A 126,320-nucleotide genomic window follows, 5' to 3' on the forward strand; every position below is an offset into this window, starting at 1 on the left:
CTTTACAGACATAGCATATCCTAAAACAGGTGAGCCAGCAGTATTTTTCCATGGAGCTTTCTCTGTCCCCCAAAAAAAGAAAGAAACCAATAAGCTAAATCTAGCAAGCCACTTAAACGGATATTATTTCCCTGGTCATCCAAAGGAGTGAGTGAGGACAAGATACCTCTGTGCTTAAGAAATTAAGTTAGAATAAGAGATGATCTCAGCATCCCAAACTGGAAAGAAAGAAAAAATTTGACAATTCCAAACTGCTTTCTGTTCATCTTGTTTGCAACCAGACAAACCTCATTAGAGCTGAATTTCTGCAGAGCATCACAGTGACATTCAATGGACCACTTGCAAAGTATGCATTTCCTTCAAGTGTCCAGAACAAACTATCTGGACCTGGAGCTGGGGCCAGCTGTTTATTAGAAAGCCAAGCTTCAGGCAAAACAACCTTCCAAGCTTCCACACTTGCTCCAATTTGCCAAATAAACACACAAAGCAAATAACGGGGAAGGGGAAGAAGGAGGGGGGAATCACAGTGTTGCTTTGCCACAAAATGTCAAAATAAGCCAGAGATAGGAGCCAGCAGAGCTACTTATACCACATTATAATATGCAGAGCATTACCTACCTCCTGATCCTGATAGTAATTTGTCATTATACTGAAACCTCATTGCGTTTATTTCCTTTAAGGGAGCCAGAAGTCTCATATGCCACGCCCCATCTTTGAGTGCATGTAGTCAGGCTGCCTATCAAGACATTTCAAGGGAAGGCCAAGATCTGCACCTTGGAAAGCCAACAGTTTCTCTGTCTGTGTGGAAACCTAACGGACACAACATAATGTGGAACAGTCTGTCCCAGCAAAGGGCTGAACTGATAATCTTCTCTGGTACTGTCTAAAAGCAGTAAATGGTCCTACTCTGGAAGCACAGTGAGGTATAGCTCTCAGCCAACTCACACGAGCAGTCAGAGCTGCAAAGAATGCCTTGGGATGCTTCTCCAAGTTTCAGTACCTGTCTTCTACCTGCACCCAGAGGCTGGTAGCCACACACCAAGCAGACTAAAGACAGCCTTGTGTAAGACCTTCTATATTAGACTCATCTTGACCTCCAACTTTGTTTGTGCACCAAGAACACAGCAACTGGACACCACTTAAAAAAGAACAACACTGAAATTCTTTCATTTTATCCATCTCTCTGGCACTCTGAGGGAGATTTCTGGCTGGGAACTGTGACTTAAGACAGGTTGGGTGTCAAAGCATACTTGCTATGATACTTCAGGTCTCTGTGCAAGCTAATCTAACTTTAAGGAGAAGCCAGCTCAGTAACTCAGCCAGAGCCAGCCTGAAACAAGGTTGCCCTCCCATACCCTCACTACCCCCTCCCGCTTCTAAAACATAACCTACCTGTCTTGAGCCAAAACCCCAGCAATGTGTGGGTTGTCTCTCTACCCGATGACTTAAATTCCCCATGCCTTTACATGAAGAACTCAACTCTATTTGCAACCCTACTCTTCCTTTTCTAAGTTCTCTCCCTTTTCAAGCATCCAAGCCTGAGGGTAAGGTTCTAGAGTAGCTCAAGCTCGAGCCTGTTTTGATCCCATCTTCACCTCTGTAACACAAGTCACGTAATCCAGTCTCCTTCCTTGCACTGTTACTAGAGGTCATACAATGTGGGCCCATTTAAGGAGCCAGCACAGCTGAAAATAACCTCCACCAAGCAGAGGAAAAAGAAGTGATTAAGTTTCAGACAGATCAGTCTCCTGAACAGATTCACTGCACATGAATGGAAAAGGAGGGAAACATCTTTCCATGGGAAAGATGTAACAAAGCAGTATGGACCTAGTACAGAAGAACTGTCCCCACAGGCAGTGGCCAGTGAACCTGATACTTGCTAAGCCCTGGAGGCATGCCTGTGTCAGCTGATGGGTCATAGCTTAACTAGATTCAAGTAGATAGACAGAAGGAAAGGAGGAGAGTCCTAGGGTGGCTCCAGCAAGCTGTGTGTACCTAAGGCCAGCTCTGAGTTCTGCACCACACTGTGGCTCTGCAGTACAGACATGCATATTCACTGATCTCAGAGATGGCAAGCAAAAACACCAGCAGTGACTCTGATTCATCTATCATTTCCCTTTCTAGCTCCAAATGCGCCCTGTGAAACTGTTCAACAGTCTTTCTTTGTATGAATTAGGAAATGCACATACTCTGCTTCATTCATATATTTCTTTAGTTATAAGATGCCCATCTTGTAGTTAGAAAGCTTCTGACTGCCCTTAAAATGTAGTTCATGTCCACCCTTTACTATAAGAAAAGCAGCAATCCTTACGAAAGAAAAGATTATTCCAACCCACCATCCTATTTTAGACTATAGCAATGAAAAAAATGTCACTGGAAATTTGGACTATTGTTGAATATGCCAATAGGTTTACTTTGTACTCTAAAAGGGAAATCAGATAATTGCTTCTGCAAGATTGCACACTCCTTATTGTACATGGTTATTGCAAAACCTCCAGCAAAGATACATTTAAAAAAAAAAAAAGTTTTCAGAGACTCTTAAGTCTATCCTCTTGCCCCCAGCACCCTCTTTTTTCCCACCCCAAAATCTCACATCTTTACTTTATCCCTGACTGCAAAATCAGCATAAAAAGTGAAACCTGACAGGAATTGGGGGAGCAGTTTTTAAGTAAAGGCAAAACAAATCTTAAAAGGATCTTGGTCATTTATAAATATTTAAAGACTGCAACCACAAAATCAAAGTTTTGTGTTTCAGATACTTTTATGTACTGGTCTAACTGAAAACAGCTTTGTATAAAAATACAGTTTTGCAAGTCAGCCCACTTCCATAAAGAGAACTATCCCCTTAAGCTACTGCTAAAAGGTCATTTGGCCTGCAGGGACTTGCCCCTTCTCTCTTACACTCCCGTTAGCAGAATGGGAATGAACCAGCATCCCATAAACCTCTAAGCCCTTGAAATACCAGAGGCACCCAAGTCAAAGAATAAGAAAAGCCATTAATTTGGCGTTCATTTCCCTTCTTAGATTCTTGGTGTGAGCTGTTTCTGGACCTAGATCCTGCAAAGGCTCACACAGGTTTAGCTTTGCACACTGCATGGGGTTCCATTTACTTCAACAATTGCAAGCACTGGGAGGCCCAGGGACTTATAGACAAACTGGAAATCAGGCTCTGCTATCTCTTTAAAAAGGATCTCATCTATCTGAAAGCTCATTTGCATGGGGGGGGCGGCGGGGGGGTGAGAGTGTTGTTAACCGATTACAGTTACATTACACCATGATTAGTCCAACTGAAAGAAAACAGCAGGAAGAAAAAAAAATAGCTCCTACTTCCTCTCCACTCCCAAGTTAGTTTATTATGTGTATTTGATGGCCCTTCACGAAGAGGCAGTAAGACCCTGAACCTGCAATGACCCCTGTTTCCACACAGAACATATGGACTTCAGTGCAGAGGCTTGCCTGGACAGGGCTCATTGTCAACCGAGACTCAAACATCCCTGAGCAAGCAGAAAAACAAAAACATATTTTAATATTTCCCTTAAAGAAAAAAAATAAGTCTAGCAGATTTTGAATATTCTGTTTCTATCAGACACTTCCTATCCTGTTGTTTTACAACTGAACACATCCCTGTAGGTGCTGGATGCTCTGCAGGGTCTGCACTGTTTATGTGTAAGGCACCATTCTGCAGCATCTTGAGCTGTGTTACTCAGAACCTTCAACTCCTTCTGAACCCTGCTAGAGTTGAGGGCACTCTGCCCCTGTCCTGATGGGACATAAAACTAGTTTACTTTGATCTTAAGTGCTAGAATTGTTTGTGATTAAATCTAATTTCATCAAATCCTCAAATTTATCCATTCTCCTAACATTTGCAACTTCACTGAAAACAATACATGTAGAAATCACTAGCATCACACATCCTACTGAAGATGAAGTTAATTTACAGAATCTAGCCTTTAAAATACAAGGACTTCACAACAAATCTGTTCCTATAGCAACAGAGTAAGCTTATGTGAACTTCAGGCATTCATATTCATAGAAACTCCTGAAGCAAGACTGACTGTTGGCCATAACATCCCTACTCTTGCCAAGTTTCAAATAGTGCATGAATTATGCCAAAAATAAATGGGTGTGACTAATACAAGCACACAGAACACCAAGGGAAAAAGAAACACCCAAGCTTTTGCCTCTAAGGCAATATTTGTTGATAGAAAAGATGGGCATTTGGAGAGCATGCCTTTTCCTTCCCTCTATCTTTTTGCTTTACTTGCACTTCATAAAAGCCCCACATGCACATTTGCCTCCCATAAATTGTGTGACTGCTAGTAATCGCACATCTTTGCAGTCTATAGAACAAATCTTTTTTTAAAGACTTGCTCCCTTTGTACTCCCCTGGTATTTAAGAAGCACGTGTGTGCTGGAGGAGGAAAGTCAATCTGTTTTAACTCATACCCTTCTCTCTCATAGAGCTGCAAGCAATTCTTTTTGCAGCCTCTGAAAAAAGCATGCCCAGCCTTAGCCTGTGACAAGCTCTGCGACGTCAGATCCATCTCTCTCACATCCTCTCCTGCCTGTCTCATCTCTACACCCCAGCCCAGCCTGCCGACTCTCATTTTCCAAGGTCAGGCTTTTCTAAGGGCCAGCCTGCATTTAACGTGCTGTATCCAGATCCAGAAACTTCCTGCTAATTACTGTGGTCACACTTCCTAATCCAACAAGCATCAAACTGCACAGTAGTCTCTCAAGTGGAATAGGTCACCCAGCTATCTGCTGCAGGTCGTTCAGTTGACAGATTTTTCTTGATGAAAGATAGTTCTGCAAGGTAGCTGTTCCAACATGAACAGCAATCTGGACTAATTACATGTGATACACCCACTCTGACTCATGCGATAGCACAGAAGGAAAGGGAGGGAGGGAAGAAGGGGAAGAAGATGAAGAGAAACAGGAAGAGTAAGCATGGTAAGTCCTTAACTCATATAAGGAACAGATGAAAGTTTCACACTTTCCATTCTTCCCTATGGAATAGAAAGGATTCCAAGAAATTATTCAAATTAAGACGTTACCCCTCTTTCTCTACCTGCCCCAGCTCCCCTTCCTAGGCTGTACAGCAGCTCCATTTCCCATTACAATTCAACAAAAAACAACATTTCCTTCTCAGAACTCAGTAACTGCTTTTAGGTCTGATGAACTCTATAAAGGCTGAACAACACATTATTAAAAAAAAAAACATGAAGGCAGTGGAAGCATCTCTCTGGCTGTCATTTCACCCCATGTTCCCACAGATGATTTTACAGTCTTTCACTCTGCCCAAATCCTGATTTTTGCTTAATGATGGAATTAGCCCAAACACATGTTGAGAGAAGAATATGAAGATACGGGAGGGCTCCGCAGACCAAGGTAGACCACCATGGAGCAGAGATTTTGCAATAGGAAAACATAAGGCTCATAGGATTAACTTTAAAACTGATCTTGAAATTCAGTGTGGGGATATGGAAGAAAGATTTCTTCTTTGTATGTATTGCCTCAACATTCAGTCCACCTTGTCAGATCAAGCCCTGAACCCATAAAATTTCACAGTGTGTTTTGGACAGAATGGTGGCCTCCAAAATGCCTCCTGTCAGGCATTATGTCAACATGCCTTTCCTCCTTTCAGGAGTGAGGACATCCACAAAACTTCAGCTCAGCAACTAAGCAAGGACAGAATTTTATCCAGGCCTTAAGATGATCACCTCACATCCCCCATGAGTTTATTAACATAGTTATTTTTCACTTATCTTGACAGTAAATTGATTTCAAGTTATTTGAATAGAGTTCATTCCAGAGTCTGAAGAGAAGCTGTTTGATAAAAGTCAGCCAGGTCAACAACTGAATGCAAGAACATGCCATCTCCTCAGAACAAAAGAGTTGGCCCAATAGGATAGATTAAGTAAGGTGCAACTTGTTGCAACATGGTTGCTTCAGGAATGATGCCACTTGGCTGGGTTTCCTTGCATGTGTCCTGTTCTTGGTGGAGGTTGTACTGATTTATAACACTAGGTTGCATTTATTATTTGCTGCTGCACCAAAAAAAAAAGGAAGCCACCTATGTGTTGCTTGCTAATTATAGTACCTTCTGTTAGGATGGCTACAAACATTCAAGAATGAAAAGCTGTGAAATACAGTAGGTTCTTGTGATGAAGAAGGATGAGAACACAACTTGCTGATCCATTTTGACATTCCACTGACAAGACTACTTGTGCATGATAGAGAAGGCTGTTTCCAGTTTCCCAGAACTAAGCCTGGAAGCTGGGAGATCTTGTGCGAAGTATGAAAACAACAGAAAAATAAGGGGGAGGGGAAGCAGGTGAGAAATCACAAAAGCTACTCATGGTCCATGGATTATTTAAGAACACCTGTGTTACCCGAATACTTGACCTTGCTTTGCCCTGGGTAATTCATAATGCTGGCATCGAGTCACCACTTGCCAGTAAAATCGTATTGGGTTACTCACCATCACATGAGATGGGCCTGCCTCCAACAGTGCAGATTCAACCAATGCTGAAAATTGCACGTATTCATGAGCCTTTGCCAACTGACTGCCTATTTCCCAGCCATAAGGGGTTTGGTAGTTTGCCCTCCAGCCTTGCTGCTAACAGCACTCAACTGAACATAACATCATGTCTTCTGAGCATGCTGAGGCAGTAGCAGAGACTGCAAAGCCAGGAATGACCCTGCTCAGAGCTCTCAGAAAGGCTTACCTTGGCTAACACAGGCCTTGGGTCAAACTCTACTCCCTCATATCAGGCTACAACAGCCAGCAGTGGGGCAACGAACCAAGATATGGACTCACCCACTAGATTTTACACCAACAATCACAATTGGTTTACCCTTAATTTATGTTAAAGGTCACTCCAAACTAACTGAGCCCTGTCATCTCATTCTGAAATGTTGCTTTGGATTTTGTCTTCCTGTTTCACAATCATATTTTGGTCTCAACTGATGGGTTCCTGAACTCTCATGGAGCACTTTCACTCCCGTCTGGTCACAGCATAGCACTGTACCACATGAATACCTTTTCCTCTCAGAGTTTTAGTAAAGGCCTTCTGCAGGATGCAAACCTGCACTCCCTCAGGCTTTAAACCATCCATTCTTTCAGCACTATAATGCCAGCACCCTGGGGGCAATACGGACAGTCCCTGGAAAGGACTAGCAAGATCTAGAACTTGCTTTCATTTCTATCTGTTACACATTTTTGGTGCCCTCTACCCTTTGGCAGAAATACTGAACTACTGGAAAGTAGAAGCAAATTCCTACAGCTTCATTCTAATAGTAGTCAAGGCTGTGTTGGCTGGCCAAGTAGTGCCCATTGCCTTTGAATAGATTAATTTTGCTGTTTGGAGAAGCATGCAAGTCAGTCTTGGCAGAACAGGAGTTAAGATTTCAGAGTAGTTGTCCTATAATAGTAGTTTAAAGAATTACAGGTGTTCCAGATGTGGGCCACCATGTTCAAACTGGTATTCTTAATACCAGTTCCCAGAACTGCTCAGGACTTGTAGCTCTGCTGGTCTTCAAGAGTTGTGATTAGTTGACTTCACTGGAAACCTGAGCTTTTGTCCCAGTCAAGCTCCCTTTTCCATTTCTTCCATCTAGAACACATAAATTTATTTCTACCTATTTTAACCTATTGTATTTATTACTCTTTTCTCCCAGAAAAGTGCTGGCTGTTTCTAGCCTGCAGGTTTTTTGGAGGAAAAGAAACATTAGTTTCAGGCCAAGAAAAGCATTTAAGTCAGTCTGTAGCTGTTACAGCCAGGAAGCCATTGCTCTTCTCTGAACAATGAAAGGGCAGTCTCCACAAAAGTGCAGGATGTTCTGGACACTGCCACCAAACTGCCCACCAGCTACACAGCTGTGTCAGAGGCAGCCTATCTAAGCAAGCACAGTAGTCTTGGCCAGGTGCACTACCAAGCCTAACTACCCCTAGAGGAGATGATAGGTTTGGTCTTGAGTGCCTCAAGGCTGCCCTTTGCTTGCAATACAGGCAACATCCAAAGGTCCTTTGATACTTTGCTCCCAGGTAAGTGCCCAAATACTTCTGGGAATTAAGGAGTCCTCTGCAAATTTGCAATGTCAGAAGCATGAGTGACAAAGGACATACTATTGCTCAGGGTTTCCTGTTTTCCAGCTCATAAGATCCAAAAGGCCATGTACTTTTAGTAGACACCACACAGACCTCACCATTAACTACTTGAGACCAATGGAAAAGACTCCCACAAATATTCATGGATGTGAAGCAGAGCCACTGGTAAGCGTTTGTAGATCAGTCCTATTACTCATGCTAAAGGAGCTTAACTACTTCTAAAAGAGAGAAAAGAATCTTCATTCCTAAGTATTATTTTAAAGAACTCCAGTGGTTTAAATAAGTGCACTAAATATCTATTGAAGTGTCAGATTCAGAATGACTCTGCTCTTGGTAAATGAAGGCTTCAGTTTTACTGGTAGCAAGATGGAGATCTGGTGCATAGAGATGAAAAACATTTCTCTCATTAATTTCAATGGGTCTGCCTGGAGACCCAAATCTTAAGCACATGCTTATGTACTTGATTGAACACAGAAAGGACTTAAGCACATGTTTAAGAGTTTTGATGAGTGTTGCCATATGAATTTCAACATGGATTTTCAGAGCTATGGCTTGACTGACAGATTCAACCCTTTCAAACATATATTATCTAATTAATGCCTGAAGGAAAAAGCCTAGATATAGAACATTTGTCTTTTACCACACAACTCACACAGCATTTCATGATGTCTTGACACTTATTAATTGCATTCAGTTTGAATATAAACACTGTCACATGATCTTTAATTGAGAATTGGCTGAAATACAATAAACAAAGGATTACAAGCAGAGAGTGGGGAGGATGTGTGTCAGGGGATGCCACAGGGAATTTTGGTTGTGTCCAGTCTTGTCCTCAAATGATAAGAAAAATAGAATTAAAAACAAGCCAGAGTTTGTAGATGGCAAAAAACCAGACATGAGGGGAGCTACAAAGAGAGTACCTAGAAATGTTTGAAACTTGTTGGACAGAAAGAAAGGAAGAGATATAATGGAAAGGAAGACAGACATTTCTACCTTCTTCCTCTCAGCTGGAAGAGACAATATTCTCGACACCTTCTGTCCAAAGAGTTAAAAAAAACTGCAGATGATCAAAAATAGGCACAGAGCAATAGTAGAGGCAGCATCACAGTATCATACAGAGCAATAAGAGTGGGATACTGTCTCCAGGAAGAAAGACAGAGGTAGAAGGTTTCTGTAAAACGATATTGTCTTCTAAAAAAATGGTAGCAGCAGGAATGGCAGCAGTATAAATCCCCTTCCTGCCTCCCTTCTGTCTGCCAACCTTCTTCCTTGAGGCTGTTCCAGCTTTGCCATCTCCAGGTCAATGGACTATGGACTTCAGTCATCCCAACTCCTGTTACAGGCTGGGACTTGTGACAGAGGCAAGCTAAATTACTTTTCCTACCTTTGTCATGACATCTGGGAAATTCCTTCCTTGCTCAATCAGAGCCTGGGACCAGAATGTGACTGCCACCAACAGGCAGTGGAAGAAGTGGATGACACAGAAGCACTCATGGGTTTCTGAGTCTCCTACAGGAATGTATGACTTTGTGTGTGTTCACGAGAGCACGGAAGCTCCTGTGGGATTGCAGGACAAGAGCCTAAACTTTCACTGGAAACCAAGAGAAGGACTGCAAACTCTGGTACCCTCTTTCTAGATGGATTAAATTCTATCCTTAAGCTAAGAGGAAGCAAAATGCTGGAGCCTGCATTCTGTATTTGTAGAGCTGCAAGAAGTTAGCCCAAAGACATTTTTTCACATTAGTTTGGCATTTGCTAAAAGCCACTACAGTTGCGTTTATAGCATATCATTTTTCAGATGACCAGAAGACTTATTTTCATCTGCCTGTCAATTAATTAATTTATCATTTGGACCTTTCCTTTAAGTAAAAGTGTTCTCTCATAACTTTCATACCATTGTAAATTTTTACCATGTGGGGGGATCAACTAAAATTCATCAGAGCTTTCAATCAATGTGAGATATATATAGATATAGAGAGAGACATATGAAGAAAGTGCAGCAACAGTATTAAATTTCAGAGCAAAATCATTTATTCTGCCTAACAATGAAGCTGCTATCTAGAAACAGGACTGATTATTCATAATACTACCCACTGCTATTACCAGAACTCTTTACAGCCCCCGATAAGCTTTTATCCAACATGTTTAACATGTCAAAGTCAATTTGCCTTTCCACATGTATATTTCATAAGGTTACTTAAGTATACAACCAGACACCCAAGTATTAAATACAGTATACATTTGTTTGTATTTATTTAATATTGCCCTAGATCTTGACAACTTTAAAAGAACACGTCTTAGAAATAACTGAGGTTTCTTTAGGAAAAGATCTGCCATGAAAAGTTATGGTTTTTCTAAGCAGCTTAATGGTAGAGGGTTACTATTTTAAAGTAGGAAGAAAGATTGTGTAATCTTTATAGTTACATATTGCAATATACAATAAAATTTACATAGCTAGAGTAACAAAGGATGAGTATATCTCCCCTAAGAAACACCCAGCAATGGCGAATGCCAGATAACATGAGAAATAAGGGGTACATCAGGGAGCACACAGCAGACAAACTGACCACACAGATCCAGTGCAGATCCATCAGGCCTCCTGACTCCTACAACAGCACCAGTCCCAAGCCAGCTACTGGAACCAGTGACAATTCACTGTGCCAGTGGGGCTACAGTAGCTCAAGTAAAGTGACAGTACATAGACATAGATCAGGTCCAGTACAGTCAATGCTGAATCAGACCTTTCAGCCCCATTGACACAGGGGGAGGCTGTCTCTGCCTGTGCTCCCACTTCTAGAGGCACCAGATCTATCAGCTAACCGTTCAAGGGCTGCTTAACAGCAATGCCACCACTTCTGGCATCAAGCTGCTCCTGAAAGACATAAAACTATTCTCACTCCTGCACCTGAGCCAACACACCCTATGTCTCTGCATAGAGCAAGCTCAGGACACCCCACATCCATAGCCCAGGTATAACCCACAACCCAGACAGCCACTCACAGAACCCTGACAACATCCTGAACATAGCTTCATCTGCTCAAGGAGCACCACAGCTTCACCTGGAGCACCTGTGGAGATAACACCCACTGCTTCCTCCTCACACATGCCCTGTCCACAACCAAGCCCATTCTCATCAGCTCCCAACACAGCCAGTGGAGTTAACAACAGCTCACTCACCCTTCAGGAACCAGCTTCTGCTGCCTGGTAACCTGTCCTGGTTTTGGCTGGGATAGAGTTAATTTTTTTCTTAGTAGCTGGTACAGTGTGTTTTGGATTTAGTGTGAGAATAATGTTGATAACACACTGATGTTTTAGTTGTTGCTAAGTACCGCTTATCCTAAGTTAAGCATTTTTCAGTTTCCTGTACTCTGCCAGCAAGCAGATGCACAAGAAGCTGGGAGAAGCATGGCCAGCCAGGACAGCTGACCCGAACTAGCCATAGGGATATTCCATATCATAAAACATCATGCTCAGTTGATAAACTGGGGGGAGTTGGCTGGGAGGCGTGGATCGCTGCTCAGACATCAGTCAGCAAGTGGTGAGCAACTGCATTGTGCATCATTTGTCTTTTCTTGGGTTTTATTTCTTTCTTTTTGTTTTTTAAATAATCCTTTTCATTATAATAATTATTATATTTTACAATTATTATTATTGTTAGCATTATGTTTTATTTTACTTTAGTTATTAAATCGTTCTTATCTCAACCCATGAGTTTTACTTTTTTTTTGATTCTCCTCCCCATCCCACTGGGAGGGGGGAGGAGTAAGCAAGCAGCTGCATTGTGCCTGGTTGCTGGCTGGGGTTAAATGATGACATAACCTCAGGATCCTGCTGCACTTCGAACACAGGGCCCAAACTCCAGAACCCTCCTTCCCAGAAGGGCACAGCTCTCCCACTCCACTCCAACTGAGCATCTTTTTATAGCCCAGCCTCCTCGTGCTGCATAGGACTCCTAGGCAGACTGAGCACCTTTAAATGCTCCTATGCCTGGTGAGGGTGGGCATGTGCCTCCCCACACTGCTTTACAAATACTGAACAACTTCACATAGCCTCTGCAGGACAAAGAAATTGTCGTGCCCCCAGTGGGGAAACCAAGGCAAGCAGCTTGAGCATCATCCTTGCTGACTGGCAGCACCAAACCTGTGCCTTTCTTACATTAGCACAGAAAGTTAGGAGTGGCTGTATAGGCCATATGCAGATCAGCTCCTCACACACAAAAAGCCTGACTGAAGTGCCCAGCACCGACAAGCTGTGAAGCTGATTTCCACACAGTACTACCAGGGCTCCCTTTTGGATGAAGCACCTTCACAGACAAAAATGAAAGCCTGAGGAAAGCTTATTACCCATGAAATGCAGACTTACCAAAAAAATACAGAACCCCTCAGCATTTTGAATTTAGCTTACCTTGAAGCATATTGCTAGTTTAATGGAAAGACACATAAGCATGCAAACTCTGAAGTACAGGTTAAGAACAGCTAGCTGAAACCTAGGGCCCAGTTTTCTTCCTGTTCACATTTCTGAAATAAGCCCATTTGGGGCCAGGATGTTCCTTGGCTTTCATATCACCAAAATCATGAGCAAAATTTAAACTATCCATGGTAAAATACTTCTGGAACATTCAGCTTTAAAATACATATATTCCTCATTCACACTGTACGCTGCATGTACTTGACAGCACAACAAAATGACAAAATAAAATGTTTTTCTGTGTTCACTTGTGTTCTCTGAATAAATACAGAATGTACTGAAGATGTTCCCCTAAGTTACTTTGGAAAAGCTCCTGCAGTCATTCTTGCAGTCTACTGAGCAATTCCTCTAATAAATGCAACACCCAGAAAGATTGAGTTCGTGTCACAGAGACACATCCTTGCAGCTGAGAATCATTTTCAGGCTTTGAATCTAGCTAAAAAGAGATGCATTAGCAAATGCAGACAACGCATTACTATTCCCTTTTAAAGGAGGTCTGGTCAGCACACATGATGAATTCTGAGACCCTTACATGATATAAACAAATAGCCATGATTTTTTATTATTATTATTTGGAGCATCAGGCAAGCTTCTTCAGTATGAGATTCATACGAAAGAGACCACGCTTTTTCCCATTTATAGCGCATACCTTGGACAGCGCTGACAACAATTAAAATGGCGTAAAAAGGCTTCCCAAATACCTTGGCATTGTCTGGATGACCACTGAATGTTAATAATAATTTCAATTAATTAAGACAGGAAAACGTCAGAACTATAACAACAGTGCTATTTCATTGGCAGGCAATTGGGGAAAAAAAAAGAAGATTCGTATCTTGGCCAGCAATAAAAATCAAAATAACTGCAAGTAGCCTCTGGGCTAGAATCTGCTCTTATTTACACCATCCAGGTAATTCCATTTATTGCAGTGGGATTACTCCAGGCAGATATTGTGGTCATGCAGCGGTTGAACACCTCTTGCAGAATTGAGCCCTCCAAGGAGAATCTGGCTCTGTACATTTACGCTTCCTATCAGGCACACACCCCTACAGAGCTATAATGAAACGTTAAATAAATAAAGTAAAATAAAAATAGGGACTTCTGGCTCAGGTTTTAACTCTGCCCTCCTGCACAAGGTTCCAACTGATTTACCAAGTTAGTATTGTGCCTGGGAGGCACAGGAAAGTATGAGGGGTAACGAGCTCATTTCTCCATTACTAATTCCTATTATTGTTAGCTGCAGTCAAGAATAAGGTGATTCAGAGTGAAGATGTCAGAAAAAAAGATCAAATAACTTGAACAGGCAATAACAGCACATTGACTAACTACAGCAGCTGTATTACAGGTGGTAGTTCTTCCTCCCAAAGAATGGCTGGCATAGGAAACAATTTTCAGGGTGAAACATGGGATGCTGCTCAGGAGAGCAAGAGAAGATAGTCCTTGAATGAATTCTCCATTGCAGCAACCCTAAAGATATCCTCCTAGAAGCAGGAAGATAGACTATATTTTCACATGCCTTTATGTCTCCTTATGGTCCCTCATGTTTCACAGTCACTGTGGAAGAAGTAAGTGTCAGCTGAGGATGACTGTATCACTGGAAGGTAAGCAAGTGATACGGCTGGGGATCTATCCCCTGCAAAGGGTCTTTCTGTCAGGCTGCACATGAAGATGGTGTCGTTGGTTGAGGACAGTCCACCAGGAAGTGTTTGTGCACATCAGCAGTTCAAAATGGTGTGACCAGGAAAAACAACAGAAATTCACTCACTGCCACTAGCTCAGGCAGCAGAGTCTTCATCTAGGTGGCTATTTTCTCCTGACCTTTCTCAGTTGTGGCCCACTGGTGGAGCATATTAAAACAGATATATTGCCTCCATCAGATCCCTTCAGCTCCTAAGCAGGTTCTTGTGACCTCATCACAGTAAACTATGAAACAAATGATCTGCAATATAAAATTACTCCCAACCAAACTGATTCAATTTCACAGGTCTTTAAGGACCAAATGCTTAAGGACATGATTTCAAGAAAATGTATGCAGATGCTTTTAATTAGATGCAGAAAGAAGTGCTTTACTGAATGCGAAGCTAATGTGCAGCTGTGTAAGAGAAAGGTTGGCCTGTTAAGTGTAAGATTTCTCACATACCTGGAACAATACACCTGCTTAAGTTTGAGAGCTATAACTGTTTTGTACTTACACTACCCACTGAAAGCCAGGCAAACAAGTATGTCTTTTGTCTGCACTAAAGTTGCAGAAATGTCTCAGACAAACGACTTAGCAGAGAGAAAAAAGTGTGTTCCATTGCACAATATGAATGACATTTTTCTTTAAAAAACACTGCAGGTTGATGGAAGGATATCAGCACAGAGAAGTTATCTGCACTTAGTGACTAATTCACCTTTGGAAGATATTGCTCCTACAGCTGATAACAGACTCAGACAGGAGTCCTGCCCCTGAAATCATTTCCCATCAATCTCAATCACTCTGAAACACTCAACCACCAAAGGTTCCCAAGTCAGCTGGCACACAAATGTCCAGACCCTGCCAATATTTTGTGATGCACTTACTGTAAACACACAGCTAATGAATGTTCATTCACTTGATGATTCTTTTGGAAAGGGGAGACACATCTAAGTGTTTAGGAGGTATGTAGTACTCAAAAAAAATTGATAAATACTCTGACACAACTTAAAACAGAGGCACCAATGCTTTCAGCCAGATAAATAATGCTAATCTTGCATAAAGACATGAGTTATTTTAGGAGCCTCAATGTATTAATTTCATTATCACTGAACATTGCAGTTGTTAAATATTCTGACCCCATTGCTTGGGGAATGATGGGAACAAGACTAATGCAGATGAAAATTGTTAGTTGTTATGGAAACTTTTGCATAATCATGATGGCAGTTTTGTGTCACTCTGTGGATTACATATTTCCACCATCAGCAATGGCCATTGCTAACCCATAATGTTTACTTAGCAGGATCTGAGACTGTGCAGCTCTTCCAGCAAACAGGATGCCCCGACTTTGGAAGAAATGCTGACCTGCAAGTAAAAATGAGATGTGCCAGGGTTGCTGTCCACCTTCCCACTGAGCTAAGCTAGAACTCAGCAATGCAGTATCAATAGCCTACAGGAAGACTTGAATCCTATTTGTCTTGATGCCCAGAAGGACTGCTCTTCTAAATAGCTGGGCAAAAGATAAAAATTGTGGTATAAATGCACTCATGTGCACATAGGCATGCATACATTTAAACAGAAAGTTGAAAATTAAGTTTTAACAATATTGTGCTGAGAACCACCATGAAAAAAATTATTTGACTTGAGTTTCTTTTCACTACAAATCCCTAAAGGCACATGATGGGACCCTTCGAACACAGTAAGAATTTGGCAAAATGAAGTAACTTGCAGACGCTGTGTCTGACACAGCACATGTCCTATAAGGCTGTAGTCACTGACTGCCATCTTAGAAAGCTTCGAAGCATCAAGGAAGTTGAATGCAGTCTTCCGGTCTTCTCAGTCCCTCCACAGAGAGTGTGTCTTCCAAGGAAGGCAATAGGAAACCTGCCTCTGTGTGTGATCATGTTGCCATCTAGTGACCACAACCTAGAGAATACGCAAGCCCTAACTCCAAAACAAGCACAATGCTGTGCATGAAGCAACAGGGCCTTGTATAACTGAGACCTCAGGGGAAGTCTTATCTGTTGCCAAGATATACACAATTATTTCTCCTAAAGTTACAAGTCTTACTTAAGCAGAAACAGCAAGTTACTTGAATAGGGTGATAAGGAACTGAAAGCTCATAGAGGTTGTAGCTCTTGCAGTATCATTTTTGTGCCACCCTTCAGCTCCAGGGCCAACACAGTGGTTCCCTTTCCTTCACTCACACCGAGAGTTGGCAAGCCAACCACAACAGTGCATCGTGGCCAGATGGTCTCTGCCACTGCTGCGTGGGTTGCTTAACTTTTTGTGTTAAGCCCAAAGAAGAACAAAACATCCCAGCATAGGTACTGGACACTGCGAGGCCTCCTCTACTACTCATTGCAACTGGATTCAATGGCAGATTTTCTGGGACAGGGGAAAAATGCAGTTATTTTCTACAACCCAAAAGATGTAGGTACCCAGCACTTTTTTAAATGACCAAGATATGTAGGCAAATAAAATTTGGGGATTCCACATACAGGCACTTCTGAAATCCAACTCTCATTGCTCTTTAGGCATCTTTTACCAATCCTGGCCCAAGACATTCAATCTCCATTAAAGTTGTTCGAGCGTTTTGATAAGGCAAACTTTCTTTCATAAACATGTATGTGCTCAGTCCAGTTGTATGTAGATAACTGTATATATGTGTAAGTGTGCATGCGTGTGTGTGTATAAATACATATATACACACAAACAGAGCATCCTCTCCAGGGTCCAATCTTGTTATTTTCCCTATATACACATTGCTACAAAGTCAGTTGTAGAAAACTGGCCAAAGATATAGAAAGGCACTTACATGTGACTTTCTGCAGTATCCCTTGCAAGTTTTTCACCCTGCCTAAGCACCAGACGTTACCACCCCAAAGTCTCTGTATCCTGAAAATTACTTCTCCCCGCAGTATCAGGTTTTGTGGAATTTGTCTTTGTTTTTCCCCTCATTGAAAGAAGGCCTTCAGTTTCTTCCTTAACAGAGCCACACGTCAATCTGGATCAGCATCACCTTGTTGGTTCTGTCTATAAACATACACACACACACACAGCGAACAAAACCAGCTCATATGTTTTCTTCTGATTATTCTCTCTATTATCTCTTTCTTTTGCTTTGGGATCTGAAAAGCCACTGAATTTTTTTTACTCAAATATAAATAAATTTTAGGCCATATATTCTCTGATCAAATACAGACAATGTAAGGCTAATTTCAGCATACTATTCTCCTTAAACTGTTATAGAAGTCTCAGTGTGGTTTCCTGAGAGATATGATACACACAAGAATTGCTAGCAGATATAATTTACTGGCTCCAATTTATCAGAGATCAAAGAATGGGGAAAATAGGCCTCATCTTTCTTGTTCTTCTTGGCAGTGGAACTTTTAGATCACTTAGATAACCAAAAGGCAAGCAGAAAAGAAACAACATGAGAATATACAATTGCACTGGGGAAAAAAATCATGATCACATTGAAATACCTAAGGGAAATAAGGATGGCTTCCAAAAGCCTTCATAACAATTAAATGCATAAACCAAGTCAGATGCAGATTACCAAGTACCGTGGCCCTTATTCTCAACAGCCGTGAATCAATCTTGATGTAGCTATGCTAGTGTGAAGTAGCTGAAGATCCTCCTCCACTGTGGTGATGCTCTAGGATTTGGGATGGGTTAGTTCCAGTGGAATATGGAGGAGAGCACACAGCTACATACATCCCTGCCTGGGAAATAAGGCATGTCCTAAATCCTTTTCCATGATCATTTCTTAAAACCTTTTCCATGAAAATGCCCTAGCTGATGAAGCTAATCTCTGCCACTCCTGTGAGATTTGCTCAACTTTTCCTGTTAAGCACAAAGAAGAAAAAACATGATGCAGAATGAAGGATGGCCATTTGCAGGATTGCTATTTTTGCTCTATTATGCTATATATGTTTATTCATGTAGTCAACTAATTTCTCCCTGAAATAACTCAATAGCTGAGATTAGAGACTGAAACTGTGTTCTGTTCTCTCCTACGAGAACTTACATTCCTCAGGCAATTCCTTAAAATCAGGTTTTCTTTTAGTCTTTACCAAAGTGCTTCCTTTCCAGAGAGACCACCCAGAAGAAAACAAGAAGTTCCATAGTTTCATATTCTTTGAGGAGCAGAATGCTGTGTTCAAGCCCCATACTTACCCAGTCACCAGGGAGTTGATGTGTTGAGGAGCAACTTCATGTTCTGCCGCTATCTATGTACTGATAAGCAGTGGTTGGAATAAAAGACTACAGCCCAAGGAAGGCGGAGCATTCTCAGAAACAGCAGCCTGGCAAGAAGCTGTCAAGGGAATAGATCCAGAACCCCCAAGAAGAATGAGACGGACTGACTGGGAACAATTAAGGAAAATCATTCCATTCCCGATAAAGGGGAGAACAGAGCATCTTTCCGAAGTTGTGGGGTGCCTGGAAATACCCATTAACATAGGACACAGAAGGGGACTAAAAGACTAACAGACTGGACCATTCATAATCTCTTGGAGGATAACAGCAAAACTCCTCACAAGGAGAGAGGAAAGTCTTCCCCAGCATTATCTCCCTGTCAAATGTGCTAATGATGGCAACAGTGCTTCTAGAGCAGGTTTCACCACAGTGCAAACCAGACAGCCACTGGGGCCTTGTTTTGGGGGTCATTCACAGTAGTTGTCTATTACTGCCTAGCTATGCAGAATTTCAAACAGCAAAGCAAAATGCTCCAATGCTAGTGGCTAGTCTCTCCACTCAACCCTTATCTGATCAGAAGCTGCACTATGCTGCTAGAGAAAGCTATCCAAAAGGCAAAAGGTAAGAGCCCACCTCCAAGCCCATTAGTTCTTTGATTACTCTATTGTCAGTGCTAACGATTAGCAACTATTCAGAGATGTATGATTGAACTGGCTGATTGACTGACATTACCAGCTGCTTTTATGCAGACAACTGAACAACCCCCAATCCCACCCAGGAACTTTCTTACTGAACATTACCCAATTCCAGCTCGGGAAGCAGACAGCAGTAGTTATCTTGGAGAAAGATACAGGACGCTAGAGATCAACAATAATCTGTTCACCATCCTTGTATTTGGACTTCACCTTGATTCCATCAGGTTTTTATCTTTTTCAAAAAACACATTTAGCATAAACTACTACGAAACTGGTTATCTTAATTAGGCAAAGAGGATTTCTTCTCTATGTCTCTTGCTGAGTTTTGGTCCCAATATAATCTAGCTGCAATGAGTTTCACAGACTAATTCTGCATTATGTGAAGATGCATTCCCACAGGGCAGCTGTGATCCCTTCTAGGATTCAGCAGCTTTGAAGTTCTTCTGTGACAGTGAGCATGCCTCTGTGGACATCTCTCTTTCTTTCTTGTCTGGAACCTCAGAGTACAAGGGCGTGTTCCTGGCTGGACCTGTGTCACAAGACGATGATCACAATACAAAAATAGCCCCCCTGCAAATCAGTTTATTAAAACTATTAAATGATCAGCAAGGACCAGGTCTTCTTAAAGATCAGAGACCCAACTGGACTCCCTTTTCAAGCTAGAGTGAGGGCGGGTTACAAATCAGGCTAATCAGCACTCTCTCACACAAAACAGGAGTGAATAGGGCACTGAGTCATGAAAGTGTGAGACCGAGATATGTGAAAGGAGGGCACAATGTGCAGGGATTCAAAGATATGAGTCCTATTGCTACTGCAGAGGTTGTGTCAGCATGTTATCCACAGATGATGGAACAAGGATAAAAATCCTACCATCATTCCTACACTATTCCTTATTTGGGGAACTTTATCCCAGCCCATTTCTTTGATCCTTGTAAGGCAAATGAATCTGTTCTATGGCAGTGACTTCCTTCTGGCACATGAGGACTAGACAAACTGAATGCACTGCACGACCTCAGTACTTGTGCCAAGTACTTTTGTGCCTATATGGCTCTTTTGAGGATGAAGAAAGGAGCAAAGCTTGTGACTTGCATCTTGTCAGTCAACAGGTATTCTCAAATTCCCCTGAGCGTCACATGCCTGGGTAGAGCAAAAAGATAGTCCTGTTTTCCCAGACTAATATTCTCAGCCCTGGTGTGGAAAAGCCAGGCCAATGCATGGCCTGACTTTCAGAGGTATCACAGAATCACGTAATGGTTGGAGTTGGAAGGGACCTGTGGAGGTCATCTTGTCCAACCTCCCTGCTCAAGTAGGATTACCTAGAGCAGGCTGCCCAGGACCATCAGCCTTGCTCCTATGGTTTTTAGTGGGAAGTACTGGTGCTTATAGCACCTGTGCAAGACAGATCTCCCTCCATAGGCATGCATTTTGTTATATAACAATATATATAGATGAAGAAAGAGAGTGACAATATTTCACAGGAAGTAGTGTTATTTGGAATGGAGATGGACTGTGATACAAAAGACTGTTTGTAAAGCAGCTATTTCCACAAACACACAAAAAAGCAGAAATGTTTAAAATATTTATGTGCAAGATTAATTCATAGCCTGTAAAACTTGCAATCTTATATCGGAATGAGCCATCTGTGTATTTATCCATCTTAGTAAACCGCAAACATGTAGAATAGCAAAACTGCACAAACCGCCCCCTCCCCTGAAAGAAAATACATGTTGCTCTCTCAACACTGAAACAAAAAGAAAAGCAACCATCTTTGCAAATTAATGAATTTACTGAAATTCTTAGAGAACCAATTGGAAACAGTTGTTAAAAAATAAGGCTTCTTAGACTATGGAAAAATTCAGTAATGAGAAACCATATTATTCTCTTTGAAAGGTCTTGGAGTGCTTTGTAAGGGACTGCTATTAGCTTTACAGATGGGAAAGCCAAGGCCTTGCCAGGTGATCTGATTTATCCAAGGCCCTTTCACCACTCAGTAGTGGAAAGAGGACTATAAACAAGGTTTCCTAATCCCCAGTCCACCACCAGCTTCCGTTAGCCTTACCTCTATCACAAGGAGAACTGGAACAGCAGTTGATAACCAATCTGTTTACTTGTGGGCCCTCACATTGTGGTTTCGTCAGAATCCGTGTGGAAGCCTGGTGGGATGTAACAACACTGGAGGACACTCTGCCACAAATCATTCTTCCTTATGCAACTAACGACACTAAGATGCAACAGGGATCCACTGCTGCATGAAGAAAAGCTAGTGCAATTTCATACTAGACTTGAGTGAAACCACCTTGTGCAGGAAATGCTGGGGAAAGGCTTTGAACAACTTACCCCATCGGGTAATTTCAAAGCGCTGCTTCTCCCTCCCTAACGGGATCCTTACTGCAGTCACTCATCAATTTGCCACCTCTTTCTTGTCTCCTACTGCATCACAAGTGGAACGACAGGCAATGTGTCAGAGCTCCCACTCTTGAGGCTGTAGTTCTACATACCCACGCTGCTGTGCCAATGCCAGCCAGATTTCCACTCCTACTCCCTTTATAGTAAAGGGACGTCCATCCTCAGAAACATTAAACCATGTGCCAGGCCCAGCACAAGCCACAGCGACACATGCCAGCTGCCTGGCTGCCTGCTGCAGGCCGGCGCAGAGGGCCTTAGCTGAAGCACTGCCACCTCCAGGTAGGGATGCCCGGCTGTGGAAATTCATTTCCACCGGCGGCTCAGAATGACTTCTTCCAGCCGAGCAGAGCGGGGAGCCACCGCAGAAAACCCTTCAAGTAGAGGCAAGGGCGGGCGCCATGAAGGACGACGACGGGACTCGGGGCGACAGACCTCCCTCAGCCGTCGACACTCGCCGTGAGGGGCCCGACCTAAACGCCGCCCCGACGGCCGCGCCACGCGCTTCCGCCCGGCGCCCGCCTCCCGCCTCGCCACAAGATGTCGCCCTCCCCTCAGGCAGGGCCGGGGCCGGCGGGGAGGTCGGAGAGCCCCCGCAGGGCCAGAGCCCCGCCGCCGCTTCACCGGCGGGGAGGCGGGGGGAGGCGGCCGCGGCGGCGGGGCCGTGGGGGTGCTCACCGGAGCCGCCCGAGACCTGCCGGCCTCCAGCTGGCGGCGGCGGCGCCTGGCTGGCGGGGAAATGGGCCGCCGGGCTAGCGGCCGCCATGTCGCGGAGCCGCTCGAGGGCAACCCCGCCGCCCCCTTCTAAGGCCGAGGGGGGAGACGGCTTTCGGGTGCCGCCGGCGGCCCCCTTTCTGCCCCGCAGATCTGCTGCCTCTTCCCTGGCGTCCTCCGCCCAGATCTAAGGCCTCCGTCCCGCTCGCCGAAAAAGGGAGAGTGTAGGCACTGGGTTTGGGGACCAAAAGGGCCTCCTGGGGTGCGGGCTGTCTCCCCCCCGGAGCAGTGCGTCCTGCTGCAAAGCAGCAGAGCGCTGGCTTCAGACCAGCTGCCCTCTTTGCACCCAGGGGACGGGAGGCTCCAGCTCTGGGAGGCCCTTCAGGGGCCTCACTCCTCTGCTTTACAAAACTCTTCCTTTCCATGGCCAGTTCATTCTGCTCTGCTCCTGTGACACCGCTGTCCTTTAGCCCAACTTATTTTTCACTGTGTCTTCTGAGCAGTGAAAAAAACCCCAAATCCAGCAGTCTAAGAGGATGCCTGGTATTTCCTGTTGCTAGGAGTGTGGAGCAGCGTGTCTTACGGTGACACGGTGTTGAGGTAAATCTACCATCTTGTCTAAATCCCCCCATCTGGACCGAGCATCCCTAAATGCTAACAACTAAATGCAACAACTTGATCCAAAAATGGGTCACTGGCAAGGCTTAGCAGCCTCCACTCCTCTTCTATTGACTCCTGGAAGGCAGTTAAAAGTTAGGACTAAAAAACCTGGCCAGGATGCAAACAGCTGCCCTGCTGAAGATGTATCTACCTCCCGCTTACTTGTCAGCTCCTGCCTGCTAGAGGGTTACCACCTTCCCAACTCTGTAGGTGGGATCACCTTATCTAAGTGCTGCCTAATCCACTTCAGGCACAGCCAGACAGGCTGGTTCAAACAGTTTGAATTGGTGGGCTGAGCACAGCCAGCAGATTTTCCTTGAAGCCCATAGTGGATGCTAGACAGACAACTCCATCAAAGTGACAGTGGTATTATCTTTCCGTAGGTCCAACCACATGGAGAAGAGAATGAGTGTCCTTCTGGTCTGTCACTCTCCAGGGTCTTCCCAAGCTGAATGACCCTTTTCAAACATACCACTAACCTTTCACTAAAGATGTTTTGGTGATCCTGGAAGAGACCTCCTATCCCTGTCATACATAACATCTAGATTCAGCCCAGACCACATGCGTTAGTACGCTGGTTGTGAGTCCGAGAGGCTCGCATACATGTGAGCATAAATGTGGGGGAGACAGGAAGAAAGATGTCACCCGCAGCAGCCTCTGAGCAATCCTGTAATGATGGTGTGTACATAAATGACGTAGGAGGGTTCAGAACAGGAATCTGCTCTCAGAAAATATTTGCCCTCTGTGACATGAGGAGTACTGCTGATGTCAATGAAACAGGAGTGGCAAGCCCTGGTCCTCAGTAAGGAGTCAGATTTCCCTTTTGTTTTTTTTTTTATATTCACAGGATTATTATGAACATCTGGTAAACAAATTCTTTCTTAACAATTGACAAGATTTTGACCATTTCAGACAGCTGGCTTAGAGTAGTAAGACACAGACTCTAGAGTTTAGGTTCACTATTTTTTTCATACGTAGCTTCTTCCACACAAGAACCAAGCAAAGTTTCTGCTTACGCATAATTATGTTCACCAGCAAACTGTAACTGCTGGGGGGGGGAAGTTTTCCCTAAGACTGCATTTAAATCCAAGCATCCCCCTTCCTTTTCAAGACCATGCTCATTATTACAAGACAAGCACAATGGTACTAGCTTTGCACAATCCAGTGTTTGTTTGGTACCTCTGGAAAAGAAGATTTAACAATCCTAAACTCTGTGCAGGAAGTTAGAGAAAAGAGTTACATAGCAATTCAATGCGCAACAAGGAGATAATTAAACCTGGCGCACAGGAGAATCCTTTCTAATTGACTCCCTGGATCAGATTTTGCTGGCAACCATTGGAACTGAAGATTAAAAGAGTTTAACAGCTTCCACTTTCAAAAAGTGATTTTTAAGAGGGAAATATCATACTTTATTAAGAATTTCATTGGAGCTGCTATGAATTGTGTTCTAAACCAGACATACTTCATCGCTATCTTTGCTAACATTGTTTCTGTAGATTCAAGTGCATTCTAGGGAAGGTTATTTTTTGTTACCATGGTAAAAATGATTTTAACTGTATATGATCAGCATTGCCCCATCTGTTTGTTCATAATCACTGCTACTCCTCCACTTTCCCCTTCCAAATATGTAAGCATCAAGATTTCTTCCTTTTTCTTTTCACTCACATAGGTAACAGAAAAACAATCTCTCAAACATACCCAGCTATGACACCTATTTATTAACTGGTCTGGATAAAAACCAGCTCTCTTTGTATAGCTTAGTATTCAAGACAAATCCAAAAAATTTAATAGCTAGAAGTTAAACTCTTTTTTTTTTTTAGCCTGGCTTCCTAATGAAATGAGGCTTATGTGATCCTGCTGTCTGTTTTCCTCTCCTTTCCCACCCTCCTCCCTCATTCAAATGCTTTTAAACCTGTGGGCCAATTCCAGCTAAATTTGGCAGAGAGGTAGGAAAATAATATCTTTGCAACCTCACTGAGCTTAATGAAAATCAGCACTGGCCTGAGAAGAGATACCCAAATGAATGCCCTTGTTTTAGGAAAGACCATGTAGTTCCACAGTTACCCGTTCAGCTCATGGGGTGACCCAGCAGCATGCACACACCAGCCAGCCTATACCGTGGTTACTTGAGCTTTCCCACTGCAAGTGTCTGCTGCTTGGCTAGCTGTTGCTGTGGCATAGGAAAGCAGGTGGGACTTATATGATGGGGGGAACTGGAGGTGGTGTGGGGCTGTGCAAGTCATTGGCTGAAGCTGTAGTTATAGGGTTGTGTATACAGAGGCATAGGATGAAGACACATAGGAAGAAGCTTTCACTGCATCAGCTGCTCCCAGAACAACTACTCGCAGTGATTGATACTAGCCACTTGGTAATAGCCACCTTCAAATAGTACAGTAATCCAAACTGGCACAATTCTTTCCCCATGATACATTTTGCCGTTCTACATAAGCAATTTGGGTAGGACATGTATGAGAAGATTTCCTGTACGAAATACTGAACAAGAATACTCCTTATCTTCCATAGCCACTGCCTCCAAACAAGCTATATTATGCCCTTTGCATCCTGGGTGGGAGCCAGGACTGCTAGAGTGATAAATCAATAACATCCATAAGGAAAATGAAATGGAAGAGGCTCTTATTCAGTACATTTCTCTTTTGTTAATTGTTGCTATATTTCATTCCAGCCCCCCATCCTTCCAAACGGCTGGGACTGTGACTCAGCTTCAGCAGCTTACGTGCTCAGAAGAGTCACCCTCCTGGGGCTGATTTCACTAGCGCTTCGTAAGCTCCATTGCTCGGCAAGCTTGTCCATCACACGGATCCTTTTGCAGGTCTCGCACATCCCACATCCCGGATCCCTGTCTTGTCCCAGGCAGCCGACCACACTGAACAAGGACAAGGACAGCTAGAGCATTGGGGCCAGCAAGATAATCCTGCTAGCAGGACAGCTGCGTAGGGAAACATTGGCTTTGCTCACCCTGGCATCATCATCCTATCCTCATCAGATGCATAATCTAAATGACAGAGCATGAACTGGGCCTAAAGACAGAAAGAAATAAGACCCACTCTCCAACCCTGCTGCAGAAATGCAAGCACCCAATGGACAGGCAATGCAAACAAAGGGCAATTATTTCTTTGGCTGTGGCACTTAAATCCAGTAGATTTGGTTTGTCAGTCATGAGTCAGCTCTGAAGCAAGCTTGTGCCTTCAAGATATGGTATAGATGCTTCAGAGTTGACACCTAATAAGTCACTCTGTATGTATGGAAAGCTTAACATTGCTGTTCCTAGGTAGCAATTACACTAGATGGCAGGTTGGAAGGAGGGGTTCGTATAACTGACAACCAGAAAGAAGGAGTTGAAATAAAGATAATGAGATTTCTTTTTAAGATAACTGCTGTGTCCTCCACAAAATAGATCAAGGCCCTTTAGGTGGACACTGAGGGAAAAGCATAGTGAAAGCAAAACAAAAAAGCAATGAATAGCAACAGGAAAATAAACTAGAAACATATGTAAAACAAAGACAGAGGCAAAACAGACAGGCCTTTCCAAGCCTCACCCTTTAAGGCCCAGCTCCTGGAGCCAGGAGATTGCATACAGTCCCCAGTGTCATTAAAGTTATTTTCTCCTTCTTGCTATCCTCTGCAAAAAAGACTTCAAAAATATAAGATAGATGTACTTTAAAGAAAAGCCAGAAAAGGCACCCAGATTTGGCTAGCAAACACTGGGTCTTTAAAACCAGAGTGACCTGGTAATTCTTTGAGATTGGCCCCACAACTTTTGAACAGTGAGGAAGTGTTCAAAATGCTGGTAATGCTGCATGAGTTGGATGAATTAATAGTTTGGGCCCTGGAAACACTACACAACTGTGCTGCTTTCTGGACATAATGAGACTATTTTAATAAAAAAGGTGTTTGTGTGCAAATATGTAGCTTTCAGGTCAAAGAGAAACCTGGTATCAGAAAGTAAACTACAAGGACAGAGACGTCTAGAGACATGCGGAAGCTTGTAAGGTCTGTATTATAAGGCTAATGTTTCCAAGTGCATCTGGAGATGGTACATTTATATTGCTAAAAGACCCAGCTCACACCACAATGACAATGGGATACTATAATGATATTGGTGGGACACTATAATGATATTGGCAGCTGACTGCAAGTCTTCTGCTGCTAATGTTTTAGAATAGGTCAGACACCACAACCCATATTTAGAGCATGCTTTTCAGAGACGCTGGCCACCCACAATTCCTACAGGGCTGGGCACAGACATCAAACCAACAGCTGTAAAGCTCTTATTTCCAATGTTGTGTTTCCAGTCAACACACAAAGCTTAGGTAGGGAACATATTGTCAGGAATGTCTTCTGGGTTTGTCTTCTTTTTTTTTTCCCCAGCCTGTTTCCCAGCTAGTCTTACTGAGGAACAAGAAAATCAAATGACTTGCATGGAGGTCACAGAGTGAGTCATCAGCTCAGCCCAGTGACGGTCAAATAATGCTTATTTGTAAAACTATAATTTTATAGTGCTCTACTGCATAGCTTTAAAAATGAACGTATGGGAGAAATACACCCACATATGACAAACGTACTTATACTCTCTCCGCTTTGGGTGGACGTTCTGTTAGTCACAGGAAAGCATCTGTGTAAAGCTTTTTTTTTGCTGCTTTTTGCTTCTCTAGACATTTCATCAAATGGTTCCTGAGTCAGAAGAAGTGGGTTTTGCTATTAAAGTCTGTGTGGAGGCTGCATTCCAAAGCTGTTGGAGGATTCAAAGATAAATATTCGTACTTTGGTGAAAAAGAAAAAAAAAAATCAAACATCTTTGATTTAAAAAACAACAACAATCCAAACTGAATGTAATGTTTACGAAGACAGCAAATAACTAATGATCCTGCCTGATAGTCGCTTTGGAACTGAAACGCAAGAGGAGTTTCATTAAAGTGCAAGTTCCCTTAAAATTGCTTTCAATTGTATAGTGTGTGTGCCTATCACACTAAAAAAAATGGTATTGATTCATATTGAAACTAATTCCAACAGCAACAAAATATTAGCCAGCAACCTCATACAGCCACTGTGCAGTGAACAAGGCTCTTTGGAGCAGGAGCCATCTCTGTTCTGTGATTTGTATTTTGTGTGGTAAGGGTGGAACACAAGCCTGTAATAATCCATCTCAAGAAAATATTTGGGGGTGAGCATATAGGCTACAGCTCCCTTGGCTCACTACTCTGGAAGCCTCATGTATCCTCTCAGATACACAGCTTGCATCAACAAAATGAGAAAGGGCTGTGCAGTGGAAGATGGTAGAATCACTCCATCCTGTGAAAGCATTTCTCATATACATATAAAACCAGCAGCTGCAGAACACACCGGATGTGTAATACAAGGAGGTCAGACTTCAACTTAAATCTAGGTACATTGCTCAAAGTAGCATCCCTGCCTTAGTTCAGGGCAGCTGCTGAGCAGTACCTTCAAACCTACAGTTGTCCCTGCTGTGGTCTGCCACAGACAGCAGAAATGACAAAGTCTGTGCTCTCCCTATGTAGTATCTGTCATCATCCCTTCCATGGGGTACCCAAGCCTAGATGGGCTTAGATTGATTTTGCCCTCCCACATGAGGCAGAAAGAGTGTATTCTCCTTTTTGCCCTGGGTGTGCTGACATGCAGGATGGAGGGACTGACCTGTTCAAGGACAGGGAACCCCACAACAAAGCTGGGTGCAAAGGTTCAGTGCAAAGTTGAGTTCTTACCCCATGCCACTTTCCCCATGTCCAGCAATATCCCATGGCTGGGATGATTTACGTCATACTAAAAGAGAGCCCTGGATGAGGGCAGGGAGTTTAAGAAATTTGTCTAGCCTCCCTCACTCCTCTAGTTTTAACTTCTTCTTGCCTGGCTTAGCAGTGAACAGCTGAAGAGCTCTGCATCATGAGCCATTCGAGGTGGAGCTGGACACAAGGGGAGGCGATGAGCCTCTAGAAGTGGAGCTTTGTAGAAGGAAAGCTGTTGAGCGAGACTGCACAGGAAAAGGGGACAATTTTGCTTGAGCTGGCCTGGTCCCAGCCTCACATTGCCATTGTGATCACGACCTAGGAAAAAACAGTCCTCAAGCAACATTGATGAGCCTGGTGCACCTCATCTCCGATAGCCAGATCACCAAGGCAATTATAGATCATGTCCAAAAAAAGCTAAGAAGATGAATGAATAAAAAATTTGAAATATTAGATCATCAGTAGAACAATGAAAACCCCAAACAGATACAAACAATGTTATTGCCTTTTTTCTTTTTTTTTCTTTTTAACTTCAAGCTGAAAACCTGTTTGGGCCAGAATTCTTTGCAATCATGCTACTGAATGTGCCTATAGTTAGGAGATAAAAAAAGAGGCGTTAAAGCTGCTAGGAGATGTGATCATCACAATGAGGGACTGGTTGCAGCCTGCAGGAACCTGAAAAGAAACTGGTGAGTGCAGGAGTTAGAAGGCATTGCTATGACAACAAAGCAAACCACCCCTGAAGAGAATAGAAAATATGTACAGCCATGCCAAGATCATAAGCAAAGAAATGTATATTCTAAGAGGAGGCAAATGAAACATTGACTTGGAAAACAAAATTACGCCTTTAGCATGATTTCTTCTTTATACATGGCACCTCTTCAGGAAAAGCATGCATTTAGCAGAGGGAAAGAAACTTTCATCAAAGCATCTCTTTGCCCAGTCCTTATGCTTTGAGGAGGTAGCAGAAAGATCTGTGCTTTATGTTTGGACTCTCAGATTTCGGCTAGCCATGGTTGTTTAAGCTATCCATAAAGTGGTCTTTATGCTTTTTTCCAACCAACACTTACTGTACTTGTGAACAAATTTAACACTAACTTTCTTACATTTTCCCCCCTAATAAAATTAATCTCATTTACCAGAAGACACCTTTTTATTCACATTTGAAGCCTAGGACACTCCATGGAGGGTTAAACCTAGAAATTCCTCTAGCATTCTGGCAGAGAAGGTTTCCATGTTGTTCTACAGCTGCACATAAGTCATTAACAAGATCGGTCCAAACAGTTGTCTGGACCATACCTAGCAGAAAGCTCCCTGGTGACACTGATGCTTGATGACAGTCAACTCTTGAAATCAGAGCCAGTGTGGATTTTGACATAATGGTCCATACTTTGTGTGCTCAGCCAGGAGGGGGAAAATTCTCTGGTTCCCAAAGTGAAGGAGCAAATGAACAGGCTGGAGGAATACACTATAACAAGAGCATGCTGAAGAGATGGTGAGCAGCATCTAGGGTTTGTCACAGGGAGGAGAGCTGGGCAGCTTTGTGCCACGGGATTGTTCTGCATAGGGGATGTCCTACACTGGGAGAATTGAACAGATACTGCTGGAGACAGAGCAGTATCAGGCCCTACCTGGACAGCCTTATGATGGCTTTTGAGATTTATCTTCTAATTTAGCTCTGGAATGGTAGGAGAGAGGGTGTCATATACACAGGCTTGAGTGGGTTGTCCTCTGTCTCTACAAGGTCCTCATGATGCAGCCTTCTGCCTCCCTCCAGCAGACCTGAGCAGTTCTGCATCACTTTCTGGCATAAATACTTCCCTGCTTCAGCCTCAGAGATTTCATTCCCTTATGGCACTCCTTATCCAGAGACTGAAACACAGAGCTCAACTGTTACAAATGTATGCTGTACCCCATAATATATCTGGAACATCAGCAAACTAACACATGAAAAACATTGTCCTGGGCTAGGAGATATCCTGCAGTAACAACAACAACAAAAGTGTAATTGTCCTTGCCTGTCCTGTGAAAGTTAGTGCCATGGAGTGGCATGGGTTGAACCTCCTAGCAGAGACACGGCCTGTGCCACCAAAGGGAGTTTCAGCCCACAGCAACACCACCTACGTACCCAGACACGCTAAACTGTCAGAAACACTCATCTGTCAGCATAGCTCTGTCTACACCAGTGCCTTGCCAGCAGTGGGGGAGTTGATTTCTTTCCACACCCTAGAATTACACTGGCAAACTCTGTAGGTTACACTAAGCCACAGAGTGCAGGCCACGTGTGCATACACTTTATTGGCTTTCATTTGATCCTGTGCATTAAAGGCAGCTGGGCTTCCTCTCTTTCCAACTAAATAATAATTACACCTATTGTTCCCAGTGGGCAAAGAGACCCTGTTCGCACATATCCAGAAAGACAAGGCATATAATTAACACCTTGCTGGGATAGAGAGCTTTTGTTCAGGTTAGCTATTACATGTCTTGCAGCCTGAAAACAGTGCTTCTTACATTGATTTCAGCTCATTTCCTCCCTGCCTCAGAGCTTAACTCTCTGCTTCTTCCCAGGTCTTTGTGCACAAATGAGTCCAGCAGCGGTGCTCGGTAAACTGAGGCCAACAGCCTAATCCAGATGTCCAGAGCAGGGGGTCCCGAACCCTCGTGTGCATCCCACGTTCCTGCACACAGGCAGGTGCTGTGGCTGTTGTTGCTGCTGCCAAACCCATTTGCAAACACATGGCAAAGGTGTCTGCCAAAGATGCAAGGCAGAGGACATGTCTCACCTTGAGACTAGGGCTACAGGAAGAAGGTGAAGTCCCACCAAATGGATAGGCTCAAATAACAACTCATTGCTCTTCTCTTCCTCCTTCCTTTCTCTTTTCTTCCTTACCCCATTCCCATCCTCACCACAGCTCTCATTTTCACTCTGCGTTCTGTCCCTTCCCTTCCCATGTGCTGGACTCCACCCTCTGCTGACCACTGTGGTCAAAAAATCTCCTTTTTTTGTGTGTGGATTTAGGTTTTTCACTTTTTCACTTCAGGTTTCATTTTTCAAGACTCTGGTTCAGTGCATTCAGCTGAAGGATCCCGAACAGGCTTAAGACTGGCACAAAGGGGGAACCAGAATAGTCATGGTTAAGGGCAGAAAGGAGGTGGACAGGGAAAGGGGGGATATGGTCCCCTTTTCTAGCAGCAATCTGCCATTAGATCAGCTCAAGCTCTCTTCTGTAACTTTGCCATTTGTTTTACCAACACAGCGATTTGGATTACAGTGCTATGAGAAGGTAGGGAAGGTGGAACTACATCATTTTGTCAGTAATAATGTTGCATAGGTACAATTACAGCAGCAAAGAATCCCTTCATTTCAGGGCCAAAATTCCACAGGCAAAAGCATTGTATTGCCAGAGTAAGGTCTATCTTTATGACAAAAGCTTCGCAGGAAGGCAACTCTCGAAAACCCTTTTGGACCCCCCAGCACACTGAAAGGCCCCATGACTCATCCAGGCAGAGCAGGGAAATCCTCCCCACTCCAATGCCCCCATATTGCAGGCTGACAAGACTGCCGCTTGCACTGATAGCCACCAGCACTCAGGCATACAAGGCAGAGAGCAGGAGCTGAAGAGCAAAAGCTACACTAGAGACATGAGGAACCAGAGCAAGAGCAGAAACCAAATGGTTTGGCATAATCAAGACAGGTTTTGGCCATCGACTGACAAAGGAGCAGCTGCAGCTACTGCCTCACAGCAATAGGTCCTGGCAAGCAGCGGGGTTACCAACGCCCAACCGACAGGCGTTTGCATAGCCAACATTTTGTCACTTCAAGCTTGGTCCAGCTGGTACTACCTGATTTGGCAAGGTCTCTGCAACCTCAGAGTGGTGTTTTGCACACTGACAGCTTTAACTATAAATATCCAAAGCATCATACCAATACAACCTGAGTGAGAAGGAGTTTAAAGACACCTAAGTACCAAGTTCCTTTGATGGGACCACTCTCTGCTGCCTGTCGTCAACATGAAGCTAGAGGTCAGCTCTGTATCAGAGCACTCCCAAATCAGTGGGATTAACTTGAAACCCCTTTGTCAGCGCCATAAACTAACCTGGTGCACAGCTGGGTTGGTAGCATATAACATTTTCACTGCCTCAATACAGATAAAGCAGCACCAGTGCTTTGAGGAAAAAAGGTCTAAAAAGACCATTTCACATCTGTACTAACTTAATAAAAACAATAATAGCTGTGTTTTGTAACTGGAAAGTGCAGCCACACTCATGCAATCCTGGCAGACTAACAACTCCTGTAGCGCACAGTTCTGTCTTCTTTTGCAGCGTCTAAATGCAATGGCATCTGGTGCCTTGGGAGTTCAGCCTTTCCAATTAACTAACAAGCTTTATCTCCTACTGGTGCAACTGAGAGGTGATTCTGTGATCTCAGGAAACACTAATTGCTCTTTTTTTCCCCTGTTCTAATTTAAATAACATCCAGTCCCACCCTACCAAATAGCCACTGTAAGGAGCTTTGAAAAGGTCTGTACTTAGCACAATGAGATTGCAGCAGACAGGTAAGCAATTAGGCAAAATAAGCAGCAAGTTCTTCTAATACAACAGCCATGCAAAGGTTCATTTCCTGTGACAACTACTGTATCTAAATGATGTAGTATGTTTAAATGGATTTGACACATAACATTTTACTAGTGATCTCTGGTTTCAGACCTCAGTGTTATGAAGTAGCATGAAGGTCCCTTATGTACATACCCCATCAAAATTGGTAGGACCTAGACAAGCATCTAAAACCACCATGATAGCAATGTCCCTAAAACACATGGTGGTATTATTGGACTATGATTTGAAACATTATTGTTAGAATTAGCAATTTAAAGCCTGATGTAGCAAAAAACTCAACCCCAAACAAACCAAACCAAACCAAAAACCCCAGCCCCAGCATCAGTTCTTATTTTCCAATTCTATGCTCAACAATATTTCAGCAGCTGCCTCTGGAGATGCTAGAATATCCCTGTAAGAATCAGATGCTGCCAGGAGAAGGACACGGAGTGCTGGAGATGGGCACTACTTCCCCCATCGCATGAAGCTAGTTCAGAGCAGCAGCCAAAGGAGTGTTATTTCAGATCCTTTTGTAACACCAAGTCAGGAGAGTTCAGCAGTGCCCAACAGGCCAGACAGAGGCAGAAAGGATTTGTCCCAACTGCCCAGGACACTCCTTTCCTGCTTTCCATGGGAGGTCTCTAATCTGCTTTTACTGCCGGTGGCTGGAGATAATAGTAGCTGTACTGCCTTGGGCATTTTTCTCCAGGACCTCATCCGGTCCCCTGAATGGGGACAGCAGACGCGCTTCCCTAGGTTCCCAGTCCATTCCCTGGATGAAAAGTTATCTACCATCCCAGTTATCTCAAAAGGACAGCTCTGGGAAGTGTAGCTTAGCCCTGAAAAAGGCCATGTTGTGAGGAGACAGGGGAAGTAATACTAAAGAGAAAAGCAGCAGCAAAACTGGACCACAACATCTGATTGAAATCTCAGGTTTCACTCACTCAGGTTTTACTGAAACTCCCCCCACTTCCAAACTTTCTCATGACAGAATGAATTGCTCTATCAACAAGTGTAAAAGGAAATGATTAATTTACCCCTCCCATCCAAACTGATTACCAAGACTTCCATATCTTCAGGACCTGAGTAATGAATGAGCTTCCTGTGATTATAGCCAGGCACACCAAGAGGGCTCTGGTGTTAGCATTCACGCCTCTGGGTCAAAAGCTTAAGGACCACACAGCATATCTATGCTCATCAGAGACACCAGCAACTTTTTAGCATGGTGAGCAGTAACTCCTGTAGTTTTTGACCTTGTGCACAGTAGTAATCTTGTTTTAAAAAAAACCCACAACTCTGTTTCACACCCTATGACATGGCACATGGAGCACTAGGCTAATGGGAAAGTGCTGGAGTCCTGGTTTCCCTGCCATGCAGACCGGAGCAAGGGTAGCATGCCAGCTTGGACTTTCTTTCCAAAACATGAGGCTCAGCTTGCTGGGAGAAACACAAGAGGAATCGGAAGCTCCTGTGTCACAGAAAGACAAAATGCTGCCAGCAATTAATGGATGGTATCTTGTTTTCTTACATGACAAGCCTCACTCCTGGTGAGACGGGAATTCAGCGTGAGCTGGAAGCTGAAATTTCTTGCAGCTCCTTCTTTTGTGGTGGCATGGTTCCCAGTTGCTGATCTTACCATGTGCCAGGCAAAAATCTGTCCTCCTGCTATCTTTGGCCTCCATGCTATCAAATGCTGACCCTGATTCAGAGCTGCACTGGTCTGAGCTAAATGGTATAGCAGCGAGACAGCAGGGCTTCTCTGCACTAATGCACTCCCCATTGCTAACAGCAGTAGGAAAACCAGGCTGGAGATCCAGACAGGGACGTGATGGTCGCCCTCCTCCGTTCTGTCCTTCAGATCAGATGTTGAGCCAAAGCCTCTTCTCCAGCTGCTTTCAAGGTAGAAATTACAAACTGTCACTGTCATTCTCAAAAGAATAAAAAACAAACCTCAGTCTTAGCAGACAGGCCAGCATCCCTCCTTCCCCCAGAGGAAAATGGTTTCTGTGTTAAACTTTCACAACTAAACCTGAAACCCAGTGATGTTTCTTTTAGGTTTTGTTACAAACCTAGAACACAGGCCAAGTTTGGGGGAAAAAAAAAAACGGGCAAAGTTTCAAGCAAATCAAGACCAATTTATGGTTTTGAGTGGAAACCATACTCAATTCACTACTTTCACAGGGGTTTGATCTGAAACCAGGCACAATCTGGCAGCCTCAAGCTGATTTTTGCTTTAGGTTACATTGAAAGCCAAACCCAGCACGTCTCGCCAAGTATCCAAATCTATGAGGTCCTTGCAAGAAGGAAGGATTCACAATCACAGGTGCTCTAGAGATCCCATAATTGCACAGCAGTACCTACACACTGGTGTGTCATTCCAGTCTCACATGGACAATGGATCTGCCTTCAAGATGGTACTGTAATATAAGCTGAGAGCTTTCAATATAAAATATGTCATATAATTCAAATTCTAGCCTGTAATTTTTCATTTGTTGGTGTGGTTCCCCCCCCTCCCCCCATTTCCTTTAATTGTTTTGCTTTTAACCTCTTTGCTGCTTTGGTACAGTTGGCTTTTTATCAGATAGCAGACAAAAATTCTGGTGGTCTTGTATCAAAGGCTGTAAGTTGCCGTAATTGAGAATGCTGTTGCAGCACTGATAGTAATTCCCCAATTTTACTGAAAGATAAGGTGCATGCCTTACTATGTGTATATACTGCATTATCTCTGAGCTTTCTCCCCCTCTGCCTAACACTGATACTTGTGTACGTTTTAGGCCTGCTTTCGAAATATTAAACAAAAGTGTCCATTTGAAAAAAGTGATGGCAACCGTGCCATTGCTAGACAGACAGCACAGGAGTCAGTGTTTCACGGAGGCAGAAGGAAGGCTGAAGTAAGTAATGGACAACCAAAGCCATTATTTAATGATCCTGTGCCTGGCTTCTACCATTATTTCACATCGTTTAAACGTAACATCTTGCCTCTCCCTGCCAGCCCTCCATTTTCCAAGTCCTACTTAATACCTTGTAGATCCAGACAGTGAGGGTTTATGCATCCCTGAGTCTGATGAGATGCTCCAGACATGCAAATATTCACAACGCAACAGCCCTAAATCAGCACATCAGTATCAGGGCCGTGCGGTTCATGCCTCATACAGATGTACGTGTGTGCTTGACTATATGCTGGGAGTAGATTTTCATGGGATTAGCCACCAGGAACATTAAGTGCACGCTTAAGTTTTTGTGGGAATGGCAGGCCTATCTACTAACAGAAGAAACAGATACATAAATACTACTTTGCACGTATCCAGTCCCCCATCCTAATTCTTTGTATTTTAGTCAGATTAAACTTTGCAGAACCATATTATTTCATGACAAAAACGCCACAAGGAACAATCCTTTGTATAGGATATCAAAGAACCATCTTGAGACATGGCTCCAGTCAAGTTGGCACAGAAGAGGTAAAGCATCCCCAGCCACGAATCCTCCCCAAGCCGTCAGGAAGCCACAGGGAAGTTTGCTTGCTGGAGCCAGGCTCCTGGAAACGTGCTACTCTCTGTAGTGGTTTCAACAACAAAAACAAAAAATCCGATAGCAAGTATGATGGGCTTAACATATGAGCTGTTCCCCATGCAGCCTGCTTGATGTGCTTCAATGGGTGCAGGGGAATCATTTCATCACCACCTATTTCCCCAAGTCCCTGCTGAGATGGGCTTTGCCTCCCAGGCAGTCGCTTCCCAGCAGGAGGATATGGGTGGAGATACACGACCTCCTCCAGCTGCAGCTGTGCTGGCCATGTTGCTCCCACCGCCACTGTCCCTGCAGGTCCTTCAACCCGCTCCCTTCAAAACCTGCTTTTTAAGCTGCTTATCGGGCCCATTTTCACCTTGCTGTGGCAAGCAACTGGAGACAGACTGTGAGCAGCAAACATCTGCCTGCACCTCCCCAGGCACACCTCCTGCAGGCCCGCAGCAGCTTGCCGGATGCTTTGGCTTCCTTCTCTGTGACACCTTGAGCCTCAGCAAGGCATGACAGCCACCTCCGGGCGCTCCTCTGAGCCAAGGGACCAGCCAGTGGGTTTTGCCTGCAATTCTTCACCTCTACATGGACTTTGCAGGGGGTTAAACTGAAGTATACAATCATAGAATAGTAGTGAATAGCCCAGCACTGCCAAGAAACCTGAGTAACCCTAGTCCTTGCCAGACAGAAGGCAGTTTGCGTTGGTATTCCTTTACTTATCCTTCCCAAATTTACCAGGCTATGTGATCTTTTCAGGCGTAAATCACCTGAGGTGACTAAGGTTAGGAATTCATTTCTAGATGTTAATAACAACTGCCAACGATGCCACCATTCAGCTTGTGCACAGAGCTGCCAAGTAGCAGACCAAATTCCTCGCTAATACAATCCCAACAACAGGAAGATTACTCCAGCAGGGTTAATTCTTACTTCTTCATGCTAGACACACACCACTTCTTAAATCCAGTTTTCTATTTACGTTTTAGGTATCTTCCTTGGAAGATATGTGAACTAGGCAGCTGCACTGTCTACTAAGGCTGACTGAAAAAATGAAAAGAGAAAACTAGTCCAGACGAAGCACAGCTGGACAACTTTTCTTGCTCTTATTATTTGATGCCCTTCAGGATATAAAGAAAGTCCGTGCTCCATTGTTCCAGTGACAGAATAAGGCCTGCTGAGACCCTACCACTTCATTACAAAACTTTGCATGCTGGAGCAACCACAGAAGGCCACAGCTGGCCAGCTCTGGGAAAATCAGGAAAAGAGTTTGCTAACTTAGAATGGCTTGAATTCAGAATTTCTGTTCCCTGCTAGTTGGAGCACACAGCATTAATTGTTGGTCTGGAAGGAAATGCCCATCACCTAAGCTGCCAGTTACCATACATCTGGTTTTACAGGGCTGCTGCCTTCACATTAGATGGTATTGGCTGGAAAGAGAACTTTTAGGACCTGACTGTCTGCCGGACATCGTACTGCAGCCATGTTTCCCTTGGACCAGCTCCTGCCTGCCCCTGCCAGAGAGTGCCAACAAGTTGGGCAAACACTTGAGTTGCAAACCACATTTCTGCTTCAGTTGCTTGGGATGTTTCTCTCATGCCTATCAGCATCACCTCTCTTATCTGGAGTGAGCACAAGGCATTTTGCTCCTCCGTACGTCCCTAGCCTGTCCGCTGGTGAGCAAGCAAGCCCCTGGCTTGAGCAGGGAGGTAGCTCCAAGTGCACCTCTGCACCCGTAGCCCTAACAGGGCAAACCTGCTGAAGGACAGAGCCCTGCAGAGCCCCACAAGGGATGGGGTGCATACAAATAAAAGTAGCCCCCAACGCCTCTCGCATGACCCTACACATCTACCTCTGTACAATGCCAGCAAACTGAGAAAACCTGGAGTTTATTGGGATGAAAGGCTGGTGCTGGCAATCTAACCAACCATCCAGTGGCATAGGCATTTAAAACTAAGTGCTGTAAAGCTGCACGCATCCATCCCCTGTTGCCTCAACTCTCTCCTCACTGCTGCTTCTTCAATAGCTTTGCTGGGAAATAAGAGGGCAGTCTTGCCTTCAGCCATAGCCTGGGCTCTGCCCCAGGTGCTGTTGTGAGCCTCGTCCTGTGCCCTGAAGACACAACCGGGAGTTGGAAGTGTTCCCAGAGCCTTTAGCTAACATGAGCTGTGACCCCCCCACTCTCCAGGTTACACGCCTCCCTTTTCTTGTTTCTGCAGAAGCAATTGCTCAGCAGGGATTGAATGAGGCAAAAAAAACCCCAAAAATGTCTAGGAAAAAACAGACAAACCCAAAACATGCAATTTTGGAGCTTCCAAAATGAATGAAACATGGCAAACAGTTTCAACTGTACTCAAAATATAGGGGGAAAGGACATACATATCTACATTTCGTGAAAGGAATGGTTTGTTTTGAAAATGCCACAGCATTTCATTTCAATGCCTCTTAAATACAACCCTTTGATTTGCTATTTTGAAGTGGCATTTTCCACTCAAAAGAGACCTGAAATAAAAGAAAGTGTGAGAAGCAAGAGGGGTAACTAACCTCAAAACAAAACATTACATTCAAAATGTGATTCGGGTTGACCCAAAATAACATGTTGGGGTTTTTCTCAATTCCCCCAAACAAAAAAAAGGAAAAACGACCATTTCTTTTACTTTGACCCAATCCAGTTCTTTTTCTCTCCATTTTCCAGCTCAGCCCCTGAACTGAGGCAGCTATTATTTTCCCAGGTCTTTCCAGAGGGAATATTCTCAGCTTTGTGCCTCCCTGCCATGCAGTGCATGGGCAAACACAGAGTGAGCAACAAAGCTCTGCTCCTTAGGGGCAAAACAAACCCTCAGGTGCCTCATTTTTATTCCATCTTAACTTCCACATAAGTGAGTCAGTATTATCCAGGCCACTTCACTCATGAATTTCAGGAGCGTCTAAAATGCTCAATGCAGATACAGTCTTTGCAGGAGTGTGTGAAGCAGGCAGGGTAAGGGGAATCTGTTCATATTTAATCTTCTTTCTAACTCTGTCACACTTACTGCGTGGCTTTGGCAAGTCCATTTGCTCCCAGGGCTCAGTTTCCCTGACTCCAAAGCAGAAACAAGCTTTATCACCACAGCAAGCTGCTGTGCCTGCTTACAGGGACACCCTCCTGAAAACAGCACATTAACCACTGCACTGTAGTGCAACAGAATTTCTTGTCCTCTATTTCAGCATTTACAGAATATTTAAAGGTTTTAATGGTCTAAACCTGCCTAACGCATGTGTCTCTTTTGGGATGTTACTCTGCTTGCAAGGGCAGCCAAGCTTTGAGAAAAACAGCTTCTTCCCTCCCCCCCTTTCCCCTTTTCACTTTTTTTTTTTTTTTTTTTAAATCTTCCTCTGTGGGTTTCCGGCGGTTCCTTACAGCCCCACAACAGACAGCTGTGCTCACTGTGCCTGTATGTGTATCTGACTTTTCCTCCCCAGGAGATTTGCCTAGAAGATAAGCACAAGCTTGCGGAAATCCTGTGACACCGACCTTAGGGCAGCTTTTCATAGTGGGGATCCCAGTGATATTTTGTCCTTCCGGAGGTCCCACTGATGGACAAATCCATGCATTTCGTACTCCCTGAAAATCCAAAGTACAGCTTTGGGTGCCTTACACTGTCTCCCCAAACACACAAGGCTCCACTGCTGCTCTGTGGTTTCACTGTGGCCAAGCTTACTTTCAGTTTCACGTGGTGGAGGGGAACGTGGCTTCTGGGTTTCAGCTAGGGAATCCTGCATTGTGGTCCTGCACGTTGCACCCTAAAGACACTGAGAATGATCCCTCTGTGGGGGATCAACAGTGAATTTACCCCTTGAGATCTGGGAGAGCAGGGGTATAAATGCACTGAAATTATGAGGGGCTTAGCTGGATGATGACTCTGATGGGAAAAAGGAGCAGTGAAGGGAGGAAGAGTTGGGGAGGGTGGTGACATGGGTCAGGCATGTGTCTCCTGCACAGCAGAGTCCTGTCTTGTTGGCGTGGAATAAGGTGAGTTCATTGCAGATTAAGAAGGGCTTGCTGGCAGAAAAAACATATCCAGAAAAAAATAAATCAGGACAAAACAATATTCCAAAGATGATTGTTAGGATGCCAAGATGGTCCCAAGCCTTTCAGAGAGAAGCAGGGTGCAGACCCTGCGGTTTGACTGAGGTTATAGGGGAATTCAGGGGCACTTGAAGGCAGGCAGCCAGGTTTCAACCTTTCCAAGGGAGCCACCTTAGTGCCTGAAATAGCTGCCTTATCCTTAACATCATGACAAAACTTCCCAAGACTGACTCTACAATATTGCTAACAAAGACATACAAATACACATAAAAAGACAAAGCAAGGCTCTCCTTTTGCTGAAGCTGGCACTGCATACGACATATCAGACTTTTCCAGCTCCACTCCAACCAAAGGGGTATACGCATGCATTTTTTTTCCTAGTTTAGAAAACCAAAAAATATTTCTTGGGCTTTTGTTTCAAAAATCACTATACTGTGACATTTTTCAGCAAAATATTTCAATTAGGTTTTTATTGTTCTTTTTTTTTTCAGTGAGATGGATTTAATATCTGGTTCCATGGGCTCAGCAAGTGAGTAAATCAGAATTTATAGGAAACTGGGAAGTCCCAAGTGGACCTACCTGGGTACAGAGCAAAGATTTAAGATTTATTCAAGGACATGGAAGTAAAAAGAACAGCAACATTTCCTTTGGGAGGAGCAGCTCTTGTATTCATGGCTTTCAGTTTAAACAGAAATGTCTTCCCTCAGCAATTTCACATTGCAGCCAACTTGGGACATGTAGTACAACTGGAAGAGAACAGGGAGGGGAATCCCTAGGACTCAATGACAATGTCAAGTAATTCCAGAGACTCTCCTACAGGAAACAAAAGTCAGAAGAGGAAAAGGAAAAAGGCCAACAACACCTTCCAGTTCAAAACTCTCTGTAAACCATTGTTTTGCAGATGAAAATGTCAAGGGAGACAGTGTCTTCTGGTGGTGAATATTCCCATATATCCTTTTCCTTGTGAGCTTGGCTAGCACATTTGTGTCGAGCCCAGTAACCCCACAGGCAGCTGAATAACATTTACTGCGATGTCTAGACACAGGAGAGCACTGCGCCTCCTAAATTAGCCCAGGATACTCTCCAGCCGCGCACTCTAGGAGGGGGATTGCCAATATCTGATACTTGAAACGGATTGCGAAATCTTTCCCCCCCGCAGTGAGTTACTAGTAAAGACTACTGTTGAATAGAGGCAGAAGAGGATGTCTCAGTCCGGCTGGAGTTTGGGGGTCCCTCTGTATACCCACAGGCTGATGGAGCCAATGGCTCTCTGCAGCTACCTGTGGCTCCTGGGAGCCATGGAGGCGGAGAATGAATTTGGCATCAACCCCATATGAACCTAGAAAGGAGGACTCTGGTTCTGCAGGGGTGCACAGCCTGTGGCAAGGTTTCCATGGCTGCATACCTTCAAGGAGCTATGTTAAAGGCCAGCTGCTGGTCTCACCATGGTATATATATCCAAAATAAAGGTGCCAGAGGTATTACTCCTCGTCTATACCACCATACTGGAGAGGAAAAATTTTCTCCAATAGTCTTAAGAGAAAGACACCTAGAGCTAAACAAATAATTCTTTACACTGAGTATGACCAGTCCTTCTCAGCCTGCAAACCACTAAGCAAAATCTTCACACCATGGGGAACCACCAGACCCTGACCCCTGAGCCTGAAAACCATAGGGGGGAGGAGGAGCTGGGAGACAGAAGGGGAGAGTTACCCCATCCCTGAGCTCTGCAGCTCCCTGGGTCGCACTGGGTACCTGGCCACAGGGGTTCCTGCACAGGCTCACATCCTCCAGGCAGTCGGCCACCCCCAATTCAGTGCTGGGCTCAATTTTCGCAGTTGCACACGTCTTCAAACCAGTGGGAATTAGAGGCTTTATGATCTGACTTCCATGATTCAGAAGCTTGCAATTTTGCGGGATGTGGGTGCTTCCCTCGCGTGGGACGTCTGAAAGGCCAAGCCTTGCTCATCTTCGAAATTACATATAGTGTTTGGATATCTTTCATGTCACAGTGCAATTTCCAGGATGAATGCATATGCTGCACCCCTTTATGGTAAGTGTGTTTTAATTTAGGCCTCTGTGATGTAAGACCCTGAAAAGTGCATTTAGAACTGAAAAGGCAGATGGTCCTCAACACTAAAGGCACAAATATGATACCGCAAAACATTTTCTGAAGGGCGTGCCTTCTTCAAACACACCTTCATTAGATTAAAATTCAGAAGAGAGACGGCATATGTCTTACAGTCATTATTAAAAAAAAAAAAAAAAAAGTCAGGGGAAGCATTATAACTAAGAATCTAAGTTTAATTCTTTATCCAAGTTACATGTTGGCACAAGTGCAAAGGAAAGGGCTCTTGTTTAGGCAGCAAAAAGTATTTGTAGGTGAAAACACTTGTTTGGAGGGTGAAAAATGTGTTTCATCTATAGAGAGTTATTTTCAAACTTGGGAATTGGGGCATAAAGAATTTTCCTAGGGTGGAAATGCACACTGGAGCACTTTTACTCTGGCCCCACTGGGTGAACGATTACAACCATGTTCAGTTTGATGGGGCAGCTTCACAGCAGCACTTCATTTTAATCAATGCTGATATAAACCATGAGAATAAGCAGTGTGGTATTTAGGCTTGAAGCATTTAACTTTACTCCAAAATTCTCCGAAGTTTGGAGTAATTCTGGTATGTCTCACAAACATGTTAGAATTTATTTCTGTCATTTCTGATAGCAAATTACAAGGGAACAGAGGGGCTTAGTGGTTTAAATACCAGTTACAGCCAAGCAATTAGACATACGTAAATAAGCATTGGGAATTAAGCTCAAGTAGATGTTGTTTTCCTGTCCTAGATGACTCCCAAGTGTTCCTGAGTCCGAGTTCTCCCCCTGACACCTGGGTATCTCCTCAGGCTGTGATTTCTTCAGCTGTAAGGGACGACAAAAGCTCTTCTCTGTCCTTAGAAATGACTGTGAAGGATACTAATGAAAAATTAGTATATAAGACCAGACATGATTACACAAATGCACTAACTATATCAAAAGTCACAATATATCATTTATTACCTGGGTGATTATCTTTTTTCAAGATCTCATATTCCTCAGTGATTATCTGCCCTGATACTTGGAAAATGAATATGAGAAAATACTGTATAATGAATTGCCATTGTTAAAAGGTCAAAGCCCCTTTTAGGGTAAAGTAAGTTACTGCAAAGCTTCCATCGCTTTCTGGTATAGTGGATTTTATGGTCAAGTAAAGCTCTGGCTGTGATTTTGGTGGCAGCTTTATAGTAGTGGCACAAAGTCCTTTCCACTGTTAGTATTCTTCAGAAAGCAGAAGGCAGCAGGCTCTGGTGCCCTTTCTCAAAGGGTGCCTTGCTCATCCCATTACTAGCAGAGGTAAAGTCTACCTGCAGAGGGTATAGAGTTGACCTTGACTTGCTACAGCAAGGTGAAAATCACTTCTGCTTTGCACCCTCCCAAGATTTTAAAGCAAGACAGCTGTCCATCTTTCTTTCAAGATGACAAAGACTTATCACGGTTTGCCTGTGACCCCGAGAGAGAAGGGCCCAAAATTTGGACTGCCATCTCCCAGGCCTTTGATCAAGTCTTGTAGGAGCTTTCATGTTTGTTACTTCCTTAGACTTAGAAATGTCAAAGAGAAGACCCGAATCTCTTTAGAGCTGAGCAGGAACAAATTTATAAGCAGCTTTTCAATGTCACAATTATCCAGAGCATTTTAGGCAGTAATAAATTAAATACTGGTAGTGTGACAATGGCTCTGGTACAAGGAGCAGCAGTCATATGCAAGGTAATGTATACAGGCCATGTCGTTAGGGTAATTCTGTCACCCCTCGATGAGTTTTGGACTACATTGTATGGGAGGAACGGATCTGGTGGGAGAGATGCAGAAAGCGAAAAATAAAGGAAGAGCCCAGACTCTGTGATAGGTCTGATGAAGACAAAACTGATGGCATTAAAAAAAATATCATCAGTCACCAAAAATTTTTCTTCATAAGCTGTCTAGCTCCCTGTTTAAAAAAAAAAAAAAAAAAAAAAAAAAAAGTGGTAAAATGCTTAAAATACCAGATAGTGCTGCCGAGTTGGGCGTGTATAAGAAGCTAGATGTCTGGCTACAGTTGAGGATCTCGTTCCTTGTTCCCCCAGAAATTTAGGGCAATTGAAAACCTTTCTGGAGCGAGGCCCATAATTTTGCAGAGATTCATGCCCACATTGAACATGTGTGACCCTGAAGATGTGCGTGGTCCTAGCATACATGTGAGTTCCCCACATCGTCAATGGGACCTCTCCAATGTGTGAAATCGAGAGGCAGGAATTTGCCATATGCCACTGAAGGTATGTAATGGCTATTTAAAATAAAATATCTCTTCTGGATGGCCTGATCCTGCTGCCACTGCCTTCAGTGGGGCTGAATCAGGCAGTTATCATCAGAGCCATGTAACGACTCCCTACAAACAACCCCTCCAGCCATACTTTGTAAAGCTGCAGTCAAACAATTAGCTCATGTTAAAAGTACATGCAGGAGGGGATGAAACTCTCAAACACAGCTTTCAGCACATCCATTTAAGTGTAAATGCTGGGGTTTATAGACTCAAAGAGAATAACTGAATCAAAGGCAAATGTTTACCTGCCATGGATCTAGGAGGTTTCCTTCACAGTCCCTGCAACCTAAGTCAAGTACTCCTGACTATGGAAACGAAGCTTATTTTCCAGAATGTCTTCCATTTGCTGTTTTCCAGCACTTTCTAAATAATTCTTCTTTGTCACAATAAATCTTAAATTAACCCCCACTCCTCCCCGCTTGAAATTTTAGCACGATGGTATTAGCTGTAGAATGAACAAAAAAAGCCCTTCAAGCTGCCACTTCAGTATGCCCCATATCTTGGATTGTTTTTACTTTTGGCTTTTAAGGTCAGAACATGCACCCCCTTTTTTTTTTCGCTAAGAGACTGGAGAGGCTCCTATCTAAAACAAGGGAGTTTTGTGAGCAGGCTGTGAGCTCTGGGGAGGCAAGCCCATGCTTTTAGCTTTGCAGGCATGAAGTTCTCATAACCTGGGCTTGCATTTCAGGGCCTTGTTAAGCCCGGTAGCAAATGCTGCTGGAGATGCGGCTGGCAGTAAGCACGTGAAAAGGCCTTGTACCCAGTTTCTGCAAATGGCAGTGTCTGTTAATAACCACGCACAGAACAGAGCTGTGCATCTTCATTCCCTTCTAGACAGAGCTGGAATACATACTGGATTGTATGTACGGTCCCAAAAGATTTGTGTGGGGTGACTAATTACTTCTCTCCTTAGAAGTGGGCGGGGAAGCATAATATGTTTGTGATTACAAGGACATAAAAGGAGCATATGATTATTTTCCATGGGAATCCTTGGGAACAGCAATGCAAACGTCTTTGAGGATGGCTGTCTAAACTCTTGCTCTCTGCAGGACCATTAAACCCTCCTCCCAGCTTCTTCATCGCGTGCTGCAATTTATCCCTGATAAAGCTATCCAGTGGTGCGTGGGGTTAACCATGAACTTTCTTTAGCTCCAACTCTCCACTTCTGAGTCCTTCCAGGACACTCATAAGCCATGTGCTATATTTGCCTAGCTGGAGTTGTTATGAGGACATTGACACAAGGGGAAATATCTGCCTGGAGAAGAGGGTGGACTGCTACCCTTTGAAATTAAATATTGTAGAGCATCTGTAAAGAACTGCGTGGGTCAGTGTCACTGAGCAGCCCTGAAGCCGAGGGCTTGGTTAAGGAGGATACAGGCAGGGTACATACAACACTTGTTCCACTCGTTTCTCCTGCGTACCATATGCCACTAAACGCATGACCCAGCCATGTCCTCATTTCCATATTTCAAAAGCTTAATTTAACTCCAGAAGTCTTTCCTGATCAATACAGGTATTGATCAGGACCTGGGGGTTTCTGCCACGGCTGGGCCTGGGACTGGGTAAACCCACAATTATAACTGTTCAGATACTGAACTAGGACCCTCCACTCACAGCAACACACTAGGTGAGAAAAGCAGGTCAAGCCACAAAAACTGGTTTTGCCAAAGTAAGTAGTCAACAGTTCATCCTGAGGCCGACCAAAGAGCTTTGCAATAAAGGAGATACAGGTTTTCAGAAGGGATGGTCTCCCATTAACTGTGTGAGAAAGGGAGGAACACTGTTCATCGAGTGAAGTTTGGGTATCAGAAGGTGACTTTCTTAAAATACACTTAATGGTTCAAACCTAATTCAAATAATCCCCAAGGAGGGGAGGAAAAGGTGTGCACAGCTCTAGTGTTTTTCCCAGATCCATCCACTTTTGTGGTCCCTGAAGTAAAAACAGATTATTTGGCATCTGTTTATTCATCTCCCATGAGGCCCTGGAAACCGCTGTATCAAAAATGCAGAAACCTCTCAAGGGTGGAAAAGCATCTTGAGAGGAGAGCAACCCTTCCCTCATGCCAAAAGTAGCCCAGCTTTAGGACTAAACCTGAGGTTGCCAGTGCATCTGTGACACTGGCAGAGTTTGTGCACTCTTATTTTGTGATCCAATGGGCCAGGGTGTGCTCTGAGCCGGGAATGCACAGAAGCAAAGCACTGCTGGGGAACCGATGGTGATATGTGAAGGTTTTGTAGCAGTTTTTCCTTCCAAGCATTCAGCAAAAAAAGGTATGCAAGAAGTTCAAGAAGTAGCTCTGCACCCATCTCTTGTTGAGTCCATGCTGGGAACTCAACTCTAGCAGGACTCCTCAAAAATGTCATCCTGCATCACTATGTCTGAAGGAATCGTCCACACCAATGTTGCTGTCTCAATAAACCTGCTAATGCCACCCTGTCACCAAGGTGAAATTCGGGGGGGGGGGGGGGGGTGGGTGGATGGAAGTCTGAAGCGCTGAACTCAAGATCAGAGCATTTTCCTGCTGTCTGCACCACAAAGACAATGTGTCATGTGCTTGTGAGATTACAATTTAGGTTTGTTATCATCCCTTTATATCAAAAGGAAGTTATGCACACAAAGGAAACACCAAACCATCATGTCAGGAGGGCTACAAATCACATACTGCTGAATATTAAGAGGACAGCAGAGTGCCCAGTAGAAAAGCAAGGGTTTGGAAAAGCCCCCTTTTCCTCACAATCCCCTCATTTCAATAAACCTTGCTTTTATTTTGGGAGAGGGTGAAAGAGAGCACATAGTTTCATGAATACAGCCACGAATGAAATCAGGTTTGTCCCATACATGTGACTCATGGCTGACTGCTTGCACTGGTCAATGCCTTCCCAGCCATCAGGACACTGCTGTTGCCTGTGGTGTCCAGAAAGGGCTGAGCTCCTGCTCTACCTCTGCTTTCAGCGGAAAGCACTGAGCTGCTCCTCTAAACAGCCATTTACTTTTTTTGTACTGCTGAGCACTGGGTTATTTTGGAGATCTCTACTCTCCTTCCCCATTCCTCCCTTACTCTTCTTCCCCCTGGCCGGCAGCCCCAGCATCTCAAAGTTGTACAAAGGCGCACGCATGCAGTAGCAAAGAGATTGCATGAGCTTTATTGCCATTTTCTGTCCTAGTAAAACACATGGTTACAAAAACCAAGAAATGGAGAAAACAGTGGGATAGTCAGATCTTGGGCAAAGCGGTCTATCTGGCAGCAAGGGTTCCTTTCTGCTTTCCTGCTCTCATCTTACTGCCCTTCAGAAGGACATCCTGGGAAGACTGTGAAGTGAGGAGTCTTCCACTGCCTCTTCCCCTGGCAGGTGCCCTAAATCCTCCCAACAATTCTCCAAACTGCATGCTGAAATCCCAGTCCTGCTGAAAAAAAAGCCTTAGTATTTCCAAACTCTGTGACCTCCCAAAATGCGTCAACTCTGAAAGCTTTCAAGCTGACTGCAAATGTTGCAGATCGTTTCTGTAGCTCTTAAATTCTGAGCGATTATAATGGGGGAAAACACAGATGTAATCACTGCTTTTAAAATATGATTGCTGCTCAAAAGAATTATCGGGGAGGGGGGTAATTGTCTGGAGGATGGCATGATTCAGGAATGCTGACTTCCACTCCTCACTCATTCAAAGTCACCAAGTGAGTCAGTGGAAAAGTCATTGAAACTAGCACAGTCAACAAGGTACTGACATTCATATTTAGGTTCCTAAATCAACAGCGTGGAAGATTTCAGCTCAAAGGTACGGGTTTTAAAAGCAAGAGCAGGTGAAGGTAGGAGGCTACGTTGCAAGCCTGCAGTAAATGTCATCCTAAACTCTGTCACTTCAAATTCCAGTGCTTCTCACCCCAAATAAGTGCTAGCTAAAGGTGTAACAGCACTTGGAGAAGTCCATTTTCAGTCCAAGGAGAAACAAGGTCCATACACCAGGTTCTCTGCAATGGCTAAAGTATTATGCTACAAAATAAACGTTCCTTTTGAATATAAAATGCAGAATAGTCATAGCATGCAAACTGGTAGTATGCAGAAGCTGCTGTCTTGAAGTTCTGCCACCAATGGCTAATTAATTCTAGGCATCGTAACAATCACATCACAGGGAAGTGCTATTCTGTGTGTAAGCAGAAGCTTTGTATATAAACAGTACAATGCACAAACAGAAAGTGCACCTCTGAGAGCCTTTTCATTCAGAAAAGTCAGTCATCTTGAAAGCGCTACTCACAAGAACCAGCAGTATAACCTAAATATTAGAAAAATAAAATTCAATATTTATTGGTATGAAAGTAATAGCAAGAGGGTTGTGCAGTGAGAGAAAGTGTTCAAAAAATAAATAGCTTAGCTTCCAAATTAGCAGGACAGTGAAAGCAGAGATCAAATATGAGATCTCACAAATCCACAGGAAATGACTCAAGAAATTAGATCGAGTAAAACTTCAGCTTCCAAGCCTCAGACACGTTTGCTTCTCACCATTAGGGCAAATATACGCATACACAAGTACATAAAAATACACCCAGATCATACAGTCAAGCTCCCAGGCATTAATCAGGCAGTGATTAATACCCAGTCCTCCTCAGAGGTATATGCATTACAATGGCCTTTTAATTACATGATTGCACCCTGGGTTTTTCACGTGGCCATAACTCTCCCCTTATTCTAGTTCTGTAGTAGCCAACTGCTGAATGCCATGCTCCCCACTTCATGTGCATCGATGCTCCTGCTGACCACGGAAATTTTTGGCATGGAAGATTTTAAGGATGTTAGACGTCTGTGCAATCTCAGCATTGTTTGGGGGAAAAAAACTCCCGACACAGGATGGGTGGAAGTGTGTCAAATCATTACATCTGGTCTTTTATGGTACAGCAGCTGAAGACGTTCCTGCCATTTCCTTGCCCCCAACCGCTTACTCCTGCCCTGACACTTCCTTTCGCTGCCAGCTCAGCTTTGCCAAGATGTTTATCATGCCATTCTGCAAGCTGGATCCTTGAATAACTTTCCAAAATAAAGAGGTATTGGGGGTATTATTATCTGGGACCATTTAGCAGATCCAGCAGTGTAACTCCCCGGGGGGGGGGGGGGGGGGATGCATGCATTAGCACAGCCAAGGGGGTGTCAAACTGTGCTTTGCAGAGGAATGAATGGGTGGGAAAGGGATGGGGAGAAAGGCAGCACTGCCACCTGAATGAGCATGCCACAGGCTGCCAAGGGAGGGAAGCGGACTTGTGCTCTCACACATTATCTGGTGTTACAGCCAAACCTCTAGCAATGACAAGTACGTTACTATAATACTGTAATGCCACCAAAGCTGCAGATTCTGATATCGTCTCCAAAGGACATGCTCGTTCTCCCTGGGGGCAACCTCCCATAAAGAAGACCTCAAAGCTTTCATCAGCTCTTGCCTCTATCGCATTACTAGCAGTCCACAGATTTTTCTCCAAGTTTCCACTTCTGTTCCTGAAAAGAAAATTTACAGCACTCAGAAACTGAAACCCAACAGAGCAGAAATACAATTTCCACCCCAAAATCTGAATGTCTTTTCAAGACTAAATCCCATAGTCTAGACTTGAAAGATAAATCGGTAAGTGGCTTCCTTAGGAATCACAACCATACGGGGTCTGAATATCCCTACGCAGTGAGAGCAGAGATGGGACATCTCCCTACTCGTAATGGGAAAGAGATGCTGCAGCTGAGGAGCCTGGGGAGGCCAGAAGGGCAAGGTGATGTGCTTGGGTGGGACAGACAGATTTCTTCTCCCAGGATTGCCCAGTCACAGAGGACCTGATGGAGAAAGCAAATCCAACACTCACTGCTAGTTATTCAACTTCATGGGCCAAACTTTCTTTTCAGAAATCAGCTCCTGTCACCCCCTCCTCTGTGGACCAAGCAAGTTTCCAGGGCAGATGTCAGACTGTAGCTGTGGCCACAGCACAAGCTGGGAGAGTTTTTACTGTTACTGCACTGTTCATTGTAGCAAAAAACATTTACACTGACCTACAAAAAAAAGCTGTGTGATGCCACCAGCATGCCTGCACTCACCCCCTAGCGTTGCCGAGCGTGGCTCCAGGGGTTGATTTGAGCTCTTGTAGAAGGCAAGATGGGGCGGGAGGAACGCAAGCAAGGGTGGTGAGAAAAGCCCAGCTGTACAGGCAGAGGAGCCCTGTCACCTCAGGACTCGGCTCTGTGGGGGCAAAGGTGCCTCCCTGAGCTCTTCTTCTACCAAGAGGCTGTTAAAACCCTCGCTGCGCACACGGCGTTGTGCTAATCGCCTACGGGGCCGTAAATCCTTGCTGAGGGCCTTGTCGGCCATGACAAGGAGCTGTGCCGAGCCACGCTGGCTTGGGCCGAACCGAAAAGCCGGGCTAGGTTGGGTCGGGCTGAACCCAGATGAGCTGGGCAAGGTCAGGCTGAGGCGAGCTAGGCTTGGCAGGACTGAGATGGGCTAGATCGGGCTGAGCCGGGCCTTACTAGGTCAGGCTGAAGAGGACGGAGCGGGGCTGGGTGAGGCTGAACCCAGCCGAGACAAGCTGAGGGGAGCCGAGAGCCGAGCCAGACCCAGCCGAATCGAGCCGGACCGAGCCGAGCCGAGCCGAGCGGCGGCGGCAGCGGGCGGGGCGTGGGGGCTGCGGCGCGGGGGGCGGCGCCGGCGGGCGGAGGCGAGCGCGGCGGCGGCGGCCGCACCCCGGGCGCTGCGCCGCGGGGGCTCGGTGGGCCGGGCCGGGGCGGGCCGCGGCCGTCGCGGGGGAGGCGCCTCGGGCAGGCGCGTCTCCTCCTTCTTCGCCGCCGCCGCGGCTCCCTCCCTCCCGGGTCCGGCGCTGCCCTGCCCGCTCCCGGCGGCCGCGGCCGCTCGGCAGCGCCGCCGCTTCCTGCCGGGGCTCCCCCCCACCCCCCTCCCTCCCCGCTCCGCCGCCACCCGCGGCGCCCCGCCATGGCGTGAGCGCGGCCATGGGGCTGGCCCGGCGCCGCCGCCTGCCCCCGGGCGCTGCGCTGCTCCCCCGGGCCCGGACCCCGCGCCGCCGCCGCCGCCGCCGCGCCCCGCCGCGCCCCCGCGGCGCGCTGACCGCCGCCTCTCCTCCTCCTCCTCCTCCTCCTCCGCCCCCGGCCGCCGCCGCCGCCGCCCGGCGACGAGCGCGGCCGTAGCCCCCCCCCCCCCCCGCCGCCTCCCCTTTCCCCCCCTCCCCCCCCGCTGCCGCCCGCGCTCCCGCGCCGTCGGGCCCGGCGCGGCCGCCAGCCCCGGCCCGCCGCGGCGCGGCCTGCCCCGCCATGTGAAGCGCAGGAAGATGCGGAGGCGCAGCCCGGCCGCCCGCGGCGAGGGATGAGCCTAGACGGGGAGAAGATGACCGAGGAAGCCTACCCTGACGAGTGAGCGGGGCCGGGCGGGGGCGGCGGGCGGGGGCCACCCTTTGTTGCCCCGGCGGGAGCCGGTGCGGATCCCTCACACCCCCCCCCCCAACGCGCGCACACACACGGACGCGGACCGCGGTCGGACAGAGGGACACGGACACGCGCGTACGTGTGCGCGCTGCCCGCCCGCGCATCCGCCATTTCGCGCTCCCCCCCCCGGGCCGCGCTCATTTGCATACCGCCTTTTCATTCATAAAAACCCCCGGGAGGCGCGGGGCCGGCGGGGTGCGGGGGGGGAACCCCCGGACACCCCCGGCCGCCACCTCTCCCCGCCCCCGCTGGGGGGGGGCTGGGTCGGGGCGCCCGGCGGGGGAGGCCTGCGGCGGAAGCGGGGGGGAGGGGGGGCGGTGCGGCGGTGCGCTCCTTTTCCCCCTCCCTGCACCCCCGACGTTACCGGGGGGGGGGGGGGAGAATCGGGAAGCGGGGAGGGGGGGCACGTCACGGATCCCCGCCCCGGCCGCCGCCGTTTTGTGAATAGGAGGGCGGCCGTCGCCGCCGTCACATGACGCCGCATTCATAAACCCGGTCACCGGCGGCCTCCCCATTCACCGCCACCCCCTCCCCCACCGTACCCCTCCCCTCGGGGGGCTGCGGGTGCCTGCTGCACCCACCCCCCGCAAAGGCATCCCCGGCAACCTCCCCACAGATAAACCCCCCCGCCCCCGAGAGGCCGCACCAAGGCTTTCAAAATGCCTGACAGTGCTCTTTTCCTTTTTTACATTTTTCTTCCCCAAAATAAAAGTTAAAGGTATTACAGGAAAGGCTTTTACAAGCCGGGCTGGCCCAAACATTGTTCCTGGCTATCTCTTTCTGGGTTTTGACAGTCAAGAGAAATGACTCACTTGCGTGCAGGACTGGTTTCATGCCAAGCGCCATAGGATGTACCGTGCTTTAAAATGACTTCTCTCAGGGCTTATAAAGCAGCGTCAAAATTGTGCAACTTTTCGGCTCGGTTTTTGGAGTCTGAAAAAGTCATAATTGGCGGCATGTGCTGCTCTTATACCTTTGTAACGTCAAACTTATTTTAAGGCGATTTACTGGAGAAATGTGAGCAGAGAAGGAAATGGCTTCTGCCTGCAATGTGTGTGTTAAGAGGAATTGTTATTTTGGCACTTCTTAATGAAGAGACTATAAATACGTGTTTATATGTAGCTTCTGAAATTGTGGTTATTTTGAAGTTGGTATGGTTTTTCCAACAACAAAAAAAAAAAGAAAAAAAAAAAAGGTTGTGTTTCTCACTCGCAGATTGCCATGACCTAGCAGGCTGGAAAAATGCAGCCAACTTGTTTCCAGTAAAAACCCTCCGGTTCTTGGTTTGGTTTTTTTGGTTTCATTTCTCAAATTGGACAAGAAGAGGAGAGGTGGGTCCCTGTCTCTGGGTTTGAGCGCGCAGGGGCAGACCTAACTCGATTCAGTAGATGAAAGCTGGTGTTCGCCAATCTTCATCTTGCAGGAAGATGTTGCTCTGAACATGTTTCCCTGCAGGGCTTGGTGCAGAGGTGAGTGTCAGTGTAAAACAGCAAGCTTTTGGCTCTGATGGTTGGTTTTGAGGTTTTGGGGGTTTTTTTCCCTTAATTGTAGGCTGCAGTTTGTTTTGGAGTCAATTCTTCCTCCACGTGCTACTGCACTGCCATGCTGAGGGAGACTTCAGATAATGGGTTTCGTGTATGTCCTACCTGGGCTAGGGAGGGAAGTTCTTGGGCCACGCCACCTCTTCCTGGGGTCACTGGTCAAGTCAGCAACATTGTGCTTCGGTCCCTTGGTAGATGGGGAGCGCTGGTTGCTACGGGGAGCTGGTGCTCAGCCCACTTCCCAGGCCAGTGTTAGCTGTCTTCTCAGTGGCTGGATGTATTGGCTTTCAGGGTAACTGATGCACCATGGTCCTTACCCCGGTGCACATCCCAAGCAGCTGTTTTGGAGGCTGCATTTGGGCTCGTCGCAGTTTAGTCCAGGCCTTCGCCTTGCAGGGCATGGTGAGGTGTTTTAGGTAAGCCATGGTTTCCTCTGTAAGCTCTTTGCTTCCAGCCTTGCATTGATTGATAGCGTCGCTGAAGCTGGTGACTCATGGGTTGTTTTTCATTTTAGTGGTGGGTGAAGTGATTTGATTATTTTTTTTTTCCCTCCCCCCTCAATATATATGGTGTTAAAAGAAGTAAGGACAGGGTCTCCTGATAAGTTTTCTTAAGCTGTCAGAACAATGGTAGTATAGTGTGCTATTTGCCCTAGATATCTGGCTTTAATTTGCATAGCTATTCTCGTTTCACGGAGTGCACTGTGAGCAAATGTTAACAGCCAGATTACAAAAAAAGGACCACTGTCAGGATAGGATGCATTTTAAAATAACCCTCTTCAACTAAATTATGAGGGATTTCCCCCCTGTTTAGTTTTGTGTGTTTGTTTTTTTTTTTTTAATTCCTTGAGAACAGCTCGGTAAGATTTTGAGTTTTGAAACAATTTATAAAACCGAGGAGGGGAAAAAAAAATGGGGCTTAGGATGCTGGAAAGTCATTGGTCCCTTCAGGACTGCACCATTTCAGATCGATACTTAGAGGTCAATTTGTCATTGCAAAGCGAGCGCCTCTTTCTGCTTCCCAGCCTTTATTTCTGCTTCCCTCCTTCCGCCCCCCCATTGCTGCTGCGCTTCTCCTTTGCACGTTGCAGGGCGGGGGGGAAACAGGGACGCCCGGTAATAAATCAAGAGGCACAAAGCTGCGGCACTAAGCGTAAGCAGTGGGAGAGTTTTGGGTAGCGCTGCCTGCACCCGGGAGAGGGGCAGCTGCCTGCGGCGAGCCTTGGTGACCCTCTTCGTGGCCAGCAGCTCCCAGGTGGGCTGCTGGCGTCTTTCCGCTTGTAAGTAGGAGGATGGAGCTGAACCCATAAAGCGATTCAGTTATGCCCGGGGGCTGCCGCCTGCTCGTTCCGATGCACGGTTCCAAGAAAGTCACAGGAAGTAATTAAATGGAAAAGGTCAGAGAACGAGGAAGTGTTGGTCTGCAGCCTTTCGCTGCTTGGGATGGAGCCGCGACGCCTTGGCCGAGCCAGGCAGCGGCTGCATCCCCGGGGTGTCCCCGACGCTCAGCAAACACGCGCTTGATTTATTCCAGCGAGCCCGGAGCGCACGTGCCAAGTGTTCACAAGCGGGACTGGTCTCCCGGAGGTTTTTAATGAGCTGGGTTAAGTGGGATATGTCTCAGGCGGTGTAGAGGGTTGCTGTGGCATTGTCCCGCACAGCAAAATACGGCGTGAGATCGTACCGATGCTTTGGGGTGATGCGTTTTTCCCAGTGCAGGGAAGGAAAATTAAAGTTGACTCACACTCCTTTGTCCTTTCACTGGTCCCAAAATCCTGCTTCCCTCCAGTGCTGAGCAGGGACCGGTGATGCTTGCTCTGAATACCGAGTCCATCAATATTGGAGTTTGCCCCTTACGCTGAAAAGATAACTTCTTTCTTCTTTTTTCTTTTTTTTTCTCTTCATTTTCACCATGCTTTTGCCCAATACTGATGATTTTTTTGTAGGTGTCATAAGCAGCTCATTCTGCTAGATTTGTTTGCTGCAAGTTTAAGCTGGGGAGGAAGGCATGGGACACACTGTATGTCATGACATTATTGCTCACAAATAGAACAGGAAATGAAGGATTGCCAAAATGTAACTGTTTATTTCTTGGCCTGAAAACATGCCTGTTTAAAATGTGACATGTAAGTAGCTGCTTTGTTCAGTTACTGGGAGAAGTTGCTGTTTATATGGGAATAATAGCTCTGTTGGATGAAGGAGGGGAAAAAAAGGGATTTACCCTTTCTACTTCTGTCTTGGAAATGCCTTGGAAAGGAGCTGTAGGTGGAAGGCATATGGAGAGGGTGTTTGGTCGGACAACTAGAAGGGAAACCTGTGGGAAGAGGGTTGCCACTAGCAGGAGGGAGCTGGACTTGAGTTTCTCAGCACGTTAGTCCATGCTATGGCCACAGGCAACCCTTGGATAACCCTGATTCTGTATTGAAGAGGAAAAACCTAAAGAACCCACCTTTGGGCCAGAAAGGTAGGTTTTTTGGCGAGGCTGTCCTTGGCAGGATGTGTGGTGGGATGGCGGCGGTGGGACGGTGTTCAAGCACGGTGCAGATGCTGCACCAGCAATGGGATCATCTTTGACCTGTTTTTGCAGCCTGGTCTTTATCTCGCTGGGGCGCACCCTTGAGCGTGGGTTAAAAGGTAGGCTTTATCTGCCTGTTTAATTAAATCCCAAGGCTGCAAACAAAAGTACATTGTGTGGCAAGGCTCGCTCTTAATGTGAACTCAGTTTGCTGGTAGCTGGATTTAAATCACAAAATTGTTTCCTGTTGGCCACCAAACCGCAGGGAGATGATTGTAATTGTCCCTCTTCTGGACCAGGCTGGAAAATAGGAGCTCAGGAATGAGGCGCAACTTAACTATTGGTTTCAATCCCTCCTTTTGCTTTCTTACACTCTCTGGCATGCTTGAGGAATCAATAAATTCCATTTCCTTCCCTACAGCAGAATAAGAATAAATGATCCTCCAGAGGTATTAAACCTGGGAGGGACGTGCTTGGAAAGTTTGAGTACCAAAAGGGTGCAGGCAGTCGGCCGCATCCTGACACAAGTGATGTTGCATGTTGATCCAGCCCATTGAATGGCAGCACCTTGTTTCTCCAGAAGTCGAGATCTCGTGGGTCATTGGCAAAGGTGCACCTCTTGCTTTCTCTGCTGTTAGGACCAACTTTGGCCATAGGAAATGCTCCCTACAACAAATTCATTGAAAAATGTGTTGTGTTTTGGGTTTTTTCCTTCCCCTTTTTTAATTGTAGAAGGTAATCCTTCTCGCAAGAGACATGCAGGAGTAGAGAGGGCTCAGAGATCAGTAAAACTAAAAGTACAGCTCTGGAGACCACATTTTTGATATATGCTCTGTTTGCTAAGTGGAGCATTTAATTTTTGGAGGACTTGCACTTCTGAAGCAGTGCAGAAATTTGAAAAGAAAGAAAATAAAAAAGGTCAGTTGACTAAAGAATGCACAAATAGACTGTGGAGTTGATTGACAGCAGATGCAAGCTGCAGCGGTCCCCATTTCTGTGGACTACCAAAAGCAAGTGAGAAGCTGTTGTCACATAAATAGATCCCAGCACTGGTAAGAGAGAGCTTCTCCAAGCGTGCCAGCAATCAGAGCAGTGCAGCATCTCCCAGCACCTTGCTTGCACTGACGCTTTCTTCCTACCTTGGCTGTGGGTAAACTCAGCTGATGGTTTCTAATGCTTTTTTTGTTTGTTTGTTTCTTACATATTGGCTTTCTGCCAAGATTTTGTGAGTTTTCTTTTCCTTCCTTCCCTTTTCCCTACCCGTGTTCCCCCCTTTCCTTGTCAAATTCCCTTTAATAATTTATTTTTCTGGTGCTTGCATAGTACTGAAAACCTGAAGCTGCAGAGAAACGCAGCTGGGCTGCACCGGCTGCCTTCATGGTGCCTTCCCTTTGTGCATAACTCTCACCTTCGGTTTTGCATCAGCTTTTTGGAGCAAAGGTTGGGTTTGCCTGCGTAGTTTCTCATGCTTCATTTCCTTGTATGGCAAGGCTGTCTGTCCGCTGGTCCCCTCTGCTTGGTGAGTCGAGGGTGCCAGGTTGCAGGTAAAATGGAGCCAGGGCGAGGGGGCGAGCCCTGCTAATGCAGCAAGAACAGCATAGCAATGCCCAAATATTGTGCTTCTGCCCGCTGGTGCGGTTGTTTTGGGGGTTTTTATCATATGGGTGTGACCATTGGTGTTGGTACCTGCAAATATCATAGCGATGCTCCTCACCTCTTTTCCTACTCCAGCTTGATGTCAAACAAGTGTTGTGTGGGCAGAGGAAGATCATCATCTTTAAGTCCAGGAGGATGTCTTCACTCCGTCATCTCTGTCCTTCCTTTAGCAAAGTCACCGGTGGTTCCTCCCTCCCCTGCCCCGTACCCATCGTACCCAGGGAAGCGGGCTTGCCCTGGCACCCGCTGGCCGGCCGTTTGGCACGGGAGACGTGGCTTTGCCTCTGGCTGAGGTTGGGAGCAGCTCTCCACGCAGAGCCAACGAGGGGCTGTTCCCTCCTTCTGGGTTTCTGCACTTTCCTGCCCGCTTTCTCCGTTTCGCTTCTTGTTTTGCGCTCTTTCGTTTCCTTTCTCCTGCACTCTTGGGTGGGTTGGTTTTTTTGCCTCTCGCTTATTTTATTTCTTCACATGTTGCTCTTGTCTGGAAGCAGGACTTCTGCCGTCACTGCAACTCCTGGTGCAAACCAAACTCTGCTGGCCATTATCTTCCTCCTAGCATCAGGGGAAGGTGGTCTCCCATAATGTGCACCTGCTGTAGCCATTGGAGCAAAACCCTGTCTGCTTCATGCAGTAGAAGTAGATGCTTCACCTTAAAAGTAAGCTGTGGTTTATCAAAAGCAACATTACAAAGTATTATTTCAAGGCTGTTAAAGACCTTTCTGCCAACAGCTAGCAGGTTCTACCTGTTGCAATAGGTCTAAATGAGATTAAACCCAAATTATTATTTTTGTCTCCAGTCGTCTTGTTCTTAGGCTCTCTGAATAACTTTCTTCTTTGACTTTCTTTGCTTGCAACTCACACTTCAAGGACTATGTTTTGGTGTTTTTTTTTGGGAGGGGGGGGGTCCCTCCCCTTTTTTCTCAACTCCTGCATGTGCTGTAATCAGAGGAGAGATCTTGAGTGTATCAGCTGAGCCCAATAGTTGACGGCTATTCCAGCTAGGAAGGAAACTTTTTACTGGCAGGCATGGGACAGAGGGGTTACAGGGCTTTCTAACAAAATTACTTGATTTCCCCAACTGTGGTGTTTTCAAAAGTGAAATTGTGGAGTTGCCCACCTCCACAAAGTACTTGGACTTTGGCAGCATTGCCTAGTGAGGAGAAAAGTGTTTCATGGCCTGAAGACTACCGTGGTGGTGGAGTTCCTTCCTTGCTAGCTAGTGCTTTTTGTCCAAGGTGCTACAGAAACTAGGCAAAATGCAAGCCAGAAATAGCATCTTTAGTGAACTACATAAACAATTAAATGGATTTTTTTGTTTGTTTGCAGGTGTATTAAATGGCCTTTCAAAAGTAACATTAGGTCTTGTTACCTGTGTACATCTCTCTCTGTAGCAACAAAAATGTATCTCTTGTTGAGAGCAACCACTTTCTGCACCCTACCCCACCCCTTTTTTTTTTTTAATAGGAATGTTGAGTTGGTCACTGTTACACCTCTGCTGTTCCTCTTTGTGAGACTCACACTGACGGCGCTGGGAGATGTGTTGTAAAACCTGATATGTCTTTTGATCTAACATATGGGAAACATGTCTGTTTGCTTGTAAGGACCTGCACTGCAAGGACAGGAGCATGTTCTGCACATGCACTCAAGTCCTGAGGAGGTCTGGAAACGCTTAGATTTTATTTTTTTTTAATTGCATTATACATATGTCCTGTTTGAATAGTCTCATTACTTGGTTTTTTGCTAGTTAAAAGTGGGTCTGAGGTCTAGGCAGCTTCTCTCCCTGTGCTGTACGTTAAAATGTTTAGCATTGCTTGCTTGTTTGGTGAGTAGTTAGGAGCAAGATTGGTTTCCTTTGCAATAGCTGAAATATACTGAAGGTGTTTGCACAGCAGTCAAAGTTTCAAAATGCTGAGGGAAATCATGAAGCTTCTTCCCTAAATACCAGAGCCTGTTGCAGCACCACGGTCTCACCTACCAGCTCCTTCCTTGTCCTCCCTTTGCCTGCAGAAAGACAACATTTCTTAAATGATGTGGTTTTATAGGAATTAAGTCCATGCTTAGGATTAGTCGATGCCACTAGCAGCAATTAGCATCTGAGCTAAAGCACATCTGTGTAATATTTTTTTTCCTTCTGAGTCTCTAGACCATTTATGCTTTTCATTTTTTTACTAATTTACATACTGGTGGTAGAATGCATTTTTACAGGAGGGAACATGAGGTGAAAGAAGGCTCTCCCATGGCCTTGTGTATATCTGTTTCTAGGTGGGGGGGTCCTCCCTTTAAATATGGGCAACACTCATTTTTCTGCAGCCGTAGCACCCTGAGTGGATCCCCAAGGTGAGGGGGATGCTGCCCAAAAAGATAGCCATCGTGCTTGCCTGTTCCATCACATGCTTGCGCTCGCTGAAAGCCGAGAACTCAGCTCACCTTTGCTCGCTGCATTTCTTCCACTGACGTGTCCAAACACTCCTGCCTGGGTTTTTAAGCACTTGGAAGGCAAGCTGGCTGTTTACGTGGGTTTGAGTGGAAAGGTATGCCCCCAAGCTGATATAAGGTTACTAACGCTTCAAGTTGCAGCATATAGGGAAGCATGTGCTTTGCCTTGAAGTTGGGACAAAATGAGGCAAGGGGGGTGTGAATAGCTGGGTTCGTGTCCCGGTAGCAAGCAGCAGCCCGGGCGGCTCGTCATGCGCATCCTTCTTCCCCGACAGGCCATCACCCTGCCTCTGGGCTGGGGTGCCAGGAGCATGGTTGTTCATGGGGTCCTTATAAGATCTCTTAGGGCTGAGAAGAGGAAAAAGTATCCAGGTGTTAATACTGGAGAGCTACTTTTTTTTGTTTTCAAAAAATCAAAGGGATGCTGTAAAGAGCTGCTGGAAGGCATCAGCAGAGCTGGCGAGTAGACTCGGCTGCTGCTGCAGGGCTTCTGGGGCTGGGGCTGCAGGCTATTTACAAACAGTCTGGTTCTTAAAAATTATGTAGAGATCTGAAAGTATCACCTTGACTCATTCAAAGCACATTCAGAGTTTTTTCAGCTGTTTAACTTAGTTCTTGTTCAATAGCACGTTTCCTCTAACTCTTGGACCTTTGCATCTCTCCATCGTTCACCCGTACTGCATGGGTAGGGCTGTGAGGACAGAAGTCCAGCAGCATGACGAGGAGATGAATGCCTAATTTTGTCTTAGATGCCCAATGCAGTGGGTCCTCACGGTGCCAGCAACCTGAGAAATTCACCCTCGTCTGCTGCCAGGTTGGCCGTTGAAGAGCTGCGTGCGTGGGAGAGCACGTTGCTAAAAGTGGGGGCTAGGCCTGCCTTCTACCACCTTCTCCATGGTTTTGGCAATGCAGCCACCTTATTTGATCACACTTCCTAAAACCCAAGGTGCCTGATTCCTTAGCACCGATTTATTTTACTTTTTATTTTAATTTTTTTTAACTTTTATTAAAACCCCCACTGCCTTGGTGGGGACGGAGAACCAGGGTACAGCTACCCTGTTAGACCGCAGCGTAAATCCCTGTATTTCAGAGCTTGTTACACTCCATGTATTTAAAGTATGTGTGTATAAATTACAGAAAAGCCACTGATACGTCAGTGGAGCATGCTTGTGCTTTTTTTTTTTTTTTAAATACTGGTGAAATTACAGCAAAAACTTTATCACTGGAGATTTACAGCACTGCCAACATAATTCATCCTTGACTGAAACTTGGCATGGGAGGTGTTAAGCTGGTTGCAGCCTGTCATTGCTTTACATGTTGTTACTGGATGTATGCAGTTTGGCTGTAAAGATAGAAAGGTTAGGAAATGGTATAGAATTTTGTAAAATAGTAATACCGATACTTGGCGTTGCTTGAATGACTTTATGTTTTTAAAAAGGCATCAGATGTTCAGATGAACTAGAGGAAGAACTTAGTGCAGAGATTGTTTTCTGTGTTTAAAAACAAGAATAGAAGGCTGCAGTACAATTAAAACACTAGAGCTGCTTAAGAGAAAAATTTCCTGTTTTTTTGTTTTTTTTTTTTTATTCTGCAAGTATTTAGCATGTCGGTATTGTAATACTGCATGAGAGCCCAGCTGAATGGCTGGAAAGTTATTGAGCAGTGCTGGAGATGAGCTGCTGCTTGTTGTCGGAAGGAACTGAAATGTAGAAAGTTAGCTAGCTTGGTTAAAAACAATAAATAAAATAAAAATTTAAAGAGGGAGTGTTAGGAAAGAGGGAGAAAGGGGACTAAATGCATTTTAAAGATGCAGTTAAAAACCCCAACAGCATTATGGGTTACGTAGACAAGGATAACCTGCAGATTTTTTTAGGGAAAAACACATCCAGAAGAACGGTAATTTTCCTGTATCTTGTCCACCTTAGTGACTTGGAGCTCAGTCCTGCTGAACCGTGGGACTTCTCGTGAAGCATCTATAGCTTCTCTGTACTTCTAAAGCACTGGATATAAATGTTGTAGACAGGCAGGCTGGAGGCATAGGAGAGCATGGTCTCACAAATGCAGTCAGGAAGTTCTAGAAATACCCTTTATAAACACTGTATCCTACAGGAAGAACCTTAGAGCCCAAATAAACCATTTCCCCCTATGCCTATGTATACATAAACTCTACTGGTTTGGAAGATCTTATCAGGTCAATGATGTGCCTCTTTACAGTAGCTCCTAAAACAAGTTGTATGATAAATATCAACTTTTTTGAGCTGTTTATCAGGTCTGTCTGTCCTTTATTAGTTATTAAAAAAGTCTGCATCTCCCTTGCCCTTACCCAGAAGTCATAAACCTTCCCAGGTCAGTTTGTCTGGATAAGTGACCATTTTTGGTTAAAAGCCTTCCAAACGCAGAGTTGCATGGCTTGGTGTGGATGGGCCGAGGCAGAAGGAAGGTGGGTGATATTATCTGTTTGACCTGATGTGCATGGTGGGGGGGTGTCTTCCCCCACCTAAAAGTTGTGCTTATACATATGTGGTACGTATAGAAATGATTAACAGACAGCAGATAAAGGGAAGGCAAAAGTAGGCTTATTTTGATGCCTTGGATTGAACTCCAAAAGAGTTTGTTGGTCCTGGGAATGCCATGGCCATCTTGCACGATGCTGGGCTGGATGATGTTAAAATATGTATGCTTGTGGTACAGTGATGTTTTTACACAACTTCTCTCCTGTGTTTGCATGTTAAAAATTTTCTTGCTTCTCTCCCAGTTTTATTATTAGGTCCCAGAAATGCTTGTGTACCCAGAGGCCAAGATCTAGCTGGGGTCTCCCAGTTTTGGGGTGTGGAGCTAGTGGTTGGTGCACCTGTTGACCTCAGCTGTGCTGATCCTCCCCCAGCGAGCAGTTAAGGAGCCCTTAGAAATCACAGCTTATGAATTAAAAAAAAAATTATGGCTTAATGAAGTCTGCCACCAACCACTCATTTGATTTGGTTCTGCATGCATGCCTTTAAACAAAATCCCTGAAATAAATTTCCAGGGCATGCAGAAAAGCCCCCACCCCAAATCCCCATAAGCAACAAAAAAGACTTCCCTAAAGTTAGCAGCTGCGTGGATTATTTTGGAAATGGTGATCATAAAGATCTATAAATTGAAACACAAAAAGCTCCATCTGAGGCATTTTTATCTTGGATGCGAGGGTTTGGCTATGGAGCACCCAAATTCTGTGGTGTTCAGTGCCCCTGCATCCATGTAGCTCTATATTCTCTTGTTCAGGAGAGCTCTAGGTGAACTGTGAACTGGGTTAATTTGTTGATATAATTCGCCGTTTTATACAACAGTAATTTAAAAATATTTCTGGCAGCTTTGTTGCTGGTGGGGGTGTTTGGGTGTGGGGTTTTTTTTTCCTCCTTCCCTTTACTATGTCTCTGAGGAAGTGTGGGCTACCTTTATCAGAATATTGGTGGAATAGCTTCCCCAACCTTTCATAAGGTTGAATAAAAAAACAAACATTCCTCTTTATGGGAAGGAAGGGATGGGGAAAGAAGGGTGTTTGTGTATGCTTTCCCATTCATGTTTTAAAAAGAAAATATATAAACTTCTGGAATCGGTGCCTCATAACTCATGCGATTATAGCAGTTGAGAGTCGGAAGCTTAATTTGCTTTCTCAGCGCTGACTTAAAAAAAACAAAACCAAAGGGGAATAGCAGTGAGCAGGAGAGCGTTTGCTGCTTTGGTTTTGCCTGTGTTGGACAAAACACACTACAAGTTCTGCAGTGATTGAAGCAATAAAATCACTAGGTGCTTTTGCAATTGAGTTCTCTTTGGATTACAAATGTATCTAAGGTTTGTGTGTTGATTTGGGGTAAGATGATACAGAGGAAAATGTGTCCTTTGTTCCAGCACTTGAATTTTGAGATTTCAGTAAAACACAACTTTTGTGCAAACTTTGCATCAAGAAAAACCAGCTAAATATTACTAGACTATTTCCCTCTTCTGCTTCCTCTCTGCTGCAGGAATAGGAGGAATAATTTTTCACAAGACCATTTACCAGGTTGTGGTTCTACGTGAGTCTGGTACCCTTCTGAAAACACTCAACTGCAAGTAGTACTTCACTATACATGCTTTAAGAAGGAAAAATTTGCTCAGATTTCTGTGCTTGGGGTATGAATGGTAGAGAAAGAAGTTAATTAGAAGTTAAAGAAAGCTTAAGACTGGTGGGACTAGAAATGAGCATCCTCAGTTGGACCCTCTCCAGATGATCATCCACCTTGGGTCACTGGTGGTGAGCCCTGGCTACCTACTCAGGGTATAGAAGTTTAAAGCAGCCAGGTGCTGCATTTGTCTAACCCCTGCCCTGTAAGCAAGGGTGGAAAACCCCAGCTGCTTTGCAAGAGGCTTCTGGATCTGTCGTCTCTGACCAGTTGCCTGTGCAACAGTTGAGACAATATATAACATATGCTGTTTGTTTCAATTAATGTTATAAAGGACTCAATGGAATTCCAGGGATCTAGCTGAAAACTGCTACTGGTGGTTGCAGGGAACATGCCTCTGCTGAAAGAGGTTGTCTCTTCAGATGGTTAATGTTAGCTGGCCTTCAGCTGTAAACCGAGAATCAAAGAGAGATGCTTCACATCCTCTCTCATCTTTTTATGAAAGTGACAGTCCAAATATTAGGATGCATTAAAAAATACTTGGTAAATAGCTACCAACATTGTTTTTGAGTACAGTTAGTACTGGATTTTTTTGCAGTGTATATGGAAGTAAACATCCCTGCGTGTAATAGGAGCAGTAGGGAGAGAAGGGAAGGATGGGGTGGCAGAGAAATTTGTTGACTTAATTGGTGATGGGTCAGCAGAAAAAATACTTATGTTTTTTGTACTGATTCATTCCAGTTTGTGGTTTTATAAACTGCCACGACATGAACGTGGGCCAGTTGGGTCACCCCTTCATACAAGGGGCACAGGAAGGTGGTGACTGTATTCTTCTTAGACCAGTAGAACTGAGTCTTCTTCGTGTCTGCAGACAGTGTCTTTCACTGTCAGATGGTGTGCATCTTCCTTGGCTTATTGTTCAGAGCTGTGTTTCTAATCAGGTACAGAGCACCTAGCTTCTTTTCTCACCCATTAAGCCTAGCATCATGTCTTTACTTTCTGGATTCTGGCAGAGTGCAGATGCCCAGCAGCGTGGCAGGGTAGCAGGGGATGTGCTTTTGGCTTCAGCCCCAACCGCTAGTTGAAGTGTGCGTGCCGAAAGTTCATCCTCATTGCCTTGCTCGCTCCACGTCGCCCAGATACATGAAGCCAGTGCAGCTTCAGGTGACTCGGAGGTACAACAACAGCAGTTGTATGCGTTTGCTTGGCAGTGCTGAGTTGCTGCGATGTTTGCAGAGGAAAACACGATTCTGCTTTCTTCTGTGAAGTGGTGGGGAGCACAAGGTCACACTGAGCCCCTCTTTGCAAAATAGCCTGAGAGGGAGGGATGCTCTGGGTTTTGCAAGTTCTTTAATTGAAAGAGGCTCCCAACAACTAGTACCCAACCACTCTTTTAAGCTGTTGTTTTCTTAAGTGGAAGGAGTAAATGCTCAGCCTCTTTCCTGTACGTCTGCATGTGACTTGTCAGCAAGAAACTCCTGCTGTTCCCTGAACTTCTGAGTAAAACTAGCTCCTCAGGATAGAAAAGGGAAACTCCTTGAGTGCACTCTCCAGCATCAAAATGCACCATATAAAAGCATGTTTGTACGCTTTGTCACGCGAAGGAATTCCTGGCTGTACCCAGCCTTAAGTAAATAGCCAGGGAGGGGTGACTGAAGCATGACGGATGTCTGTGGTTGGCGAGGAAAGGTGTGCAGCGTGGAAGTCCACGGTGCAAAGCAAATGATTAAGGGAACTGTGCTGCGTTTTACAGAAGTGGTGTTGTGTTAGGAGAAAACTGTCTGGTGCCTAAAGCTGTGCTCAAGGTCTCTTGCAACAAGTACAGAAAATGCAGAAAGGTTTTCTTCAATCCATCAGTAAATTTTCCTGTTGTCATGCATTTCAAGACACTTGAAAATGGTAAGTTTTCATCAATGAAAGGACGTAATGCATTGGGGTGTTTTGCTGATTTGATGTTTAGCTTCAAATTTTGGACAGAAAAAACCTCCAGAAGTTTAAAATCCTTTTCTAGAGGATGCATAATAAAAGGTCCAGGAAGGTCCTACCTATAGATTGCCTGAGCTGCCCTTGCAGCTCCCTAGGTTGGTGAGATGGTAGAAAACCAAGCAGGTTTTTCCTTGCATGGCTCCAATAGGAATGTGCCTTGTTGAGCACCTGGTTCGAGCTTTTCTTGCTGTATAATTCATAAATGGGATTTAGAAACTCCCTTGACAGCAAAGGTTAATTTTTAAAACCCAGAGAAAACTTAACACTGGAGAGAGGGGAAAATGTGGATCATTGGAAGGTGCTGCGTTGCAGGCAACACAACTGCTCCCATGCAAGAGTTTCTTTGCTTAATTGAATAAAAGAAATTGAAAGGGTTGTGCATGTTCACAGGTTGTGCAATTTTTTGCTGTTTTATATTTAACTCCTGAAAACTGTAGACCTGAAATATGGGGAAGGAAGTACCTAAAAGGCTAAAATCCAGTTTCTGTATATTCATTTTATTTTGGAACATCCCAAATACGGGAACCACTTTTGTAGCAATGTAGCTTTGTCATTCATGATCCGATTAAAATGCTTAATATAATAAGCTCTTTTGTGCTTAAGGAAGATATTTGCTTCTGTATGTGGTAACTTCCCTCTGCAGGATAACCTTAATTTTGTCAAGAGTTCTTTGTTGTAAAGGTCAGAAGATGATTACTGTCTTCCCTCTGATCAACTATGTGCTGACAGATGTGGAAAAAGTCTCTCTGAGATTGGTCTTTGTGGTTTTTTTGGTTTTTGGTTTTTTTTGGTTTTTTGGGTGTTTTTTTTTTTTTTAACAAAAACACACAACAACCTGGCACGGGGATGTGTAAGCTTCCAAGAAACCTGTTTATATAAGAAGGTATTTCCCATGTGTTTGGTAACCAGGAGGTAGCTTGAAGATACAGTCTCCTGCCTGAGCGCAACCAGGAGCCTCTGCAAGGCCATGACTTCGGTCACAATGGCTCAAGGATGAAGTTTGCGATGTGCTCCCTCAGCGTGTCGGTGCAGATATGCATGGTAGCTTCAAGGCTTTGGTAGCTTCAAGCATTGTGCAGGCTTTCTTCCTGTGTTGCGTAGCAAACCACTCTTGGCCTTCATTGTCTATGGCTGTAGCTGTAGTTTTGTGAACGCTTTTTTGCCATTTAGCATTTCTCGGTGTTATGGATCATGCATAAATTAGTCTGCCCATGTCATGGAGCAGGATTGTGGCAGAGTGGATTTTTATTTTATTTCTTTAGCTAGACACTGTGCCGAACGTGTTCTTCCTTATAGCTAAATTAAACCTTCTCACCACCCCAAGCTACTCTCCCACCCATGGCCTTCCACTACACAAGGCATGAGACACATGCAGAGCACACTATAGGTTGGCATGATGGTTCAATTAACTACTAAATTCTTCAGCCCAGGATATGACCTAATTAAACTTGAAGAGCATGCTTGCCCCAGGTAAATAGAAAGCCTGCTTGAACAAGCATTGGGGCACTGAGCAAAAATTACTCTATATCAAAGGAAAAGCTTAATTTTAGCCCTACAAATCTAAATGGGATGTAGCACCTTCAGTAGCCCATGGATGTGGGTTATTGCGTTGTCAGCTGTTAGCAGGTTAAAGTTAATAAAATCTGCTATTTTGAAACGGTGTTGACACCACTGGCCTCATAAGAGTCATCTGTGCTGATTTCATAGCAGCGTTTCAGGAAAGCAAGAGAGGAGCCACTTTGGGCTTGCAATGCAGCTTGCTTGGCAGAGGGTCACGAGGAAGTCCTAAGTGCTATCCAGGAGTGGGATTTTTGGAATAGTCCCCATACCATCCTCCATACTGGCAACAGCTGGTCATCGTAGGCATGATGGGCATCTAGGGGCCCTGGCACCAAAGCCCAGCCCTCCCCATTGCTACCTTGGTTGGCAGGAGACTCCACAGTCTATAAGTGCCATGGAAATTTTAAAAGCTGCTTGATTTTTTTATTATTATTTTTTATTTTATTTCTAATGTCATTGGCATGCATCTCTGACTTGTTGAAATACCTACCCATGGACCTCAGACACTGGTTGTTTTAACGGATAAGGCAAAAACGCCCCATGCAGCCAAGGTTCTGCAAAGCTAAGAAGCCATGAGATGCCCCAGAAGGAGAGGTCCAACGCTTTCAGTATCAGCTGGCTTACAGATGTCCTTGTGCACTGTGTACTCTGTAACCAGGGCTGCCAATGCTTGGAAGGCTGCTTTGGACAAGGCACCCGTCATTTTACTGTGCTTTTTTGTTACTTCATACTATTTTTATTTACTTTGAAGAAAGGGACTTGAAGAGCCAATGAATGACTTCTGAAGCTATCTGTTGGCTATTGGCAGACAGTGGAGAAAAATAGACTGTTGTGTTTTGCTAATTGCCTCACGCTTGATGAACTACCTTAATGGTGGGAGTGAAAGTTTGGTATTTTTCTGGAAGTATTGTCCAGGGTTTTTGGTAGCTTGTTCGTTCATCTTTGTCTAGAGCAAAGAAGGGGTGAAGCCAGAATATCCGCGTGTCATTTCAGGGTTGAAATGACATTTCTGGGTGACGTTTCAGGGTGTGAAGCATGGGGAACCTTGGTGAGAGCTGTATACGGGTGCAGATTCTCATTGCTGCCTCAAATACTTAATTAGCTGGAGAGCGTGAACTGTAACAGTGCTCTTGATAGTGATTTCCTAGAAGCCGGTGCTCAAGGGCTCCGTCTGTGTCTGTTAATTATTTTGCGATTTCTGCTTGTAATTGATGCGAGTTGTTTAATTACCAGTAACATCAGTTAATGTGAGGAGCTACGAGGTGGTGTAAAACATTTTGTCACGCAAACTCTTGTACACTAACACACGTGGGAGACGGAAACAAAAATAAGAAAAGATTAACAGCTGGTCTACTTAGATTTGCAGCAATTCAGCATGATTTTAATCTAAGTAATCACTTGAAGAGGGAATGTGAATTGGCATAAGGCAGATACCCACTAGCTAGCCTGGCTCGCTCAGGTGGGCATTTGAGCACAGACCTTTGCTTATCCCTCGTCATCAGGGAGCACATCAGTGTGCACTATGCCACTGTAGCAGCATCAGCATTTCTCTAGACAGGAATAATTTGTGTGAACTGAAATTTTGAATTGTTTCAGTCTGAGATCTTAGCTTGTCTGATTTTACTGCAATGTAATTGACCATGTTGTTATAGTTGGTTGCTGTGCTCATACAAAACAAGAAAGCACGTGGCTTGGTATATTCTGTGTCAGACAAATAGCAAATGCTTAATATTTGATACAATATATAGATATTTTTATATAGAGAGATACACAAATGTTCATGCAGTAAGTGTGCAAATAGCATCTAGGTCTTAACTGCAGTTGTGATAGAGGTCAAATCCAAGTGGAAAGCTGGGTTGATAGTATTGCACTTGGATTTTTTTTTTTAATGTAGATCATTCCCCCCCACCACCCCCCGCAGTTAACTAATATCTGCTAACTAACGTGGAAATTTAATTGTATTTCCTAAGCGATGAATGCCCTAGTTCGACGGCATCACTTCTAGTGGACAAAAATAATACAACTATATATGGTACTAAAGAGTGAAGTGATGAGAACGTACTAGAAGCATAAATATTTAAACTTATTTTCAGGTTAATTTCTGTACTGATGGGTTTCTGTGCTCTGGGAATTCTGCAGAGAGATGGGAGCCTAATTCAGCTCTTAGGGTGGCATTCACTACATATGCGTAGCATTGGTTGCAATGGGAATGATCTAAATTTCTTGCAGGCTTTTGCAAGAAAGGGGTGGAGAAGTTGCTTCAAAAAGTACCTGGATGAGGACAAATTGATGCGGTGTCCCTGTCCCCTACTCTCCTCACTTCCTTTAATAGCAGAAGACCTCTGGGCAGCGCTGAGCCTCGGACTGACTCACTTAAGTAAGCTAACTTATGTATAAGAGATGACATGAGTCTGAGTGCTCCTTGTGATGCCACCATGAGCTGGCATGAGACGTTTCTGAGATGGAAGAAGAGGTTAGTGCCTCTGGTGTCTGTTCAGCTTTGGTGACTTACAATGATCCAAAAATAGCTGTGCCACCAAGTTGCTGCAGATGTGGTGGTTGGCCTCAGCACATCCCTGCTGCATCCTTGGAGGGACTGTAATTCACAGCGGTGGTAGTTTTATTTTCATTTGAACAAAAACTCAGGCAGGAGAGTCCAGAACAGCTTTTCCTGTTTGTGGCAAAACCTTTCATTTCCAACAAGTACTACCTTAACATCAAGTATTACAGTAAATATACTGAAATACCTATCTGGAGGGAGTGCCTTCATCCTGTGGCTGTGGGGAGAAATGCAACAGCAACATAACTTGATTTACTGGTATCACCTACAGAACATTGTCCACGCTGTGACAGCCCTTTCAGGGACTTGTAATGACTTTAAATGAGGTGAAAACCAAGTAACAATGTTGGCTAGGGAGGCAACTAACCTGTAATGTGCAGCATGGCCTCCCTGGGCTGACAGCTCTGGGGACCTGAATGAGGAAACTCTCTGCAGCTGTTTTTGTATAGAGAATAGTGTGACCTGCAGATGGAGGCCTTTGCAGTATCTTAAGCTTTAGAAAAACAAATATTCCCTCAAAATAACATAAAAAAAAATAAACTTCCACTTCTTCCTGTTTTTATAGTTCGCTTATTTCCTCAGTGTCATGGTTTTGTCTCCAGTACTGTAGATTATTAATCTTCAGAGGATCAGGACCTTCATAGAAGTATTTCCTGTACATGTTTATCTGTCTCTTTAACAAATTAGTATCTACTTGTTCTCTTCTGAATTTTCCTGCAAATAATAGGAAACTCTCCCTCAGTAATAAGGCTTTTTGCTAGAAAAAAATATCTAGATGAATCACTGCCAGGGGTTAAAGTACCTTTTGTATGACTTAGTCAATGGCATCCTTTAGGACATCTGCAAGTAGCCCCAAATTCCAGAGGTCACTGTCTTTATGTTGGTTTTGGCAAAGCATTGTTTCAGCTAAACTTCATTTATTTGCGTGTAAGTGCATCTGGAGGTCTGCTGTCCAAGTGTTACCTAGACTCCTAGAAGAGGGATGCTGCTATGTCTAGAGCTCATTTTGAGACGGCCACAGATTTCCACCTCATTTATTGGTAAGGTGAGCATTGGCTGTTAGCAGAGAAGTGCCTGTTTTCTATGTCCAGCTCTTCTGATACCTTGTTACAACAGGATGAATGCAATCTTTTCAGCCACTACACTACTAACTTCTGTTACTTTTAGCTAATCTCAGCTTGGTTTTTAAATACATGCATTAAATACGTGAATTTAAATATATTCCTCCTAAAAAGTGCATGCATGTGCATGGTGGATGGGGACTCAACTCCCAGGTTCTCCATGGAGTCATTACAGCCCAAGGACATCTGGACTGGCTGAAGTGAGGATGCAGTTTCTCCCTTCTACCTCAGACCTGATGGTATGCTCTCCAAGGGAGAGCGCTGGATTGGGACAAGTAGTTGGCTTTCCACCTTGGCTTTCTATTTTGGATGGAGCTGTCATCATCTGATTCCATCACTGAATCCACTGAAGCTGGGTCTGTTACACTGCCTGTAATTCAATGCTCGTGCTGGCACCACCATGGGTTTCCGCGGCACCTGCTGGATTGCATCGATATCCACAGCATTCTTCACAGTGTTGGCCTGGTGGCTCCTCCAGGGCTGTCCCCATGGTGGAGGAGACATGGGTTGGGCACCTGCCTCATCGTGGTGCTAGAATTAATAAAAAGGCATCCCTGGATGGAGAAATAGCTTGTGGGTTCTTCAAGGCATAACCTTTTGAATTGCTCCTTGCCCCACCTTGCAAATTAATATTGGAAATAGGACTTGATCAGACTCAGAAAGGCTTGGGGGGGTATTGGGTTTGGTTTGGGGTTTTTTTTCGGACTTGACAGCTTGTGATTTCCCATCATGGTGCAAATTGTTTAGCAAAGCTCGTATTCATCTTGCTTTTGGGCTACATGTGCATATTTCTTTCCCTTGGCACGCTGAAATGCCATCACTTTTTTCTCTGAATATTAATTTCTAGTGGACAGCAAGGCCTTGCAGGGCAGTCTTGGGACATTGCACTTCTGCTGCCGTCTTGTCTGGGAGCCAAAACATCCCACTGGAGTGCTGGGCACGGAGCTGCCCTCCTTTTGCACAAAAGCTGTGGAGACCCATCTTTAGACCAAGGCTCTTCCTTTCCAAAATTTCTCTTGCTCCAAGATACTAGTGGACATAGCAGCAGAGGCAGGTAAATCCAAAGGAAGGAAGTCAGAGACTCATCACTGAATGAAACCACCTTAAGAAAAAAGAAAACCAAGTTTGTAGATGGGACATCGAAGGATAAGCGTGTACTTCCTGTCAATTTTGCGTCCTTGGTAAGCAGGAATTAAACCCCTGCTTAAATCCGACTTTAAGGGGATGGGAAAAACCCCACATTTTGGATTGAGATAAACACCTGCAGTTCCACTATCATTTGCTGAACGTGCGTAGAGTGGTTGTAACACAGCCTGAAACAGTGAAAAACAAGTGGGAAGTTGGGAAAAAAAATTGGAGTATATCTTCTTCTTCCCTTCTAGACATTACCTTAATAATTTATTGGAGGTGGGCAATGTACAGTATAGACGGGGCTTTGCCCAAAGGTAAAAGGTAAGTCCTTTCTTCGTGCAGTTCTTCAGCAAGGAGATAATGTTGCTGTTCTTCAGTATTTGTTTTTTGATGTTTTTAAGCAGTGTTGTGGCCTGTTAAATGAATAGACTTGCATAAGCTCTTACTAGATATTTTCTGAGCTTGGCAGTTTTTTTGGTCTTGTGTGGGGCATTGATGTTCTGGTATTCTCTGATGAACCTGGAATATTTGCGATTATAGCTCCCAGTTGATACTGAGTGCATCAAAAACCCTGATGGGAACAGGATGAGAAGCTTCTTCACCATCTTTGCTGCTATAAGGAAAGACCATGGGAGGCTTCAGTCCCCTTCAGATATGCCAGATGACTCCACCTGTCTCTAAGCAGATGTACCCAAAACTTAAGCTTTTTGGAAGGAATTGGCATGAAAACATGAAAGTGCAGTGTGTTGAACAACTCGTCCTTACCTGTCAGAATAAGAATATAGAATAACCCTGAGGTGATCTCTCTTGATCGACTTCTCTGCCGTATGTGAACAAAATTGCTCTTGCCAGCAATATATTCAGCGGGCACTTCACACCACCATATCTTCTAGCATTTAAAGGATCTGCCTATTAAAACAAAGCGCAGGAAATATAAGCCATTAAATGCAAGTGACACTTTTGTGACTGGGTGAAGGACCGTGGCAGGAAGAGAGGCATGCAACTGCCTGCGGCTTGAGGAAACGCTTGTTTGTTTGTGCTTTTTCCAAAGCCCTTTGGCTTTGCAAGGGAAGCGATGGCAAAGATGTGAACAGGAAACCTGGCTGCAGGGAGAGCAAAGTAGAGGTCGGGAGATGCGCACAGTTGGCTGGAGGAAACCAAAGGTATTGGTGAGAAATCTGACTGCTATAGGACTTAAATAATAACATCAGGAAGCTGAATGCTGGATGTCCTAATACACGGCAGGCATGGCAAAGCTTGCAGTACTCTATGCAAGAGGGGAAGCCTGCCCCATATCACTTCTGTGTTCCAAGAGAGGCAGACTGTGAGGGTCGCTATCCTAAATGAGCAATAAAATAATTCCCACATTACTAAAAATGAAAGCAGCATCATAAGCATTAACCATATTCCTTTTAAGTCTATGAAATAGCAGCTTGTTCCCAAGAGCACTGGAAAGAGCTAGACAAGGTACATCTTAAGGGCAAGATGATGTTTTACTAACACATGCAGGAGAAGCAAAGTGATCTTGAAAATGTAATCTGGTTAGCTTAAGTCAGTCCCCAGCAAAACGGGAAGTTTTCAGTGGATTTAGAAACATAGGTGGCTAAAGTTTGTTGTATCGTGGTGCTTGCCTCTTGGTCTTCTGTATCTTGCTGCCTTTGCAGGTGCTTTTAGCATACAGTGTTGAGTCCTGGCATGAAGGCTTTGTGAAAGATAGCGCCAACCCTCAGAAAGAGCAGCAAAGATGATTTGAAATTTAGAAAGAAGAAATGAGGGATGAGAAACTGGATATATGCGGTCTGGGGTACACATAATTTGTCTGAGAATGCTTGCATGGGAAAAAATTTTATCCTACAGAAGGGGAAAGCAAAGATGCAGTTGTTAGAAGTTAAAAGGAGATTCACACTTAAAAAAAAATTATCTATTTTTTTAGGGATGTTGTGGATTCTTCATCACTTGAGATCTTTTGCAGATAAACTGGAGTAAAGCCTCTGTTAGACCAAGCAATCTAGATTAAAGCTGAAATGAAACAAAAGTTTGACTTAGGAACAACCAGTCAAGTCAAGTTCTTCAACCTGTGTTGTGAGTGATCAGTTTTCTCAGGGCGTCAGAGGTATGAATCCATCTGTGGCAGTGATTGATTTTGGCTCATAGAGGCGAGTTCTTTGGACAGACGACTTGAAAAAAGCAGTTGAACTCTGCTGTCTGGCCAGTCTAGGAGATACCAATATTGGCGCAAGAAAAACACGAATTCAGATGCAAACCTTGAGAGGCAGGACATCAAAAGCACCTCTCCTTTGAGCTAAGTATCTAAGCTTGAAAAAAGGGAGGAGGAAGGTCTTGGGGTTTTACTAGCTTTTTTGTCACCATTTTTTTATCAAGAAAATGAAAATTTGCAGCCTGCCCTGTGATGATCAAGTCCATGTCACACAAGTAAAGCAAAGTACAGGGTTAGACTTCCTGGGGTATATTACAGCTGTTAGTCCAGGTATCAATTAGGAGCTATGGAGGAAGGGTTTAATTAGAAGAAAAGCATATGAGGCTTTTCTGGCACAGAGGAGCTTGGTGCATGTCATTTGTGTAACCTCTTTTCTGGTCATGGATGTTTATTTGGAGTCAAGTAAGACGCTCTCGGCAGCTTTCCTTTGATCTGTCTGCAGGAAAATTAAGTCCACATGGCCTCCACCCAGAACCTTTCTGCATCCTGGATGGAAATACCCATCCATGCTGGGGTTGTTTTTTATTGTCATCCATATGTACAAAGGTCCATTCATCTATGAGAATGACATGTCTGTCCAAGGCCTAAGCTTTAAAACACCCAGAAAAGAAAAATGGTTGTTGCAAGCTGTCAGTCACCTAGAGATGAATTTTTTAAACTGATGCATAAAGAGTTGCCTTGGTTTGCACACTTTGAAAGGGCAAAAAATGCTGCCTCCAACTTGCCATGCTCATTTAACATCTCTCATTTATAAATAGTTTGTGCCTTCACTAGGACCTGGGATTGTACTATATGTAATGATCCGGTGCCAAAGGGACGCCTGCACTAGTCCAGCTGGGACGATAGCCTTCCAGCCTGGGCCCTGAGCTGCAAAGCAATTGCTGCTGGGCATTAATGGCAAGATGCTTCCACCATGCTGGTGGCTTGCAGCTTGCTGGAGCCAACTGCAAAAAGAAAAAGTGATGGATCCTCTCTGTTTCAGATCAGGTGATGTCTATGAGACATTAAATACTGCAGCTTTCCTCTTTCCTTAGTTTTACTGGAGTACTCGGGGTGCATTTGTGTTAGGAAAGCATCACGCTCAGTGATGCTTAAGATCTGGGTGAAGTCAGTGCTGAGAAATGCATAAGCAGAGTCGAGCTGTGCCGTGACCAGAACTGCTCCCACGTGGGCTTTTGTGGACCATCTATCCCCCAGCAGACTCCTCAACAGCTGAAGGGCTATTCAGCTGTACTTTTAATAATCCTTGCTTTTGTGCTGGCAGAGGTGTGCAGCATGGCAGAGCCTTATTCCAGTTTCCTTGAAAATAGAGAAAGCATGTTAATGGTAGGTAGGGAGGAGCATTTCAGTGTTCCTGAATATTTAGCAGTGCCAAGCACATCATAAAAGGTTTGAAGTCATTCCTAAGGATCAGCTTTTCTGCCCTTTTTCCTATTTCTGCTACACTTCTAGCTCTTCCCTACAGCGCCACTTGAATGAATGCTGTAGTCAAGAAAACTTTATGGGCAACAAGGGCAACATGAATGAAATGGGTGTCTCTGAAGTGTTGGACAAAAAGCTACGCTGACCACGTCTATAAAGTCTTTTGTTTGGGTTGGGGTTTTGGGGGGTGTTGGGGTTGGGTTTTTTTTTTTTTTTTTTAATTAAAACAAAAATGGGGAAAAGCAACCTTCTTTACCCCTCACAAGGCACAGTAAGCAATGTTTAGGTAATATTGCTATAGCAAATCTTGAATGCTACACCTAAGGTAGGTTGCCTGGCATTCCCAGATGATGAGACATTACAAGTTTCAGGGTGTCCTATACGGACCTGGGGCTGGAGATACTTGGAAGCCTTCGCTGCACAAAAATTATGTGCTGAAACATCTTTTTGCCTGGTTCACAAGCTGTCAGTACTTGGTCCTGTGCGCTGTGTTAATATTTGCTGCAGAAGTTCAGTCCGTTAATATGACTGGCATTAACAAGGTGACTGAATTTCATTCTGTTAATCACAAATACTCTAGCAGCTGGAGTGAAAAAGGGCTCCTCTTGCTCTGACCACAGCCTCAGCTCTTTGAACCGTGCTTGTAATTGGCCAGCAGGCAGCAGAAAGCAGATCTGCCTTGTTGGCTCTCCAGTTGCAATGTTTACTTTAGATTTCTAATAGCAAAACCCTGTAGCAGCGTGCATCCCACTGGAAACTGGGGAAAATGTTTGTGTATTAGAGCAGCCGCTCACCAGTCCAAGCTAGGAAATGCACAAAAGCTTTGGAGGGTATTTCACTGTAGCACCAAGTTAGTAGGGATGGGTGTGCTGAGGTGTACTGGACCGGGCAGCATGTAAGGGGAAAAATAATAATGATAAAAAAAAAAAGTGTGGCAGCATTGCCAACCCAGGTACTGAGGTTTGTTAGCTTAGCCTTAAGTTTAAAGAACATTTGCAAAAGTGAGAACCCAACCAGTGATTCAGTTGATGCTCAGAACTATCCAGTGACTTGATATCCGCTTCCCTTTGGAGAAAACCCTTGGGAGCAGGGCTTGAAGCGAACTGAATTAGGTGGTGGTGGTTCTTCTTGACTGATGCAACAACTTCTCAGTGTAGACAGGCAGCCAGGGCTTTATTTGCATCCATATAGATTGAGCATGCTGTAACATTTATAACAGAGGGCTTTTCTGTGTCTTGGATTTTCACACATGGAGTGTTTCTCCCTACCTGCCCCTGATCCTGGCACACCAGCAGACCGGTGACTTTGCAGAAAATACCCAAGTCATTCCTCAACCCAGCCACACGAGCTGAGAGCTACCCTGCGGTAGCTGCAAAATTGTGTTAGCTTTACAGTGTGATGGCTTTTCCGTGTAAACACATCTTTTGATGTGTAATGCTGGAATCATGTTTGTTAATGCTGCTCCTCCGTAAGCCACCTTATGTCGGTGCTCAGTCCCAAGTCTCGCCATGTGCTGTGCTTTGAGTTTTTAAGAGGACTAGTGGCAGGCTGGTCTGCGGAGCAGTGGGAAGGCAAGAAAACAGGGAAGCTTTGGGGAGATGTAACCGCTCAAGTTGTTGTTTCAAAAACATGATTACAACACAGCTTATTCAAAGATAGTTTTGTTTTACACTGGGAGGTTAATTTCATCTTCCCCTGTCCCTTGGGAGAAAAACTTTAGAAACTGGACTTGCCGCAGAAAGGGCCAGGCATCTTTCTTTAATTTTTCTGGCTGACGTTGCTTTGGACTTGTGTCCTGACTTCTTGCTGGAGACAGCTGAGGACAAAGCTGATGGGCACTGTGTTAAGCATTTGAGCGTAAAAAGCAGCGCTTCTGCAGAGCTTGAAGAGGAAAGCAAGGCAGCAAATCCTGGTGCATCTGGGAGGACGAGTTGTGGACTGGGGATGTGCAATTAAAATAAAAAATAAATGATTAATTACTTGGATAGCATGATGCTCTGACTGGCTAATGAGTTACCCAGTGCTCGCAAATGCACTTCTACCAAAATGGAGTACCCTTTGCCCATTAAATTAAGGACCTTTTTATGTTGTATATTGAAATAGGGTAAATGCAGCTGTCACTTGATCCCACTGTAACAAACTTAAATGCTGTCTGTTACCTTCAGCATGGCTTTGGAGTGTAGCTTGATTCCATTGTTGTGACAAAATCCAGCCAAGCTGCAAAAAAGTTCCTGCAGCTACACCTGCACACGTGCTCACTGGATGCTGGAGAGAAGCAAGGAACAAATGCCTCTGTCCTGGCAACTCAGGATGTCCTCAGCATCCTCTGTGAAGCCTGGTGTCTACACACTGAAGCTGCATTCAAGCCTTGCTGGTCTTGAGCTCGGTGTTTCCATGGTCTAAGCTTGAAGTTTTCAAGAGTGTGTGTGATTTTAGGTTATTATGTCTGTAAAATGGGGATGCAGCTTTCCTAAAGGATGCTTTCAGGCAGCATCACCTCAGCCACCGTTCTCTATCCTGGGAAAAAGGGATTTTTGCCCCAAACCGAGGTTAAAACAGTATGGATTTAAGAAAGGCAGAAGCAGCTGAGCCTGGAAACACTTAAATTAGCTTTCTTCCCCCCTCCTGCCTAATCATCAGTGTAGATTAGTTCAGAAACCAGGCAAGTATTTTTAGAAGCTGCTTTCTCAGAGCCCCAGTGTCACAATTCTTATTCTTCTTGTTGGTGCTGAGGCAGTTCTTGAGCAACATTTCAGCTTTTAAAAAAATGAAGGGGCATTTAGGGATGATAATATAACTTTGGGGAGGGGACACACTGGCTGAGTGAGGAGTTAAAGTGGTTATGCAAGTTTTCAAGCAGCAAGGGAGTGCTTGAAACCAACTGCCCAAAGCTAAGCTCTAGTGTAGGGATGTTGCTGCGTTGGCACTTCAGTTGCATGGGCTGCCTGCAAAGGTATGGTATACAAGGACCTATAGCTGATATTTATAAATACCGACTTGTCGCAAACGGGAAGTATTTAAAATCCTGTTAAAAGCTGCGATGGAGGCAGGCACGTCTGGAGGGGATTATGCTTCCCCCAAGCCTGTTGAGTTGTTTGGATCCTTGGTCCCAACGCTGCGTTAGCAGCTTTTGGGGAATAAAGTGCAGTCAGGGTTACCAGAGAAGATGACGCCTGCTTTCAACTTTGGACCTGTTTGCAGTCCTGGGTGAGCAGGTGACGCGCCCGCCGGTCTGGTGCAACCTCTCGGCAGCTCGTTTGCTCCGTCAGCCGCTGCTGAACACCCCCGTTATTAGTTTACGGTGGTTGTATTGTAATTATTTTGATTTTTTTCCAGCCTATAACCGGGGTGGGGAAGCAAGGATCTTTGGTCTGTGTGTACGCTGGTGCTCTGCGAGCTGGGAGGATGTTGGGAATGAGTAATGGTCCGGCCAGGGCTGTAATATGCAGAATACCTCTGGGATGACTCACCCGGTACAATGCAGCACATCCCTCAAGGAGACTGAATCACGAATGGGGGGAAGCCGCTCGGCAGCAGCCAGCTGGGACGCGGGGCAGCCAACGCGGATCGGGAGGCTGGTGGTGGCAATGACGGTAAAATGGAGCAATCGGGGTGTAAAATGTAGAGGAAATGGCATCCCCCAGCAGGTATGTGTGTGTTCTCTTGCTGTGAATAATTTCCTATTTTTTACTCTTGGGTTTTTTTTCTTTCACCTCCCCCCAGAGCCCTTCTGAATCTTTTCTAAATCAGCATATAATTTATCAGTGAATATGTATGACTTCTGTGAAACACAGGCTTTCTTTTATGGTTACATTTTTTTTTCAGAAGTAATGGTTTAACGTGCACCCTCTCTTAAATACTGAGAGGAAAATAGATGCTGCTTCCCTTGATGTCCCTCTCCATGGACACTTTTTGGGGTGTGGGGTGTTAAAGAGAGTTGGAATGCAAACTCAATGTGCATGCTGGTTTTGATGTAGTTAAGAATGTCATCTTTTATTCTGTGTTTGGTTTTTTTTTAAATGCATTTACCTGGCAAAAGATAAAAACATTCTGGATTTAGACCACAGTTACTCTGCTTATTCCCTCACCCCTCCACTGAAATAGATTCAGCTAGAATTGACTCACAGAATTTTTATTTTATGTTTTCAAAATACTGTCTAGCCTTTGTAGTTGTATAGTACGTGTCACGGAGGTTGTTTACAGGGGGATAAATATAGTTGCATTCTACATTCATCAGAATGGAGGAGAGTGGGGGAAAATGCAAATTGCTTAGGGTGAGCAAGGGGTTTTGGTGTTGGGGTCTTTTTTCTTTGCTTCGTAAATTTCTTTTTTTTTCTTCAGAAATATTGTGTATGCATATACATAATAATTTATTTTTATGTCTGGAATATCATTGATTCTGTAGCTGAAGATAAGCACACCTTGCATTATTTTCACTCCCACCATAATACAGCTGCATTAGGACGGGTAGCACTTAATCTGCAAAACGTGATGTTATATGGGAGTAATGGGATACCTCGTCTGGCCAGCGCATTTGATGTCATCATGGGCATCACAGCGGTCTACAACGTGACAGCAGAAACTCATTGGAGGGAGAAGAGAGTCATGTGGAAACAGCGTCGTCTTGTGAATTGAATAGATTTCTCCATTACATTCCTCTCTAATTTTTGGCGAGCAGTATAAAATCTCTAGTTTCATTTTACAAAATAAGGAGGGTGATAAAACTTAGAAAGCTGGCATACCGTTCCTGTGTTTGTTAGTTTTCTTATTTTTGCTAAATATCACCATTCATTAGCTAACATAGGATAACAGTAACAGCATTTATGGTAAGTATATGTTAGAAAAAAATTAACATAGAACTTGATTGTGGCTTTTGGGGGGTGGGGGGGCAGGGAGGAAGTGGAAATCTATTCAGGATGCAGATTTCATGTAACTACCTGTTTGGCTGGCTAAGCTTTTATGTGTTTTTTGCTTATCTTGCATGTGATATAAAACAAATACCATCTGTCATGCAATAACAGGTTCTTTTCTGATTACAGTAAATGATAGTACTAATTAGCTTTCCTTGAGATCTGTTAAAATTTTGTACACTTGCACAAAAATAGGAGGACTTGAGTGTGCAACTCTTGCCTGTACTGCATGCTGGCTTCATGAGCTGCAGGGTAAATTATTTAAATGCATTATCTTATTAAACTGATTTTTTTTGTTTTGCTGTTCCTTACAACTTTCCAAGACATACTGACATGTGCAGCTATAACAATTTGTTGCAGAATTGATCCATTAAACAATTTTGAATAAAAGTTCTTTTGTTTGGGGAGGGGGAGGTGGTGTTCTGTTTTGGGGTTGGGGTTTTTTTTTTGTTGTTTTGTTTTTGTTTTGTTTTAACAAACACCAAACCTGTAATTTGCAATCACTGAGAAAGCAGTCACCATGCAAAGCTGCAAGGAGGCTGGTCCTGAGGTAATTCAATTCTCCAGTGAGGAGGTTCACTGATTTTTTTTGAAGAGGTTTTATTAAATGGTTGCTCATTAAAAGTTGTGTTGTAAGCATGCATCCCAGTGGTGTCATGGCTGTCTTGTAGAAAAAAGTAATTTTTGGCGGTGTCTTTGTAACAACTTTTGCTGTGGGTTTCGATAGCTTTAACACAGCTTCAACAATATATTTTACATAGATTCTTCAATATGGCCATGAGTAGTAAATTAATATGTCCCTGATGCAGTTAGACTTTAATTTTAATTCAATTTTGTTTGTGTAGTAAGCTAATTTCTGGGGATAACCCTTAAAATCCGTGCACTTGAGCTGTCTCAGTGGATCTTCACTTGCACATCAGCGTATTTGCAAGCCTGATTTTTTCCCCTAAAAAGCCGCTTGCTGGTTCGTTTGGGGATTTGCTCATGTGTATGGCACTTTCTGGGGATAGCTGGGCAAGGCTGGTGCAAGAGGAGAGGTTATGCTGGCCGAAAAAAAGGGTTTAGCTCGTGCAGGGCTAAAACACCCAACCCTATAGCTGTGTGAATAGCACTTGTGTTACCCTGCCTGCACCAAACCCTGATGGTTTTTAACACCAGACCCGTAAGGAGTGAGGGCCGAGGGCCAGATCTGCAGCAGGAAATTGCTCTTGTCCCCTAGTTCGGTGCATCCAAATTAGTTGGAATGTTGCATTGTCAAAATGCACTGCAAGAGTTACTCTCACAGCAGAAGCTGATGCTCTTCTGTGTGTCATTTAAAAAAGGAAAAAATTGTACATATATAAAAGATATGAATATATAGAAAAAATCTCATATCTACATCATATATATTATGTATATATATTTATATATATATATAAAAATTAGTTTTCTGTGTAATTCCTGGAAGGATTTAAAATAATTACAGGATTATGAAATCCCATTTGAGCAAGTTAGGATAGAGCTGTTTCTCGTAAACTCAATAAAATCAGCCTTAAATGTTTAACAAACGTTTTGTTGAAAGGGTTCCTTTGTTCATCCTTGCCTCGACGTTCAAGGGAGATGTGGAGGCGGCCGGCTGGATTGTTGCAGGTGTCTTGGTTTTTTGAGAAGTCCTTTTCCTTCTGAAAAAAACAAACAAAACTGCTATTAATCTTTCCTGTGGAGGATTTTCAGATGAGCTACAGTGCTGGAAACAAACCCAGGCTTGCTGGGCACTGGCTGTAGAGGACCTGGCCCTTCTTTATTCTGCCTTTGGGGCTCTTCTAGACCCAGAAGAGCATCAAGGAACAAAAAATAAAATCAAAAGATGGTACTTTGGGTTTGCTCCAGCCTCCTGGAGCTGTGTTCCTTGCGTGAGGCCATGTGTCATATAGGAAGACAAGCTCTTGAGGGTTGAAGACACTTGAGCCTTTGAGCATCCCTGCTGCATCTAGGACCCTCTCAGTCCATCGCAGTGATCAGCCTGCTGGGTTGGGTTTTTTTACTGCACACAAGATTTTGGGCAGCACTCAGCCATCAGGAAAACCAATAACCTTTGTGCAAAACTACTTTTCTGGGGTGCTTTATGGGATGTGCAGGTAGGACTGTGCATGTCTTTTACTGGCAGTAATTTCCAAATCCTGCATGAGCGCTTCCTTTGGGGCAGGATTTTCCTTTTCCACCTTCTGTGTTGCTGTGGCTAACAGTGTTCTTGGACTTAATCCCCCGCCCCTTTTTTTCCCCTGAAATGGTCAGCATACAAGCTGAACACACGCTGCCAAACTCAGTTCAGCAGCCAGGCATGAACTAGGGAGTTGGAAGAGAAAACTCCTTTCCGTTTTTAGGGGGAAGCTGGGAGGAAATGTTAAATGCCAACAAAGTTATCTCATTTTGTTGAGACAGAGAGAAATGTCCTGAAATTGAGCTTGTAAGGTTAATAATGGTTTAAGATTAAGTGCTCCAGGACAGGGATATTGCAGGACTTGGCCAGCATCTCTGGAGCAAGGCATGTGGAGATAGAACTGTCTTGTATTTACTCCGACTGGGTGGAAACCAAAATTTCCCGGATGCCTTTATTTTGGTAGTATTGGATTTGAAAGGCAGAAGAATACAGGTTTCAAATTTGATATATTAGAGATGGGTTACAGGTACAGTGGTTCTGTGTTCCTGGTGTGATGCAGAGGTGAGGGCAAGGACAACTTCTGGGAGGTATTCCATGGTTTTCTACAGGTTCCATTTTATTGTTGGCTCTGATGAGGGGGGTGCAGATGGCTATTTTTTCTTGCTTATATTTAATGAAAAAGCATCAAACCTGCTGGAAATCTGAATGGTATCAAAATATCAATTTTATTTTACTGTGACTCTGTGCACGCAGAAATTTTCTTTCTAACAAAGTGAAAAGTTAGGGGTTTGAAGAACACTGGTTATAATCTGCAGGTACTTCACCCTTGCTAGAAGGTTCGCGAACCAAGCATCAGATCAAGAAAGTGGGACTTCAAAAATAGCAGTTTGTCATGACTTCCATTAAACTGCCACTGCTTTCTGGCACTGTGGGGTTAACTCCAGAGAGGATCCTTGCAATGTCATTTCCAGTGATCACCTGGGCAGAACAGGATGGCTTTAACTCCAGCTGTCAGATGAAGTAAGAGCACAGTGAAATACATCCAGCTCAGCTAAAGACAGGTTATGCCCCAGTAACTGTAAAGTTGAATTTGCATGGATCCATGCTAAACAGCCCAACCTCTGCTGCTGTTGCATTTGTAGCCTCCTGCTGTCCTTTTGGCTCTTCCCTGAAATCTGGGAATGTCAATGCATTAAAAACGGAAGTCCGTAATTTTGAAATTCGTTATATGCAATTACGTTTTTGTCCAAGATGTGAATCTCTCCTGGCCCTGTAAGCTGCAAGGTTGAGAAGGGAGGAAAATACTGAAGTGCCGTATGGCTGCATTAGCATGGAAGTTTCTAAGTTTATATTGTGGTCAACTAGCCTTGCTAGAGGAAGAAATATTACTGAATTATGGAACGTGTCTGGAAAGTTTTTTAGATGCTAAATGTGACTCAAAAGAAAGGAGTAAATGTGGTGGGTTGGACTACTTCCCCCCACCACCACCCCTTGGGATTTTTAAACATCTCATGGTATTTGCAGTTGCTGCGTTTTAAGCAAAGTGGAAAAGAAGAGCGGCTAGTGGAAGGGAGCTGTATATTTCGACCCTCCTTTTACAAAGGCACTGGTAAAATTAAAGCCTTAACTAATGAAGGAATTATTTGCCGTTTAGTCCTGGATGCGGGATTGCAGCTGTAAGCCCACACCAGGCGTACAAGACAACTCAGGGCTTTGTCCCCCACTGGTTTCACTGTGGTGCGGTTGCTGTAAGTGATGTGGCTGGATGGTGTTGGCTGGGCTTAATGATGCGGTTTATGCATGCTGGAAGAAAGCACTTATTTATCCATCTTAAATGTCACTTTTCTCTTAGACACAAATGCTTTGTAAAAGTTAGGCTATAGGTAATGCAACCATGGTTCAGTTATTGCAAAGGTAATCATGCAGTCACTTCTCGTTTAGAAAAATTCTCAATATCCTTCGGAGTAGCAATTATACACACACACACTTTTTAAATTATTTTTTTTATAGAGATATGTATGCACACCCACAAGCTACAATTTTTAAACAGCTCTCTTCCTTCCAATAAAAACAGCACGTGGTTTTCTGCGCTACCTTTACTCCCCAAGTTCATTATGTTTTTTTGCTCAGGGTGGGGCAGGCGAACAACCTGAAGCAGCCCTGGAACATGCTGGCTGGCTGCCATGCAGCTGGGTAATCCCTGCAGATACTTTCTTCTCAAGCTTTTAAGGCTGTTGAAGACAAATCTGTAGGGTTAAGACAGAAAAGTATTCCATTTAAGAACATAAGAATAGTTTGCATGAGACACGTAGCATGTAGGCCGTAAACCCAACAATTAGAGTGGTCTTAAAGTTTTAGGAAGCCAACAAAATGAGAGAACTAAGGCTTACTGCAGGGGTGTTTTTTTAGCAGTTTAATTTTTAAATATATGAAAGGCTTGCGTTATCTAATCTCAGTGGCAGTCGGTATCTCATTAATGGGAATGGACTAAATATTTTCACATACCTTATTAACCATTTCTCCTGGAATAGTCAAATTGCACAGTTGCCATGATAAAATTGCAGGTGCATGACTTCAACATGGTGGTTTTGCTGCTTCAGTGCACCAAGGTTTCAGCAGTCATGTGCACATGTGATTTGCCGATCTCTCCTTTGCTCCTGAGGATTTTGAAAGCTTGCAACCAGACAGAGCCTCTGTGCAGTCGCGTAAAATTAAATAGCAAAGAAAATAAACAGCTTTTATACTAAGGAAGCAAGGTCCTTATATGGACCAGAAATATTTGAGTACCTCCCAAGCACTTACCAACACTGGCATGAGGGAAAGAAGCATTGCCTATTCTAGGCTTGTGGATGGAAATGGCAGGCAAGATTTTGACATGGAAAACTGAAGGAAGCAGTATGTAGCCTTGAAAATTCAATGTGCAGCTTCTGAGTCCTAGTCTAATGACTAAACCAAGATGTCAAGCCCTAAAAAGCCTTAACCACCTCCTTTCCTTATGTTGGGAAACATGCACCTGTGGCTGGAGCCCAGTGGGAAGGGAGACAGGGCTTTCCAGCAACCGCAGCGTCACTGGTGACTTTTGATCGTGCAGGAAAGTGTGCCAAGGGATTACGTTAACAAAGCCAGAGGTCTGCTTACCTTGCCAAAGGTGAACCCTTCTGCTGGACAAGGGCCTTTTCTAATAGGGGAGCAGAGGTCTTTTTGCCATGGTAGCAGGGTGGAAACTAGGTTTTCTGGCTTGATACATTTAAGGAGGTAGCTCTTCAAGATGGGAAAAATGAAGTTTATGTGGTGTTCTCTTGGCACGTGGGTGAAATCGGTGGCTGTGGTGGCAGAGGTTGTAAGTGCCGTAGGTCACAGTATCAGTGTGGATATAAAGATGAAAACTGTATGACTGTGCCCCATCAGAATGTGAGTATAATGGGCAGGGATAGTAGTCAGGGGACCTAAATTTAATGTGTAGGCATCCACTAGTATTCAAATGTAATTATGAGCCTAGAGAAATCACCAAGAAGTGATGGAAACACAGATTATTGGTAGAAATCATAAAGTACTGAGTAGTAGCTGCTTTCTTATTTTTTCTTTAAGTTGATGATTCCTGCAGGAAACTAACTGAAGATGACAGTACTTTTGGGACAGCTGAAGGCTTAGGCTGCTGCCATAAAAGTGAACAGTAAATCCCGCAGGGAGCTGTATTTCCAGCGGCAATTTGCAAGAGTGGAAGGAGAAGCAGCAGTTTGTGTGGATGACTTTTGCGGGAGGATAGGAAGGAAGGTCTTACTGAGCAGTTCTGACTTCAGAAGAGAGCTTGAAGTTTAATGGGAGTTCCCCAGAAGTGAGAAGAGTTAAAAAGAAGTCCAGAAAGGATCCTTTTCTTTATCTGTTAATTGCTAATCCTTATAGCCCATACGGGAAAGTTACAATGGAGAAAACTAAAATTGTCTTGGATGGAAGCAGCTTAATTTTTGCACAGTAGGAAACTAGCTGAAGTATTTTGCTTAATTCTGACTGTCAGGAAGCTGAGAGTTTAAAGTTGCTACTGGTAAAACCTAGAAATGCATTTTCATCAAAAGATAAAAAGGTAACTGGATCTGTTTATAGACACACTTGCCCTTTTTCCTGTACCAGGATGCTGCTTTAAGGACTCGAGCAAAAATATTCTTTAAAATGTTGTTTCTCAGTTCTGTGAATGCTTTGCATGTGTCAGCTGTGGGACAGGCCATGTATCTAAGCATGCTGAAAAGCTTTTTATCAGACAGTGCAAAGTCCTTAGAGCAATAGGGGATGAACCTTAAGTGTCTGTGTACTGCCTTCATCGTGCAGGTCCAGTGGGAAAGTTGGTGTATCTATAAAATAAAGCCAGTGAAGAGAAAATTGCAGTGTGTGTTTTGCAAGATATGTCTAGCTACAGAAGAGATTAGCTGGTCCCAGGCACCTCTGTCCAGAAGATGCTCGATGCCTTCCTTGGTCTGTCCTCAAAAGTGCCTTCAAGTAGGATCCATGAGTCTGCTCACTTAGGTATTAAATATAATCTGCTTGTATCGGAAAAAGGGGAACTCAGACTTCAAGTATTAGCAGTTGGATTACAAAAGTGATGCAAAAATTATGCCTGAAAACAAGAGGTAGTTTTAGGTGCTGCAGGATGAAGAAAACTACCACTGCTTGTAATTTTGGGTAGAAAGGGCCTGTTCTCTTGTTATGTTGTACAGGATACTGGGAAAATGTCCAGATACAGAGCTTTCCTCCAGGAGGAATTTCTTTCTCTAAAGGATGATACCTGTCACTTTGAAAGGCCTCCTCTTGGAGCCCTCTGCGGGTTGAGCTTCCTCCTCCTAGTGAGCTCACCTGGTGGCCTGGAGATGGACAATTCCTGGGTGATTTTCTTTGCGCATCCTTTTTCTTAGCCCCTGTTGATGTTCCCAGTTTTGTCCAGGTTTGAGTGTCCTGCGGCACCTTTGTGGGCGCTGGCAGGTATCTCAGCAGCTCTGCAGCCGACAGTGCCATGGTCGTGCATGGTTGACGTGTAGCTGTGCCTTGGTGACCTCCCTGTGAGGGCGTCACGGCTGTCAGCGCTGTTCCTGAGCAGTCCCTGGGTTAATCAATGTCTAACACATGATGGGTTGCACTGAGCTGGGACTCAGCAGCAGCGTGAGGATAGAAAAGCTAACTTGCGTATTTCCCAGCAGCTCTGGGGTGGGGATAACCTGTTTTAGGTTGGAGTCTGTTGTGTGTCAGTCTGTTGTGTGTCCCATGCAAGGTGCATGGCTTTTGCTTACATCCTGTAGTGGCCTTTCTGCTCCCAAATGACACCCTCCCTGGTGATGTCCTCAGCAAATCCTGGAGCAGCTGCTCTGTGGAAACCCTGGGATGAGGCCTGGGTGAGCAGAGCCTCCTGCTGTGGGGCTCTTTTTTTGACCCCTTGCAATGGGCACCTGGATTATCCCCAAATCTCAGGTGCTTCTAGAATAGCTTCTTGTGAGGTTATGATGTGATGCCTTTGAATGCCCCTTGAAATGCCGGTGGAGCTGTTTTAAGGACATGGTGTAGTCCTGATGACCTGAACTGAGGTGGTCTCCATCTCCTTTTGTCTGAGGTACCATCTGGAGCCACGCTTGTGGTTTTTTTCCCATAAGGGTGTCCCAGTTACAAAGGAATTTGAGTGTTGTCTTCCAAAGCCCACTTTACTAATTTGATCACAAAAACCTTTAAACACCTCATTCATGGGTTATTTGAGCTCCACATGTTCTTCCAACACCTTGGACACCTGATGCCCCGATGCATCCCCTGTGGTTGGTGGCCTTGGGGTGCTGCTTGGCTCACCCAGCTCTCGGTCCCTGTCCTCAGCTGCACAAGGGAGAGAGTTGGTGGTTGTTCTGTATGTTGAAATCTGGAAACCCAATGGGTTCATTCCTTGCTCTTTGATGGGTCTCTTTCCTGTGGTGGCTCGAGTGGTCAAGGCTATCCGTCATGGACATGGACTTCCATCCTGGGCAGAAACTCTGTGTTGGGGCCAGATCAGTGCTGTCTAAATACTGCCCTCAAGAAAAATGCTCTGATGAGACTGTGTGATGCTCACAAAAGGTTTTGTTTTTGTTTTGTTACCATTGCAGTGACAGCTATATTGTGCGAGTCAAAGCTGTGGTTATGACCCGAGATGACTCCAGTGGGGGATGGTTGCCGCAAGAAGGAGGCGGTCTCAGTAGAGTTGGCGTCTGCAAGGTCACGTACCCAGAGGGCAATGGAAGAAGTGGATTTCTAATCCATGGTGAAAGGCAGAAAGACAAACTGGTAATAGACCCTAATTCAACTTTTGTCTGTTCTTATAATGAGAATTATCCCAAATCTATTGCTATTGTATTCTTGTACAAGTTTTTTTTTTTAAAACATAAAAAACAGGCATGTGCAGATAGTGCCAGAATGGAAAAAACAAACCCATCCTCATCTAGAATTGCCATCTTTTGCTATCTAGATTGGCGTGCTGCCACCTGGAAGGAGCAGGTAAATTTTCAACATCCATGTGCAAAGACCCCCTTTGATGATTGAAAAAGGGCCTCTGTTTTTTTTCTAAGATGTAGCAGGGGTAAGTGAGAAGTGAATTGAAGTGTAAAGAACCCATGAAGCCAGTCACATTGGACTGAGTAATGGAGTGCAAGCCTTTAGAACAGCCATGAATTATTTATGCTGCGTGCCGTTCAAGGTTTGAACAAGCAGAGTGAGAATATGAAGACAAGTTGTCTCTTATGAATTGACGCACTCAGTTTCTCCTGGTAGCTGTTTATCTAAAAAGGAACTCTCTTTTTTACCTGCACAAATCAAATTAATAAAGCCTTTTCCCTATTTCCAGGGTCTGTTTTAGGTGTTATAGTTTGTTATGTTGTTTCTATATATTTGATTCTTGTGATATTCACTCTTGTGAAAAGATGGGCTAGCTTAAAAATAACGCTACCTGCACAGGCTCTGCTAACTCAGTATTTGGGCAACATTGAGTCAGAAATGATCTTGCTTTCAAGAAGACTGGCATTTTAAAGCTGTTTCAAGTACAGTTTTTCTTTTGCAATACTATTTTGCTTAGGATGGTTTTTTTGACAACTATTTGGGAGCTGTGCTTATGGTTTTGGGGGCCGGAGTAAGACTAACAAGCCATTCCTGTTCTCCCTGAGCATCACTCTAGAGATGGTTTTTGGAACAGGAGAGCTTGAGATAAGTGCCTGGCTGGGTATGAGAGAGTTAAAAAAAGGTGAGGGGAGTGTTACAGCACCTCCTAAATCTGCTGCTGGTGGATAAAATTTCTGTTGAGCAAAATTATTGAGGGAAGAGGTTCTCCCTCCACCTGAGCCCCCGCTATCTGTAACCTGTGCTACGCTGGGTCTGGGTCCAAAATAGGCTCCTGGGGTAGGGAGCAAGCACCTACTCAAAGCACAAGCAAAAGTTGAATGTTCAATGGTTATGAGAACAATTACGGTGTCTGGTGTTTATTAGTCATCGTTTGGTAGGGAAGGATGTTTCCCTACACGAGACATGACTTGGCTTTCTTTTGGGTCTGGGCTGAGATGGTGCCATCTGTGTCCTTGGGGTGGGAAAAGTGACTTTGCTCCTCTTCTGGGGCTTGCGCCCTCCCAGGTGGTGCTGGAGTGCTTTGTGAAGAAGGACCTGGTGTACACGAAGGCAAACCCCACCTTTCACCACTGGAAAGTCGACAACAGAAAGTTCGGGCTCACTTTTCAAAGCCCTGCTGATGCTCGAGCCTTCGACAGAGGAGTGAGGAAAGCCATTGAGGACCTCATTGAAGGTACCGCGACGCGTGGTGGCAGTCACTCCAACCCTTGGAAGAGTGGGGAACTGGTTTTGAGTCATGGAGCTGGGAAGAGAGATGGGTTTAAAATCAGTTCTTGAGCTTGGACATCTCTTGTGCATGTGTCCAAGTGTAGCCGGGTGCTTTCCCTGTGCTGAGCAAGCCTCAGCTTTTAAGAACTGAGTTTTCTCATCTGTTAAGGCAAGAAGGGATTTCAGTCCAAGTATGTTCCAATCCTATCTGGCCTGGTCTGTCCAGACTTCCCCCCTTTAATTATCATTGAGTGTGTTATTACTGCTTTTTTTGACAGGCTTTGGTTTCATGCTAGCAATAGTAATTCAAACAGCCCAGGCTCTTCTTTATATGCAGCCGAATCTCATCTTACTGAGTCTTTGTTAAATCCTAGTATGAATTCCTGCCTGGAGTTGAATAAAACTTTGTTTTGTTTTTGGTTTTTTTGCAGTAATTAGTTTTGTCTGCGTCCGCGTAGTTGAATGGTAGTTCTTGAAGACTTTGTTGTGTTTCTGGGTTTTTTTTTTAATTCTGTAAAAAATGCCTTTGAATTGCCTGTGCTTTGAAGTTGTCATAAATTTTTCCTTTTCACATTTCATTGCAATCAGGCAATCATAATACAGCTATAATTTAATAGTACTTTATTTTAATGAAATTTGATTCTTCATGGGTTTTTTGCTTAATGTTTTTTAACCATGCCACTTTATGTAGGGACATAGTGGTCCAAAGCCTTTCTCCCTCTCACCTGCTGTGACTGGGATGTTTTTATATACAGATGGTATTATTTTTTTGAGGCTACTAGCTCAAATATATATACATATGTGTATTCTTTTTGAGGACATTAGTCCCATAAGACAGCTTAACGTTCTGGATGCCCTGTCCTTGCATTAACATGGAAATGGTAGATACTGGGGGAGAATTAATCCCCCAGGCTTCTCTCCTGGTAAATACCTCATCAGTTAGAGGAAGCACCTTCTCAACTAGTTATTCATTTGCTTTTTCCTGTGCCATTAATGTGAACAAGTTACAGCTAGGCCTTCCTTTTTCTTCTTCTTGCTTGGTAAAACTGGGAAGCATTTTGAGTCGTAAAAGTGATGTTTTGTATAAGTGGCATGGGATTGTGCAAAGTTTCAACAGATAATAACTCGGCTGTATTGAGTAGTACTTTGGAGATGCTGGTATGTGGCAACTCCTGTTCTGCTCTTTCTGATCCATTTTACAGTGAAGGTATTTAAAATCAAGTTCTGCTGTATCTCAGATACTTCAAAATCAGCAAATCTATGTTTACCCCATTAACAGCACAGACTGATCCTCATGAATGTGTTCCTCCTTAAATTCCAAATAAGGCTTTCTGAAAGAAAAGCAGTAACTGGCTCATGCACACACAGCGTTGTGCAGTGGATTTCATTTATCGTACATTTTTTGTTCACATAGTTGATCAAATTTAGCAGGTAATATTAAGCATAACTATGTGCATTCGAAACTTCACTTTGTGAAATTGCAGCTTTATTATTAATATTTAACCGATACTTTGTTCCCTGTAGCATCAGAAGTATAGAAGTCTTGTGCACAAGTACAGCAATCCTATGCAGCTCTGTAGAGCGTCTAGATTTTTTACTTTTAAAGCTAATGTAGCAAATGGCACAAATGTTTTCATGTTACTTAGCGTTTTAAGTGGGCTTTCACACTTAGCTCTGCACATCTTCGTGATGAGGCAACTGAGAGCAGCCAGGGCTGGTGCAGATAGCATTATATAAAGCACATTATTTTTAAAAATTTCCAGAATGAAGGTGGTACAAACCGTTCAACTATTTTAGTTAGGGATGTGATGTGGCCCTAATTCAGTATAACAGTGGGCTTACATTTAAAAAAAAAAAAAAAAGCCTTTGGCTTGGGGTTTCTCCCCCCACCAGAGCACCTTTCTGCACCCACCCTCCTTGGCAGCCTCATGGCGGGTGAAGCCACCTGGGAAGGGGGTTCGGGATCCCTAGCTGGGGATAGGGAAAGGGGTCACCCCCTTTTAGCCACAGCATGAATTTACTGCCAAGTCCAGCAATGACGTATGCTGCCCTCCCTGCTGCCCCTGTGCGATGTGGGTGCTGACCAGGCTTTCAAGTGGCTCTGGAGGGGGACACCCGCAGGGTGGGGAAAGAGGTTGGAGGAAAGTTTTTTTTAATGTGATTTCCCACTTCTCCAGATGATTACCATGTAATTAATGAGAACTGCACCCCAGTATTTTGCTCTTGTCCATGGTATTTACACATTTCAGATCCTTTCAAATACTTTGCTTACATTGTGCAAGGTTGTTCTCTGAGAAACAGCTGATAACAGAGAAGACCTCTATAATATATAACAACTTCTGAAGCTAGAAGAAGAAAAAAAACCCAATCTAGTTCTTCATTGTCAAAGTGATGTGTTGTTTTTTTTTAAATAAAAAGTAATTTCCCCCCAGATTTAGGAAATACATGAAGAATAACTCATATATAGGGTTTCTTGACAGCTGAGGATCTGGTCTTGAGCACTGATTAGTATGTAGTTTTACTGTTCTTCAGAAAGGAAAGTCTTCTGTAATTGGAAATGTTAACTGCTATTTTTAACATAGTTAATTAGCATTGGCAGCCGTGCAGTTGCGTGTCAAGAAACACTTTCAGATTTTACCCTTCCAACCCAGCTACCAGGAGGTGATTTTTTTTCTTCCTTAATTTGAGCCCCTCTTTTACACATCTACAACATAAAGTTGTGAGAATCCAAATGTTTATCAGCCTAATAAAAAAAAAAAAGTTGCATAGAAATGTCGTGTGTTTAAAAAGCTGTTGGTTTTTTGTTTGTTTTTTTTTCCTAGGGTCTACAACTTCCTCATCAACGCTTCACAATGAGGCTGAGGTTGGCGATGACGATGTCTTCACTGTAAGTACATGTCACCTGAGGTTGTTCTCCTTTATGCTCCAGTTTGCATGGTCCAGTTGGAAAGGCTTTTCTTTTTATGCCTCAGGGTTGGCTTCCAGCCATCTCCATGTTTGGCCAGTGGGTGTATTTTATCTGGTGGAAGTTTATCCTCTACAGAAGGTAAAGCCTTGGGTTTCTGTTGGCCTCCCGTCTCCACGTGAAAAGCATGGCAGAGCAGATGTTGTCAGGGCTAGAAGTGAGTTAATAATAACTCTCAAATTTCCTATGTCTTGGCCTGAGTGGTGCACACACCTCTTAATACCTCTCTTTCTGTCCTTAAGAAGCTTCCCACAGACTCAAGTGGGTGGCTGCTACTCAGGTGCATACTCAAGGAAATAAGATTTTGAATTGCAGTTGTTAACAAAAGCCAACTTTTAAGTGTTTTGCCTATGTATGAAATGTGGAAAGTTAAAACAAGTGTTTTTCAGCTGGAGGAAGGCACAGTAGCATGCCATCTACCTAACCAGTGGTGACTTAAGTAGGAGTGACTTGCTTGTATTTAATTTGTGGTAATGTCTAAAATGTGTTTTGGAGATTTTCTGAAGCAGAAGAAGCTGCTGTCCTTGCTATACTCGCACATTTTAAAAGAGAAGGGAAAAATAATTGTCACATGAAATTTTAATCCAGTCATGGATATTCCATGGACTGAAAACAAGATGCTCACAACGAATACTTTATTAAATTTATTTGCTCAGCTCCAATCGCAAACCCCCCCACACATGCATACATGTGTTAGTTGTATTATAAATGCCCTCCTTGTTCCACAGTGCAAGTGGGGCCTGGATGGCAGAAGGGCAGAAGGTGGGATGTCCTCAGCGCAGCAGTGGCAAACTCAAAGTCGTCTTTGAGATACTTCGCTGCATCTTTAGGGTGAATGTGTAAAAACTGAGGACAGGCATCAAGCTGTTTGAAAATGGGCACCGGGAACCATGCAAAGCCAAAACGTGTTTTTGAGGGTGATGTTTTGCTGGTATGGGACCACGGCAAGTTCCCTGCTGTGTTTTGACCAGATCCTCCTGACGGCTGGCATGTTGTCCGCATCTGTCCTTTTGTCACGGCTCCGGGAGACAAACAACAGCAGGCAGGGTTAAAAGGTGACTTCCTGCACTCCACAGCAAAACTATCATTAGCAGCTGCTTCCCAACTACCTGCCAGAAGTGATTTATAGGCACTGGGATGGGATGGACCCAGGGGGAGGCACTGCTGGAGCCAGAGCAGTTTCCTGATTTGTGCTGTTTTGTCCCCAAATTCACCAGGTGAGCCTTGCTCTGCTGGGGATGGATGGTCATGCTGGACATGCGTGTGGCTCTTCTGTGCTTGTCAGAAAGGGGATGACCATTGAAATGTACCTTGGGCGGGTGTGTGCCAGCTCTCGCTGGGTTAGACATGGAAATACTCAGTGTTAAAGCAGTGAAAAGTAGCCTGTGGAAATGGGAAAGGACGTTTTTGCTAAAAGCCAACTGGCTGACATTTAGGGACCTGGGAGTTCTCCTGCATTTCTCCACAAGCTCAGTCTTGTGGTTGAGTGTTGATTTTTAAACTTGTAGGGTGCTTTTTACTGGGAGGAAGAGGTTGTGCCTTTAAGTGGGTGTTGCTTTACATTGGGAAAGTTGGATGAATGGTGCCCCAGTTGCGTCAAAATCACTCAAACTCCTGCATTCAAAGTGAAGAGCCAAAACTGCAAGAGATTTTTCCCCCCTACTTGACCCCAGGGAGGTGACAGATAACCCCCTGCCATACAGATATTTATTGGTAGGGTGCTTGGCGGAAAAGGAGGAACAAGCTACTTGATAGCCTTAGCAAGAAGGGAAACCTCAGCTGCGTTTGGCACCTTGTTGGGATCCAGGGAGACATTCACACCTCAAGTTGTGCCCTGCCTGGCAGCGCTCTCCACATGTTGTGTGATCTCCAGAGTGTGAGAGGGACTTCACTGATGGTGGTAGCTTGCATGGTGCTGTTGGTCAAGCTGTCACATCAGGGCAGGTATGTTGTCATACTCCAAAAATAAGGCTTTAGGAGCATCTTCCTCCCCATTACTTCTTGTTTGCTTTCCTGGGATGAAGTTTGTCCTTCTCCTGCAGTCCTTAAGCTCTTTGAAGCTCTCAACTTCCTGTTTATCTGGTAGGTGGTGGTGGAGTATGAAGTCTGCATAAGCCAGAAATAACAGCATGAGCCCTCCTGAAGCATGGAGGGCTTTTAGTCTGGGAGAAATTGATAGGGCTGTGATATGTTTTATTATTAACCTTCTGTTTCATTCTTTCTTTGCACTTCTTTTTGACTTGTGTATCATAGTCCATTTGGTCATCCTTGCACACAGAACTTCTTTACAACTTTCCTATAAACTCTTTTCCCCAGCCACAGCAGTGAATTTTTTGGGTTTGGGTTTTTTTTGTTTCCACTCTGTTTTAAAGAGAAAGTACATTTGTTCTTTTTTACTTCCTAAGGTAGTTATTAAAATCTTCACAGTCCTCCCCCTCTCCCACACATGCATGAATAAACTTAACTGCGTGTGGCAGAATTTTCAAAAGCATCTGCATGATTGAGTCATTTAATCAGTCATTTACCCATCTCTGAAAATCCCAGTCGTCACTGCTGCACTGCTGCCTCAAATATTTGGCCTGAGGTCCTGCCTCTCCTTGAAGATGTTTCAATCTGTTAAACCACAGTGGTCCAAAAGTTCGCATTTCTTATGCTGTTTTGCAGACAGCCACCCCAACTTTATCTTGCACGTCAGCACTGATGCTTGCACCAATGTAATGGTACCGGCTTTAAAACAGCCACCCTCCTTACATAGAAGCACTGACCCTGATAACAACTGTTGGATATTGATTGACACAGGGCTTTTATACTGTCCCTGATCTTGTTAACTTCAGTACCACTCCATGGGATGATTACTTTGGGCATGTTTTTGTGTGTGCAACTCGTACATCATCCATTTTGTTTATTCATCAGCCAGGGTGCAACCCTTCTGGGCATCCAGCAAGTTATTTACATGGGAAAGAGAAGGTTTGCCCCAGAGGTAGAGCTCTCCCTCAGGCTATGATCTTGCGTGTCTTAATGGAGGATCATTTTCTTGTACTAGAAGGTGGGGGTTTTGGTTTTAAGGGGGTGAATTATATGCAGCTGTGGACACATGAGCATTTGCTTGGGAAGCATCGCTGGTGTCAGTAGCCTTATCTCCTCCCATTACTGTAACTTGCAGTGCCAAGACCATAACCTGGGAAGCAGTACCTTGCACCATCCCTACGGCGTATGCTTTTCATCCATTGTTCTGAAGCATGGGTTGTATCTTTAAAAAGGGGACTTTGCCATCTAATAATTTTCCTGTGGATTAGACCTACAGCAACTAGACAAATCAATACAAATCTCTGTTCTGAAATGCATACCTAAGAGGGCAGAAAGCAAAAGTATATAGAAATAAATGTCACTGACTTGAGGGGAATATGCTTATTTCTTAAATGAAATCTCCATTTAGAAGTTTTAACAATATGTAGTTGTGTTTCTTTAATTCCAGATTCTCAGTAGAGCCCATAAATGTTTTCCATATGTTAGCAAATAAATTTCTCCTGTCTTGTACATTATAAATCATCCTCTCAAGAGATGCAATCTGAGTAAGACTAGCCATCCGTTCTGTCTCCACTGGGGGAAACATTGTCTTTGCAATGGTCTGAGATTGTTCTGTTTGTCTTCATCCATCCAGCCTGCATCTTCAGCCTTCTTTAATTAACATTCATTTCAGAAATAATGTTTAATAAGGACTGAATATGTTCTGTAATTCCTCAGCTACAGATTTTGCCATATAATTGAGTTCTTGTGCAAAATTTTTTCCTTAATCTACACTTTTACTTTCAATTGCAGATAACAATCCCACATGACCATGAAGTGAAAAATGTGAATTGAGTCCAAGGAAAGAAAGGTCAATGTCTTCCAGAGTCTGCAGAGTGCCTGAAATGGTCTCTTTTAGCAACCCGTCTGAAAAAGCAGAGGTGTTCGTGCTGAAACCTTATGACTGGTTCAGCTGAAATGCTGCGCATGTGTTTTTCAGATAAATCTACAGCCCTGTGCCTGCTTTAGTGCTAAAGAAAAGACACCCACTGGCAGGAGGAGCAACAGCTCCCATGTTAGTTCTGGTTTGTGAACCTAAAAATGGACTGCAGTCCCCTTCTGGGTTAATGGGAATATGAGGGAGAAAACAACAAAACCCAACCTTACTAAGTTTTATATGTATGTTACAATCATAGCTGTTTCATATAATCAATAATAATTTTTAAAAATCCTAGGTTTTGTTCAAAATGAAACTTGCAGAATTTTGCAGGTAGAGCAGGCACAATCTGGAGGTGCATGGCCAAGCTACAGAGTTGCGTTTCAAGACACGTAGACTCAATCCATTGCTTCTCTTGCAGACTCCTGGCTAAAAGCCTGTTTGCCTCAGTTCCTCAACGACAAGACAGGGAAAATATTCTCCAGCTTCACTAAGGTGATGTGGACAGATCTTGCTACCGCCACTTTTCTTCTTTGCGCAGGGTCCTGGTGCTAGGATTCACACTGGGCTTCCAGCAGAAGTCTTCAGACTCATGTTTTCACTACAAAGTTGTGTGTTTTGTGTAATCCTGTGCCACTCGTGCCTTTTTTTCAGTATGAACATGTACTCCTGTGCTTGGGGATGTTCGAGTTGGGAAGTTTGTTATGTGGCTTGGATGCTGCTCACAGTCGTTTGAGACAGACACAATTACCCATTCTGTGCTGTAGTGGTGCAGATTGTGGCAGATGTTAATGTTACAGTCCTCCTTGCATCTCTTCTGGTTTCCTAATTAAAAAACCAGATTTCTCCCTGCTGCCTTTCCATGAAACCTTTTCCCTACTTTTATCTCCCATGTGGGCTTCAAGTGTGTTACAGCCTCAGTATTAAAATTTATAAGATTTATGTTAGTTAGATAAACACTAAATCTAATTTTTCTTGCTGGCTTGGTCATTTCACATTCAGATAGTTCTTTTAAAGAACGACTGTAGCTCTTTTTCTTTAAAGTAGACATGTAGAAACCCAGTCCAATTCCTTTGGAATATATTTGTAAGTTCCGTGTGATGCTGGAGCATCTCTTGTCCCACCCCTCCATGGAAAATGATGTTGCCGAGAGTAGAGAAGCACTGAGTTGCAAGATTTATTTCTTTCACAAGTTGTGCTCAGGGATTGAGGAGCAGCAAGAGCCTGCAATTTCCTTTCTCTTAAAGCTAAGATAAAGTAACAGAAAGGAAAAATGCCTTTTGGAGGAGCAGAGCTCTTTATGGGGGTGGTGGGGTGCGGTGCTTAGGTTGTCACCCCAAGCAAATCCACCTTGTTTGCTCTGTGAGGCCGAGCAAAGCAATTAGAGGATTGTCACAGTGATAGGACTAGATGGCCTTACCTATGTTATTCTTGCTCAGCAGCCAGCTGTGCTGTGCATGTACAGTCGAAGGGTTCACTGCTGCTAGCCACATCCTCTGATGTCTGGATTTTGGGCTTGCATTGTAAACCACAGCTATTCTAATTCAGTTAAAAGAAAAAAAAGTACTTGCCAAGAAGAGAGAATTCACACATAGAAACCAGCAGGCTCAAATCCCTCCCTCAAAATTAAAAAAAAAAAAAAAAAAAAAAAAAGCCTTTCCTGGCTTTGAGCAATGAACTGGACTAAGATTTATTCATGTTTTTTTATAGTTGGGTGTCTCAAGTTATATGCAGTGCTCTGGGCATCCCCGTCCTACACTTCAGCAGTCAGTGCAACACCAACTTAGCAATTGCTTGTCATGTCTGAACATGGCTTTTGCTCTTTGCACTTCAGTGCTGTGAAATTTGCCTTGATTTGTTCCAGCAGGCTGACTACTGAGGTAGTCCTGGAGTCTGAAGTCACTGGTTTACCTGTTGTTTGTTTTGGTTTGTGTTTTTTTTTTCCTTCCTCCCGTTAATACCAGGGTGTATAAGCTTCTTGGTGAAATTCTTCCTGCTTTTATGCCAGGGTTCAGGAGGCAGGAGAGATGCCGCTGCAATAGTGAAAAGGTTCTGAATATCCAGCTCTTTTAAGGCTATCTTCTTTTTTTTTTTTCCTTTTATTCCTTGTCTTTCTTCAGGTTAACTTTGCCCACAACAAATTCATGCCACTCAGTGGGAATGGATAATGATGCTCAGAGATTTTTCAGTAGGGAAAGTGGAGTGGAAAGTTTTCCTCTGGCTTTCAGGTTTTTTATAGTGTTGCGTTTCTCCCTTTCCTTCAGGACCTCCTGTTTCTTTTAAGTGATGCTGGAAATTAACCCATTTATTTTCTTACTCTTTCTACCAATACGAGCAAGCTATACTCACTGATAATTGAATGCAATTGTCACTGCGACGGAGGTAGCACTGCTGTCATCTGGGATGTCAGCTGCTCTTTTCTTTAAGTCCTTCAAAACTGTAGCGGCAATTACTGTCTACTTCAGCCTATAGATTGCCCTTGCTTGCTCACAGCCTGTCATCTGGACAGGAGGAAATATGAAAATTACTGTGGTGTGGAGGTGCACAGAACATAAAATCTATTTATTCTTGTGTATATCACAGATTCACAAGATGTAAGTGAAGTGCAGAGCTAAGGGGAACTGATAGGAGAGAGAGCTGTGGGGTAGATTTGAAGCATTATTTGCTTTCTTTAAAAGAAGGGAGGGCGAAGTAGAGGTCTTGCACAATTTATATGTTGCTTTGTTGTATTTATCATTATTTTTTTGCTTTCGGGTCAATCTCTGGTGGGCAAAGCAGGCTTTTCTTGCTGCAGATCAGGAATGTACAGTTTAACAGAATTCCCAAATGCACTGAACTTCAGTTACTTTGGCACTGTTTCAGTCTAAGGCTTTCAAACAGTAAAACCTTCTCTTTTTTTTTTTTTTTTTTTTCTCCTTTTTTAAACCAAACTATCAGTCTGGTTGTCTTACCCCACACAGTCTTCAAAATCCTGAGTCCCTGGCAAGGACAGGATCACCCAACCAGTACTGCAGCGCTTCCCAAGGGTCCGGCAGTCACCGCTGCGCTGGCAGGGAGACGATGGGAACATGGTCGGAAATTTGGTCAGTCACAGGTACCCGTGTGCACTTCGTGGAGGAGGCAGAAAAGTGTTTGCTGTCACAAAACCAGACCCGAAAGAAAGGATGTGATTTTTTTTTTTATTATTATTTTTTTCACATTAGCCCAAATATGGGAAGCGGTCCTTTCCTGCAAATATCAGCCTACTAAGAGCTTGGGGCGTTTGGGGTGTCTGTGTGAAGACAAGGCAAGGAGCGTGCATTGTTCAGTAACAAATTATTAAAGCAGAAAATACCTGTATTGCTATCAGATCTTCCAAGTCTCGCTGTCATGTAGGTTTTATGTAGCTAATTATAGCAACGACTTGCATGTGTTGAGCTACTTTGCTGAGGGTAAGCAATTTCTCTTCTCACAATTCTTCCTCTCAAGACCATTTTTGTAGTGTGTTTTCTGGCTCTGTACTGTTCCCACATACAAATACAGTTGGCCCTGTGCTGGGATTGGGATATATCCTGCAGGAAACTGAAATTTGATCTTCTGCTGTGATGGAAGTTTCCTTATAGCTGTATCTTGCCAGAACTTGTAAGTGTTGTAATTTGTGTACCAGTTAAGTATCGAGTTTTATTCAGTTTGCCCCAGCAGTGCAAAAGAGATTTTTATTAGGTTTTTTTCTTTCTTTCTCTTTTTAACACCTGTTTGCCCCTTTCCCTGTGCTTAAATGATGATATGGTAGCATATTTTAGTGTGCCAGCTCTTTTGGTTTCATATTGTCTTTAATTGTTTTGTTATGTATAACCACACTTGCATTCATTTAAGTAATCTTCAGATGACTGAAAGCCTGTTTTCTTGTAATATGCAGTCACCTGAGGCTTTGGGATGAGAAGTGTCACCAGCAAACCTGCCTGTAGGATTCCTTGTCCAAAGGTGAATTGACTGCTGCTTCCCTAGCTGTAGTTTCTAGCTGATGAATTTGTGATCTGAGTGCATTGTAGCACCATTTCTTACTTGCAATCAGCTAGCTGCATGTTTGTCTTCTGAAAAAAATAATGTGGCTGTGTAGTAATGTACTTAAACTACATGATGAGTTAAAGCATGAAGCTGTGAGTGCGTTCCCTTTTAATTCATCTGGAGCTCAATGCTTTAGTGCATTTGTGTGCTTAAGGCACAAATGTGTCAGAAACAAAACACAGCCAAGATGAAATTGCCCTTTCTTAATGTACAGTCAAATGGGGGGGGGGGGGGAAGAGATTTTTTTTCTTCTTCTTTCACTCTTTTGAAGGATTATTTTTTAACCTGGATCAGGTTATTGGTTGGACTTAGTGCATGGCCCTGCAGGCAATAGCAGCAGCCCAGGTAAAGGGGGGATGCAGCATGGTGAGCATCCAGAGGTGGAGCTGGAATTGCTGGCAGCCAATGAAGCCATCCCTGGGACCCCTTGCTGAAGGTGGGCTTTGCTATTCCTTCCCAAAAGCAGTCACTGTGCCCCTTGCTGTTTCCCTTGCGTAGCTCTGATCCCTTGCCCTCAGCCAGGAGGAACATTTGCAAGTACAGCTCGTCTTTTCTGTGTTTGCAGCGCAGTGGTTTTGCCTACCTCAGCTTGTCAACAGAGCTTTGCAGGCTGGGTTTGTGGCCTTCTCATTTTGGCCTTGCTTTTGTTCAGCTGTGGTTCCCTGGGCATTTCTTCAGCATTATGTAAGGGGGACCTGATTTGAGGCAAGATGCCTGTGAAAGCAAGTTATTTTCCAGCCAGCTCTGTTCTCCCTACCTTGCTTTTGCAGCATAGGCATGCCAAGAGCAGAGCTGGCGTGGGGGAGCGGGAATGGGGTTGCAGGGGTTATTTTAACATCGTGTATGAAACCACAGCCGAGGGATACAACTTGATTGATGCATTGTTAGCCTCAAAGCCACTAAGAGCCAGCAGAGCGGAGAGGGGCTCCTGCCATCACCCTTTTACCAGCATAGCTGACCCCGCGCTGAGCCAGCCTGGGGAAGTGAACCAAAAACTAGCCCTATAAAAGAAAGCAAATACTTTTCCGGTGGTTTAGCTCCTTGAGTCAGCTCAGTGTAGGGCTGGAGAAGCAGAAGTGCTGGCTCAAGGGAAACCGTAAGCACGGCTGGCTAAGCGGGCGGCAAAAATCCTCAGCCACCCTGCTAATACTCATCGTGTCACCTTCTGCAAGACTGCTTCACTGGAGACCTTTGCTGTGCTTGTGCCAATGGTACAAGTAAGGTGGTTCTTGCACTCGGGCTGAGCCAGGCTTAGTATTTATGGCATTTTCCTCATTCATGTTGCTACTGTGAAATTTATCCTTCAGTTGAGACAAGGAGACAAGATAGCTGAGGCAGTGTCGATGGGGGTGTGTTATGGCCAAATGTTATGCTTTTATCTTGAAAATACATAGTTGATATTACTATTGTTTTCCATTAGGTTCCTTCTTTAATCTGGTCTATATAGTTAGCCTTTGAAGCATACAGTCTTTTCTTTCAGCCTTGGGGTGCTTGAAAATTTCACAAAGACAGAAAATGGCCTTTTCCATTATTTTAATATGGAGCCTAAGGAAGTTGCTTTCAGCAAGCAGCTGTATTTGTAATCTGCAACTTATCTGACTGCTGTGTTCGAACAAAACGCTTTGTGCCAGGGCACTCGTAGGAGGAGGCACCGGGGACGTGGGCTGGATTTGAGGTGTCTTGCCCAGCCCTGGACACCACCTCTGAAGGTGACAGGCAGAGCAGACCCCGCGCGGGGTGTAAACACAGTTGGAAAGAGGCAGTCTTGGCCAGGGGGACAGAGTGATGATTGACAACTTCCCGTGCCGTGGCAGAAAGGATTAGGGAATTGCCGCCCAGCACATGACCCGGCAGCGCTGGTGGGGCCAGAGGGATGTGGGTCTGGAGTGAGCTGGCAAAGCTGTGCTCGGCCCCAGCATCCCAGCATCTCCGCATAATTTAGAGGGGGGAAAGCATTTGGCTCCTGGTGCAGAGCTGGAGCATCCGTCTTGGCAGTGATGTGAAGGAGTCGGAACTGCAGGGCAAATGACTATCTTGCCATGCTGTTCATGAGAGACCCTGTAATTTCCACGTGCTGTTTAAACGCTGGCAAGTCTGGTTTGAATCTGTTGTCTCATGTAACAGGTAGAAAAGAAAAAAAACAAAACACAAAGAGTTCAGGCCACTTGGAGTGTGCACCCGAGTTTTGCCAATCTAACCATAATTTGGTTGCATCCTCCTAGATGGTGGGGTGGGGTGGGGGGGGGCAGTTCTTTTTTTGGAGGGTTTGGAAAGGAAAAGGAGGAGTTTGGTAAAGCTAAACAATGAAACGTGCTTTTACATGAGGCTTCAAGAATGATTTTTCTTTAAAGTGGCAGGCCCCCCCTTTCAAGAAAAAAAGAAAACCAACCTTCTGACTGACAAAATACTGCAGGATGTTGTTCCCTCTACCCCCAGGCATGTGTTTGGTAGTAACTGAGGATGAACAACAGAATACAAGCATCCGGAGTCAAAATGGACCTCTGCCCAGTACAGAAATACATTATAAACAACTGCATCTAAATAGCCCTGTTTCATTCCCTCACCTGCCCTGATGTGTTTTGCCAAAGGTCTGCTCACCTCTCATCTCGTAAATATTTTATGAAAATTAAATCAGAAGTGATTATAGGAAGCAGTTCATCTGTCTCTGGTTCTGTCTGCAAAAGGATAAGGGAAGGCAGAAGTAAATGAGTACCATTGCATTTTTAAGCAGACCCTGACATATTTGCAGTGCATGTGAAGAGGGTATTTTAAAAGTTTGTATCAGCTGTTGTATTCTATTTTGGTGATGAATTCCAGCTAAAATAACATGGATGCTCATGACTGTGTGAATAAATGACCCCTAACTGACTTTTTAAAATATGCTGCCAGCCTGCTGTAGGAAGTTTGCATTTAACTTTTTTCCCCTCTATTTGTAACCTGGTGTATTATACAGAAGGAGCACACTGCTGAATTTAGAGGCTGAAGTGTTGAATTTGTACAAAGCAAAGACATTAATGATTGATTGAGTGCACCAATTCTTTTAGCTTAGCTAATCTGATTTTCATTAGCATTTTTTCTCTCCACCCCCCCCCCCCCCCCTTGAAAATTTCTATATAGAAGAGCTGAGATTCAGTGGTGAGTTACGTGAAGCCATCTGTTCCCAGCTGCGCTCAGCAGCAGCGCAGGCTCTTCCCATCCCCGTGCACGTCCAGTGTTGTAACAACCCCCAGCTGAGCTTCGCTCCTTTAGTTCCTACCATCCCCACCCGTCATCTGAAAGGAAAGCTTTTCAGCAGCATTGGATGTGCTAAAATTCCCTGTTAGAATCTTAAAATTAGGAGCTAGCACTTTCCAAATTAATTGTGGCTATGCTGATGACAAGCAAGTCAAAGACAGAAGACTTTAAAGTGGAGCTGGCACCCACCTCCCTCTCCAGACCCCACTGTCTCTGCCCCCTGCTTTGCTTGGAGACCCTCCTGTGCCATCAGGGGACAACCTTCTACGGGTGATCAGCTGGCATCAGGGAGCTGATACAAAAATGCTTTTGGGCTGGATTCCTGTGGTTCTCCCACTCAAGCATGTGCACAGAGCAGGTGATGGGACCGGTGGGAGGGAGAAGCAGGGACCATCGCCTCCCCACAGCAGTATGGACCTTGGTGGCTGTCTCTCATGGCTTTAGCAGAGGACAGCTGTGGTAACGTGGCTAATATTACTTGTTAGAGGAGGGAGGCTTTGCTAATCTTTGCAGAGCTGTACGAACACAAATATTGGGCAGCTGATCATCCTGACAATGCTGTAGTCTGTACCAAGATGTCATTTCCACGGCATAAACAGATTAACGGAGCCCTTTATGCGAAAAGGAAAAGCCTGCCTCTGTCCCTAGATGGTTTTAAGCAATTGGTTGGTTTCAACACTTCCCAGGTTTAGGTAAAAAGATCCTGCTGAAGCAATGTAGCTCATCTCAGCATGGAGAAATCCAATCAGGCCACAGGAAGGAGGAGTTACAGGAATGAAGAAGGAAACCTAGGAGTCCTGGTAAGGAGACACTCTCCAGATTGATGAGGGCATGAGCGCCTCATGAGTAGGCAGAGCCATCCCACTCTTGCCACTTCTACCTACGGTGGGATTGCTGTGCTGCCTGGGGAGCAGCTGCAGTAACTGGGGCTTGTGGTTTGAGGTTGTTTTTCCTTATAAGAACCTGATGCACAGACTTTTCCTTCTATTGAAGCAGTGCTGTAGCCCAGTGGTGCAGTACAGGCAAGGTGAGGGGTGTCATATGGGAAGGAAATGGTGTGTGGACCCACTCACAGCCTCTGGTCCTGGGCTGAGTCCAAGCAAAATGGGGTACTGTCTTCAGTCCTCCTCTGACTTCTGCAGGCGTTTCTCTTTGTATCTGTGCAGATGCCTGCTTTTGCAGAGATGTGTCTGACACCTTGTATCACTGGCAAGTAGTGAAACAGGGAAGTCTCACTGAGGTTTCCCCCTTACCACATCTGAGTCTTTGCCGTATCATTTAACCATGTCTGATTCTCATATTCTTTTTACTCCTCAAAGTGAGCTGTTAAGCCACATCTGTGGTCCATGCAGAACTGACTGATGATGCCAGAAGCAGGTTTAGCATTAGCTTGACGGAGATGATCTTGTGCATCAAATTCTTGTAAATGTTGCCTAAGTTTTGACTTAAGACAGCAAAGCTACCAGCATCCTTCTGGCACTAAAAGCTATAACCACAAAACTTAAAAATAAAAAAAGTAGCAGTAAAACTAGCTAGCTTTCTGTACTTTATATTGGTATTTGTGTAAGTGGTGACTAGGAAACAGTCCAAACATTTGAGAAACTATAGCCCTGTTCTGGTTTTAGAAAAATCTGAATCCATGCTTATTGTTATGGTTGTGTGCAGCCAATTTGTCTTTGAACTGTACTGGGGTATAATCTAACATGAAGCTTTTCCTTCAGACTCTCTGCTAGGGGGAATAGAAGTAGATTCAGCTCCAGCGGTCCTCAGCAGATGAAAGTGTCAAAAAGTTTCAAAAATGTATCAAAGCAATTTTTTTCAATACAATTTTTGTCTTGTCTTTAGTGATAGGAAACAAACAGAAATTTGACAAAAGCATTTTCTTCTGTGGCTTTATCTTGCCATGACAAATTAAAAGCTTGTGCTCAGGAGACAAGAGTCTCAAATCTTAAGAGATTTTTCACACTGAACCTTTTTCTTAATACTTAGATAATCTAAGCCCCCTTTGAAGTGGGCTGTCCTGTGTATACAGGGCACACTTAGAGGTGGATGGAAAATGTCAACTGTTTCCTCTTCTAATTTTCTTGAAAAGAGAGGAAAAGGCATTTTGAGACAAAAATTAGGATTTTTGCTGTTCCCCTCTTTGTGAAATTCAAAAGTGCTATATTTCTTTAGGCTTTAAAAAAAAAAAGTTGGATGGGAAAGGAAGGACTTGTTATGGCAAGATTAAGCTGAGGGAGTTCTGGGAGACTATATTTTATCTTAATTTCTTTGGAGAGGTGGAAGTTTCTTTGCCATGTGTCCGAAATAACTCTCAGACTTCCTCTTTGTGAAGTTCATAAACAGTGGAGACTCTGCAGATAAACTTCAGATTGACGCTTAGCTTGGTATTGCTCGCTTGCTGTGTACCGTTTCACGGACTTTATCATTTTTCCTTTCTGTATTGATAGCACAGCTGTGTTTTCCCTTATTCCAGTGAATGAAAAGGGCCAAGTGAAGAAGAGCTGGCTTATGCCAGGTCTCCTAAGGGATTGCACCTGGGCAGAGCACACAAACAAAGGGCTCCAGCTGCCTGCAGGGAGCTCATTGTGTGGGTCTCGGCCGGAGGTGGTCAGGCTGCGGTTGGAGGGAGGATGCAGCTTTCTTGGCTGTCGTTTTTCCAGGCTTATCCTCAAGCCATGAATAGGTGAGGGTGCTGGGTTTCTTCTCCTGGGGACGATGGGCACGTCTTTTCACATGACGAGATGGTGATGGGCTCCTCTTTAACATGTCTAGGCTTCCTGAAGTGAACACAGGAGCCACTATGAGGAGGTTTGGCTGTTGCAGAAGGCTGCCTTGGTAAAGATGAGACCTTGAGCCCCCATCAAGTTTTGTGTTTCCATGCTGCATGTTGACAGTCCTCCTCAGATATGGGTGATGCAGTGAGCGGGCTTGCACAGCCGTGGGAGCTGAGCAAAGGGGAGCATGGCAGTAGACAGCAGGTTGGTTTGTAGAGGGCTTGTGCTTTGCAAAGGCCAAGCTGACATGGGTTTTCGATTCCTTTAGGACCATTACTTGCAAAACTACTTGTTAACATCATGATGCTTCTATTCCCCCTTGTCCTTACCACCTCATGTAACCGTTAAAATCCTAGAAGGAGAAGAAAAACGTTGTCTTGCTTGACCCACAGTTATTTTTGACAGCAAACTTGCAAATGCTTTAGCTAGCTGAGAGCACTTCTGGAAGTTACAAGTGACAGCTCCATAATTTCCCTCTGACAACTGATTTCTGACAAGCTGCTGCAGATTGTATTGCTTCATAATTTTGAGACAAACCTTCTGTTTTGTAGTCACCCTTGGATGTTGCATGAACCTATTCTGTAAAGCCATTAAAGGCAAGGTGATCAGTCCAGTTCAGGAGCCGGAAAAGACTTCTTTTTCTCATTGGTTTTGATAATAGATGCTTATCTCACAATATTACTTAGGCACCTGATTAGCTGGCCATTCTTGTGTAACAAATCCATTTCAATGAGAAGTAAACTACAGTAAATTATTAACATAATCTTCTTTACTAATGACTAGGGTTTTTTTAATTTAATGAGTCACTTCTGAAAGTCTGAGGGGGAAACAGGGACACTTTTTTTTGTGATGATCACAGTGCAATCATTTCCATGTAGAAGCCTGGTGTTGTTTCTCAAAACAGCCATATCAAACATGCGATATGTGTGCTCACTCAGATATGTACTGCTCACTTGCAAAAGGAAATGTGTTGCACAGGTTTTATAAAATTACTATTATGGTCATGATTAATGATTTTGTTATCCAGGCAGTGAAACCACAAGACTTTGCGACCGCCATAGCAATAGCAAAGCTCTAGTACGTGCGGTACAAATTTCTCTAATTAAGTATTTGAGGGCATGTTGAAACAGAGTTTCTTACCAGACTCCCTGTTCCAATAACTTCAGTTTTGGGTTCATTTCTCTTATGTGGCTACTGGGCATGTTTTCAATAGTTTCCCCTCAGAAACAAATACTGGAGCTGGACTGATTTCAACAGGCTTTAGAGGAAGACAGTGTTTCTCTGACAGACCAGTGACTCAATGGTTTGGGACATGTTTTTCCATCAGTGAAATAGCCTGACTCTGGACACTATGTCCTTTCTAGATACATTCCTGTAGGCAAGTGTGTCGTATTTGGCTGACCTGCAACAACCCTCTCATGTCTCCCCCCTCCACCATCCTCCCCAAAATTTTCACTGCTATGTTGGTGGTAGAAAATCCCAGCCAAGACCCAGTCTTGTCATGGGGAACATAAGTTGTTCCCTGCTTCCACTGACAAAGTCTTGCCATCATTTGTTTGTAGTGGTATTTGGCTGAAGATGAGAATGCCTTTTCTTTGACAATGTGCTTGATTTTTGCCAGTCACCAAGTCCAGGTTCACTCCCAGTGGAGTGGTACTGAGAGAACAGTATGCTTTTGAAGGCCTGAGCATCATCATGCCTTTGATCCTCAATCACTTAGTTTCCTCTGAGGTTTTCTGTGTGGCTTTTTGAACCACGTTTTAACTATGGGCTCTGTCAGAAGTACCTCTTTCTGTTTGAATCTTACCCAAGCCTATTCCAGTGAATGCCTTGAAGTCCTCTGAGGAATACCAGAAGAATAATCTCTTCCTACTCACGTTCCCATGGGACTCACGATTCAATACTACTTCTCTTCCCGTGTTCACAGTCCTTTCCATCATCTCTTTTCCAGAATGGAGAGACCCAGGCTATTTAGTTAGTTGTTGTTGAGAAACCAACCCCTGTCCTCGATTTTCCTGACCATGGCTCTGTGAGTTTGCAATGGTGACAGTACCCTTATGGACACAGGATGGAGGGGAGGCCAGCACTGCAGACTGGGGAAGCACAGCAGATACATGCAATGCCTTGATGATCATCTTTGTTGATGCTGCTTTTTTTTTTTTTTTTTTAAATCTGTTGCTGAGCCACCAACCTGACACTGTCACAGGGCTGTCTGTTTTAACCCCAAGATCTCTTTCTTGAGCAGCAATAGCTGGCTCAGAGTGCATCATTGTACCTGTCAGATCAAGGTGTCTCTGTCACTTTCCACTTTAGGGATAAAATTTTGTATAGTTTTTTTTGGTTTTTTGGTTTTTTTTGTTTATTCATCCAGTCTCTCAGCATTAGGAGATTCTTAAGCAAGTTTTCAGGATCAGCTTTCATTTTTACTCCCTTGAATAACTTCAGTTTCATCAGAAAACTGTGTCATCTTGTTCACCTCTCTCTTCAGATCATTGATGACTATGCTCACCAGCACAGGGGAGGAGCCTGTGGGGTTCATTGGTGACCTTCTGCTTGGAAGGGAGGTATTTCCTACCTTTTTTTCCCCAATCTTCAAACCATTCATTCCTATGTGTCGAGAGCCTTCTCTCTTCTGCAGAAGTTTGAAGCTTTGATGGGGGACCTTGTTGGAAAGTAACAGTGCTATCCCAGCCAATGGTCAGCAAGGTAACCCTGCAGATGCTGCGTTTGTCAACCAGTTGCCTTTAGTGTCACCAACCAGGAGGCAGCATGAACTTTTTTTACAGATGAGTGAGCAGAGACCTACTCTCAGATAGCTTGCTTTCTCCCTTTCTGGGCGCTTAGGTTAAGTGTTTGTGTTGGCAAACCGCCCCTCTAATCTGAGGACATTGAACGTGGAAATGCAGCAATTTTTACTAAGGTGAAAGCAAAGGCCAGAGGCACAGCCTCTCTGGTATGCTGCAAACAGGTTTTGTAGCCATGTCAACACATGTGGAAGAGAGGCTCAGTTGCCCTGCTGGGTCTGAAGGAGAATAAGGTGTGGAGGAAAGCAAGGGTAGATAAGAATCAGGAAAGATAAAAATCACTACAGCCTCTTTTCCAATTGCCTATTGCAGAAATACTGCCTTCCCCAAGAGGCAGCAAATAGCATGCTGCTTGGAGGGCTGGTTATAGCTCCCAGCTGCCCCACTGAGATTATCTAGCAGTTATATCCAGTTTGGGATTTTTATTTTCATCTAGGAGGGTAAGGGGGTTGCAGGCCAGTATGTGCAAACTCCTCCAGTTGGGTAATTTTCCCAGGCTTTGTTATTTTGACCATGAGCACCTGTGACGTTTTCGGAGCATAATACACAAAAGGCTTGCCCCAGCAGGGCTCAGCCGTGGTTCCAGTGAAGGTGAAGGGTCCTGCTGGCTGGCACGGCACCGTGTTAAGGCCCTGCCTTCTTTTTGGTTCATGTCAGTCAAAGTTTAACTTTGAGAGCATGCTGCAGGCTGAAGCTGCCTGGACTATGGGGTGTGTGCCTTTCTGTTGTTGTTCTGAGAAGCTTAAATTACAGCTTGGCATCTGGGCCTGCACTGCATACTGCAGTACCTGCAAAAAGGTACTCGTATGAGGTGGCAGTTGTAACTAAATCCTAATTTTTCTCAGGTTTTCCAGATAGGTTGGAAGCTTAATGTTGTTACAAAGTACTTGCTTGTAGAAGCTGCTCATTTTCTTTTGAAATGTCCCCAAAACATGCTAGATATTGTAGGACCTGAAGTTACAAGCACGAGAATTAGCTTTGAAGGGTTTAAACCCCAGATTTGAAGTGCCTTTGTCTAGTAAGTTACAAAGACTGGGCTGAAGAAACCACTTTTTAAAAAGAGCCTGAATATCAGTGCAGTTACATTTTAGAGGTGTTGTTAACCATCTTAAGAGTTGTTCTGCTTCTAGGTACTTGTTTAAAAAAACCCAACCAAAACAAACACATGCCATTAAAACTCTGTTCCTAATGGGTGGGTCAGCCCTTCAAAACTCATCCTGCTTGTTGTACTTCTCAGATAACCCAGCCTGGCTTTACATCATACTGCAAAGAGATCTGTATATTTGCTTTCAACAAAGTAAGTTGGGCATTCAGTGCTTTTAAGTGCTATACAGGTTGAAGAGGATCAACACCTATTTTGTGTTGTAATACTTTAAGGTGTGCTTACCTTTGGACAGAGTCTTGCAGAGTGCTGTTTTCAGAATAAACAAATGCCCACAATGAATGTTCTTGTATTCTTGGAGTAAGAGACGTGTCTAGTACGATTCATTGGAAAATAATATTTAAAGACTGCATTCTTGACAAGGAGAGAAGGCTTTTCAGGTAAAACCAGTCTTCTCCCACTACCGATACAACTTTTTTCCTCCACTCTTGAGGTTGTGTCTCTGACTAAATGTTGTGGCAAATGGAAACCTTTCCCTTGGACTTGTCATAGGTGCAGCACAGCTTGTTAGTTGGGAGGGGGATGGAGATTTTTCTTAGTTCAAAGCACCAATATTTTTGGCACGTGCAGTGTTACAGCTCTTCTGATCATTGCGCGTGGAGGCTCATTTTTCCTGCTCCTGATCTGTTCGCGCACTTAACAGCTGTCCTCTGATATTCATGGTAATATGAAAAAGCCCAAGCAATCTATAAAAAGAATTAATCAGCAAAATCCTGAATGTCTAGAAATTGTATGGAAACTATTTTAGCCAAGGAAGGGCTATGGTGAGAGGATAGCTAAGACTGGTGCACCACTGTGTTTCTCCAGGATGTGAAATACATATATTAAGAAGCTGCGGGTATTGACAACAGCATGTTATTGTGTGATATTTCACCCTTTCATGATCATTGTTGTGTAATGATGCAACTAGTTAACCTAAAGAAAGTGCTCACCATGAGCCAGGAATGTATAAAAACACAAGCAACATTCATTGCACACTAGAGATTAGTGACAAACCGAGGGGAAAAAAAACCCCTGAAGTTTTTAAAGGAAAGCTGATTATTCAAGTAGCCTGTGATGAACTGGAATTTGGTGAGTGTTTGGAGAAGAACGTGTAAAGGAGTTTTTGGCTTAATGGGACGCCTACAGGTTAATGAAGTTGCCAGTATTTTTGTAGCCTGGGTAACTAGTGGGGTACAGCCTGGACACACTGATGCTTTGTCTGAGTCTGCCCATGGGACTTACATGATTGCATCATTTGACGGAGTTTAACTTTGCTCTTCAGAGTTAGCTTCTAGTGTGAACGCTCATCATCATGCAATGCCCAGTATAACAAATAACATGCCAAGTGAATACGAGTGGTGTTGGTGAATATGTCATGGGTAGGCTGTGGCATATTATTTTTCCATGTGTGTGGCGACAGCTTTTATGGCCTGGCAACAGATCTGCCTCTTTCAAGTATTTTAATGTGAAACTTTATGAAGCTGCCTGCTGTCAGGTGTTGCCAATATTGCAGGTGTGCGTAAAGTCAGTGAGTGGCAAAACATCTCTTTTAATACCGTGTGCAGTAACAGCTGAATGTATGATGATTTTTTTCCCTCCTTTCCATTTAAAACAGAATGCTACCGATAGCTCCTCTAACTCCTCTCAAAAAAGGGAACAGCCTGTGCGAAGTCTGGCTTCTCCTGCATCCTGCGAACATCGAAGAATTTGCACTCGTGGACACCTTCATGACCATTATAGCTCTGACCACTACCATCTAGAACAAGTAAGATTTCTTCCCAGTGTGGCCACCTAAAGGGCTGTCTCCTATAGCTAAGACTGGTGTTTGGATTCCCCCCAACATCCTTGAAAGACCCCCCTTCCTTTCTCTCCCTTTCCTTCTCAGTTAGCTTTAAATGTCTTCGAGTTATTTAAAAAAAAAAAAAAAAAAGTTTTTACACTGTGATTTAATGTGTTATGTTGTACCATGTGCACACAGACCATTGTAGGTCTGTGACAGTTGTACTCATTCCTGAGGCAAAGGCTGAAATTCTGTGATGGGTCACAGTGAAGGGCATACAAAAAAGAAAAGACAAAAATTGTTAAATACTAGCTTTTCTCTGCTTAGGAAACAGTGATTGCTGATAGCAAAGTGAGCTTATTTATCCTTTCTCCCTCTTTGTCTCCATCCCTACTTCCACAGTCAGTACCGCGATCCTACCGGCACGTCAACTTTCCAGATGATGATGAGGAGATAGTGCGCATCAATCCTCGGGAAAAGATTTGGATGACTGGATACGAGGACTATCGCCATGCCCCAGCACGAGGAAAGAACTTTGATCCTGATGACATGGACTCCTACGTACGTTTTGCCAAAAGTGAGGCCTCAAAACACGAATACACTTATCCTTATGTAGACAACTCGGACTTTGACCTGGGTGAAGATATCAAGGGTGCTGTGATAAAGACTCAACCTGTCAAATTCAAGCCCAGGCGGAAGGAAGATGGTGAGAGGTCGCGGTGCGTGTACTGCAGGGACATGTTCAACCATGAGGAGAACAAACGAGGTCAATGCCAGGATGCTCCAGACCGTGTCAAGACTTGCATCCATCGAGTGAGCTGTATGTGGTGCGCAGACACTATGCTCTATCACTGTATGTCCGATCCAGAAGGAGACTATACAGATCCTTGCTCATGCGACACCAGTGATGAAATGTTTTGCCTCCGGTGGATGGCCCTTATCGCCTTGTCTTTCATTGCTCCATGTATGTGCTGTTACTTGCCGCTTCGGGCTTGTTACCACTGTGGGGTCATGTGCAGGTGCTGTGGTGGAAAACACAAAGCTGCTGGATGACTACAGATGCATTCAAAGTGTTACGTTTTTCCTGTAGTTGAAGGAACACGTTGGTTTTGGAGCATTGAGATCTCTCATTTTGATGCAGCCACTGTGCCCAACAGCATCCAGTTCGGATCACTTTGCATTCGGTCGTCTGGGGCTCACACTGCATTGATTTGCTCATCAAGTGTTCTAATTAACTAACCTACAGCATAGACTTTTGTATTATTAATCTGTAATCAAAACAAGACTGTCTTGTACATGTTTGGTTTTTTGGTTTTGTTTTGGTTTTTTTTCAGTTAAAATGAGTTTGAGAAAAGAACTGCTTTAAAAGGTGGTGGATTGTAGAACATCTCCAGGTTGTGTCTGTCTTGCCTCTGCTTGTGTGGTACCATCAGCGTGTTAGCAAGCTTTGGCATTTCTAGAAACGGGATGGTGTAGTGAGTGAAATATCACTTGGAAGATATTTTAACTTGCCATCGAGTTATTGCGTGTGTATAGAAGGTGTGCTAGTAACAAACTTGTACCACAACACAGTATTTCTGTCACTAGTTTTCTTTGGGGTTTTTGTTCTGTTTTCTAAAGCAAAAATAGCCATCTAAGCTGCAGTTTCTCTTCTAGAGTCCATCGTCATTTCCTTCAGCAAACAAATTATTTCTCTGTTCATAAAGCTCCATGAACAGAAAGCAAGGTTCAGTTACCATAGTCACATAACCATTGAGAATCTGGTAGTTCTCCTTACCTGTAATCATTTCAGACCACTACTTGAAAGGGAAACTTAAATTTTAGGGTTTTCTTTTTTCCCTAAATAACATCGGAAAAATAAAACTGTATTTTCAGAGTTCTGCCCAAAAGAAAGGGAACTTCTTCATTAGCCAGCCATGTAATGATCTGTGAATGAAACACTAAGGTTCCAGATGAGGAAAATTGTTGTTATGCAAAGAATTACTAACAATGCAACGTCAAGAGCACTATTATGGCAATTCTGGGGAAATGCTGCATTAAGTGGTGGATTATATGGAAAATTGTGTGTGTGTGTGTGTTCGTTTTCTGTATAATACATGAGCATGAGAACATACGCATCCACGGTAGAAACTACATTTAGCAATCTAAACAGGTATTTAAAGTCAAAAGCCAGGATGTTAACCACCACTTCCATTTCCTGACCTGCGGTCCCAATCCTCCAGATGCTTACACATGTTTTGATGTATTGTGCATGCATCCAGCATTTCTGTGAGTCTGTGTGTAGGATTAAGCATGTGAGTCTTTGCAGGAGCCAGACCAAAGCGTCTTCCTGGCTTTCCCCTCCCCAGTTCACCACCCAGATTTATCAAGTGGATGCATAAGGTGCATACAGCAGGATAAGATTAATTTTTTTATTTTTTTTAAATGTCATGTTGTCTTGTGTACAAGGCTTGTAATTAGCTTGGAAAAAGAGTATTTTTCTAATATATTACAAGGAATAGCCAAATAATTTTTATTAAAAAAAAAAATTTAGCGCAGTGAGCTCTAACTAGCATAGTACAATCTGAATACTTTGAGGCAGCTAGGGATTGGCTTGTCAAAGCTGGCACTGCTGTTCCTGCCATAATTTCTTTCTGCAGTAAATTGCCAGTGGGTGCATGTCCTTTCCCTCCCTCTATTGCACATTGACATCAGTCTTAAAAGAGAGGAATTTTTTTTTCTTTTAAATTAATTTGCCAAATAAATGTAAAAGGAATGCTTGCCATTCTTTCTTGGTGGAATGTCCCAACAGTTCCTCTGAGAGTTAATCACAGCTTTTTAGTCAACCATGAATTAAGTATGCAATGTGCTTATACACTATAGAGTTTGGTAGGTTTAATTCGTAGCAGTTGCTGGGGATTTTTTCAGTTGGGGAAAAAAAAAAAAAGAAAAGAATGATAGTGGAAAAGGGATGGAGTGTTACACTCTGGGTGATGTGTCTGGGTTTGCTGAATGAAATATAAATATTTTGTGCCTAATAGCAGTTGACAAATCTCTCAATGGTGTCTAGTAAACGTCAAGCCAGCCTCGGAAAAAAAAAAAATAATGGAACAACCTTTTCCTTTTATTTCTGTTCTCAAAGTTGTTTCATGTAAACAAACATCTGTAAGATCTTCTCTCTATAAAGCACAACACTACAAAAAGATCTTACAGCTTTTTGTCCGGTCTTGAAGTGCCCCTATTTATTTAAGTAAAGTAGACATACTCCAAGCCTTTCTGTATGTCTGGAAATAAAAGTTTTTACAAAAAAAAAAAAAAAAAATCCCTCTTTTTTTTTTTTTCTTTTTCTTCCCCTCCTCCTTTCTCCCTCTTCTCTTGGGTTTTTTGAATACTTGTAGATTTTGCTGCGTGTGTTATTTGGTTTGTGAAGGCAGTGGTGTAAGGGCACAATGACAGAAATGGGTGTTTTTTGTAAATATATCTCCTTAATTTCCACACTGCTGCTGAACAGTGTGTAGCGTTCTCCCAGTCAGCTTTGCAATACTGACATCAATCATTTGAGAGAAATTATTCAGATTTTATTTTTGTATCTGTGGTAACAAAACATTAACCAAATTTTTTTTTTCTGTTGTGGAACGGTTTTTTGGTTTGTTTTTTTCCAAGCTATTGCTCACGTTAACAAATTAAAGTGCCTGAAGCCTCATCATTATTGTATCTATATACTAAAAGTTAAAACCCTGTTGTATTGATTTTTATAAGCCTTTTTACCTCTGTGTAAAAAAAAATTATATATACAAGTGTATGATGTACATTTTAGTTCTTAACTTCTTTTTTTATTGTTTCTAATATGTATGATCAGTGTAGCTATTGCTTTAAAATGTACCATGTAAATATAAATACATCATATCAAAATGACACTGTTTATTGTTATTCAGCTGGCTGGAAAAGGAAGGGAAAAATAAACGGTGCCAGGAAACACGGGGCCATTGCTGCAGCTACCTCCCCACAACCTTAGGGTTTTCTGAGGAAAAAAATTGATTTATTTTACATTTTTCAGTGGTGAATGCTGCTAGCCTCAGGCATGGGCCATACTTGCCCAGACACAGCAGGGAGCATGGGGGCAGGTGGTTTTTAGGTGGTTTTCAGGTGTTTCACACATTTCTGGGGGAGGACACTCCTGGGAGCAGCCTGGCCTGGTGGCCCTGTGCCCCAGGAGGCCCCAGCGGCCATGACAGTGGCCGAGATGCCCCTTTTGCTCTCCCTTCTCTTCTCCCTGGGCCCTCATGCACTGCTTTGGGCTGGGCTTAATGCACCACAGGGATGTTTTCATTTTATTTTGTTTCACCCAAGCAGAACTGCCCCAAAGAAAAGGGGAAAGCAGAGAGAAAGGCCAACAGACATGGCTGCCGAGCGAGGGCCACCTTGCTTTTTGAGAGGGCGCGCAGTGGGAGTTTGTAGGGCTGGCTGGATGCTGCTGCCACTGAAGAGGGACACCTGGGGCAGCTGTCAGTGCCATTCCCTCTCGGAGAGGTTTAACGTGGAAGATGGAGGAGGATTAGCCCAGTTAAAATGGACACCAGGCTGTGGCCTATCAACTGAAGAAACTGGAGGAAAACCAGTGAGTATATCTGAATTTTTACAGTTATTTCCAGGGTGAGCTAGTCAGGCCAACACCATGCCCTTCTGAAAAAGCCCAGTTTTACTCTGTAGGTAAAGTGATAACACAACCAAGCCCTTGTTCCTTTTTTTTCCTATGTGCTGCTGCTTATTTCGCTGCTGAATAACTAAGGTGCCTCAAGCAGCATGTAAGAGCCGAGGCAATGAGCACAAGCGCCAAACCATACATGTCCTCAGATAAAAGGTTTGCTCCCTGCAGCGGTGGTGCTTTGCGTCATCTGCACCACCCAGCACACAGGATGATGTGCCAGTTGCATAAATAACTTCAACAGTTTGTCACAGCTTTGCTGAGATCCTGAGTCCACATTTATCTTTTTATTGGTTTGTATTTGTATTCATGTATTTCTAGAAATATTATATGCTTATATAAACCTAGATTTCTGTTTACATTCATGATACAAGTGTATATTTGTCAGAAATTTAAAAAAAAAAAAAGACTTTTCAGGCCTTATGGGAAGCACGTGCAGTGTGGGTCAAGTGGTGTGTTCAGGAAGACTCTTGTTGCGCACGAAATCCTTTGGGCTGCATTAGTGTTTGCTCCATACATGGCTAACCTGAGGGCAAAGGGACTCCAACAGCCTTTTGCTTACAGTTTGTACTCTCTTGACTAATTATGGCAGGAAAACTTCAGCACTGTTCCCTGGCCATTCAAATTCAGCTTGTCCCACAGAAGACATGGGTAAGCCACGTATCTTCTTGCAGCCTACAATGTCTTCTTGCTTTAATCTGTGAATCAAAGGGTTGGTTATGCATGGATATTTCTAAACTGAACCAGTAAATGGTATGTTTGGACCCTGGATCCATGGAAAATCCAAGCACCAAGATACAAGGCACCACAAAAGATAGTCAACCTTCTGCAACCTAATCAATGCGGAGGTCCCAGGCTTACTCCTGCTGATCATCTGGGATGGGTACTGTCCTCTTGGCAAGATGTAATCAAGGAGATTGAGCTTGAAGAGGACATGGATATTGCAAGCTTGCAACCATATGAAACAAGGTTGAATATTTTATGGCTTTAAAATAATCATTTCACTATTAAACATAATACAAATTGCATTTTAGAATCATGTTCTTTCACCCAAGCTGAGCTTTAGGTGCTGACAAATGCAGCTTGGCATTTTATAGCAAAGAGACTTGACACCAGATGTGCTGCTACCATTGCCTAGGTCAGAATGGCTCTCCCAGCCTCTCCTTTCCCTGCTTTGGCAGCAGGAGCAGTGCCGACCCAGTTCACCCCCAGACCTTTCTCCTGGGGAGGAATCCTTGGGTTCAGATAAATGTTATCACAGCAGTCCCACCTGTATGAACTTTTTCCCGTGTAGCCTATGAAACTGAAGAGAGAGAGGACAAGGAGAGGATTTCTTGGCTGTGCTCACTCAGGAAATCTGCAAATTCTTCCAACAAGCCTCTCCTCATAAAAGCAGTACCAGGTCAGGAATTGCAGGGGGAATGGAGGGCAACTGCGAGGCATAACCAGTGAGGGTCCCTCCAGCTGCAACAGCTCTGTTTTCCTGCAAGGTACCAAGATGATGGTTTCAAGCATTTCTCAGGAGAGACTACCTGCCCAGTGTTGCCTTCAGGGACAGAATTTTTGCATGAGAAGGGTTCACCTGGCCTCCTTTAATCACTCAGTAATAAGTTTTTCTCACTCTCCTCAGAGAGCTGTAATTTAAATAGGTAAAACGGACTTATCCCTGTTGTGAAAATGTGTAAGTCCAAGAGTTTGAATGACTTGCTTAATGTCACATGGGGAATTTGTGACGCAGTCTGGCCTGGAGTAACCTGAGCACAAGTCCACCACCATCTTCACCCAAAGGTCATCTCTCTTGTCACTCTCTCTGAAGATTAACTGGGAGGTTTGGGCTTTTACAGGAGCCTCACTGCATGGAGCACAAACCAATCGGTCCAATCAGCAAGGAATGTGTAAAACTCCTTTCTCTGCTAATTCTACTTGGAAATGCAAATTGGAAGTAGCTGTCAGGACTCCTGGAAACAAGAGGTATCATTGCATGTGTTCCCAATGCTTATGATAGGCAGAACTTGGCTTCTCATACAGACCAAATGCAGCCTTTTTCACAAATTACTTGAGCGAGCTTGCAGCACTAGCAACCGGAAACGCTTTCCTTTCTTCAGCACAGGATGCTAGATAAATTAACATCCTCCTAACACCTTGTCCTTTTCCAGGATGTTCAGCCTTCTGATATTTTCTTAACATTTTGATTTAGGCAATTAAATTCCTTAGTATCTTGGTGGCATAAGTGGAAATAAATAGAAAAATGTTTGGCTTCCGCCCAGAGACAAGATATTTAAATGGTGGAAAGTATGTGTGTATTTTTGGGGTGGTGTACTTAGATCTCTACAAATAGTTGCTTCCCTACACTCATGCACAACCATCCCATGGCATTCATCTCATTCCCCCATTCCCCACTTGCAAATTCATTTAGGAAGAGTTGACAGACTTTGGTTTGGCTTCTGCTAGATTTCAAGCCTGCTGCCTAATGTTGTGTGAGACAGGATCTCACAGCAGCACTCTGGGTGGTTGTAAAGAGAAAGATTTCCGAGGACTGTAACACACCCCAGCTCTCTGCATGCACAATCAGAGCTCCGTGCACTGATGTGTACTCTGAGGTGGCAAGGAAAGTACAAAGTCATTTCCAGACTTAATATAATTCATGTAATGACCTAAGGAGTCACTGATGTTAAGAATACATATCATTGCATGGGGGAGCTAGAATTAATGCATACTTTGGGATGGCTAACACATTACCAAGTCATATGCAGCCTTAAACTTAATTCTTATCTACAACACTTAATTATTCTTAACTATACAGAGAGTATAATATGAACTGACATTTCTTTTTCTGCATTTTCCAAGGTTATGTCATGATGAGCTGCAGAATTGGCCAACATCTGTTTTAAGGGAACTGACAGGACTACTATCAGGCTTACCAGTTTGAGCAAGCATTTTTTCTGATTTTCACACTCTTAATTTCTCTGTTTCAGTGTTGTGCCAACGTTAGTTTATTAACTGTTTAAGCTCTTGATGTGAGATTCCAATCTTACAAAAAAAGAACAGGGATAGGGAACTTGTCAGTGCAAACAGTGAGATCCTTGATGTTGAAATATAAAGTCTGATTATGTTCCCAAATGTACCCTGGTTTCTAATCTGAGTTTTCCGGTATTCGGATTATGTTTAGCTCCGACCTGATTCAGAAACTAAAAGCTCAGACACTTCTAAAATTCGAAGCATTAATGTCCTTGTGCCCTGGAGGGCCATTTCCAACCTTAAAAGCCCAATTCCAGAACTACTGAACTCAAGTGATTTCGCTTTAAAAGTGCTTACTCTTTACAACTTCCTGAGAACAATGATAAAAGCCAGGTTAGAAAGTATAACTTTCAACCACATTTTGTAAAAGTGCTGACCACAACTTAGCATTTTGATGTGTGCAGCCAAAAGAAGCAGCACTCTGCTGGTTTTGTTTGTGAGTCTAAACATTGCAAAATTCAAATCCCAATAAATATGTTTCAGAAAACTCTGAGCAGCTAAAAAAGACAGAGTAGAAGCTAGGACTGAATGCAGATGCAGGATATATGGTTCATCCCAGATATGAAATATAAGTAGAAATACAGTCTTTTTTTTTTTTTTTTTTTTTTTTTTTTGAGGGGTACATAAAATGAAGCTCCCAGGGTCACGGTGATGTGTTGGTACGTGGCCTGATGTTCAAACTGAGGTACCCCCAGCAGTTTCCACATATTCCTGCCAGGAAGGGCAGATGGTCTGTGCCTCTGAGAGGAGAGTTCAGACCAACACCGTGGCTCAGGCTGCCAAGCAGGAAATCTACACATATATATGTGTGTGTTTGTGTGCACACGTATCCTTTTGGAGCAGAAATCTAAAATTACCAACATGAGCTAAAAACCCAAGTGATACTTACCCTTTAAATAAATAAATAAACAGGTAAAACTCCAGCTGTGTGGCTGACCCTGGTGGCTTGGCAACAATGAATGGGGTTTTCTGTGCAGTGGCCCCAAGTATTGGGTATTGCTGGAGGATTTCTCTGTTTGCTGAGTGAATAGACCTCAGTGAACATCCTCATCTTGGGGAAAACCCCATAACCCCATTAAGTGGTTGAGCCAGCCACAGAAATGGGAAGGCTTCCAAAGTAGAAAGCGAAATAGCAATAGGATGAAGCAGAGAGATGTTTTCTGCTCAGAGGACTTTTCTGCTTTGCTGTGACTTGAGTGTCATGTGCTGAACGGTCAGTGGCTCTGTTTCTCTGGGGCCAATGTCTGGGCTGTGGGGAAACCAGGGGCATTTTGGTGAGTAGGAAAGCCTGTGCCTTCATTCATCTGCCTGAAATGGACGGGTTTGGTGCAAACCATTTGGCCAGAGCAAGGCAGCCTTTGCAATGATGCCAGTACAACAGTTTAGATATGGTTACTGCTGTCTGCTGCAGGGCTAAGACATGGTTGTACTTCCCCGTGTGTCAGAAGTGCCACAGGCCTGGAGCAGACTGCTGGGTGAGCGGAGTCCTCACGCTTACCCCTGCCTTTGCAGAGAGATTCAAAGGGCTGTAACATGTCAGAGACACAGCAAGAAATACCACATACATTTAATTTCAAAACTCTAGCACCCATCACATATTCAGTGCTATTCACTGCACTTGTACTTCCCTAGACTTTGAACAAATAGGTTCCTTCCAGCATCAGGCAGGAGAAGACTGGAGAGGAACAGCCCCTTCGGAGCCAGGAGATTGCATTCCCCAGTTCCCTGGGGTAAAATCCTGACTCAACTTAAGTCAGTGGCAAGTGAGCCAGGATTTGTCTCCTGGGAGCTGCAGGATTTGGATGCCAGTATCTCAAGGTTTGGCACCCAAAGTACCCCCTCTGCTGGCAACTCCCTGAGGTGAACTTCCCATGGTCTTCTCCCTCCCCCGTTCTCCTAAGGGACACTATAAAAACAGATTTTTTTATCCCACACAGTGCATCAGCTCCCCAGTTCTGTCTTTAAAGGGCTGTGTTTGAAATGGGACCCACTTTCTGGTCCTGCAAAGTTACAAGTGGGTGAGTGAGGAGTGAGAGCATCCTGCTGACAGTCAAGGAAGGGCTTTGTGGGACACCAAGATCGCTGGTTTTACCCTTAACACCTTAGCTCATCACCTTTTTTCCTGTGCCCAATTGCTAGGTCATGTCATTCACTTGGACCTTCACAAACCAGCTTGGAAAAGAAAAAAATGTCTCTAGGAGGAGTAAGCAGTTTTGACTTAAAAAGTGACAAATTGGCAGAGACATTCCCTCAGCCGCCTTTCACTCATTTTTGACAGCTTGCAGGGTTTCAAACTGGCAGCAATTCTTTCCAATGTTAGGTTGAATTTCCAGTGAAAGATTAAAAGGCTGAAAGGGTGTCTCTGTACTAACATACATGAGAAAAAGGTACTGTAACAAAAAAGCACCCCTGAAAGGACTGTGTTTTCAAACCCACTCACATACATAACGTTTTAAGAGCTGTCACCAGCAGAGTACATTTTATGGCCAGTTCCTGAAGGAAGTGGTTGTAAAGATGTGGCACGAAGAGCAGAAAATCCAGGTGCTGAGCAGAGCGCTTTTGAACTTACAGCAAATGCGTGATACTTTTTTCTAACCAGAACAACTGCTGTTTGTGACCATCTGAACTTTAAGCTACAAGAAAATGTCTTTGGGGTTCATCAGGCTGATATCCTGTCTCTAACCACAGCCTGTACCAGATACTTCAAAGGGAGAGAATACAAGAAACTCTGTATTGGAATCATCTGCTAGCAGAAGAAATTTCTTCCCAACATCAGACAATTTGTCATTGATTTATCTCCTCAAACAGGAAAGTTTATGTGCCTCTTCAAAAAAAAAAATCCAATTGAATGTAACAGCAATGTGAGTTAATTCATTAAGCCTAAAAATTTTTTATTTTAAATTTATTTGATTTCACTGAAATACCATAATAACCCTTCTACAGTTTTCTCTGGAGATTTTTCTAGTGCTGAATTGATTGAGGTTTTTTCCCAGGCAGTTTTTTATACAGATAGGCCTGGAAATGTGGTGATGTTCCAGAGCTGTGGCCCATAGCAGCCTTTTGCAAATGCCAGTGTCTCCTCCTTGGAAAGTGTATCCTTCTCTTGGCAAGTGTTTTTAATCCCCTTTTATGGATCCTTTAACCTTAATTTTCTTATTGTTGAGATGATATTGTGTTCTTATTGTTATACAATTTCTCTGAAGCCTCCTATGTGTCAAAAGACACAAACCAGATTGAGGATATGAAGCGAGTAGTAAAAAGACAGCAAATTTATTGTTTTGTTTATTTGTCAGATTGCTGACATTGAATTGGATTTATAATACATGTTTTCTGGAACTCAGATACTTTCAAAAAGACAGCTGTGCTATAGCTGTGAATATAAACTAGGATGAACTGGGTGTCTAAGATGAAGGTGTAAAGTCCATATTTAGGCCCTTAAGTACAAGTGGCTTTGCCCTGAGAGGTGTTGAACATCTTAATTTCTTCCTGAAACCCTTAAGATTTCCTACCTGGGTAGGTATAAAATATTGGCCCCACTGAGGTCAATGGCAAACTTCCCACTGGCTTCAGTAATATATAACAACCCTAAAAATACAGAGTTAGGGAGCTAATTACTGGCAGCTATTTTTCTCAGAGCCTGGCTAATACATAGGACAATACCAAAATGCCTCTTTGTGTTTATTTCTTTATGCAAAGCTCTTCTATGCATTTTCCTATTCCCTGTAAAGAAATATAGAAAAATTCTGCAGCCAGAGTTGCCATTACCCTCTATTTAAGGGTCATCTTTTCAGTCTTAGTCACAAGCAATGCAAGTGAAAGACCCGCTTTGCTTAAAACAAGGCCTGGCCAGGTGAGCAATTCAGCCAACTAGTAGCAACTTCGTGGTTCTGATGCAGAAATTCAGTGGTTGATGTTTGAATCCTAATCTGAGACTTCTAATTTGATTGTTTAACAATTGGTGATTGCTTCAACATGAACTACAGATGATCAGCATCTCCAGAAATCAGGCCACAGATCGCTGAAAATAGTAGGTATGGATTTTTTTAAGATGTG

The 126,320-nt window shown here is 44.0% G+C and overlaps 1 protein-coding gene across 1 annotated transcript; it reads left to right on the forward strand.

Annotated features, from left to right (window-relative positions):
- The first annotated feature begins 52,448 nt into the window (after positions 1-52,448).
- On the forward strand, positions 52,449-118,419 carry SPRED2 (sprouty related EVH1 domain containing 2). The gene is made up of 6 exons (XM_049801003.1): positions 52,449-52,641; positions 90,158-90,335; positions 91,668-91,836; positions 94,694-94,758; positions 114,401-114,550; positions 114,968-118,419. The coding sequence occupies exons 1-6, from the start codon at positions 52,595-52,597 to the stop codon at positions 115,616-115,618; spliced, it is 1,260 nt and encodes a 419-aa protein (XP_049656960.1). The 5' UTR covers positions 52,449-52,594; the 3' UTR covers positions 115,619-118,419.
- The last annotated feature ends 7,901 nt before the right edge of the window (positions 118,420-126,320 follow it).

Source organism: Accipiter gentilis, chromosome 5, assembly GCF_929443795.1.
Source record: "Accipiter gentilis chromosome 5, bAccGen1.1, whole genome shotgun sequence".
Lineage (NCBI taxonomy): Eukaryota > Metazoa > Chordata > Aves > Accipitriformes > Accipitridae > Astur > Astur gentilis.

Excerpts from the sequence above, each read along its gene's own strand:
- SPRED2 (XM_049801003.1), top strand. The coding sequence starts at position 52,595 with ATGAGCCTAGACGGGGAGAAGATGACCGAGGAAGCCTACCCTGACGA. Across the intron at positions 94,759-114,400 it reads GCGATGACGATGTCTTCACT|AATGCTACCGATAGCTCCTC; the intron begins GTAAGTACATGT and ends CATTTAAAACAG. Across the intron at positions 114,551-114,967 it reads ACCACTACCATCTAGAACAA|TCAGTACCGCGATCCTACCG; the intron begins GTAAGATTTCTT and ends CTACTTCCACAG.